The 124,282-nt window shown below is 44.8% G+C and overlaps 2 protein-coding genes across 4 annotated transcripts; both read left to right on the top strand.

Annotated features, from left to right (window-relative positions):
* Positions 1-17,636: 17,636 nt before the first annotated feature.
* On the top strand, positions 17,637-86,517 carry LOC132406551 (long-chain fatty acid transport protein 1-like). 3 transcript variants are annotated; one of them, XM_059992370.1, is made up of 13 exons: positions 17,637-18,168; positions 37,867-38,049; positions 49,482-49,876; positions 52,953-53,114; positions 54,787-54,856; positions 55,610-55,701; positions 59,568-59,677; positions 61,463-61,672; positions 63,276-63,402; positions 75,927-76,064; positions 76,916-77,080; positions 78,672-78,818; positions 85,580-86,517. In XM_059992370.1, exons 2-13 carry the CDS (start codon positions 37,883-37,885, stop codon positions 85,735-85,737), a joined length of 1,941 nt encoding a protein of 646 aa, XP_059848353.1. In that variant the 5' UTR covers positions 17,637-18,168; positions 37,867-37,882; the 3' UTR covers positions 85,738-86,517. The 3 variants fall into 3 exon arrangements, with proteins under 3 accessions (XP_059848353.1, XP_059848352.1, XP_059848354.1); XM_059992369.1 differs by having other exon boundaries at positions 17,638-18,306; XM_059992371.1 differs by lacking the exon at positions 17,637-18,168 and adding an exon at positions 31,820-31,838.
* Positions 86,518-94,715: 8,198 nt separating this feature from the next.
* On the top strand, positions 94,716-115,941 carry LOC132405929 (N-acetylmuramoyl-L-alanine amidase-like). Its single transcript, XM_059990910.1, has 5 exons — positions 94,716-94,791; positions 95,456-96,310; positions 102,613-102,823; positions 111,934-112,228; positions 115,826-115,941. The coding sequence occupies exons 1-5, from the start codon at positions 94,716-94,718 to the stop codon at positions 115,859-115,861; spliced, it is 1,473 nt and encodes a 490-aa protein (XP_059846893.1). The 3' UTR covers positions 115,862-115,941.
* Positions 115,942-124,282: the final 8,341 nt, after the last annotated feature.

The raw sequence follows: 124,282 nt of genomic DNA, 5'->3' as shown, positions 1-124,282 counted from the left end.
AGAAAACCTACAGCACAATACAGGTCCTTCGGCCCACAAGGTTGTGCCAAACATGTCCCGACCCTAGAAATTACTAGGCTTACCTATAGCTCTCCAATTTTCTAAGCTTCATGTACCTATCCAACAGTCTCTTAAAAGACCCTATCGTATCCACCTCCACCACCTTTGCCGGCAGCCCATTCCATGCACTCGCCACTCTGAGTGAAAAACTTACCCCTGACATCTCTTCTGTACCTACCCCCCAGCACCTTAAACCTGTGTCCTCTTGTGGCAACCATTTCAGCCCTGGAAAAAAGCCTCTGACTATCCACACGATCGATGCCTCTCAACATCTTATACACCTCTATCAGGTCACCTCTCATCGTCTGTTGCTGCTATGGTTGATTCCAGTTAATTGGAATATATCAGATTATATCATTTTGGCCCAATTATGCTGCTGCCACAATTTGCCAAAGTTTCATGGAAATAGTTAAAGTATTAAAAAAAGATGAACTATTGTTTAACTGAGTAACAAATTAAGTATTTAAATGAAATATAAAACAAATTAGAACACTAACAATACTACTGCAGTACTATAAAATTTTAATTCCAAATGGATATCGATGGAGGAATTCATTGTGTATGAAGCCATGTTCTTTTGATTGTAAATGAACAAAATCGGTACAGATACCTAGTGCAGGTAATAACTTCATACAATGCTTTCAACTATTGCATCCTCCAAATCTCAAGTTTCATTGTAACATTCAAGATGATTTTCAATACCTTCAAATTCCTTGTAGTTCCTAACTTGTTGAAGTAGTGAAATTGTTTCAGAGCTGAAGGCGCTAATAGGAGGGGGCATAGTTTTAAGGTGCTTGGAAGTAGATGGGGGGGGATGTCAGAGGTAAGTTTCTCAGAGTGGTGGGTGCTTGAAATGCAACACCAGCAATGGTGGTAGAGGCAAGTGCAATAGGTCTTTTAACAGACACTTAAACAGGTACATGGAGCTTAGAAAAATAGAGGGCTATGTGGTAGGGAAATTGTAGGCAGTTTCTAGGATAGCTTACATGGTCAGCACAACATTGTGGGCCAAAGGGCCTGTAAGGTGCTGTAGATTTCTATGTTCTGTGTTTTCACTCCTGGCTGTTTCTGACATCTTCAAGCCTGAATGCTTGAAAATGAAGTGAGCAATATGGTTCCAAATTGTCTTACTGATATTTCTCATTAACTATCAATGCCAAAGATTACGCCTTATCAACACAAACACACAAAGCTGATGCTGTTTAATAAACTGTTCGCTTGTGACTGATGTTAGTTAGAAACTTTGGCAGCAGTCTCCTGTCCCAATTGAGGTGGCATAGTCCCAAATAAAAGGGATCCCGGCTATTTTCTTGTTTAGATTTTCTTCCTTAAGATTTGTCCCAAGTAAGCAGCTGCCTCAGTTAACCCATGGCCCTTTTAACCAGATTCAGTTGGGCAGCCTGCTCTGACATTTCTGCTGTTGGCCCAGCAATGTTCCTGTGAATGGGAGTGGTGAACAGAGAACTCTGCACCTTTGAAAGCTTCTGAGTGAAGCACTTGACAGCACAGTAGCCTAGTCGTTAGTGTAACACTGTCACAGCACCAGCAACCCAAGTTCAATTCTGCTGTTGTCTGTAAGGAGTTTGTCTCCCTGTGACTGTATGGGTTTCTTCCTAGTTTCCTCCCACTTTCTAAAGATGTACTGGGTGTGTAGTTTACTTGCTCACATGGGTGTAATTGGGCAGCACAGACTTGTTGTGCAGGGAGGGACTGTTACTATGCTGTATCCCTAAATAAAATAAAATTTGATTACTAAATAATTTGGCACAACGTTATGGGCCAAAGAGCTTGTTCCTGTGCCGTACTGTTCTGTGTTCTTAAGCCAGATTCCTGATGACTGTGTTAATTCCTGGGATCATAGGGTTTTGCTGTGGGAATTTTTGAATCTGATTTGCACCAAACACGCTCCTGCGTGCAGAAGAATGAGAAGTAGGACACAGGGTTATACTGCTGTTGGAGCAATTGGCAGGGAAGATATTGAGAGGCCACTTACTCAGGCTGGGGAGTCTAGAAACAGGGATACACTGTAAGGTTTCAACTATTTAACCATGAGTCAAGTAACTTCTTTACTCAAGAGATTACACATATTTGAACTTCTCCATCCTCAGGGAGCTGTGTCAGTCAGTGCATTCCACTCTGAGATTGGTAGATTTTTGGATGCAAGGATGTGGGGGTGGATTGGAAAAGTGAACTGGATTGACTGTGATATAATTGAGCCAAGCTTTAAGGGACAACTTCCATTTATGTTAAGAAGATGTTGGATTGCAGCTGGAGCTGTGATTTCCCATCCTCCACCCCTATAGTGAGACAGAAAGCAACCCCGATGTCTGTGAGTCCGAATACAAGTCCACTAGAGATTGAAGAAGGCAGTTTGACTTGGGGTTAGAGGACCATGTTCATGCATGGGTGGAAGGGAGAATGGGGGCTTGTTTGACTGTTGTTATTTTGTTGCTTGTCGGGTTATGTTTTGTGTTCTGCATTGTTCCGTCAAGCATTGTGGGCATGCTACATTGGCATCATAATGTGTGGCAATACTTGCACGCTGTACCTGTCACAAGCTTGGGTGTGCTGGTTGTTAACACAGGTGAGGCATTTCACTGTATATACACTTCGTGGCCACTTCTTTAGATACACCTGCATACCTTCTCATTACGGCAAATATGTAATCAGTAGCAACTCAATTCACAAAAGCATGCAGACAAGAGGTTCAGTTGTTCAGTCCAGACATCAGCATGGGTAAGCCATGTGATCTAAATGATTGTGACTGTGGACTGATTGTTGGTGCCAGACAAGGTGGTCTGAGTATCTCAGAAACTGCAGATCTCCTGGGATTTTCACACACAACAGTTCTAGAGTTTACAGAGAATGGTGCAAAAAAAACCAAAAAAATCCAGTGAGCAGCAGCAGTTTTGTGGGTGAAAATGCCTTGTTAATGAGAGGGGTTAGAGGAGAATGGCCAGACTGATAGAAGTTGACAGGAAGGTGCCAATAACTCAAATAACCACACGTTACAAGAGTGGTGTGTTAGAAGACCATCTCTGAATGCACAACACATTGGATGGACTACAGCAGCAGAAGACCAGGGACATACACTCAGTGGCCACTTTATTTGAGACCTCCTGTACTTAATAAAGTGGCCACTGAATGTACATGTGATAAATAAACTTGAATGTTGAACCTTAGAAAGTTTGAGATTATGCAGCAAAGGGGAATCAGCCCAGATCTCATTGAAGAGCAAAGCATTTTTGAAGGGCTGAATGGCTTCCTTTGTGTTTGCAGAACAATTCACAAGGGTGTTGGTGCTGGTTCTTCTGTCTTGCCTGAGGAAGAGGCCTTTGTGCTTGTTTATCAACATGTAATATGATAGCATTTGTGTCTTCTTATCCAATGGCTTTCAGATCTTCTGATCCAGCATGAATTGCGTTCCCTCTGGTTCCATTGGTTTTGAGGTGCTGTTGTTGCATTCACAGATGAGGCAGGGGGTTGGGAGGTTATACCTAGTGACCAAACATTTTAATTCTGAATCCCATTCCCATTTCGACATGTCGATCCATGGTCTCCTGTTGTGCCAAGATGAGGCCACTCTCAGGGTGGAGGAGCAACACCTTATAATCCATCTGGGTACCTCTTGAATTGATGACATGAATATTGATTTCTTCTTTTGTTGAACAAGTTCCCCCCTCCCACACCCATACCCCATCCCCTTCCTCAATTCCCTACTCTGACCTTTCGGCTTGGTCCCCTCTTCTTTCCTTTTCTACTATTGTCCACTGTCTTTCCCTATTGGATTCTTTCTTCTCCAGCCCTTGACCTTTCCCACCCACCTGGTTTCACCTATCACCTTCCAACTAGTCTCTTCCCCCCCTCCCCCCACCTTTTAATTCTGGCATCTTCCCTCTTCCTTCTCAGTCCTGAAGAAAGGTCTCGGCCAAAATGTTGACTGTTTATTGATTTCCATAGATGGTGCCTGACCTGCTGAGTTTGTCCAGCATTTTGTGAGTGTTACTCTGACTTTCTTGTGAGAGTGAAAAAATTTGGTTTTGCATGTCATATGTACAGATCATTTAATCACATCAGTGTTTTGGGGCAGTACAAAAGACAAGCAAACTTGATTGGGTTTTTTGGTGACGTGACAAGGGTAATTGATGAAGGTAGAGTTGTTGATGTCTGTATGGATTTTAGTAAGGCATTTGACAAGGTCTCTCAGAGTCTCATGCAGAGATTAATAAGCATGGGATCCATGACGAATTGGCTGCTTGCATTTGGACTGTCTTGTCCATAGAAGACAGTGGTGGTCAAAGGGACTTCTTCTAGCTGGAGATCTGTGATTAGTGATATTCCACAGTGATCTGTACTGGGACCTCTGCTCTTTGTTTACATTGCTTATTAAAAAGTATTCACCCTCCCCCCCGCCCTGGAAGTTTTTGTTTTATTGTTTTATATCAGTGAATCACAGTGGATTTACTTTTGCTTTTTTGACACTAATCAACAAAAAATACAGTTTCATGTCAAAGTGAAAACAAATTTCACTCGGGATAGGGTTCCCCTTATCCTTGCCTACCACCCCACCAGCCTCCAGGTCCAACATATAATTCTCCATAACTTCCGCCACCTCCAACAGGATCCCACTACCAAACACATTTTTCCCTCTTCCCCCCCCCCCCCCACCTTCTGCTTTTCGCAGGGATCGCTCCCTACGAGACTCCCTTGTCCACTCGTCGCCCCCATCCTTTCCCACTGATCTCCCTCCTGGCACTTATCCTGGTAAATGGAACAAGTGCTACATCTGCCCTTACACTTCCTCCCTCACCACCATTCAGGGCCCCAGACAGTCCTTCCAGGTGAGGCGACACTTCACCTGTGAGTCGGCTGGTGTGGTATACTGCGTCCGGTGCTCCTGGTGTGGCCTTTTATATATTGGTGAGACCTGACGCAGACTGGGAGACCATTTCGCGGAACACCTATGCTCTGTCCGCCAGAAAAAGCAGGATTTCCCAGTGGCCACACATTTTAATTCCATGTCCCATTCCCATTCTGATATGTCTATCCATGGCCTCCTCTACTGTCAAAATGAATCCAAACTCAGGTTGGAGGAACAACACCTTATGTACCGACTGGGTAACCTCCAACCTGATGGCATGAACATTGACTTCTCTAACTTCCGTTAATGCCCCTCCTCACCCCATCCCTGACATCAGTTGTTTGCCTGTTCTCCATCTCCCTCTGGTGCTCTCCCCCCCCACCACCTTTCTTTCTCCTGAGGCTTCCCGTCCCATGATCCTTTCCCTTCTCCAGCTCTGTATCACTTTCGCCAATCACCTTTCCAGCTCTTAGCTTCATCCCACCCCCTCCAGTCTTCTATCATTTTGCATTTCCCCCTTCCCCCACTACTTTCAAATCACTTACTACCTCACCTTTCGATTAGTCCTGACGAAGGGGCTCGGCCTGAAACGTCGACAGCACTTTTCCCTATAGATGCTGCCTGGCCTGCTGTGTTCCACCAGCATTTTGTGTGGGTTGTTGTTTGAATTTCCAGCATCTGCAGATTTCCTCGTGTTTGTTTTACAAGTTGATCTAGATTTGTTACAGTTATTAAATACAAAATAATCAATTGCGTAATTACTCACCCCCTTCAAGTCAGTATTTAGTAGGTGCACCTTTGGCAGCAATTACATTCTTGAGACTGTGTGGATCGGTCTCTATCAGCTTTGCACATCTGGACACTGCAACTTTTCCCCATTCTTCTTTACAAAAGAGCTCAAGCTCTGTCAGATTGAATGGGGATCATGAGTGAACAGCCCTTTTCAAGTCCAGCCACAAGTTCTCAATTGGATTGAAGTCTTGACTCTGATTTGACCACTCCAGGATATTAATTTTGTTGTTTTTAAGCCATTCCTGTGTAACTTTGGCTCAATGCTTGGGTCATTGTCCTGCTGGAAATGAAAATCTCCCACATCGCAGTTCTCTTGCAGACTGCATCAGGTTTTCCTCCAGGATTTCCCTGTATTTTTCTGCATTCATTGTACCCTCTACCTTCACAAGCCTTCCAGGGCCTGCTGCACTGGAGTGTCCCCACAGCACGATGTAGCCAGCTCCATGCTTCATGGTAGGGATGGTGTGTTTTTGATGATATGCAATGTTTGGCTTGTGCTGAACATAATGTTTAGTCTGATTGGCAAAATGTTCAATTTTGGTTTCATCAGACAATAGAACCTTCGTCCAGCTGACGTCAGTCTTCCACATGCCTTCTGGCAAACTCGAGCCGAGATTTCATGGTAGTTTTTTTTCCAACAGTAGCTTTCTCTTTGCCAGTCTTCCATAAAGCTGCAACTAGTGAAGCGCCCAGTTAATGATTGCAGGCGCAGTCTCTCCCATGTCAGCCACTGAAACTTGTAACTCCTCCAGAGGTGTCATAGGTCTCTTAGTGACCTCCCACACTAATCCCTGTCTTGTATGTTCATTCAGTTTTTGAGGACAGTCTGCTCTTGGCAGATTTACAACAGTGCCTTATTATTTCCATTTCTCAATGATTGACTTTACTCCAAGGGATATTCAATGACTTTGAAACTTTCTTGTATCCAACTCAATACCGTTTTGCAGTTGTTTGGAGTGTTCTTTTGTTTTCATGTTGTAGTTTTTGCCCGGATACTGAATCACCAACAGCTGGACCTTTCGGATACAGGTGTAATTTTACTACAGTCAATTGGAACACTTTGGAGACTTGTGTCCAAAAACAAAAACAGATCTCCATGTAACTAATTATGTGACTTCTAAAACCAATTGGCTGCACCAGTGATGATTTGGTGTGTCATATTAAACAGGGTGAATACTTAAGCAATCAATTATTTTGTGTTTTATATTTGAATTAATTTAGATCACTTTGTAGAGATCTGTTTTCACTTTGATACGAAAGAGTCTTTTTCATGTTGATCAGTGTCAAAAAAAGCCAAATTAAATCCACTGTGATTCAATGTTGTAAAACAATAAAACATGAAAACTTCCAAGGGTGGTGAATACTTATTATAGATACTGTAAAATGACCTGGATGAATATGTAGGTGGGTTGGTTAGTAAGTTTGCGGATGAAGACTAGTGGCATTGTGGATAGCGTAGATGACTGGCAGAGAACAACATGGTTCCCGCTATTAGTCAAGGCATTGAATTGAAAAGTCTGTCAGTTATGTTGCAGCTTTATAAAACTGTATCTAAGCAGCATCTGGAGTATTGCATACATTTCTGGTTGCCCCATTATAGGAAGGATGTTGAGGCTTTAGAAATGGTGCAGAAGAGGTTTACCATGATGCTGTCTGGTTTAGAGTGTATGTGCTATCATGAGAGGCTAGACAAACTTGTGTTGTTACTTCTGGTGTGGCAGAGGCTGAAGGGAGATCTGATAGAGGTTAATAAGGTTATGATGGGGATAGATAGAGTAAGCAGGCCATATCTCATTCCCAGCCTGAAATGTCTAATACCAGAGAATTTAAGGCAGAGATTCCCAACTTTTTTTATGCTATCAAGCAAAGGGTGTGTGGACCCCAGGTTGGGAACCTCTTATTTAAGGTGAGAGGGGGTCATTTTAAAGGTGATATGAGGGGCAAGTTTTTTTCCCCTGGAATACTCTGCTTGGGATGGTGATAGGCAGGTATATTAGGGACTTTTAAGAGATGTTTAGATGGGATCATGAATGTGAGGAAAATGGAGAGATATTGACATTGTTTAGGCAGAAGAGAGCAAAAGAGATTAGTTAGCAATTTGATTACTAGTTTAATTGGTTTGACACAACATAGTGAGCCTTAGGGCAGGTTGCTATTACAAGAAAGTGCAGTGCAGACAGACAATAAACGACAAGGCCGTGAGGAGACAGAAGAGGAGATCTGGAATCCATCTTATCAAGTGGGGTCACAGGTAGATAGGGTCGTAAAGAAAGCTTTTGGCACATTGGCCATAAATCGAAGTATTGAATACAGGAATTAGGATATTATGTTGAAGTTATATACAACATTGGTGAGGTCAGATTTGGAGTATTATGTGTAGTTCTAGTCTCCTACCTACAGGAATGTTATCAGTAAGATTGAAAGAGTACATAGAAAATGTACAAGGATGGTGTCGGGTTTTGAGGACCTGAGTTATAGGGAAATGCTGATTTTTAGGTTTTTACTCCCTGGACTGTCAGAATGAGAGGAGATTTTATAGAGCTATATAAAATTATGGGGGATATAAATAGGGTAAATACGCAAGAGGTCTTTTTATACTGAGGTTGGGTGAGACTAGAACTGGAGATCATGGGTACGGGTGACTGGTGAAATGTGAAAGGAAATATGCGGGGGAATTTCTTAATTCAGATCGTGGTGAAAGGGTGGAACGAGCTGACAGCAGAAGTGTAGGGTGCTGGTTCAGTTTTGACTTTTTGGAGAAGTTTAGGTAAATGCATACATGGGAGGGGTATGGAAGGCTATGGTCCAGGTGCAGGTCAATGGGACTAGACAAAATAATTTCAGCACAGACTAGATGGGCTGAAGGACTTGTTTCTGTCCTGTAGTTTCTATGACTGTATGACTATAAAAGGGTTCTCTTCAGGAGTCTCATATCAGTGGGATGGAAGCTGTCTTTGAAGCCCGATGGTACCATGCTTCCAGGGTTTTTATATCTTCTGCGCCATGGGAGGGAGAAGGCAGAATATCCAGGGTGGGAGAGGTGTTTGATTACGTTAGCGGCTTTTTCAAGGAACGAGGGCATAAAGAGGAGCCCTGTTGCCTCAAGTTGGGTAAATAGGGATCATCCCCATACATTCTGTGACTGCCTGGGTTTCTGCTAGGTGAAGACAGGAGACAGCAGATGCTGGAATGGGGAGAAACTCAGCAGGTTGAGCAGCATCTGTGGTGAGGGAAAAGGAACTGTTGACATTTCAGGTGATGTGTGAAGCATTATGTCAGCCTGAAACATTGACAATGTCTTTGTCTCTCTTGGGTGCTCTGCTTTCTTTCAGCTTCTAAAGCTGTGCTAGTTTGTTGGTTCAAAATTCAAAGCACATTTATTATCGAAGTATGTGTGCTGTATCCAACCCTGAGCTTCGTCTTCCCCACAGACAGCCACAAAACAAAGAAAAAGCTTGGAACCTGTTCACAGAAAACATCAACCCCCTCCCCCCATGAGCAGAATAAAACAAATCACACAAATCGCAACAGGAAAAAACGAGCAAAAACACAGAATATAAAACAAAGTTGAAAGAGTCCAGGCAAATTCAGTTCAGCTCAGTGTTTGTTTTCTGCAGGCCACCCCGATCCAAAATAGTAATGATAAAAAGGAGCACCCAGAAACACAACATAGGGTGAATTAGAGTCCAATCCACAAACCATCTCGATTAATCCATCCTCTGATTAGATGCTTTAAATTACAGCTGGTGTTGGTGAATCAGGAAGGAGTTGATGGGCATGCGTGGTAGAACTTATTGCCACAAATGTGTATGGAGGGCAAGTCATTGCAGTGGAGCCAGGTAGGTTCTTGATTAGTAAAGGCATCAAAAGTTACAGGGAAAAGGAAGAATGGGGTTAAGAGATAATAAATCAGCCATGATTGAATGGTAGAGCAGGCTTGATGGGTCAAGTGGCTAATTCTGCTCCTATGTCTTATGGTTTCAATAAGTCAAGTATGGTTGGAGGTGACATCAGATGCACCTCAACTCTGGCAGAGTTTGCAAGCCATTACTTCCTACAAAGCAAAAGACAGCGATCGCTGCCTCACTACCAGGCGAGCTCAATGCTTTGAAAGGGAGAATAAAACCACAGCTATGAGGATCCCTGCTGCATCTGGTGACCCTGTGATCTCTGTCTCTGAGGCTGCCATCAGTCTTTGAAGAGGGTAAACTCTCACAAGGCAGTAAGGCTCTGAAATCCTGTGCTAATCAACTAGCAGGGGTATTCAAAGACATTTTCAATCTCTCACTGCTACAGTCGGAAGTTCCAATCTGTTGCAAAAGGGCTAAAGTTATGCCAGTGCCCAGGAAGAGCAGCATGAGCTCCTCCAGCAGCACTACATCTACGGTAATGAAACACTTTGAGAGGTTGGTCATGGCTAGAAACGACGACTAGCTCGGGAGAAACCTGGGTCCACTGCAATCTGCCTTCAGCCACAACAGGTCTGCAGCAGACACAATCTCAATGGCTCTCCGTGCAGCCTTGGATCACCTGGACAATGCAAACACCTATATCAGGATGCTGTTTATTGACGATAGTTCAGTGTTTAACACCATCATTCATACTGTCCTGATCAGAAAACTACAGAACCTGGGCCTCTGTACCTCCCTCTGCACCTGGATCCTCAACTTCCTAACCAGAAGACCACAATCTATGTGGACTGGAAATAATATCTCCACCTCACTGACAATCAACACTGGCACATGCCAGGGATGTGTGCTTAGCCCACTGCTTTACTCTCTCTACACCATGACTATGTGGCTAGGCATAGATCAAATGCCACTGTTGGTGGAATTTTGGATGCTGGTGAAGGAGCATACTGGAGCCAGATATACCAGTTATTTGAGTGGTGTTGCAAAAAAACCAGCAAGACCAAAGAGCTGATTGTGGACTTCAGAAAGAGTAAGATGAGGGAACACAAACCAATCCTCAGAGAGATCAGAAGTTGAGAGAGTGAGTAATTTCAAGTTCCTGTGTGTCAATATATCTGGCAACCTAACATGACGCAACATTGATGCAGCCATAAAGAAGGCAAGAGCGGCTATATTTCATTCAGAGTTTGAAGAGATTTAGTTGGTCGACTAAAACACTCAAACTTCTAAAAATGTACTCCAGAGTGCGTCCTGAATGGCTGCATCACCATCTGGTATGCACAAGATCGAAGTAAGTTGCAGGAACTTGTAAAATTAGTCATCTTCATCTTGGGTACTAGCCTCCATAGTATCCAAGACATCTTCAAGGACCAGAACCATAGGAAGTTGGAGTCCATCATTAAAGATTCCCACCGCCCAGGACATGTCCTCTTTGATAGATAGATACTTTATTCATCCCCAATGGGAAATTCAACGTTTTTCCAGTGTCCCATACACTTATTGTAGCAAAACTAATTACATACAGTATTTAACTCAGTATAAATATGATATGCATCTAAAATCACCCTCCCAAAAAGCATTAATAAATAAATAGCTTTTAAAAAGTTCTTAAATAGTTTACATTGAGTAGTAACTTAAGCTCAGTCCTAACCCCGGCACTTTAACATGTCTTGCCCCTGGTGGTTGAATTGTAGAGCCGAATGGCGTTGGGGAGTAATGATCTCTCCATCATGTCTGAGGAGCATTGCATTGACAGCAACCTGCCGCTGAAGCTGCTTCTCCATCTCAGGATGGTGCTGTGCAGAGGATGTTCAGGGTTTTCTATGATTGACCGTAGCCTACTCAGCGCCCTCCGCTCTGCCACTGATGTCATACTGTCCAGTTCTGTGCCCACGACAGAGCCCGCCTTCCTTACCAGCTTATTAAGACATGAGGCGTCCCTCTTCTTAATGCTGCCTCCCCAGCACGCCACCACAAAGAAGAGGGCGCTCTCCACAACTGACCGATAGAACATCTTCAGCATCTCACTACAAACATTGAATGACGCCACCCTTCTGAGGAAATACAGTCGACTCTGTGCTTTCCTGCACAGGGCATGTGTGTTGGCAGTCCAGTCTAGCTTCTCGTCTAACTGCACTCCCAGGTACTTGTAGGTCTTGACCTGCTCCACACATTCTCCATTAACGGTCACTGGCTCCATATGAGGCCTAGGTCTCCTAAAGTCCACATCTCCTTGACCAGCAGCACAAAGACCACCATCTCCTTGGTCTTGGTGATATTGAGATGCAGGTAGTTCGAGTTGCACCATATCACAAAGTCCTGTATCACTTTGCGCTGTTAGCATTGGGAAGGAAGTACAGAAGCCTGAAGGCACACACTCAGTGATTCACGAACAGCTTCTTCCCTCCCCCCATCTGATTCCTAAATGAACATTGAACCCATGAACCCTACTTTTTTATTTCTTTTTTTTTGCACTACTTATTTTCACCTAACTATTTAATGGACAGAAGTGTACTTAATGTAACTCAGATTTTTTTCTCTATATTTATCATGTATTTTATTGTACTACTGCTGCAAATTTAACAATTCTCACAACATTTGCTGGTAGTATTAAATCTGATTCTGGAGTTGCCAGGAAATAGGTTTGGGAAGTGGATCACACAAGATAATGCAGACACAGAAGTCTGGATAAAAAAACAGTAATTGGTAATCAGATTATTGTCGTGTATACCGAGATGGAGAGAAAATGTATGTGCAGTGCAGACAGATCACTTCATGCATGAAGTAGTACAAATAGGGACAAGAAAACAGAAGGCACAATCTGGTGTTATAGTGGCCCAATTCTGCTCATAGTTACAGAGAAAGTGCAGTACAAGTAAATAAGTATAGTGTAAGTACCATGTCACGGCAGCCCAAAGGTTGATCAGAAGTTTGGAAGCCTAATGGATGAAGGCTGAAGATTGGAAGTCTGTACTGAAGTTGGAGGACTGTCGGTGGGTGGGTATGAGGGAGGGAATGGGCTTGTTTCTCCAGAATATCATCAACAGGATCTTACACCTAACTCATCTTTGCTTCTGCCCCACTTTCTCCAGGCATCAGCCCCTCCATGATTTCCTCGTCTATTCATCCCTTTCCACTAATCTCCTTCCTGGCATTTATCCCTGCAAGTGGCAGAAGTGCTACACCTGCTCATTCACCTCCTCCCTCACGTCCATTCAGAGCCCCAAACAGTTCTTCCAGGTGAGGCAACCCTTCACCTGTGAGTCTGTTGGGGTCATCTAACATATCTCAGTGCGTCCCTTCTACATTGGTGAGATCTGACGTAGGTTGGGAGACCAGTTTGTTGAGCACAAAATAGTACAGTTGTACTATTTTGATTTCCCTTGTCAGCCACGGTTGTAATATTTCTTTGTTTTGGAATATACCTATCCTGCATTTCCTCATTTTTGCTAGAAACTCATTGTTGCTCTGCTGACATCCCTGCCAGCAGCTCCTTCCAATTTACTTTGGCCAACTTCTCTCTCATAACACTGTAGTTTTCCTTACTCCACTGAAATACTGCTACGTCAGACTTTACTTTCTCCCTATCAAATTTCAAGGTGAACTCGGTCATATTGTGGTCACTGTCACCTAAGAGTTCTTTTACCTTAAGTTCCCTAATCATCTCTGGTTCATTACATAACATCAAATCCAGTATAGCTGATCCCCTAGTAGGCTCAATGACAAACTGCTCGAAAAAGCCATCTCAAAGGCATTCAACAAACTCATTCTCTTGAGATCCATTACCAACCTGATTTTCCCAATCAACAAATGTTGAAATCTCTCACGACTATCATAACATTTCCCTTTTGACATGCCTTTTCTAGTTCCTGTTGTAATCTGTGGTCCACATCCCAGCTACTGTTGTAAGGCCTGTATATAACTGCCGTCAGGGTCCTTTTGCGCTTTCTTAACTCAACCCACAAGATTTCAACAGCTTCCGATCCTATGTCACATCTTTCTACTGATTTTATGCCATTCTTTATTAGCAGAGCCATGATACCCCCTCTGCCTACCTTCCTATCCCTCCAATACAACATGTAACGCTGGACATTCAGCTCTCAACTACAACCATCCTTTTGCCATGATTCAGAGATGGCCACAACATCATATCCAACAATCTGTAAAACTGTGGCAAGATCATTTGCCTTATTTCTTATACTCCATGCATTGAGATTCAACACTTTGAGTACTGTATTTGCTACTCTTTTTGAATCTGCATCCCTAATGCACTGATACTCACCCTACTGGCTGCAATTATGTCCTATCATCTGCCTGTCCTTTCTGACAGTCTGACTGGATGCTACCTTTGGATTTTTTACCATCCATCTTATACGGAGTCCCTTCACTCCGGTTCCCACTCCCTGAAAAATTACCATAGTTTAAACTCTCCCTAACAAATCTGCCCGCGAGAATATTGGTTCCCATCAGGCTCACTTACAACTGTCACTTTTGAACAGGTCATATCTCCCCAGAAGAGGAGATTCCAATGATCCAAGAATCTGAAGCCCTCTCCCATCGCACCAGCTTCTTAGCCATGTGTTGATTTACCAAGTCATTGTTTCTACCCTCACTGGCACCAGGCACAGGCAATGATCTAGAAATTATTTCCCAGGAGGTCCTGCTTCTCAGCTTTCTGCCTAGCTCTGTAAATTCTCTTTTCAAGACCTCATGCTTTTCCTTACTATGTCATTGGTACCAATATGTACCAAGGTATCTAGCTGCTCTCCCTCCCTCTCCAAAATGTTGTGGACATGATCCGAGACGTCCCTGACCCTAGCACCTGGGAGGCAACATATCATTGGGGTGTCCTGTTTACATCCATGGAATCTCCTGTCTGTTCCCCTGACGACTGAGTCCCCTATCACTACTGCTCTCTCTCTCTTCTGCACCATGAACCTGTGCTCAGTGCCAGTAATCCGGTCTCCTGGAAGGTCACCCCTACAACAGTGTCCTGAATGGGAATGGCCACGGGGGGCGCTGTGCTAACTGCCTATTCACATTTACATTTCTCCTGACAGTCACCCAGCTACTCACCTCTTGCAACTTGGGGGTGACTACTTCCCTGTAACTCTGATCGACTATCTCCTCACTCTCCTGTACAGGCCAAATATCATCCAGTTGCTGCTCCAGATCCCTAACACAGGAGCTACAGCCGGATGCATTTCATGCAGATGTAGTTCCCTGGAAGACTGGGTCTCCCATGACTCCAACATACAGCATGAATAACACACAATGGCTATTTACTGCACATCTTACTTTCTCTACAGTAAAAGAAAACAGAAAAGGGACCCTAACAGAAGCTTACCCAGAGCCAACACCTGTTTCAAGCTGAGGCCTCCTTTGAGCCAAAGCCTGACACTCCTACTGTCATCACTCACCTACTCCCAACAATGGCCTCCCCGCTTGTCCCTACTGTATTTTTTAACGAGCGTCACTGACCTGCAAGTCTCTCCTCTTAAGTTTTGCTGACTTTCAAGAAAACTCGGCACTGTGGCTGCTCCTGCCGCTGCTTGGGCCATCAGAATTTTGGTTGGAACATTTCCCCCTCACCTGGTTTCACTAACTTCACCAACTTTTCATCACTTGCCAGCTTAACTCCTTCCCATCCACCAACCTTATTCTGGTTTCTTTCACCTTCCTTTCCCATCCTGATGAAGGTTCTTGGCCCAAAACATCAACTGTTTGTTTATTTCGATAGATGCTGCCTGATCTGCTGAATTCCTCCAGCATTTTATGAGTCTAACACTCATTTTGCTGTTTTGTGTTACTCTGCTGAACTTGTGGGCATGCTATGTTGGTGCTTGAATATGTAGCAACACTTGTGGGCTACCCCAGCGCATTCTTGCTGTGTTGGTTCTTAAAGAAAGAAGGTGGCAGAGTTTGAATCGAAACATTGGTTATAATCAATACATATACCTTGCTGGAAGCCTGAGAAGAGTTTATTCATCATATTTACCAAGAAGGCATTAGGTCCTTTTTAAAGAATGACACAGTCTGCGCTATACGTTTAACCTAGAACATAGAACAGTACAGTACAGGAAAAGGCCTTTCAGCTCATGATGTCAAGTTAAATTTAATCAATGTGCCTGCACATGATCAATATCTCTCCACTCCCTCAGGTCCAAGAATCTGCTTAAGTATCTCTGAAATGCCACCATTGTTCCAAGCAACTACCACAGTCTGTGTGAGGGAAAGGAAACTTAACTCGCACATCTGCTTTAAAACTTTCCTCCTCGCTGTTAAACCTCTATCCTCTATTCTTTGACATTTTCACCTTGGACAAAAGGACCATAAGATGCAGGAGCAGAATTAGGCCATTTGGCCCATTGAGTTTGCTCCACCATTTCATTATGGCTCATCCATTTCCCTCTTAGCCCCAATCTCCTGCCTTCTCCCTGCATGCTTTCATACCCTGACTAATCAAGAACCTTATTGACCTCTGCCTTAAATACACTCAATGACTCGGCCTCCACAGCTGCCTGTGACAATGAATTCCACAGATTCACCACACTCTGGCTACAGAAATTCCTTCTCATCTCTGTTCTAAGAGAATTCTGAGGCTGTGTCCTCTAGTCTTCCCCACCATAGAAACCATCTCCATACCTGCTTGATCAAGGCCCTTCAACATTCCATAGCTTTCAATGAGATCCCACTCATTCTTCTGAATTTCAGTGAGTAGAGTCCCAAATTTATCAAACACTCCTCTTATGAGCATTTCAATCAACGCACACAAAATGCTGGTGGAAAGCAGCAGGTCAGGCAGTATCTATAGGGAGAAGCACTGTAGACATTTCCGGCCGAGACCCTTCATCAGGACTAACTGAAAGAAAAGATAGTAAGAGATTTGAAAGTGGGAGGGGGAGTGGGAAATCTGAAATGATAGGAGAAGACAAGGGGGGGGATGAAGCTAAGAGCTGAAAAGGTGATTGATAAAAGGGATAGTTGAAAAGAGTTGGAGAAGGGAAAGGATCATGGGACGGGAGGCCTCAGGAGAAAGAAAGGGGGAGGGAAGCACCAGAGGGAGATGGAGAACAGGTAAAGAGTGATGGGCAGAGAGAGAACAAAAAAGGGAGGGGGGAAATAAATAAATCAGAGATGGGGTAAGAAGGGGAGGAGGGGCATTAACAGAAGTTAGAGAAGTCAATGTTCATGCCATCAGGTTGGAGGCTACCCAGCCGGTATATAAGGTGTTGTTCCTCCAACCTGAGCTTGGATTCATTTTGACAGTAGAGGAGGCCATGGATAGACATATCAGAATGGGAATGGGACGTGGAATTAAAATGTGTGGCCACTGGGAGATCCTGCTTTCTCTGGCGGACAGAGCGTAGGTGTTCAGCGAAACGGTCTCCCAGTCTGTGTCGGGTCTCACCAATATATAAAAGGCCACACCGGGAGCACCGGATGCAGTATACCACACCAGCCGACTCACAGGTGAAGTGTCGCCTCACCTGGAAGGGCTGTCTGGGCCCTGAATGGTGGTGAGGGAGGAAGTGTAAGGGCAGGTGTAGCACTTGTTCCGTTTACCAGGATAAGTGCCGGGTGGGAGATCGGTGGGAAGGGATTGGGTGGGGGGGGGGGGGGACGAGTGGACAAGGGAGTCGCGTAGGGAGCGATCCCTGCGGAAAGCAGATGGGGGGGGGGAGGGAAAGTATTTCAATCCCGAAATAATTTTACGAACCTTCTTTCAACCCTCTCCAGTGTCAGCAGCACATCTTATCTTGGGTAAGGGGCCCAGACTGCTCGAAATGTCTCTATCTACACCTCTCTTAGTTTTATAAACTTACTTCAGATCTCCTCTCAACCTCCAACACTCCAGAAAAAAAAACAGCCCAACCTGTCTTGCCCTGGAGGAGGAGACTGATATTGAGCCATTTCAGTGAACTTTGAGGATTTAGCGTCCCTGTAAAGTTGCAGAGACAACCTCTTTTAATTCCTTTACCGATGTGCTTGACATTTACAATCAAGTTCCGGAAACCAAAACAATGATGGTTGTCCCAACATAAGCATTCTTTAACTTCGCTCAACAACAAGTTTAAAAACTTAGCAGAAGTTTCTGTTCACTGTAGCCTCTCCAGTTCAGGTGGTTGTTTCCCTGAGCTTTTAGTTTTTAAACTCTTTTAGTTCCTCTGTCACATCGCCCTTCTGTTTATTATTTATCACACGCATCTCGCGTTATGCCACGGAGAGCAGTTTCACCAGCCCTGAGCAGTGCCGAGGGAGGGAGTGAGACTGCAAGGAGTTCTGCCGGGATAAAAACAGTTTATTCCGAAAGGTGTTCTTTAGGACCCATTGGGGACCTGCTCTGTGTTTTCCTGTGAATGGGAGTGGTAAGCGGAGGGTTCTGAGCTGACAGGCTCGCAGCGACTGAGGTACTCGGTTGAATGTGGAACAGCCCGTCTGCTGGAACGCTGCCTCGATGCTGGGCCTTGGAGCCACAATGAAGTGTCTTTGTGTGAAGTGAAACAGATCACAGCAACGGGATTGTTTGCGTGCAGATGGGAGGTGAGATAATCCTGCACTCAGTCCATACTTTAACCAGCGAGAGCTTGACAACCGGAAAGTTGCTTTCGGAAGGATCGTTTCAGTCTGTGGTTTAGATACCTCTGTGAGGAAGTTTTTCAGCACACGTTACACATTCTGGTGAGTTTCCTTTAAGTGAACAAAGTTTATCATTTGGAAAATTCAAAGCTGTGTGTGAGGTCTGTTTGAATGTTAGCTGTCCATTCCATCATTGGTTTAAACAGACAGGTAGCAACTCCTGATTGAAGTTCAACCACGAACTTCACAAATAGTAGGAGCGTCTCCTCAAGTAGGGAGACTTTTCTTGGTATTTAGGAACAAATGCCTTCCCAGTTTGGTCTTAGTGGCACAGTGTCAAATCGGAGAAGTTTCCTTTGGTTTTCAAGGGGGAACTGCTTTCCTAATTAATTCTGCAGTATGCAAAATCATTCCATTTCAAATGAATTCCCTTCCAAGGCTGGAAACAATGAAGCATTTTATTTCTGAAGTGTTTGATTTCCTGTGAATGGTGTGGCTCACAGGGTCTGCCATTGAGGGTGGCAGGGGGGTGGTGTGCTGGTTGGTTTAGGGCGTGGTTCGATCAGGCGACTTGTGACGAAACATCGGACTGTGAGCGCAAACTGAAGCCTCACAGCCTCGGAGCATGTAATGTAAATGGGAAGTGAATTGTAATGGTCTGGCATAGTCTGAGCAGTCTAGTGGTCATAACTACGTGCAGAGAATTGAGAAACTGGGGCTCTTCACCTCTAAACAGAGGATGAGGAGCAAGGCTGCTCGGTTTGGACTCCAGAACTCAGCGGTCACAGCTGAAGGGTGACACCAGCCTTTCTCTCCCAAGCCCTAAATCACCCTTTCACAACTATCATTCTCAGATTAAACCCTTAATATTACAAATAAAACATCCTTAAATCTGTGAATATTTTAAAAAATAGTAATTAAATTGATATAAATTAACGTGGAAAAAGAGAGTTCAAAGTAAACCTATTATCAAAGAACTTGCATGTCACCATATACAAGCCTGAGATTCATTTTCTTGAGGGCATACTCAGCTAATCAGGAGCAAAACAGTAGAATCAGAATCACTGGCATTTGATGTGAGATTTGTTAGCTCAGGTTAACACAATACATAATTCAATGCAATACATAATCTAGCAGAGAGAAAAACAAATAATAAATAAAATAAAACAATAGACAAGTAAATCAATTATGTATATTGAAAAGATTTTAAAATGTGCAAAAGCAGAAATACTGTATATTGAAAAAAAGTGAGGTAGTGTCCAAGGGTTCAATGTACATTTAGGAATTGGATGGCAGAGGGGAAGAAGCTGTTCCTGAATCGCTGAGTGTGTGCCTTCAGGGTTCAGTACCTCCTACCTGATGGTAACAGTGAGAAATGGGCATGCCCTGGGTGCTGGAAGTTTTTATTAATGGATGCTGCCTTTCTGAGACACCACTCCCTAAAGATGTCCTGGGTACTTTGTAGGCTTCTATCCAGGATAGAGCTGACTAAATTTACAACCTTCTGCAGCTGCTTTCAGTCCTGTGCAGTAGCCCCTCCTTACCAGACAGTGATACAGTCTGTCAGAATGCTCTCCACGGTACAACTATAGAAGTTTTTGAGTGTATTTGTTGATGTGCGAAATCTCTTCAAACTCCTAATAAAATACAGCAGGTGTCTTGCGTTCTTTATGACTACATCAATATGTTGGGACCAGGTTAGATCCTCTGAGATCTTGACACCCAGGAACTGAGGAACTGGACCTTGACACTAGTCAGTGGTGGAGGCAGATACACTAGTGAAATTTAAGACACTACTAGACAGGTATATGGAGGAATTTAAGGTGGGGGGGTATATGGGAGGCAGGGTTTAAGGGTCGGCACAACATTGTGGGCCGAAGGGCTTGTACTGTGCTGTACTATTCTATGTTCTATGTTGAATTTGAAGCTGCTCACTCTCTCCACTTCTGATCTCTCTGAGGATTGGTATGTGTTCCTTCGTCTTACCCTTCCTGAAGTCCAGAATCAGCTCTTTCGTCTTACTGATGTTGAGTGCCAGGTTGTATGCTGTGGCACCATTCCACTAGTTGACATTTCTCACTCTTGTACGCCCTCTTGTCACCACCTGAAATTCTATTAACAATGGTTGAATTGTCAGCAAATTTGTAGATGGTATTTGAGCTATGCCTAGCCACACAGTCATGTGTATACAGAGAGTAGAACATTGGGCTAAGCACACACCCCTGAAGTGCACCAGTGTTGATCGTCAGCAAGGAGGATATGTTATCACCACAGACTGTGGTCTTCCTGTTAGGAAGTTGAGGGTCCAATCGCAGAGGGAGGTACAGAGGACCAGGTTCTGTAACTTCTCAATCAGGATTGTGGGAATGATAGTGTTAAATGCTGAGCTATAGTCGATGAACAGCATCCTGATGTAGGTGTTTGTGTTGTCCAGGTGGTCTAAAGCCATGTGGAGGTCCATTGAGATTGCATCTGCTGTTGACCTATTGTGGCAGTAGGCAAATTGCAATGGGTTCAGGTTCTTGCTGAGGCAGGAGTTCAGTCTAGTCTTAACCAACCTCTCAAAGCATTTTATCACTGTCAATGTGAATGCTACTGGGCAAATGTCATTAAGGCTTCCCACATAATTATTCTTAGGCATTGATATAATTGTTGCCTTTTGAAGCAATTTTCTGCCCGTAGCAGTGAGAGGTTGAAAATTTCCTTGAATACTCCCGCTAGTTGGTTGGCACAGATTTCCAGAGCCTTACCAGCATCACTGAAAGATCAACCAGAGTGCAGAAGACAACAAACTGCAAATGCAAATATAAATAAATAGCAATAATTATTGAGAACATGAGATAACAAGAGAAAAAGTCCTTAAAGTGAGATCATTGGTTGTGGGAATGTTTCAGTGATGGGACAAATGAGTGCAGTTATTCCCTTTTATTCAGGAGCCTGATGGTTGAGGGATAGTAATTGTTCTTAAAGGTGGTGGTGCAAGTCCTGAGGTTCTTGGACCTTCGACTTCATGGCAGCAGCAATTACAGAGAATGATCTGATATCTAGATGTCCAAATGATGTTCCAAATATTTATCATCTTCTTCAAGCTCCTGAACCAGAATGGATAACTTCACTCACGTCATCACTGAATTGATTTCACAACCTATGGAGTTTTGAGGTCTGTACAACTCATATTCTCAGTATTTATCTACTCTTTTTTTTTGTATTTGCACAGTTTCTCTTCTGTTGCAATTTGGTTGCTTGTTTGTCAGTCTTTGTAGTTTTTCATTAATTCCATTGAATTTCCTTGTACCATTGAATTACGTACTTATTGCCCATTTCACCACTGGCGTTTAGAACAGCAATGACGATCCTCCATCTCTGGCAGTGCTCAGAGCTTCCTTCATGTCAGTAGCTTGGTTTTCTCTATCAGTCATGCAACTCCCGGGTGGAGAATCAGGAATACTATTGTACACAGATGTAGAAGGATTCTTCATTGCTGTTTCCATAACACTTTTGTTTTACCAGTCAGGGTTGTTAGCCCTGATCTGAACCCCCGAACCTAGAGGATCAGTGGACCACTCTTAGTCTGGCCTTTACCCTTTGACCTGTTTGGCATGGGTGACCCTACCAGGAGCCAAAGCATAAACCCTTGCCTCCAGCCAACATAGCTCTCTGGGTCATTGAGATGTACAAGCCTCCAAATCCTACGACAAGGTTGTGGTCCTCTTGGAAGTCTTCTATGAATGCCCGCAAAAATGAATCTCAGGGTAGTATATGGTGACATACGTACTTTGATAATAAATTTACTTTGAATTTTGAGCTTTATGAAAGACTGATCCAGACCCGCTGAAGAAATCTGTCTAGTTGTGGATGGAATATTTTAGGGAAGCTGTAAAGACTATTTAGAAGTTGCAGAAGAGATTTACTAGTTGTGATTCCAGGGCTGAGGAAGTTTAGTTATGTGGACGGATTGGAGAACAGAGAAGACTGCAGGATAACTGACTGAGATGTTTAAAATTAGGAAGGGTATAAGTGGTGGGGAGGGGGTGTTAAGGCTCTCCTTCTCTGCTGATGGCTGGGGTCACTCATCTTGTAAAGGCAATGCCCAGAAGAAGATGATGCAAACCAGTTCTGTAGAATTTGCCAAGAATCATCATGTCATGAAACCATGATTGCCTATGTCATATGACATGGCACATGATAATGATAGGCAGAAAGGCTCTTCCAGCTGTCAGAAAGATCATAAGCTTGTGTTGTAGAATGAAACTGATGGCAAAAGAACCAAAGCTGACTTGAGAAGCATTATGACAGGTTGAAATCAGGAAGATAATGTTGGGTAGGAGTAGGGGCAGATTTAATTGTAGAATTAAAAGGAAGATAGTTCAGTATCTGAAAGGCAAGCAATTACAGGACAAGGGGAGAGGTAGGGAAGAAAGTCTAACTGGATATCTCTTATGTAAGAGCTGATACAGACTCAATGGGCTGCTTCTATGCTTTAATCAGAGGGTTACACTTTGGCATGGCTTGAAGCTTTAGCAGACCGTCAAAAATAACATAGAATAGGCATTAACAGGTTTGCTGGCAGAAAGAAGATGTAAAGGATGGTGTGGCACAGGGATCAGTGCTGGGTCTCAGTTTTTTACTGCTTGTACAAATGACTTGGATGAAGCCATTGAAGCCACTGACAGTATGGTTGCAAAAATAACGGGGAAAGTAAGTTGTTAAATTGTCCTTATTTGCATGGTGTATCTGGCCAATGCAGTTAACTCGTGTCACTATTTTAGGCGAATAGCTCCAGAGAAAAATCTGTATCATGGAACAAATTCAAATGCAATATCTAAAGGCATGGAATCAAATTAAGAGCAAGGTTCAGTCAGAAACACTTCCACATACAGAGGCAAACAACAGTTAAAGTTTGTGTCTACAAGTGGTAATTACGTCCAGGTCAATTTGTAATATTAAGTTAGTAATTTTTAATTAACAATTGAATAATGTTATTCAATTATTAACTTTGAAGTAGTCAATCATTGACTTATGTAATGATGTCTTCCTGGTTTCTTGCCACTTCTTTTATTTTGTTGTTGCTATCTTGGACAATTTTGAATCTAGATGGCCTGCAGATAACAAACACTGAACTGAATATGCCTGGACTCTTTCATTTTTGGGTTTTATATTGTGTTTTTTTTGCTCACCTTTTGTTGCCATTTGCCTGATTTGTTTTCTTTTGTGCATGTGGGTGGGGGGGGGGGGGGTTAATATCTTTTTTTGAATGGTTCCATGGTGTTTCTTTGTTTGGGAGCCCTCTGTGAGGAAGACAGGGTGTCAGGGTTGTATACTACATATACTGTGTACTTTGAGAATAAATGTACTTTGACTCTTTGACATATACTGGTTTGGCAAGTTTTGTTTTTATGAATTATGCAACTTCCAACTGGCAACACCTGAAAACAACATCTTGGGCAATCCCATGGGATCAAGGAGAACTTGCTTCCACTCCACCCTTTTCAGTTCTGGTCACCTTATTATAGGAAGGATGTAGAAACTTTCGAGAGGGTGCAGAGGACCCTACCAGGATGCTGCTTAGATTGGAATGTATGTCTTTTTTTTGGATATGTTGAGTGAGCTCGTTCTTTTCCCTTTGTAGGGACGGGGGATGAGGGGTGACTTGATAGAGGTGTAAAAGACGATAAGAGGCATAGATAGATTGGACATCAATGACATTTTTTCCAGGGCAGAAATGTCTAAATCAAGAAGATGTAATTTTAAGGTGATTAGAGGGAAGTATAGGGGAGGACGTCAAAAATATTTTTTTTTAAACAGAAAAGTGTGTGCATGAATCACACTGCCACAGGTGGTGGTAGAGACAGGTATTTTAGGGACATATTTAGGCAACTCTTAGGTACATAGATGAAAAAAATTGAGGGCTAAATGGGAGGGAATTATTAGGATTAATCTAGGAATAACTGTGCATAGTTCCCTGAAAGTGGAGTCTCATGTAGATAGGGTGGTGAAGAGGGCTTTTGGAACACTGGCCTTTATAAATCAAAGCATTGAGTACAGAAGTTGGGATGTTGTACAAGGCATTGGTAAGGCCAAATTTGGAATATTGTGTGCAGTTCTGGTCACTGAATTATAGGAAAGATATCAATAAATTAGAGAGAGTGCAGAGACGATTTACTAGGATGTTACCTGGGTTTCAGCAATTAAGTTACAGAGAAAGGTTGAACAAGTTAGGTCTCTATTCATTGGAGCGTAGAAGGTTGAGGGGGGATTTGATCGAGGTATTTAAAATTTTGAGAGGGATAGATAGAGTTGACGTGAACAGGCTGTTTCCATTGAGAGTAGGGAGATTCAAACTAGAGGACATGATTTGAGAGTTAGGGGGCAGAAGTTTAAGGGAAACACGAGGGGGTATTTCTTTACTCAAAGAGTGATAGCTGTGTGGAATGAGCTTCCTGTAGAAGTAGTAGAGGCCAGTTCAGTTGTGTCATTTAAGGTAAAATTGGATAGGTATATGGACAGGAAAGGAGTGGAGGGTTATGGGCTGAGTGCGGGTAGGTGGGACTAGGTGAGATTAAGGGTTCGGCACGGACTAGGAGGGCCAAGATGGCCTGTTTCCGTGCTGTGATTGTTATACGGTTATATGGAAACATTAGTTTGATCTTGGAATAGGTTAAAAGTCAGCACGATATGGGTCAAAGTGTCTGTACTATTCTATTTCTATGTTCCAGGTTTTAGTGTTTTGAATCAGAATCAGGTTTAATATCACCTGCATAAGCCGTGAAATTTGTTAACTTAGTGGCAGCAGTACATTGCATTACATGATAATACAGAAAATTAAGTAAATTATTTACAGTAAGTATATGTATATTAAATAGTTAAAATAAGAATAGTGCTAAAATAAATAATAAAAAAGTGAGGTAGTGTTCATGGATTCGTTGAAGATGTCATGGATACTATGGAGGCTAGTAACTGTGTTGGAGCTGACTAATTTTACAACCCAAGTAGTTTTTTGAGGCCAATGCAGGAAAAGTAAACTCTTCCCAGATAGGGAAGATTTTGTGAGGAAGTGTGCTGCTTCCACTGCCTATCTGGGACTTCTCTACCCTCCAAATGCACACACTCAGGTTTCTCAATACAAGCTGAATGATCTTTCTCCACTATGAGTGAGTCATGAGCTAAAGATCTCAGAATTAGGATGGGATTACATTTGTTCAAGCATATTTGTTAATCTTTTCTTTTGTCTCCACGGTAATCTCTTCATATAAAAGAGCTTGGAATGGATTATCTGTTTCGGGAGTCTGTTGACATATCTGAGATAGACATGTCTGCACATCGTAGCCAAATGAGAGTAACCAGGGTCTCACCGTTGGGGCCGTTGGCCTAGGAGAGGGGACTGGGTATAGATCACTCGCTCTTTCAGTGAACGTAGACGATGTCACAGAGATGGCTGTGGAATCAGATTCTGATTTATTTATCTAAGTTGAAAGTAAATTTATTACAAAGTACATTAGTTACAGCCCGATATGCCGCTGGTGTTTAGGGCAGCAATGAAGGTCCTCCATTTTTGTCTGTCCTTGGCCATCTTCTCTATTGTGGCCTGGGTGTGTTTCAGGGTCCTCATTGCTGTATCTACAGTTTAGCATCAAGTTGCTTTGGTCTCCTGCATTTCCTTTGTCCTTCAGGCATCCAAATGAATGCTGTCTTGATGATGGAGTTGGCCTCTCTTCTCATCATGTGCCCAATCCATCCCTAACAATTCCTCATGATGATTGTGGCCAGATCTTCTTGATGACACTAAAGGAGTAGGGTGGTGTTGGAGATCTTGCTTGGCCAGAAAATATGAAGGAATTTCCGAAGGCTCATGGTGTGGAATGATGACAGCTTGGCAAGGTTGTTCTCTGTCATGCCCTGGGATTCTGACCCTACAAGAGTATGGACAGAACACAACTCTGGTACAGCTTCACCTTGGTGTGGATGCTGTACTTGGCTGTGATCATCTTCCCTTCCTGAATATAAAACTGTTTCACCAGTTGCTGCCTTTATTCTACTGGACACTGTCCACCTGCTTTCAATGATGCCCAGTATGTGTAGTTGTAATGACGCATTTCAGCAGTTATTTGTGCTAGCTTGCCAGTGTTGTCCATGGTTTGTACATTCCAAAAAACAATTTTGGTCTTAGTCTTGGTGGTGTTCAGGGCTTCCTTCATCATGTCAGGAGCTTCCTCTCGGTTTTCACCACTGTCAGTCATGCAATTCCCGGGTGGAGACTCTGGAATACCGTCTCACACAGATGTAGAAGGATTCTTCATTGTGTTTTCCATAACAATCTTTTTCGTTGACCAGTCAGGGTTGTTAGCCCTGATCTGAACCCCCAACCTGGAGGACTGGTGGACCACTCTTAGTCTAGCTTCTATCCTTTCACCTGTTTGGCTTGGGTGACCCTATCAAGAGCCAAAGCATAAGGCCCCGACTCCAGCCAATATATCTCTCCAGGCCATCAAGGCACACAAGCCTCCAAACATTACAAAAAGATTGTGGTCCTTCTGGAGGACCAAAGTATGTATATGTCACTATATAGTACCCCAAGATTCATTTCCTTGTCACCTATTCATTCACATTTACTCTACATTGAAAGATGCAGTGAAATGCATCATTTGCATTAACAGCCAACACACATAAGGATGTGCTGGGGGCAGCCCACAAGGGTCACCATAGATTCCAATGCCAACATAGTATTCCCACAGTGTTCAACACAACCACAACACAATCAGCAGCAGCAACACCACAGATGAGAACAAGACAACAGCAAAGCAGACTCCTTTACCACACTCCCAGCTACCCAGCGGCTCACACATACACACAGGCAGTCCTCCAACCCCAGGACAGGCCACCTCAGGGCCTTCAGTCCTTGGTCCTGGACTTTCAAATACCTGGCCTCCAATTTCCAGTCTCTGACCCAGGCTCTCAGACTCCACCTTCAGGCTCCTATCTCTGGGCGCGCTGAGCTCTGGACTTCAACTTTCAGTTTTGCGCTCTGGGCTTCATTGGCCTCTAGCATTGACCCAAGGACTGAACAGTCATGGGTTTGACCTTCTCTCCAGTGCTTGAGAAGTCTGCTGTAGGCAGTCCCCATACAACAGGAAGGGCAGGAATGCTGCCCATTGAACTTGTGCCTTGTCTGACGTCTTGATCTTTGTACACCCTCTTCCTCAGTCAGACATGCAAAGATGAAAATGGTGGTGTGTTGGTTCTCATTGGTTGGAAGATTGTATTCAAGAGCTACAAAGTAATGTTACAGTTCTATAAAACCCTGGTTGTGTAGTGTAGGTCTCCGTTAGTCTTGATAGACCATGGATTTACGCCTTGGAAAGTTTCCAGGGCACAAACCTGGGCAAGGTCTTTTTTTAATGGAAGACCAGCAGTTGCCCAAGCTGCAAGTCTCCCCTCTCCACACCACCGATGTTGTCCAAGGGAAGGACATTAGACTACACTTGGAATGTTGTGTTCAGTTCTGGTCTCATTATAGGAAGGATGTGAAAGTTTTCGAGAGAAGGCATAGCAGATTTATCAGGAAGCTGTCTGGTTTAGAAGGCATGTCTCATAAGAATAGGTTGAGTGAACTAGGATTTTCTTTCTTTGGAGCTGAAGAGTTTGAGAGGTGACTTGAAAAAGGTCTGCAAGGTTGATAAGAGACATGGAAAGAGTGGAAAGTCTAAGACTTTTTCCTAGGATGGAAATGGCTAATACAAGATGCCATAATTTTAAAGTATTGGAGAAAAGTATGGGGGGGGTATGTCAGAGGTAAGTTCTTTACATTGAAAGTGGTCGGTGCTTGGAATGCCATACCAAGAGGTAGAGGCAGATGCATTGGGGCAGTTAAGAAACTCTTTGATAGGCACATGGATGATAAAAAAAAAGTGGAGGGTTATGCAGGAGAGAAGGGTTAGCTTGATCTTTTAGTAGGTTAAAAGTTGAGCATAACATCACAGGCCAAAGGGCCTGTACTGTACTGTATTGTTCTATGTTTAACCAAAGGTACTGTTGGTATATTGAAGACCTGAATGAATGATCTCGCAAATGTCTGCCTTTACCCAAAGGAGGATGGCAGATGCAACATGAATGCTGGCCGTTGAGCTATATGTAAGGAGTAGTCCTCGTCCCACCTGTCCCCATGGTACTGTATTCCTTCAGCACCCCACCTAATTCTCTCAAATGTTGATTCAGACTCTGTGTCAGTTTCAAACTTTGATATGCCCTGGAACTGCATGATCCTTGGACTTGGGCCCCGAAAGCTCTGAGTTGGAGCTGACAGTACAACTATTTATTCAGGACTGATATCTTCAAGATAAGGATAGTTATCTGCTAACCCTAGAGGTATCTCACCAAGGCAGTGTTAGCCTGTGCCTGCCTCCCAGCGAGTGGATTACACATTAGTAAAAGGCAATACTTAATAGCTGTCTAGAAAATATCCTTCCTCTGCCAACTCGATTGTTGTGCTTACCTGCATTCTGATGGAGAAGTTATTGTATGCTGTGGTTTTACATTTCAGTCATGCATTCTCCATTGTACCCTAGATGCTGGAACAGTGCCTTAGTGTTCATGGTGATTGTGGGTGCAGAGGGGAGGGAGCTGTGCTTTGAATTAGATTTCTAAACCCTTCCAGAATATCCAGAGATACTCCAGAATGAAATAAAATCACAAAGGGACAACTGGAAGATACGTCTGTTCATTAGATTTCAAAGCAAATTCAAAGTAAAATTATCAAATTATTTACTGTACATGTTGCCAATACCACCCTGAGATTCATTTTCTTGCAAGCATTCATAGTAAAACAAACAAATTTAGTAGAATTGAAGAAAAACAACACTCAGAGACAGACAATAACCAATGTACAAAATACAAAGCAACACGTACAACACGCTGGAGGAACTCAGCAGGTCAGGCAGCATCCATGGAAACGAGCAGTTAACGTTTCGGGCCGAGACCCTTCATCAGGACTGGAGAGGGAGGGGGCAGGGGCCCTATAAAGAAGGTGGGGGGAGGGTGCCCAACCTGCTGAGTTCCTCCAGAGTGTTGTACGTGTTGCTTTGACCCCAGCATCTTTGTGTGTACAAAATACAACCTGTGTAAATACAAAAATAATAAACAAATAAGCAAATTAATTAATACAGATCTTTGAAAGTGAGTCCATAGACTGCGGAAATAGCTCAGTGTTGAGGTGAGTGAAGTTATCTATGCTGATTCAGGAGCCTGATGGTTGAAGGATAATAACTGTGCCTGAACACGAGAAAATCTGCAGATGCTGGAAATTCAAGGCAACACACACACACAATGCTGGAGGAGCTCAGCAGGTCAGACTGCACCTATGGAAATGAATAAATAGGTGATGTTTCGGGCCGAACGAGACCCGTCTTCAGGACTGGAAAGGAAGGGATGAAGTCAGAATAAGAAGGGAGGAAGAATAACTGTTGCTGAACCTGGTGGTATCGGACCCAAGGCCTTTGTACCTTTCTCCTGATGGCAACAGCAAGAAGAGAGCATGGTCTGGATGGTGGAGTCCTTGATGATGGAAGGATTTATCTTTGAAGAGTCTTTTAAGTATATCTAATGATAGTTTAGGAACATTTAAGAGATTCTTAAATACAGTCAGCCCTCCTTAACCACAAGTTCTGCATGCGCAAATTCAACCAACCGCGAACCGAGAAAACCCGGAAATGCTCTTCCAGCACTTGTTGTTCGAGCTTTCACCCCACATCTCGTTCGTTCGCTACTTTGTTCCTGTGAAAAAGTGGCTCCTAAAAAGCAATTAGGTGGTCAAAACAATTCCTCAAAGGCTGAGGGAGTGTAAAGTGCTATCTCTCACTGAGAAAGTAGAAATATTAGAACTTTTGATGGCCAAATTATACATGAAAAAGCTCTTGGTCTCTATGAGCACTGTGACAGGGTTGATGAGAGCGAGAGAAAAGAGTTTAAGGCTAGTAAGGGATGGCTGGCTGGCTGTGTAAAGCGCTACAGCCTCAAGAACATAGAGATCATGGGAGAATCGGCATCGGCTAATGCTGAGGCTGCAGCAGCGCTCCCAGAGGAGCTGCAATTCTGAAGTCTCAAAGTTCAACTCTTGAAGATCCTTAGCCCTCAACCTTCACAGTTCCTGACTTTAGTATTATTGAGCCTCCTCCAAAGCGTCCTTATTCCCTAAGCAAGACAGTGTAGCATCTACTGTACAGGTATTACAAGTTTTACTCGTCATTTGATCATTGTTCACCTCATGTCTCATTCATTCGCTGCTCGTGTTGTGAGCGAGAGGAACATGTAGTTTTTTTTCTTGTCAATATTCCCTAAACAAGACAGTGTAACAACTATTTACATAGCATTTCCATTGTATTAGGTGTTTTAAATTCTGTAATCTAGAGATGATAAAAGTTTTACTCGATGTTTGATGATTGCTTGTCTCGCGTCTCATTCGTTCGCTGCTTGTGTAAACATTACGGTTTAACAACTGTTTACATAGCATCATCTAGAGATGATCTAAAGTATACGGGAGGATGTGCGTAGCTTACTTGCAAATACCATGCCATTTTATAGAAGAGACTTCAGCATCCACATTTATTGGTATCCGCGGGAGGCCCTGGAACCAATCCCTTGCAGATAAGGAGGGCAGACTGTAGGCATATGGATGATAGAGGGTATTGTGGGAGGGAAAGGTCAAATTGATCTTGGAGTAGGTTAAAAGTTTGGCATAACATCGTGTGCAGTAATGTTCTGTGTTCCGTCAGTACGTAATGGAACATCATTGGTCTACTGAGGATATCATAGTCCCTGCATTGCACTCCATCCTGTTCTACTTGAAAAATGGTGCCCTCTACACCAGGATGCTGCTGATTGACATCAGCTCAATGCTTAATAAGATCATCCTTCAGAAGCTAGTGGGCAAATAGTCCTAGTTGGGTCTCAGCACCTCTCTCTAACTGGATCTTGGACTTCTTGACAGAAAAATCACGGTTCGTGTCGGCGGCAGCATCTCTAGTTCCATCATGCTGAGCGCCAGCACTCCCCAGGGCTGTGTGCCTAGCCCACTGCTGATGCACAACTGCACTGCTGGATCCATTTCAAGTTCACCAATGACTCAACAATGATTGGCCTCATCAACAGCAATGACAAGACAGCGCACAGGGTGGAGGTAGAGCGACTGGTAGAATGGAGCGAGCATAACAGCTTGAGCCTCAACATGGATGATAGTAAAGAGATGATTACAGCCCTTAGGAAGGTGCAGGCTAACCCTCTTGCACATAAACAGTTCCTCCACCACATCTTTGATCAATAAAGCACAGCAGTGTCTCCAATTCCTAAAGAGATTGAAATGAGTAAGGCTTCTCCCCACCCCTCCCACCACCATTCTAACTAATGTTTACAGGAGTACAATTGAAAGTGCCCTGACCAGCTATATCCATCTGATATAGGAATTGCAAGGCGACTGACCACAAGATCTTATAAAGAATATTGAGGACTGCCGAGAGGATCATTAATCCGAGATCCATTCATCCGAGAAACTGTGCATGAGCGCTGCTTGTGCAGGGCCTTTACCATTGTCAATGATCTCTCCCATCCATCCAAGATCTCTTTGACCCTCTACCACCAGGCAGCAGGTACTGTAGCATTTGGGAAATAGCTTTCTCCCCAGGCCGTGAGACTACTGAAGTCCCTGCCATCACCTAGGTCTCATCACATATAAAGTGCCAATGGTGTTAAACTGTTTACTTTTTGACTTGTGTCATAATTGCACTATATTATTTGTTGATTAATTGTGGTAATATTACCTTTTGTTCTGTGTGAGGTACACATACTGTGTTGTGTATCTTCAGCTGGAAGAACATTGTTCAAGTTTAATGTTTATTCAACGATGCATGAATATATCCAAATGAAACTGCATTCCTCTGGGAACAAGGTACAAATCACATTACCAACAGCACACAGCACAAATAGCACATATGGTTATGATAGCAGAAAAATAATATGGCCCAACTCTGAGTGACATGACTGCAGATTGATGGTAACTTGTTGTAGTCCAGCTTGTTCTTCCGCTGAGTCAATACTGAAGGGCAGTGCCTATTGGAGGGGCCAATCCCCAATTCACTCACCGAGGTCCCTGCTCTCTTCTACGTTGCCTCTTCTTGGCATCTGCAACAGGTAATCTTGCAGCATGAGGACCTGGTCCTCCTTACAACCGGGTCAACCACTGCTGGTCTTTCCAATGAACTAGTGAACTGGACTTTCAGTATACTACATTGCCGATTTCTAATAGGGTCTTACAATCACAATGCATACACCCAGGATAGTCATGTGCACTGATACATCTAGCGTACTCAAGGAGCCCAGGTGGCAAAATAACAATAGTATTCAATAAGTTCAGATCCATTGCTATCGAGCACCTTGTTGATGGGATAGTCATGCAGTACTTGATGTTCTTAGTATCCAGCAGTATCTTGCTATTGTCGTTGAGGCGCAAAAGACAAACAATCACACCTTTGATTGGACCTGGAGTAGCCGTTGCCAGTAGTCCAGAAAACCTGCAAGTCCAGTGCCATCAAAGTGCCAAGGGTGCCATTTAATGGTTCCATTTAATATCAGAGAATGTATACAGTATACAACCTGAAATCCTTACTCTTCACAGACATCCATGAAACAGAAGAAAACCCCAAAGAATGAATGACAGAAAAACATTAGAACCCCAAAGCTGCTCCACCCCCTCTCCCATGCACAGCCAGCAGCAAAAGCATCAACCCTCCTCCCATTGGAAGCATCACCCCCCTCCCCTCGAACCCTCTGTGAAAGCAAGAGCGAAGTCCCAAAGAGACCATGATCTAGAGTCCATCAAAAACTACAGTCCTTAATCAGTACTTCAACATGCACAGGCTCTGTCCCTCACTTACGAGGGAGAGAGAGGGATCACCCCTTCTATAGCATCGCTTATTCAAGCTCACCCAACTCAAGAACCAGCAGACTCTTCCCAAACCCCACTGTGTGTGAGAGGAATTGAGACCAATTGCCTGAGTGCAGAGGTCTCTGAAAGCTGCACCTGCTGTCTTGATGTTCTGATCTCCTGTGATGCTTCCACATCCCAAAGGTGCACATATTTCAGGCCACGCCTGGAGATACTGAAAATGCAGCCGCTCATCGAGCTTTGAGAGTGAGAATCCACCGCCACGAAGAACTGTAGTTTGAATGCAGCTGTAGCAGAATACCTTGAAAAGCAAAGAAGAAACATTAAAGAGACAAATTTAAGCTGTTTCACAGATGAACTCAAAGAAGTTGCCCTCCGGCACCATCTTAGATCCTCCTTCAGGGAACACGATGGGGAGTAACCGCTCTGTCATCAGTGGGGCCTGATATCGTTGCATGGGGCTGATTCCTAATTATACAGAAAGGTTGTAAAGAAGCTTTAGAGGGGCTGTAGAGGAGATCTACCAGGATGCTGCCTGGATTAGAGAGCTTGTCTTATGAGGGAAGATTGAGCGAGCTAAGGCTTTTTGCTTTGGAATGAAGGAGGTTAGGTGTATAGGATTATGGGATCAAATAAAGTATGTCTGTCTGTCTTTATCCCGGGGTGACAATGGCTAATATCAAAGGACACCCATTTAAGGTGAGTGGAGGAAAGTTTGGGGGAGATGTCAGAGATGGGTTTTTACGCAGAGTGATAGGGGCCTGGCAAGCACTGATGGAGGTGCTGGTAGAGGCTGATATAGTAGGGACATATAAGAAATATGGACAAAGGAGAAATGAAAGATTTTGGGCTTATAGGAGGGAAGTGTTAGATTGATTGTGGGGTAGGTTATAAGGTCAGTAGAATATTGTGGGCCAAAGGGCCTGTACTGTGTTATACTGTTGTATGGTCTAAGTTGAAGACAGGGTAGGAGTTCTTAATTGAGCCTCCTTGGCTTTAGATTGGAATTTAGTATTAATACGGTTTTCTTGCATTATTTATTGTGCAAGATTCTGGTATGTCCTTTGCTATACATTATTCAATGAAATATGATCTCCACTCCCTTCATGCTAATCCCAATCTCACTATCAAACCTGTTAATAAGGGGGGGTGCTGTAGGTTGGTTGGCCTCTACCTTGCTGAGGCCAGGCGGCAACTCTCAGACACCTCCTCTTACCTACCCCTTGAGCAGGACCTCACTAAAGATCATTAGGCCATTGTTTCTTGCACCATCACCAACCTCATCGACTCTAGGGATCTCCCAACCACTGCCACCAACCTCACCCAGCACCTTCCAATTCTACCGCCTACCCAAGATCCACAAACCTGACTGTCCAGGTAGACCCATGGTTTCTGCCTGCTCCTGCCCCACTGTTCTTGTGTCAGCATACCTCAACACTATTTTATCACCCCTGGCTCAGTCTCTTCCTACTTACATCCATAACACTTCACATGCTTTCGATCTCTTCAATGACTTTAAGTTCCCTGGGCACAATTGTCTCATTTTTTCTGTGGATGTCCAGTCCTTATACATTTCATGAGGATCTTAAAGCTGTCTGCTGCTTTCTGGACAACAGACCCAACCAGTTCCCCTCCACCATCTCTCTCCTCCATCTGGTGGAACTGGTCCTCACCCTCAACAATTTTTCCTTTGGCTCCTCGCACTTCTGTCAAACAAAAGGCGTAGCCGTGGGCACTCGAGTGGGTCTCAGCTATGCCTGTCTTTTCGTTGGCTACGTGGAACGGTCCATGCTGCAAGCCTACATCAGCATCGCACCACAACCATTCCTATGCTACATTGACAACTGCATTCTTGCTGCTTCCTGCACCCTTGCCCAGTTTGTTGACTTAATCAACTCAGCCTCCAACTTCCACCCTGCCCAACATTTACTTGGTCCAATTCTGACACCTCTCTCATCCAGTTTTTTGATCTCCCTTCATCTCTGGAGATAGTCGATCTGCTGATATCTTTTACACACTTACTGACTCTCATAGCTATCTGGACTATACCTATTCCCACCCTGTCTCTTGTTAAAATGCCAATCCCTTTTTTCATTTCCTCTGTCTTCGCTGCATTTGTTCTCAGGATGAGGCTTTTCATTCCAGAATAACTGATATGTCCTCCTTCTCAAAGAAAGGGGCTTTCCTTTCTCCACCATCAACGCTGCCCACACCCACCTCTCTTCTGTTTCAGACACCTCTGTCCCCACCCCATCCTCCTGCTACCACACCAGGAATAGCAATCCTTTTTCCTCGCCTATCATCCCAGAAACCTGCCCATCCAGTAACTTCTGCCATCTGCAACGGGATCCTACCGCCAAGTATATCTTTCCCTTCTCCCCCCCCCCCCCACCCCACACTTTCCACTTTCTGAAGGGACTCCCTTGTCCACTCATCCTTCCCCACTGATCTCTCTCATGGCACTTGTCCTTGAAAGCAGAAGAAGAGCCACACCTACCCCTGCACTTTGTCCCACACTAACATTCAGGGTCCTAAGCTGTCTTTCCAGGTGAGGTAACAATTCACCTGTGAGTCTGTTGGGGTTATCTACTGTTTCAGTTCTACATCCCAATCCCATTCTGACATGTAGGTCCATGTGCTTCCATGATGAGGCCTCTCTCAGGTTGGAGGAGCAGTACCCTATATTCCATCTGAGTAGCCTCCAACCTGATGGTATGAACATCGATTTCTCGAACTGCTGTACCTGCCCTCCCTCCTTCACCATTCCCCATCTGTTCCCCTCTCCCACCTTCTCTTCTTAGCTGCCTATCTCCTCCCTGTAGTGCTCTTCCCCCTCCCCTTTCTTCTGCAGTCTTCTGCCTTCTCCTGTCAGATTCCCCCTCCAACTCTTTATCTCTTTCACCAATCAACTTTCCAGCTCTTTACTTCACCCCTGCCCCTGTCCCGGTTTCACCTATCACATGTAATTCTTCCTCCCCTCATCCCACCTTTTCAGTCCTGATGAAGAATCTCAGCCTGAAATATCGACGGTTTATTAAATTCTATAAATGCTGCCTGACCCAAGCTTTTCCGACACATTGTATGCATTGCTCTTGATTTCCAGCATCTGCGGTACCTCTGTAACTATACAGTGTAACCCCTGCCAAGAACTGATCCAGAGTTGGCATCCCAACTTGGAGATACAGATTCATTTACCTATCACATGTACAGTACATCAGAACATACAGGTAAAAGGAGATTTCTCTCACCCCACCCCCCGCCCCACGCTCTTCTATTCCCCACTCTAGCCTTTATCCTCACCTCACCTGCCTATAATTTCCCCCGGATCCGCTCCTCCTTCCCTTTGTCCTATGGCCACTTCTCTCGCCTATCAGATTGCTTCCTCTCCAGCCCTTTACCTTTCCTGCCCCACCTGGCTTCACCTATCACCTCCCAGCTAACCTCCTTCCTCTTCCCCCACCTTTTTATTCTGGCATCTTCTCCCTTCCCTTTCTGTCTTGAAGAAGGGTCTCAGCCCAAGATGTCAGCAGTTGATTCATTTTCATGGAAGCTGGTTGATCTGCTGAGTTCTCCCAGTGTTTTGTGTGTGTTGTTTGGGAAATGAGTTGTTTGTGTTAACAAGCAATGCAACCTAGGAACGTGCAGGGGATGCCACGCACTCTGGTGCCAACAATGTTTGGTAGGACAACACAGAACACAATAAAACAGAAGTTGGTAAGCAATGAAACAATCACAGCAAAACAAGCCCCTTTCCTCACTCTCACCAACACACACAGACAGGCAGTCCTCTAATCCCAGGACTGACCTCCGGTCTCCAGGCTTCCACCATCACGAATTTGGAGATGCATATCACGGTCATAGGCACCAGGCATCAGCTGTAGTTCTAGTTTGTCTATCGTGCAATGACGAGACTCACCCTAGTCATCTGCGATTTGTAGGAACTGAATTACAAGAGTGACTTGTGCAAAGGTTTAGTTTAAAATGGAGGAAGAGTTGTGTTGACCTCACTCACTGATCTGATACCATTGTATCCAGTGGCAAGACAGCTGGAGTTGAGGTCAGTTGCAATGGATTTCCATGACGTTCCTGGTGCCTCTTCACACTCCTGTTCCACAGTGCCTTGCTGGGTCTGCCCTTCTGCCGTTGAACCAAACTAATGGCTAATTCTGCCCAGTCTTCTGCTTGGATAGGCAAGCTATAAGTAATGCTTAAAACAACTTAAAAATTATATAAATGATGTAGAGCTGATTCAGAGCCAGGCAAGCAGAAGTTTGAAGGAATAATGTGCAGTTTAAACAGCCCATGCCTCCCCGCCCCACCCCACCCTAACACTGGTTGAGGCACTTGCCAAACTGTTGAACTGTCTGGTCTGACGTCAGACCAGCCCGTACCCAATAAAACAATACCATGATACTGCAGAGTTGAGATGGCATAAAAGGTTAGAGGACCCAGTCCACTGAGTGTACATGGCCCATTATTGAAACTGTTTAGCAAGTGGTGAAAGTCCTAGCCCAGGTATGGTCCCAGGCATGCCGTCCACCATTTCTAACAGCATTAGTTGCAAGTGTGATAAACATGATGACTGCCCCTTGCAATTGGCCACTTTTCAAATAAGGTGGCTTTCAATTATTTCTGTTCTCTTCCTCATGTTTAACCTGCTTAGCTCGTAACTGTTCTGACAATAAAGCCACATATTACTGTTGTTAATTTCAGCATTGTTTCTTTTCAAATAGGCACCCTGTTTTCAAGATGCACAACGTGGTGAGTTGTACTGTATCCCTGGGATCGCTGGGATTGATGCAGCTCCTGGGAATCTCCTGGACTTGGAGCATTGCTGCCAGTTTGGGCATTTATCTCGGAACTGGAGGATGGAGGTTTTTCCGAATTGTGGTGAAAACTGCCCCTAGAGATATCTTGTAAGTTTCACTGCAAGACTGACTTCATTGCGGGGTGTCTGTGCCTCAGTATGAGAGGAAGCAAGTCTTGCACTTGGTGCAGCACTGAAGCTAGACATTGTTTCTTTGGAGGGATCTTTTAAATTTTAAAACTTCTCACATTTATAGCATATTTACCTCATTCCTTAGTTCTTCTGTGACTCTAAGCAGATCAGTTAGTGTTGTTACAATGCCAACGACCCCAGTTCTATTCCTGTGTGAGTACGTGGATTTCCTCCAGGTACAGGTTAGGAGGTTGATTGTCCACATGTGTGTCATTGGGTGGTGCAGGCTCATTGGGCTGAGGGGCCTGTTAACTGGACTGTTCTCTAAATAAATAACAGATGTTAGAAACACTCATTAGGTTAGGAAGCATCAGTGGAGATAAAAAGTTTCATGTCAAAGATTTCTACAAACAAGCTGGAAATGTAAGGAAGTGGGCTAAGGATGTGTCAAAGGACTAAAAGAAAGGGTCTTAAATGATGAAAGAGATGATTGAAGACCCAAGGAGAGGGGCATATGAAGAAACAAAAATAGTTGTTAAAACAGAAGTGCTTATATATTTAAAAACAAGGTCTAAAATTGGTATGTAGCACCAAGGCAGAAAACTACAGTGATTTGTCCAACAGTCGTGTTGTCCGCGAATTTGTGACAAAGATAGCTGGAGGTCTAGGTAGTACTGAGGAAGCAATGTGATTGCAGCAGGACTTGGACAAATTGGAAAAATGGGCAATAAAGTGGCAGGTGGAATACAGTGTAGGGAAATATATGATTATGCATTTTACTGAAAGGAACAATAGTGCGGATATTATCTAAATGGGGAGAAGGCTCAAAATCAGAGGTGCAGAGGGACTTGGGAGTCCTCATGCAAGACTCGCAGAAGGTTAATTTACGTGTTGAGTCTGTGGTAAAGAAAGCAAATGCAATGTTGGCACTTATTTCAAGGAGAATAGAATATAAAAGCAAGGAGCATTTATAAGACATTAGTCAGATCGCACGGAGTATTACCAATGGTTTTGGGCCCCATATTTCAGAAAGGGTGTGCTGTCATTGGAGAGAGTCCAGAGGAGGTTCACGAGGATGTTTCCAGGAGTGAAGGGGTTAACATATGAGGAGCATTTCGCAGCTTTGACCTGTACTCACTGGAATTTAGAAGAATGCGGGGGAATCTCATTGAAAGAAATGTTAAAACCCTCCTGATGAAGGGTTTCGGCCTGGAAAGTTGTCACTACCTCCTCTCTTAGATGCTGTCTGGCCTGCTGAGTTCTGCCAGCATTTTGTGTTTTTATTTATTTCCAGCATCTGCAGATTCACAAATCTGCAGGACCAGATAAGGTGGATGTTGAGAGGATGTTTCCTCTGGTGAGGGTATCTAAAACTAGAGGAAACAGCCTCAAAATTGAGGGGCAACCTTTTAGAACAGAGGAGGAATTGTTTTAGCCAGAGAGTAGTGAATCTGTGGAATACTCTGCCACAGACTGCAGTGGAGGCCAAGTTCATGGGTAAAGCAGAAGTTGATAGTTTCCTGATCGGTCAGGGCATCAAAGGATATGGGGTTGAGTGGATCAGCCATGATGGAATGGCAGAGCAAACTCGATGGGCTGAATGGCCTAATTCTGCTCCTATGTCTTATGGAATTTGAAGATTAAGTTCCATCTGCCGTTTCTCCACCCTTACCTGTAACTGTTCTATACCCTGCTGTACCCTTTGATAACCCTTATCAATCTCCACCAGTTTTTGCCAGCTGTAAACATACTAACTAAACCATCTGCATTTTCATCCAAGACATTATACATACACTGTATATAGTTACAGATATGAGGTCCCTGAACTAATCTCTGCAGAACACTGCTGTCCACAGACCTCCAGCCAGAATCAGACCCATCGACCACTGCCACCTGTCCTCGGTGAACAAGTGAATTCTGAATCCAAACTGACAGACATTTTAATCTTCTGGATCAGCCCACCGTAAAGGACCTTGTCAAATACCTTATTAACGCCCACACTGACACCATTTACTGCTTCACCTTCATCAATTAACTTTATCACCTCCTCTTAATCGATTAAGATTGTAGATGTGACCTGCCCCACGCAAATCTAGGCTGCCTGTTCCTAATTAGCTTATGCTTTTCCAAACACTAGTAAATCTATCCCTAACAATCTTCTCAAGCTTCCCTACTTTTGATGTGGTAGTTCCCTGGATTATCCACATTTTCCCCCTTAAACAAACAAATAACGTTAATTGTTTTCTAATTCTTCTGGAATTTACCTGTGGCTAGAGAGAATTCAAAGATCTTCTTCCAGGCACTAGCGATCTCCTTTTTTTTCTCTCTCAATAACCTGGGATAGATCCCATCTGGTCCTATGGACATTGAGCATAATGTTTGTCAAACATCATCTCCTTCTCAATCTCAGAATTTAGATTAGTGTACCCCACCAATCTCACTATCCTCCATGACCTTCTCCTCGATGTATGCTGATGTTAACACTCATTTACTACCTCATCTTCTGATTCTAAGCATGAATTCCCTTTGGCCTCTTTTCCTTTACTCTTACTCCTTCCCCTATTGTCCTTTTGGTTTTTAACATATATGAAATGCCTTGAGATCCTAGTGGTTAGCACAACAGTTGACAGTACGGGTGACCCAGCTTCAATTCCCGTCACTGCCTGTACATTCTCCCCGTGACTGTGTGATTTCTTCCAGGTGCTCTAGTTTCCCCCCACAGTCTAAAGACATACCAGTTGGTAGGTTAATTGGTCATTGTAAATTGTCCCAGGATTAGGCTAGGATGAAATCGGAGGATTGCTGAGTGGTAAGGCTCAAAGGACCTACTCCACTCTGTATCTCAATGAAAAATAATTTTTAAAAAATTTAAATTTATGTCCATTTTGGATTTTTAAAAAAGTTACGATTCTAATTTAGTTTTATCTGTTACATGTACATTAAAGCATACAGTGAAATGTGTCATTTGTGTCAAATCAAGTAGGCAAGGATTCTGCAAGGGAAAGCCCACAAATGTTGCCATGCCTCTGGTGTCAACAAAGCATGTTCCACAAACATACTAACCCTAACCCTGATCTTATATCTCTGCAATGTGTGGAGGAAACTGGACCACTTGGAGGAAATCCACACAGTCACAAGAAAAATGCTCCTTACAGACAGCCACAGAAATTCAATTCATTTCGTTTAATTGTCATTCAACCATACATGAATTCTCATGAGTACCACCAAACGAGACAGTGTTATTCCGGAATCAAGGTGCTAAAACACAGCACCACCAGTCACAAAGAAGAATACATTCATAGAATAAAAGAGTCCCGACCACCACCCCCCATCGCAGATGCTGCTTGATGCTGAGTACGTCAACAAACCCCAATAGAATATCAGTAAAATACAATGACGCAGTATGTAGTCCAGACCTCCCAACCCACCGATATATGTCAACCAATTGGTGATTGCTGGCATTGTAAAGTGACTGTGCTAACCACTACATTAACAGGCCACCCTCCTAATTCACTACCGTGGTCCTTTTAATTCCCTGTTTGAGTTCTTTTCTGCTCTCAAATTTCTCAAAGGCGCTATCTGATTGACGACCTTATCCAAAGTTCCCTTACCTTGATCAGCAGGTTTTTAAGCAACCCCCCATGTTATCAGATATAGACTTGCGTAGTAACAGCAATTCCCAGTTTATTCTCCAAGACCCTGCCTAATAAATTGGTAATCTGTCTTCCCTTAGATAATTTGCCACTGAGATGCCAGTCACCTGGCCAGGCTCGTCTTCCAATACAAAGCTCAGTTGGACTATCTACAACCAGTTTTTAGAAAAAAATCTTGGATTCATCTAATAATTTCTGCCCCTTCTAAACGCCTTGCACTGAAGAAGTCTCCATTAGTATTGGAAAGTTAAAGTTATCCACTAGAATATGTATTTACTTATTTCCATAATCTGTATGCGTATCTGCTCCTTAACCTCTTATAGTATAATAGTTCTATAGAGAGGACTATAGTATACTCACATGCAATTGCACTACCTTATTTTGAACTTCAGCCCTCCTGTATGTCCACTGAAGGCAGCTGTGATATTTTCCCTGAGTAATAATGCCTCTTTTACCAATCAGGGTGGGGTTATTGTGTTGTTGGAGAAAAGATAGCTGATGGATTTAAAGCATTTGTGTCATTGTTTGACTGTCTGTCTCTTTGTACCTGAACCTATCCTGCAATTCACTGTGACTTTTGACAGGCACTCCACTAAAGTACAGAGGGTGCATTTTAAACAGAGCCCTGATATTGTACAGGTTGTTCCCTTGTAATAAATTAATTCCACCTTTCTGAACATCTATGTCAGTTTCATCCGTGAGTAGGAAATATGTAAAAGTGTTTTTATGGTAATCATATATCTATGGTACTGTAATGAAATGGCATTAGAAGTACATAAGGCAGATAAGGAAATTAAGTATTTACTGAAAGTGAAGAGAAGAGGAGAGTTCTGGTATTTATAGCACGTGAGTGTGTGTGTGTGTTCGACTTTGAATTTAGATAAGATCATAAGGCATTGAAACAGAAAAAACAAAGTACACTGCAGATGCTGTGGTCAAATCAACACGTACAAACAAGCTGGATGAACTCAGCAGGTCGGGCAGCATCCGTTGAAATAAGCAGTCAATGTTTCAGGCCAAGACCCTTCATCAGGACTGAAGAAGGAGGGAGCAGGGGCCCTATAAAGAAGGTGAGGGGGAGGGTAGAAGGTGCCAGGTGAGAAACCAATCAAAGGAAAGATCGAGGGGTGGGGGAGAGGAAGCAGGGAGGGGATAGGCAGGAGAGGTGAAGGAGGAATGTAAGGGGAAAGCACTATGGGTAGTAGAAGAAGTCAGAATCATGAAAGAGGTGATAGGCAGCTAGAAGAGGAGGTAGAGTGAAAGTGGGAAGGGAGAGGGAGGGAAGTACCAGAAGTTGGAGAATTCGATGTTCATACCAAGAGGCTGGAGACTACCCAGATGGCATATGAGGTGTTGCTCCTCCAACCTGAGTTTGGCCTCATCATGGCAGTAGAGGAGGCCATGTATGGACATATCCAAATGGGAATGTGAAGTAGAGTTGAAGTGGGTGGCAACCGGGAGATCCTGTCTGTTGTGGCAGATGGCGCAGAGGTGCTCGACAAAGCGGTCCCCCAATCTGTGTCGGGTCTAACTGATGTAGAGGAGGCCGCACCGGATGCAATAGATGACCCCAACAGACTCACAAGTGAAGTGTTGCCTCACCTGGAAGGACTGTTTGGGGCCCTGTAGGGACAGGTGTAACACTTACGCTTGCAGGGATAAGTACCAGGTGGGAGATCTGTGGAGAGGGACATGTGGACCAAACTTTGTATGCTTCTTCTGTCTGCAGAAAATAATTGCAACCTTTGCGTCAAGTTTGAAATAGAGAGGCATCATAAACACTATGCTGATAGAATATGACAGCTGGCTTTAATATTGTAAATATAGAACCTCTGCATAGATTAAAGTCCAAACTATTGTTACACAGGATATAATATACCTCGGGGTCCCATCACCAATCAGCATTCTATCATCTTTTAGGAAGTACCCTCCCTCCCAGTACAGTTAATGCTCATTTGCACAGTTCCCTCATTCACCCTAAATCGCTCAGGTGAACCTCGTCTTTGTCCTGAATGTTCAGATCCGTTCCTGGCTGCACTCCTCCAGTTTTGTATCTTTCAGACATTCTACAACCTGTCAGCACTTTGACTGTCAGACAACTTGCGTAGAGATGGATTAATAATTCACAGGCCTGGATGAGTTACGAATCCATCTTGGCTATTGGATCACTTACGTATAATTAATTGAGTAGATGCTAATTAATAATGCAATCCTTTCCAGCAAAGACCAGATAAGGAAAATACCTAAACTCACTTTCATGTTTTTATTTTGTATTTCTTCATGATAAAAACGGAGTCCATTCAGCCCACTGAGCATGTGCAGACTTTCAAAGTGATCCCATCGATCCAATACCCCTCAGTTATTTCCTTATAACTTTTTCTTTTCTCCATCACATTCCCAACCTCTTGCCCACATTCAGTCCTGGTTCTCCTGCTACCCACCAACACTTGAGAAACGCTGCAGTGGCCAATTAGTCTACACACCCGCACATTTTTAGTGCCTAGACCAGGGGTCGGCAACGTTTACCACTGAAAGAGCCAATATGGACCCATTTCCCACAGAAAAGAAAACACTGGGAGCCACAAAACCCGTCCGACATTTAAAATGAAATAACACTGCATACAACGGTTTTTTTTGCCTTTATGCTATGTATAAACAAACTATAATGTGTTGCATTTATGAAATTGATGAACTCCTGCAGAGAAAACGAAATTACATTTCTGCATGCAACAAAAACATTTTGAACTCCAAAAAAAAGACGTTGGGTTGAAGGTTACTCCATAGGTAGCCTACCTTGGATCGAAGAATTAAAAGAAAGCGCGCACTGGCGGGTGTCAGGCATTGGCAGTGGTGATGTATATTAATAGCGATAAAAAACAAGTTGTAGCGGTGTAGCGCTACACACAGCGCTAACATAAAGACACTGCAGTCAAAGGTAACTTTATTCGAACTAAACAGCCTTGCTTTAAAGCCTCCCTCAACCCGTCCCCGTGGACGCGGATGCTCCAAAAGACACGTACTCACAAACCCCCGTAGGCTATCTCCCTTAGCCGGAACGGTGGCTAATTGTGAGCTGGTTCAGATGTGCCAGGAAATGGGGTCTCCACAACGTTTTTAGATTGTACAAGATCACCATAATCTTCAAATTTCGAATTACATTTCAAAAACTAACAAACTACGGGGAGCCGCAGCACAGAGATCAAAGAGCCGCGGGTTGCCGACCCTTGGCCTAGACGAAGCCCTGTTGGTCACAGGGAAAATTTGCAAAATCCAAACAGGCAGCACTGTGGTCAGGAGAGCTGCACTACCTGCTACACGACTGTGTCACTTAGTGGCTGTAGCCAAGTCTCTGAAATTCTTTCCACATTATAAGAGCAGAATTAAGCCAGTGGGCCCATCGAATATGCTCCGCCTTTAGATTATGTCTGATATACATCCCCATTCTCCTGCCTTCTCCAGGTTACCTTTGACACCCTTACTAATCAAGAACCTATTGCCTCCACTTTAAATGCACTCAATGACTTGGCCTCCATAGCTGTCTGTGGCAATGAATTCCACAGATTCACCATGCTATGGTTAAATAAATTCCTGCTCATTTCTGTTCTATAGGGACAGCCCTCTAAACCAAGGCTGTGCCCTCTGGACTTAGACTTCCCGACTATGGGAAACATCCTTCCCATGTCCACTCTCTCTAGGCCTATTATGTGTTCCTCTTCAAGCCATAAAGTATATTGCCTGACCCTGCTTTTGGTCACTCCTAGTAACCCTTTCTTTTGAAGGTCAGGTTCAGCTTTTAACTATCCTGTGAAGCCTCCTCAGGTGTTTCCTTGGACATAGGCGCAGCCTGTACTTGCCAAAGTCCGTCTTCTGACTGGAATCCCCAGTGACTTAGACATACTGTAGACTATGGGACAAGTTCAGACTTTGATACAGTTAGTCCACACTAGGATCAGCAGTCAAGTGTCAGAAAGATCTTTCAGAACAATTGTAACTGTGAGTCTAATACGGGAAATGGAAATTTGCCAAATTGAAGCTTGTGTGCAGGAGAACATTTCTTTAAGAGTCCATTCCTAAACAGATACAGGCTCCAGCTGAGGGTCTGTGTGGGTTGGAGCCAGCTGGAATCTTCTCAGCCAAGCTTCCCCTCTCAAAGCCTTGTGAAATGAAAGCAGTCCGAGGGAGGGAGGCATGCAGTAGATTTAAATACACTGCTCTGCTAAAGTTCCTGGCCCTTGCCAGCAGGCATACTACTGATTTGTAAATGAAACCACATTACTCAACTTTGTGCAGAAACTAGAGGCTGCAGATTCTGGGATTGGGAGCAACAATCTGCTGGAGGAACTCACAGGGCTGGACAGCATCAGTGAGGAGGAAAGGAATAGTCAGTGTTTCAGGTTTCTCAAATGTCAACAATTCCTTTTCTCCAACAGATGCTGAGTTCCTCCGGCAGATTGTTTATCACTATGTGTCTGGATTAGGGAATGTTCCAAGCTCAGTATTGACCGGATACCACACAGCACAGTGTCACTGCTTGTGTTGCTGCCATCCCACAGCTACAGTAACCAGAATTCAATCCTGACCTCCAGTGCCATCTCAATGCATCTTGCCTGCGCTTCCTGTAACTGAGTGGATTTTCCCTGTATGCTCCAGCTCTCTCCCACGTCCCACAATTGCCAGCGCAAGTATAAGAGAAGTTAGTATAGGTACATGGATGGTAGGGGTATGGTCCCAGTACAGGTCAATGGGAGTAGGCAGTTTAAGTGGCTTGGTGTGGACTGGATGGGCCAAAGGGCCTGTTTCTGTGCTGTACTTTTCTATGGCTCTAGCACAGGTTCCTAGCATTCCTGTCAGCCCCATTCCCTCCCCATAATTCTCTAGAATCAGTTCTCGCTCATGTCCATTAACTGCCCCACACCCTGATTCAGGAATAGCCTTAACAAGCCAAATGCCTTCCTTTGTCAGATTAAAGCAATTTGATTTGCCAAAACTATTTCTCCTTTAGAAAGAATCTAGGAAAAGAAACCCTGATATAAAAATTCAAGCTAGCTCCTTTCCTCCATTCTCTGTACGTTCAGTGGTCACTTTATTAGAAAATCTGCTGCTGCTGTTGACCATCCACTTCAAAGTTCAATATATTGTGCGTTCAGAGATGTTCTTCTGCACACCACTGTTGTAACGTGTGGTTATTTGGGTTACTGTTGCCTTCCTGTCAGCTTGAGTGGTCTAGTGCCAGTTCACATAGAAGTGAAATCAGGAAACTATTAAATCAATAGACAGAAAAGGAGCCCTTCCTCCCCCCTCCATCTCCCCCCCCATCTCCCCCATTCCCCCCCCCCCAAGGTGACCTTGTTTGTGAAGATTTGTGGAACCTTTTTGTCTCAGACCTCCATGGGGAAGTGAGAATGAGAATTTCAAGTTTGGTTTGTTGCTTGTCAAGAGGCCACTGTTGGGTTAGTGTGAGCTAGGCTCACGTCCAACTCTACTCGCTTCTGTTGAATGATGAGAGGGAGGGAACTGAATCTAGGGGTGCTCCTGATTTCCGTAACTTCGCACTGGAATCAGCATTGCCGGGATGCAGGGAAAGTGAGATAGTGGCAAAGTTATTAATTCCTGCTATGACCCATAAAAACGCAACAGGGAATCCTCAGCACTGTAGCATCTCCATGTCCCCCTCCCCCAGTGATTTTATAGAATTTATGAACAGGCCCTTCATCCCACAACATTGTGCCAAACAAATTAAGCTGATGGTGCCTAATTAAACTAATCACTCCTGAGTGAACGTAGTCTATACTCCTCCACACTCAGTGGCCATTTCACTCAATACCTCCTGTACCTAATGAAGTAGCCATTGAATATGTTCGCAGTCTTCTGCTGCTGTAGCCCCTCCACTTCAAGCTTCGATGTGCTGTGTGTTCAGAGATGCTCTTCTGCACACCACTGTCGTAACCTGTGGGTATTTGAGTTACTGTCGCCTTCCTGTCAGTTTGAACCAATCTGGCCATTCTCCTCTGACCTCTCTCATTAACAATGCCATAGACTGCTGCTCACTGGATATTTTTTTGTTTGTTTTCCCACACCATTCCCTGTAAACTTCACAGGATTTTGTGTGAAAATCCAAGGAGATCAGCAGTTCCTTGGATACTCGAAGTACCCCATCTGGCATCAATAATCATTCCACAGTTAAAGTTACTTAGATCATATTTCTTCCCCATTCTGAAATTTGGTCTGATCAGCAACTGAACCTGTTGACCATGTCTGCATGCTTTTACACATGGAGTTACTGCCACCTGATTGGCTGATTAGTTGTTTGCATTAACGAGCAGGTGTACCAGATAAAGTGGTTACTGAGTGTATATCAGAGACTGCTTCTCCAAGTACCTTACACGCCATCCATCACAAAAATCGGAATCTCCCAGTGGTCACCCATTTTAATTCTACTTCCTATTCCCATTCTGACGGGTCAGTCCATGTACTGCCGCGGTGAGGCCGCACTCAGGTTGGAGGAACAGCACCCTATATTCCGTCTGTGTAGCCTCCAAACTTGATGGCATGAACGTCGATTTCTCGACTTTCCAGTAATTACCCCCCTCCCCCTTCTCCTTCACCAATCCCCACTCCCATTTTCCTCTCTCAACTTATCTACTTACCTGCCCATCTCCTCCCTCTTCCCTTTCTTCCATGGCCTTTTGTCCTCTCTTATCAGATTTCCCCTTTATCCTGTTCACCAATCGACTTCCCAGCTCTTTGCTTCACCCCTTCCCCCGTCCCAGTTTCACCAATCACCTGCTACCTTGTTCTTCTTCCTCTCCCCCTACCTTCGTACTCCTGACTTCTCATCTCTCTTCTCCATTCTTGATGAAGGGTCTTGGATCAAAACATCAACCTGCTGAGTTCCTCCAGTATTTTGTGTTTATTACTTTGATTTCCAGCATCTGCAAATTTTCTCTTGCTACTGAGTGTTCATCCATGTGCTTCTCCTCTTAAACTTCTGTAGCATATATGCTTCCACTACCACCTCAGCAGCATGTTGCATGCACCTATCACTCTCTGTGTTTGAAAGAAAAGCCTGTACCACCCATCTTCTTCGAACTCTCCCCCTCTCACTTGAAATGCGTGCACTTAAGACGTTTGATCTGGGAAAAAGATACTGTCTCTTTAGTCTATTAGACCCTTTCATCATCTTATATACTTCTATCAGGTCTCAGCTTGCACCACTCCAAAGAAAACAACCCTAGTTTGTCCAACCTCGCCTTAATCCAGGCAGCATCTCCAGGCAGATCTGTCCTCTAATCCAGGCAGCACCTCTTCTGCCACCGACACAAAATGCTGGAGGAACTTAGCAAGTCAGGCAACTTTTATACAAGGGAATAAATAGTTAGACCCTTCATCAGGACTGTTTATTCCCTTCCATAGGTGATACCTAACTTGCTGAGTTCTTCCAGCATTTTATCAAAGTCTAAAGTTACTCTCAAAGTATCTATTGTGTGTGCTGCTTAAGCTTTCCAACATCTGCAAAATCTCTTCTCTTCTGCACTTTCTCCAAAATATCCACATTCCGTCCTACAATGGGGAGTCCAGAATTGAATGCAGTACTCCAGGTGGGAGCTAACAAGAGTTTTATAAACTTGCTGACTTTTGACCTCAGTGTCTCAACTAAAAAAGCAAGCATGCTATATAACTTTACCACCCTGGCAACCTGTGCCGTTACATATTGATGTGCTAACTAATTACATGTGATTATTTCTCTCCTGGACAGTGGGCTGTTCCTGCTGATGCGTGTTAAGATAGCGGTGAAAAAACACCAGAGGGAAGACAGCACCATCCCAAAGATCTTCCGGGAAACAGTGAGGAAACACTTGGACAAAGTGGCCCTCATTTATGAAGGAACGGATGAAAGCTGGACCTTCAGGGAACTCGACGAGTATTCAAATGCAGTGGGAAACTTCCTACTGGAGCAGGGCTACCAGCCAGGCGACGTCATTGCCCTGTTCATGGAGAGTCGGCCTGAGTTTGTTGGCCTGTGGCTTGGCATGGCCAAGATCGGGGTGGAGGCTGCCCTGCTCAACTTCAATCTCCGTCTGGACCCTCTCACTCACTGTCTGTCTGTGTCAGGGGCCAAAGCCATAATCTTTGGAGCAGAGATGAGTGATGGTGAGTCAAATATTTATTGAGCCTTTCATGCTCTCAACCCTAAATTCTTCTGCAATAATTTTTTTTTACTATTTTCATGGTGCGCTTGTTACATCTAGGTTCTCATTATTAGAAGCAGGTTTATTATCACTGACATGTGAAATCCCTTGTTTTTTGGGAAAAATACGGTGCAAGACATAAAAAATTAATATAAGTTACAGTTAAAAAGATTAGGTTTATCTGTCATATGTACATTGAAACATATAGTGAAATGCACCGATTGTGTTTAAGCAGATCAGTGAGGATTGTGCTGGGCAGCCCAAAACTGTTACCATTCTTCTGGTACCAACATAAGCTGCCCACAACTCACTCTCCCTAACCACATGTGGGAGGAAATCAGAGCACAAAGAGGAAGCTCATGGGAAGAACTTACAAATTACTTACAGGCAGTAGTAGGAACTGAATCCCGATCGGTGATCCCAGTGCACTAACAGCTATGCTACCATGCCACCCTAAAATAAAAAGTAGTGAAAAAAATGAATAATGAAGTAGTGTTCATGGCTTTAAGTACCAAAGCAGTCCCTGAAATGGTGGGTGTGGGTCTTCAGCATTTTGTACCCTCCTCCTTGATGGCCGTAATGAAGTGGTCATGTCCAAAATTGCCATTCAACGTAACTAGCAAGGCAGGTATTTATTGCCCACTGCTTGCTTTAAGGAGATGAAGATGATCCGGTGGTGTCACCTGTTTGTAGATTTCGCGCACTGTCATCTTCACAATCCCAAAGTCTTGAGTGCCGGATAAGATGCAAGGTTCTGATCTATCGCTTTCTGAGATGGCATGAAGAAAGTTGTTTTGTGGTAGCAGTAAGATATACAAATTATTATAAATTTTGGAAGCTAATAGTGCAAAAAAAAAAGAAATGGACCACTCATAAAGCTGTTCTTGAGGTGTTGAGTGTGGTTCTTCAGGCTTTTGTACCTCCTCCCTGATGTTAGTAACAAGAAGAGGGCATGAGGTTCCTTAATGATGAATGCGACCTTCTTGGGACACTGAATCTTGAAGATGCCCGTAATGGTGAGGAAGCTTGTGCCTGTGATGGAGTTAGCTGAGACTACAACCCTCTGCAGCCTCTTGCAATCTTGTACATTGGAGCCTCTAAACCTGGCTGTGATCCCACCAGGCGGAATGTGCTCCACCTTGCAATCTATAGCCATCTGTAAGAGTCTTTGGTGACATACCAAATCACTTAATAACTGGTGTGCCTTTTTCATGACTGTATCAATGTGTTGGAATCAGGATAGTAATTTGAGATGTTGACAACTTGAGGTTGCTCACCCTTTCCACCACCGATCCCTCAATAAGGACTGATATGTGTTCTTCTGATATTCCCCTTTATGAGTCCACAGTCATGCTGAAGTTGAGTGAGAGGAATTTGTTGCAATACTACGCCTCTTCATCGCCATCTGAGGTTCTGCTGACAACACTGATATACTTCAAGGTAGAGATTATAAGCCATTCATCACAGGGGTATCAATAATGCAACAGTGTGGATGCCAACTGCCATAAAAACTCAAGGAAGAAGAAGAAGAACAGGGGTATCACGTGCCCATACCCTTCCATTCATAGCACCTACCAGAATTAACCACACTACCTAGTCTGTAGACAGCAGTCAGTAACAAGGTAGGCAGCCAGTTAATTTGATTGTCTTCAGTTAATCAAAAATGGACAGTTAAGTATTCCCTGCCTTTCTTGCACTTATTTTGGGATCTTTAATATTCACTTGACAAATGCCAGGTAGTTTAGTCACTGTGACAGGTGGCCCTTTTTGTACACAGAGGGTAGAGGTCTATGGGACGATCTGTCAGAGGAAGCTGTAGAAGTGAGTTCAACGTCTATAAGACATTTGGAAATGTAGGCGTAGTAGCAGTAGTACGATCACCCTGTTTGAGTTTAGGGTTGTCTATCGAGTGGCTGCAGAGTCCGATCCAGGATCCAGGTATTCCGGTGCAGTGTGGGCGAGAGTAAGTGCTGGTTACTGGCTACTCAGTCTCTCCCTTTGCAGCTGCCGCTTGTTCTCTGTGGCACAGCAGAGGTCGTTTCATGTAGCGCAGCTCCCTCTTGAACAGATTTCCTGCAGGCTTATCTATTGAGTGCAATGTCTTCTCAGTGTTTAGATGAAATGTTGAATTTCTTCAGGCTGATTTTGAAGTTCAAACTACATTTATTATCAAAATATGTATACATTACACAACCCTGAGATTCGTCTCCTTATTGGCAGCCACAAAACAAAGAAACCCAAAAGAACCCATTAAAAAATAGTTCAACACCCAATGTGCAGAGAGAGGGAAAAAACAAATTGTGCCAGCAGAGAACGCAAATCGCACTTAGGATGAGAGTGAGTCCACAGATGTGATGCCGAGAGCAGCTGGACCAGGTCACAGCCTCAGTTTAGCGCAGAGCCAAGTAAATGTCGTGGAGCAGAACTGGCCCAACCCTTGCCTCCGGTGCCAACACCCTACCTTTTCGATCTGGCCCAGCATTTAAATGATCTGAACATTGGGTCATTCCTCATTCTAGGACCCGGGCCCTGTCGCTTCGATACGCTCTGGGCCCAGACCCTGCCGCCACATTTCAGCAGCAACCTGACCCTTCCAAATCAGCCTGTCTTTGATGTTATGTTTGCCCACCAGGGGCCTTCTGGCCGGCCTTCCTTCAACTGAGAGCAAAGGAGCTGTTTGGGGTGACATGGGTTAGGCAGCCAGAGTACAGTTAGAGTTGGTATGCTTTCTCAGTCCAGTCCAGCTTTCACTTTTTTTCGTAAACTCACGTTTATTTAATTAAGGTGGATTTAAATTTCTCATCTGGTACAGTGGGCATTGTACTTACTGGACTTGCTTCCGGGGACCACTGGTTACCAGTCCAGGAACAATTACTACACTTGCATCCCAAGTTTGTACATTTTCTCAACTCTGTTCTGTCATTTAGCGCCTGTTTAAAGTTTATTCTTTGAACGACGGTGGATAAACTTTAAACACAGTAGAAAAGATAACTGATAGATCTTTGCCTGATTGTCATCTGTCCCTGCTTTTGTTCCAGCTCTGTTGGAAGTGAATGGAATCTTGGGAAAAACCGTTCGGAAGTTCTGCAGTGGGAACTGGGACCCCAGTAAAGTTGCCGCTGGGACTGAACATCTGGACCCGCAGCTCAATGCAGCATCAAAGTTCGCCCCCTCTCCCCCTCCTTCAGTAGGATTCATGGGTGAGGATCATTTCACTGCAGCACTTTTCCAGTCTGTTCATCCATGTAATTCAAAGGAGAATTCAGAAACCTCAATGTAACCACTACTTTTGAGAATCACGTCACATTGCTATGTCCCAGGGTGATGCACAAACAAACTCAAACTGTCTGGCAGTCACCATTTATGTAGAAGCTTTAGCAATCTATCATTCATATTATGTGGAGTATACTATCCCATTATTATTCTTTAATATTTGTACCCTGTGGAGTGTCAGCATACACTTTACTCAAACAGGAGTACTTATTGTTAAGGGGGTACTGCCACAGGGGTACTCTCTAGTATCTGACCCTTCCCTTCCCTATCCTGACTGTTACCCACTTATCTGTCTCCCCAGGCCCCGGTGTGGCTATTTGCCTATAGCTCCACTCTATCACCTCCTCACTTTTCCTGACCAGATGAAGGTCATCGAGCTTCATTTCCAGTTCCCTAACCTGGTCACTAAGGAGCTACAGCTCGATGCATCTGGTGCAGATGTGGCCATCCGGGAGGCTGGGAGTCTTCCGAACATTCCACATCTAACAACTGGTATAGAACATCGGCCTCACAGATTACCTATTCCTCGCAGGTAACTTACCTCGCCTCGATCCATTATTGCCAAAGTCCTACCACTCTGCCTCAAATCACTAGGTTGATGACCTCTCCGCTGGGCAGTGTCTCCCTTTTATGCCTCAACCTTCCCTGCTATCCAACTCACAAATGGTGCTCCCATTATAGCCGCTGATAGGCCACGTACAATGGACAAATGCACTCGAAACTCCCTTTATAAATAACTGCCATCGACCTGCGAGAAATCCTTCTTGGTAAAACTCTTTTGACGCTGCTGATAGGCCACATACAATGCTGTCAGGCAAGAACTTGGAAGTCTGACACAATCAGAAAGCTATCAGGCAGGAACTTTGAAGCATAACTTGGAAACAGATGTTCTCAGGGAGATGTACGGCAGAAATGTAGCAAATGTTCAGGGGATATTTGTGTGGAGTTCTGCATAGGTACTTTCGAATGAGACAGGGAAAGGATGGTAGGGTACAGGAACCATGATGTACAAAGGCTGTTGTAAATCTGGTCAAGAAGAAAAGAAAAGCTTACAAAAAGTTCAAAAAACTAGGTAATGATAGAGATCTAGAAGATTATAAGGCTAGCAGGAAGGAGCTAAAGAAAGAAATCAGGAGAGCTAGAAGAGGCCATGAGAAGGCCTTGGCAAGCAGGATTAAAGAAAACAGGAGTTATACCTGCAGGGGAATGCCCCTAGGAAGAGGGAACGGGAGGGATAGGTAGGGAGGAATAAGTGAACCAGGGAGCTTCCTGTTCCATTCACTCTCTTCCCCCTACCTTAAACCTACTTGTTCTCTCTTTTTCACAGTTCAGCTGAAGGGTTCTGAACTTGAAATGTTAACAGCTTCTCATTCCTTGGATGCTGTTTGACCTGCTGAACATTTGTACTATTCTTAATTTGTATTTCAGAACTCCAGCTTCTGCAATAGTTATTTTTGGGGGAAAGGAGCAGGGACTTCTCGATTGTCGGCCTGATTTTAGACAATGTGATGCCGGAGTAGGGGGGAGGTGAGGAGGAGCGGGGAGAAGCTTAGAACTTCTTCAACAAAAAGCAGCAACTGTACATGCTCTCTGTTGCAGATCGCCTGTTTTATATCTACACATCTGGCACCACTGGAATGCCCAAAGCTGCCATCGTCGTGCACAGCAGGTACAGACCAAGATGGGCATGGCCCAAGGCAGAGGTAACATTGGTAACAATACTGAAGAAACAGAATGGTGATGGCAGCTTCTAAGGAGAGGAATTATTTTGTGTGCTGCCTTAACGCACAGATGTAGCATGTTTAATTGGAATTTTCAGCGGGAGTTGGAAATATTTGGGTTGTATTATTGAACCAATCTACCCAAGAATATTTCTGGCCTCTTTCCCCACCTGCCCAGGAGGGCCGATCTGCCTTAATGTTAGGCAGCTGTCTCCTTAGTATTTCAGTCACCTGATTATACCTTGTCGTCCCTTACAGGAATATTTGATGAGTCCCTTCGGAGCTCACGTATATAGAGTAACCAGTTTCCAACGCCGTCTTAGATTCATGATCTTAGATCCATACTTTGTGAGGTGGTGGGTGGGGAGGTTAGAGTGCATGTTTGTTACTGGCTCTCTGAATAGTGACAGGCTCGATACCACGGCGTCTGTCTTCTCCGTCACTGTTCATATCGAGTAGGAGATGGGTCTAGACATTGCCCGGGTGGAAGACATCTATAGTTCGTTAACTCATAGCAAGAGCTGAGTGCAATATTAACCCTTCCCCCAACTGATCTAGTAAGGACCAAGGTCTCCTGGGTCAGGACGCCGCACAGAGTTTGCACCATCTTATTGTCCAATCTTGTCCACTTGTGGAAATGAAATGCTTTTAGTGAGTTTTCCACTGTGTCGATCCCTCTTGTCTCATTTCCTTGGTTACAGGTATTATCGGATGGCTGCATTTGCATATTACGGATTCCAGATGAGGGTTGATGATGTCATTTATGACTGCTTGCCATTGTATCACTCAGCAGGTAACAAGTGGGCTCCTTAATCCATATTCCCAATGAACACTACCCTGCTAGTCAGCTATTAAACCTCTCTGGGGTATAGGAGGAAATCCACACCGTCAGAGAATGGACAAGCAGACACCACACTGACTGCATTTGAGGTTATGATTAAACCTGCCCTCCTGCTACCTGTCCTCAGTTCAATGTCACATACAGCACCTCCAACAGTCCCTCAGCATGACCTTGAACCCACAGCCATTTCACCCTGAGAACAGCAAACTGCACACGGATTCGTCACTGACCACTGGAACTACTAACATCTACTAGAGATCGAGCTCCAAAATCTCCTGAATTGAATAGGACTGGTTTGAAAACTATATCCGTTTGTCTGTGTTTTAGAGACAAGCCAAGACGAGGGGAGAGCAAGGGGTTAATGGTGGCTGACACCTGCTGTACCCTTTGTGTATCCACAAGATGGATTTCCAACATCAACTCCCAAGTTGTGGTGGGGAGAAATAATTAATAAAGGGATCGGTGCTGAGGCTCGAGATGGAAACAGGAAAGCTCCCACCACTGTCAGTCGATGACTCCCACCTACTGATGACCTACTTGTATCAAAAACAAGATACTAGAAGCACTCAGTAGGTCAACTAGCAGGCATGAGGAGTGAAACAGAAGATGTGAGGTAGAACATCTGCCTTGGGTTTCATCTGACTAGATAGCACATGTGACTCTGAGGCACTCCCTTGGCTCAGCCACTTGAGTTTGAGGGCAGAGAGTAATATGACGAAGTCCCTGGCAGGATTTACGAAGCATCACAAATCAAGTTTATTATCACTGACACGTATCTTGAAATTTGTTGGTAGCAGTACAACACAAATTGTGACAATGTTCTTTCCCTTCTCCAGCTCTGTATCACTTTCGCCAAACACCTTTCCAGCTCTTAGCTTCATCCCACTCCCTCTGGTCTTCTCCTATCATTTCACATTTCCCCCTCCCCCCACTACTTTCAAATCTCTTACTACCTTTCCTTTTGGTTAGTCCTGACGAAGGGTCTCGGCCCGAAATGTCGACAGCGCTTCTCCCTATAGATGCTGCCTGGCCTGCTCTGTTCCACCAGCATTTTGTGTGTTGTTGTGACAATGTTTCTGGTCAAGATGGCGCCTGTGTACAATGCTCCCACGATCGACGTCTTCTGGAACAAGTTTAAGGCAAAGACTGATTACCAGTAGCACATAAATTCAGTGTTGGGAATGATGGCGAGGCCAGACAGCCACGGACTGTCCATCTGGGCGGCCGAGGAAGCACTGGCTTACCTTCCTGATGGATCAGTGTGCAAATGATGTTTCGTGCACAAAATTATTAAAAATACTATATAAAGCTACCTTCAGGGTATATGTGTAAGCTGCATATGTAATGTTTAGACTTGTGGCCCCATCCCCAAGTTACCTCATTGTATAGATGCAAATATTCCAAAATAAATTCGAAATCTGAAACACTTCTGGCCCCAAGCATTTCAGATGAGAAGTGCTCAACCTGTATTAAAAATTTAAAAAGTAGTGCAAATAGAGAGCAAGAATAGTGATGGATTTCAATGTCCATTCAGAAATCTGATGGCGGGGGAGAAGAAGCTGCTCCTAAAATGTTGAGTTTGGGTCTTCAGGCTCCTGTACCTCCTCCCCGATAGTAATAATGAGAAGAGGGCATGCCCTGGGGTGGGGGAGGGGGATGAGGGTCCTCCATGATAGATGCCACCTTCTAGAGGCACCGCCCTTTGAAGATGGTGGGGAGGGCTGTGCCCACTATGGACCTGGCTGAGTCTACAGACTTTTGCAGTTTCTTTTGATCCTGCGCCTTGGAACCTCCACGTGAATGGTGACCTTCCTTCAACTGAGGTATGCGTGTAGAAACTTGCTGCCGTCTTAGGGGATGTACCAAATCTCAACAAACTTCTAACGGAATACAATATAGCCTCTGGTGTACCTTCTTCGTAACTGCATCGATACATTCGGCCCAGATTAGATCTTCAGAGAGATTGACACCCAGGAACTTGAAACTGCTCACCCTGTCCACCGCTGAGAGCCAGTGGTAGTGGGGGGCAAGTACAGTGGAAGTGTTTAAGAGGCTCTTGGATAGGAACACAGCGAATGGAGGGACATGGACTTTGTGTAGACAGATGTGTAACTTCTAGTTTAATTCATTTAGGACAATATTGTGGGCCAAAGGGCCGGTTCCTATGCTGTACAGTTCTCTGTCCTGTGATAGGAATGGGTCCCAGAGATTGGTACCGGGGTCATTCTGGACATCGGGATTCCTGGGAGTTTCAGGCTCACAACTTGATCTCTAACTTCTCCTTCCACCTCGACCAGCCTGGGAGAAATGTGACCCCCGGGAGTGGCAGGGAGAAATGATTAATAAAGGCTTGGTGTTGAGGCTCGAGAAGAAGTGAAGAACCTCAGCCTCTGTCCATCGATCACTCCCACCTACCCAGGTCCAGCTCAGGTCAAAAACCAAGGCACTCAGTAGGTCAAGCTGCATCTATGAGAAGAAACACAGCAGCTGCAGATGGAGTAATGACAAGAGGGTGGAGGAAGTCAGCAAGTCAATGAGTTGTAGAACAGTGCAACACAAGAACAGGCTCTTTGGCCCGTCAAATCCATGCCAAGTTGTTATTCTGCTTTGCCCTCCGTACCCCTCCTATCTACGTACTTACCCAAACTTCTCTTAAATGTTGCAAACAAACTTGCATCTGCCACTCGTTCCACACTTGGCACAACTCTCTGAGTGAAGACCTTCTCCCTTAAATATTTCACCTTTCACCCGTAACCTGCAGCACCTGTGGAGGGACTGGACCCAGATGAATAGTTTTGACCAAAAACATCTAGTGTCCATCTCCCTTCACAGACGCTGCCGGGCCTAACAAGTTCTGTCAGCCTCCTGTTTGTTATTCCTTGAGGAGAGAAACTGAGGACATTTAAAACACTTTGCTCAGTTCCTCCTCCAGACATCAGGCAGCTGAGCCCAAGGTCAGCTGGAAATCACTCTATCATTTAGTGTAGGAATGGCACTACATTCATTCAATGAAATAAAACAGGTCAAAGAGCAGTGAGATTCGACCTCCTTCCCATCTGCGAGTTCCCTGTTTACTTTTCTGCAACCACTCATACTGGATCCTAACGCACACTCAGCCCCACTTATTCACCAGCTCTGGCTCAATGACCTTTACTGCCATCCAGTTAATCAAAGGCTTAGTGTTTAGATACTCCTCCTTGCATTCCAGATGTTCTCCTGACCCTCCCTGAAATCTGCAGCAGTACATCCTCCCATGATCTCAAGCCTCCTCCAGCTCTGGCTATTTGTGCAACTCTCCACCCTTGCAGGGAATGCTCAGGCTGCCAAACCTCTGGAATTTCCCTCCCCAAACCTCCCTGTTTCACTCCTCATTAAAACCCACCAGCTAGAATGAGCTCTTAGTCACACACTAGAACAAATCCTCCTAACCCCTGTGGCACGGGAGCGTAGTAATTAACACATTGGTTCACAGTGCCTGCAATAGGCATTCAATTCCTGCTGCTGTCTGTAAGGAGTTTGTACATTCTGCCCGTGACCACATGGGTTTCCTCTCTCATTTCTAAGGCATATGAGTTAGGGTTAGTAAGTTGTGAGCAGGCTATGAAGTATAGCAACACTTGTAGACTGCCCCCGCATATCCACAGACTATGTTGGGTGTTGACGCTGTTCACTTAATGTTTCAATGTAGATCTGACAAATAATCTTTATCTTTAACTGTACTTAGTCCTCATGTTGACGTTCACGTTCTGCACGTGTTTTTGCCTGTGTTTGTGGCAGGACCTGGTCTCTAACCTTGCCTCTGTCTGTTCTCCTGCCAGGTAATATCGTCGGTGTGGGGCAGTGTCTGCTGCATGGCCTGACCGTGGTGATCAGGAAGAAGTTCTCAGCCTCCCGTTTCTGGGATGACTGCGTGAAGTACAACTGCACTGTGAGTTCTAGCTGAGCCCTTTGGACTCTAGATGCTGAGCCCTCTCAATCCAAGGACTCCCTCGTCCCTGGCTGTGCATCAGCTGCAACCTTAGAAACTTCTTACCCACTGACTACAGGTGACAACAGGAGGGTCGACTTAGACCCGAGGATGGGAGCAGGACTGACCACTGACCATCTTTGACTGTACTGAACACAGCAGCTCACTTAATAAGCTCCCTGTCCACAGTCACATCACTACCCACACACAGTATCAGCTTTTGTTCCATCTATTAGAAACTTGCCAAAATTCTTCAGATAGCACTTCCATTTGCAACGCCTCTACCAGCAAGAGAGACAAAGACAGGAAAAGCACGGGGAACCCCACCACCTCCAGGCCTCACACACCCTGACTTGGAAATATATCACTATTTCTTCAGTGTCACCTGGTCAGAATCCCAAATACTATTGTCGGTAAACTCACACCTCAAGGGGTGCAGCAGTTCAAGGCACGGCTCTCCACCACCGTCGTTAGGGCAATTTGTGCAATTAAGTGCTGGCTCAATCACACATCTTTTGAATAAGTGAAAAATGTAATGGCTGATGTAATTGTATACTCGCCACAACATTCCTGCTTACCCTCCTACAGGCTGTAATCTATCACCAGTTTGTTTCCCAAGAATTTTTCAAACTCTACCTTAAAAAAAAATCAGTATCTGTGCTTCTACTTGCCTTTGAGTGTCAGAAACTTGGGTCCCTCAGAGAAGAAAGTCAACCTTATCTCTATCCTCTGCTTTCTGAGGAGACTGAGGTCCTATGGAATATACAGACCTCCCCTTCACATATTCTACCAGTTCTGTTATCGCCAGTACAATCTTCAATGTGGTGGTGTGCTAGGGCAATGACATCAACATGGGTGAATCCAACAGGTTCAATAAACCCATTGGAAAGGCTGGCTCTATTACGGGAGTCAAACTGGACAAACTGGAGGCTGTGGTAGAACAAAAGACCCTACAGAAATTTCCTGCCATTTCTGGACAATGTTTCTTACCTCTGTAGTCCACCTTGGCTGAACAGAGGAGCACTTTCAGTAATAGACTAAGAGAACTGCGCTACTCCAAAGAGTGCTAATGAGGTCATTCTTACCCTCGGCCATTAGGCTCCATAATGATTCAACCTATAGCTGAGGAAATGATTACAATTTCCTTTGGAATCAATAAATTATCTATCTATCTATCTGTCCATCTATCCCATATTTTTTAAACCGTGACCCTCAATTTTAGAATATTCCACAAGAGGAAACATCCTCTTCCCTTCCACCCCATTTGGAAACTTCAGTATCTTTATGCCATAATCCTCTTCTCTTCTCCTCAGCCAACAAATGTCTTGTCAGATATAGTTTGACAAGTTCCATTTAATTTGCCTCTCTGATGGTTTTGGGGAGGAGTTCCTTGGTTCCACTCTCCACTATGTGAGTTCCCACGTCACTCCAAAGCACAGCTTGGTTCCAGCTGTAATCTCCTGCCCACCATTCTGGAATCCTCCCAACAGGGAAAAAGCTTGTATATTTTTTTATATCTCCCATTGTGTGGGGCTGGAGAATGAGTTGTTTGGGTTCTGCAGGATTCTCTTCCTCTCCCTCAGCCTCTTTCATTCGTCCTGTGATGAGGGATTAATTGACCAGCAGTCACAGAGGTACAGGGTGAAAACAGTCTTTTCAGTGGCGGGTGGTTGGAGGTTGACGTTTCTCCGCTGTGATTCCTAGGAGCCCTGTGTGCCTGTGTAACGTGTAACCGTGTTTCCTCAGATTGTTCAGTACATCGGTGAGATCTGCCGTTACCTCCTGAACCAGCCGACGCGACGTGCCGAATCCCAGCACCGCGTCCGCATGGCGATCGGCAACGGGCTGAAGCCCTCAGTCTGGGAGTCCTTCGCCAGCCGCTTCCGCATCGAGCGGGTGGCTGAGTTCTACGGAGCCACCGAGTGCAACTGTTCCATCGCAAACCTGGACGGCAAGGTGAGTGCCTGCAGCTCTCAGCCAATCAGAATGGGCACAAACCACCTGGGCCTTCTCAACGGTGACCCATTCTCATAGAGTTACACAACATGGAAGACAGGCTCTCCAAAATCAGACCATCCACGACGACCACTGCGCCTACCAAGGCTATAGAGGAGATATGAGACTGCAGGTGTTGGACTCTGGACCATTGTACAAAGTTCTGGAGGAACTCAGAGAGTCAGGTAGCATCTGTGGAGAGAAATGGACAGTGGCTTTCAGGTTAAGACCCTTCATCTAGTCCAGCTAAAGAGCCCTGACCTGAAATGTTGACTGTCCCTGTCACCCCATCGATGCCACTTGATCCTTCGAGTTCCTCCAGCACTTTGTATTTTGCTCTAGTCCCAACTGAGCTCATCCCATTGTCCTTGTTTGGCTCACATCCTTCCTAACCTTTCCTATTTATGTACCTGTCCAAATGTCTTTTAAACGTTCTGATTGTATCAACCTTTACCACTTCAACTGCTAGCTTGTTCTGTACACCCACCACCCTTTGAAACTTACCCCAGAGATCTCCTTTAAAGATCTGCCCCCAATGCTGGAAAAAAAGACAGAGACCACCCACATTATCTACACTCCTCACAATATTATATACCTTTTATAAGGTCACCCCTTAGACTCCAAGGCAAACAATCCTGACTCCCATTATGGTCCGTGCCAAACTATTGTTGTTCCTGGTTCCATTGAGCTGCACCTGGCCATTGCTCTCCATACCCCTCCCATCCAAATGTTGAACTCAATTCCGCATCCACCACTTCCACTGGCAACACTTCCACACTCTCATGACCCTCTGAAATGTTTCCCTCAAACATTTCACCTTTCACCCTTAACCCATAACCCCCAGTTCTAGTCTCATCCAACCTCAATGGAAAGACCCTGCTTACAGTTACCCTATTTCTACCCCTCATAGTTTTAATAAATCTGTAACTCAGGTCATCAAGTCCCAGCAAGATCTTTGTAAATTTTTGCTATACACTTTCAGTCTTATTGATCTGTTTGAAAAAGATGAAGGAGGGGGGTTGAGGTTATGGCTATTGGGAGAAAATGGTTGAAGCCTGAGGTAGAGCCTCATGTCGATGTTGTTGAGTCCTGATGGACCAGGTTCCTCTGCAGACTCCTGTGTACCTGTTCATTAGAATTGCAGTACCAAACTGCAACCATTCAGGGTACTTTCTGCAGTGCCTGTGTAAAAGTTTCAAATCTGTGCATGTGCCTCATGGGAGAGAGACAGATAATGCTATGGATTCTCATCCACTGCACTTGAATGTACAACCATGTTCTGTCCTGGATGAGAGAAACAGGCCCTGGGGCTTCCACAGGATTGCAAACTCCCTTAGAAGCTCTGTGTGTACGGAGATGAACCCCTCCAGGCCCCCAGCACCCACTCCACCATTCCAGCATTCCAAACGGTGTCTGGTACCTGAGGGCGATTTGGAACGTCGCCAGGTCTGACTCTACACTGGCTCTGAGGAGGGCCTGGTGCGGCTGCAGGACTTCGCATCGTTGCTGGCTTTAGAGTCTGCTCAACATTGACGCCAGGCTCTCCCCTCCTCTCTCTCCACAGGTGGGGGCCTGTGGCTTTAACAGCCGGATCCTACCCCATGTCTACCCCATCCACCTGGTGAAGGTGAACGAGGACACGCTGGAGCTGATCCGCAGTCCAGAGGGGCTGTGTGTGCCCTGCAAACCAGGTAAGGGCAGCGTCAGAGGGGTGATTCAAGTGAACTGGGGGCAGGGGTGAGTGCTTAGATAGGTGTTGTCTCTCCCTGACGTACTGGTGCCATGCTAACTTCCCGTAATTCTCCTGTGACATCGGCCATTCAGCCCATCAGTTCCAAACTGACCATCAGGGCAATCCCACGAGACTCATTCCCTCACTTATTTCCCACATACTTTATAACCCCCCCCCCCCCACTACCTGGTCCTTCCCTACCCCTGTCCTGATAACACCTCCATCACTACCCTTGTCCTAATAACACCCCCTCCCTTCATTACCTCTGTCCTAATAACACCTCCCTTCTGTACTCCTGCCACCGGCCCATGATGAGGATAATTTACATCTGCCAATTAACCTGCCAACCAGCAGGTCTTTGTTGGAGGAAACTGGAGCAGTTGTGGGGAGGTAACGTCCAGTTTGTTGACATGCACTCTAGTATACGTATGCACAAGTGCAGTGAAAGATTGCAGCAGCACCAGGGCTTGCAGCTTATTGCCAGGCTGGACTGCAATTTGTTCTCCACTCTGTTATTGTTTTACCTTGTTCTACCTCCATATGCTGTTGTGATGAACTGATCTGTGTGAGTAGTATGTAAAACAAGCTTTTCACTGTTTCTCAGTTCATGTGACAATAATAACCCAATTCAAACCCCACATAGCATCAGATAAGGAACCTTGTGAAGTCACGGAGAACATGCAAACTCCACACACAGACTTCCTAATTCTGGCTTCTTCCCCCTGCTTTTCCAGTCCGGATGAAAAGTCAAAAACATCAGCTCGTTATTCCCCTCCACAGATACTGTCTGAGTTGCTGAGTTGCTCCAGCATTTTGTGTGTGTTAGTCCACACGCAGACAACTACCAAAGTCAGGATCAAACCCAGTAGGATTAACCACAGCCCCTCCACCCACAATCCACCCAGTCATGGTCAGCAGGTCACGGTTTGGCAGAAGGATGTGCATTTTAGCCCCCATGTCCACTGCAGAACCAATGGAGTGCCACGCTGACAGAGGTACTGTCTACACAGTCTGAGGCTGAGGCTCCACATGCACTTCCAGGTGGTTGTCAGTGATCCCACGGCACTGTTTCAGCAAGTATCTACCTATCCCCCAGATTAGCTTTATTTGGCACGTGTACATCTAAACATACAGCAAAATGCATCGTTTGCATCAAATTAACGAGGATTGTGCTGGGGTCAATTCACAAGTGTCGCCATGCTCCCAGTGTCTGCCTACACCTCACTAATTCTAACTGTACTTATTTGTACAGTGGGAGGAAATCCATGCGGGGTCAGGGAGAATGTACAAGCTCTTTACAGACAATGTGAGAGTTGAACCCAATCCTACAATAATCGTGCTGTACTAACTGCCCAGTTACAGCGGCCGGCCTCCGGACACGTGATCCAGTTACTGAGAGGTAATGAAATAGCATGGATAAGTGGCGACTCTGATGGGAATCTTCGAATATTCCTGTTTAGGACTTGTACAGCTGAAATCCACAGTCACAGCCATGGGTACTTCATTAAGCAGCATCTTTTTAAGAAGTTTAAAAAATCCATTGATCCTCAAAATTGGCAGCCCACTGCCAGCAGTCTCAGGTCACAAGTGCAGTTCCCTTTTACAGAAAAGGAAGCGCAGAAAGCTTGCTGGGCTGCAGATACAGTTGAAACGCAGAGGCCTTAGACCTGCACTCCCATCTATTGGGCTGAAATACGTACAGTCTCTGCAAAATAAAACTGAAGGCCTCAGAGTACCAGAGACATCAGCGACTGCCATGTACTTCGCAAAAACATGGCTCAACCCCATCATTTTGAATGGAATGCTGCAGCTCGAGTGCTTCACCATCCACCGCAAAGATAGGACAGTTAAGCCATTTAAAGGTAGAGGAGGGACGAATGCTTCAGGATTAACTCACCATGGATCACAGACCTGATGGTTCAGTCTCAGTCTTGCTCACCTGACCTAGAACATCAAGCAGTCAAGTGTTAATCCATTTTATCTGCAGAGGAAATTTTCTGCCATCAACCTGGTATATTTCCACCTCTGGCCAAGTGTCAGGCAGGCACTGAAGGAGTTGAGCACCACGATCAGCAGTCATGGAACAGCCTTCCCTATCATTGCGGCGGATTTCAACCAGACCAACGTGAAGAAGTCTCTGAACAGCTACACTTGTTCGGTATAACAGAGGATCCAACATAACTGACCTCTGTTATAACACCACCAAGAACGCTTACCGTGCCATTCTGTGCCCACACTTTGTGAAGTCCTTTCACCTACTCCCGACTACAGGCAGAGATTAAAGACCACCGTACTTGTGGTGAGGACCAAGAAGGTATATAACCATATAACAATCACAGCACGGAAACAGGCCATCTTGGCCCTCCTAGTCCGTGCCGAACCCTTAATCTCACCTAGTCCCACCTACCCGCACTCAGCCCATAACCCTCCACTCCTTTCCTGTCCATATACCTATCCAATTTTACCTTAAATGACACAACTGAACTGGCCTCTACTACTTCTGCAGGAAGCTCATTCCACACAGCTATCACTCTTTGAGTAAAGAAATACCCCCTCGTGTTTCCCTTAAACTTCTGCCCCCTAACTCTCAAATCATGTCCTCTAGTTTGAATCTCCCCTACTCTCAATGGAAACAGCCTGTTCACGTCAACTCTATCTATCCCTCTCAAAATTTTAAATACCTCGATCAAATCCCCCCTCAACCTTCTACGCTCCAATGAATAGAGACCTAACTTGTTCAACCTTTCTCTGTAACTTAATTGCTGAAACCCAGGTAACATCCTAGTAAATCGTCTCTGCACTCTCTCTAATTTGTTGATATCTTTCCTATAATTCGGTGACCAGAACTGCACACAATATTCCAAATTTGGCCTTACCAATGCCTTGTACAACTTTAGCATTACATCCCAACTTCTGTACTCAATGCTTTAATTTATAAAGGCCAGCGTTCCAAAAGCCCTCTTCACCACCCTATCTACATGAGACTCCACCTTCAGGGAACTATGCACAGTTATTCCTAGATCTCTCTGTTCCTCTGCATTCCTCAATGCCCTACCATTTACTCTGTATGTTCTATTTGGATTATTCCTGCCAAAATGTAGAACCTCACACTTCTCAGCATTAAACTCCATCTGCCAACGTTCAGCCCATTCTTCTAACCGGCATAAATCTCCCTGCAAGCTTTGAAAATCCACCTCATTATCCACAACACCTCCTACCTTAGTATCATCGGCATACTTACTAATCCAATTTACCACCCCATCATCCAGATCATTTATGTATATTACAAACAACATTGGGCCCAAAACAGATCCCTGAGGCACCCCGCTAGTCACCGGCCTCCATCCCAATAAACAATTATCCACCACTACTCTCTGGCATCTCCCATCTAGCCACTGTTGAATCCATTTTATTACTCCAGCATTAATACCTAACGACTGAACCTTCTTAACTAACCTTCCATGTGGAACTTTGTCAAAGGCTTTGCTGAAGTCCATATAGACTACATCCACTGCCTTACCCTCGTCAACATTCCTCGTAACTTCTTCAAAGAATTCAATAAGGTTTGTCAAACATGACCTTCCACGCACAAATCCATGCTGGCTCCTTCTAATCAGATCCTGTCTATCCAGATAATTATAAATACTATCTCTAAGAATACTTTCCATTAATTTACCCACCACTGATGCCAAACTGATAGGTCTATAATTGCTAGGCTTCCTTCTAGAACCCTTTTTAAACAATGGAACCACATGAGCAATACGCCAATCCTGCGGCACAATCCCCATTTCTAATGACATATTAAAGATCTCCGTCAGAGCTCCTGCTATTTCTACACAAACTTCCCTCAAGGTCCTGGGGAATATCCTGTCAGGACCCAGAGATTTATCCACTTTTAAATTTCTTAAAAGCGCCAGTACCTCCACCTCTTTAATTGTCGTAGGTTCCATAACTTCCTTACTTGTTTCCCACACCTTAGACAATTCAATATCCTTCTCCTTAGTGAATACCGAAGAGAAGAAATCATTCAAAATCTCTCCCAGCTCCTTCAGTTCCACACATAGCTGACCACTCTGATTCTCTAAGGGGCCAATTTTATCCCTCACTATCCTCTTGCTTTTAATATAACTGTAGAAACCTTTCGGATTTACTTTCACCTTATTTGCCAAACCAACCTCGTATCTTCTTTTAGCTTTTCTAATCTCTTTCTTAAGATTCCTTTTACATTCTTTATATTCCTCGAGCAATTCCTTTACTCCATGCTGCCTATTTCTATTGTAGACATCCCTCTTTTTCTGAACCAAATTTCTAATATCCCTTGAAAACCATGGTGCTCTCAAACCCTTAACCTTTCCTTTCACCCTAACAGGAACATAAAGATTCTGTACCCTCATAATTTCACCCTTAAATGACCTCCATTTCTCTATTACATCCTTCCCATAAAACAACTTGACCCAATCCACTCTCTCTAAATCCCTTCGCATCCCCTCAAAGTTAGCCTTTCTCCAATCAAAAATCTCAACTCTAGGTCCAGTCCTGTCCTTTTCCATAATTATATTGAAGGTAATGCTATTGTGATCACTGGACCCGAAGTGCTCCCCAACACATACATCTGTCAGCTGACCTATCGCATTCCCTAACAGGAGATTCAACACTGCCCCATCTCTGGTCGGTACTTCTATGTATTGTTGCAAAAAACTATCCTGCACACATTACACAAACTCTAAACCATCCAGCCCTTTTACAGAATGAGCTTCCCAGTCTAAGTGTGGAAAATTAAAATCTCCCACAATCACCACCTTGTGTTTACTACAAATATCTGCTATCTCCTTACACATTTATTCTTCCAACTCACGCGCCCCATTAGGTGGCCTATAATACACTCCTATCAGTGTTACTGCACCTTTCCCGTTCTTCAATTCCACCCAAATGGCCTTTCTAGAGGAGCTCTCTAATCTATCCTTCCAAAGCACCGCCATAAGATTTTCTCGGACAAGCAATGCAACACCTCCTCCTCTGGCCCCTCCTACTCCATCACACCTGAAGCAACTAAATCCAGGAATATTTAGTTGCCAAACACACCCTTCCTGCAACCATGTTTCACTAATAGCTACAGCATCATAATTCCAGGTACCAATCCACGCTTTAAGCTCATCCACCTATCAATCCACGCTTGATACCTTTGTACCTTTGTACAGAAATCTCTACAATGCAGCCTTCCCAACCATTAAGCACTCTTTATCTTGTTAAACACTATCGTAGGAAAGCAGCATCCATCGTCAGAAGTCCTTACCAGCTTGATGGTCAACAGAGACCAACTGCTTTGAGTCAGTGGACTAGATAATATTCTGGGATTCATCTTTGAATTCAAATGAATATGCCACAGTTGTTACTGACATCATTGAGACCCGTGTGGATTTCAACATGTAAATGCAATTGCGAAGAAAGTATGGTAGCGCCTCTACTTCCTTAGGAGTCTGCGCAGATTTGGCATAACATCAAAAACTACGACAAACTCCAAAAGATGTGCAGCGGAGAGTGTATTGACTGGCTGCATCGTGGCCTGGTAAGGAAAGACCAGTACCTTTGTACAGAAATCTCTACAAAAGTTAATGCAGCCTTCCCAACCATTAAGCACTCTTTATCTTGTTAAACACTATCGTAGGAAAGCAGCATCCATCGTCAGAAGTCCTTACCAGCCAGGTCATGCTCCTTTCTCACTGCTGCCATCCGCTAAAAGATACAAGAGCCTCAGGACTCACACCAGCAGGTTCAAGAAGAGTTACTACCCCTCAACCATCAGACTCCTGAACAGAAGTGGATAACTACACTTACACCCATCCACTGGGATGTTCCTGCAACCAGTGATCTCATTTTAAGGACCTGGACCCACTGCAATAGGTCTATAGCAGAAGGTTCTTCACTCAGCCTTGGATCACCTGGACAATAGTAATACATACAACAGCTCAGCGTTAAACACAATGGTACCCTCAGTACAAGTTCCAGAATTGGGGCCTCTGTATCTCTTTCTGCAACTGGATACCAACCTCCTCATCGGGAGACCACAGTCAGTGCAGATCGGAAATAATGTTGCCTCCTCGCTTACAATCAACACTAGCACATTTCAGGGATGCATGCTTGCCCACAATTCTACTCTCTCTACCCCCACAACTGTGTGGCTAGGCATAGCTCAAATGCCATCTATAAATTAGCTGATGACAACTATTGTTGTCAGAATTTCAGATGTCAAAGAGTGAGGCAAGTCACCTGGTAGAGTGGTGTTGCAGCAATAACCTTGCACTCAGCAATCAGTAAGACCCGGGAATTGTTTGTGGACTTCAGGAAGGGGAAGTCAAGGGAACGCGCCAGTTCTCATTGAGGGATCAGCAGTGGAAATTCCTGGGTATCAATGTCTCTGAAGTTCTTTCCTGGGCCAAACATATTGATGCAATCACAAAGAAGGCACAACAGTGACTTTATTTCATTAGGAGCTTTAGGAGGCTTGGTTTATCACCAAAGACTCTCGCAGGTTCTGCAAATGTTCCACGGAAAGATTCTAACTGGTATGGAGGGGTCATGGCGAAAGATCAGAAAAAACTGCAGGAAGTTGCAAACCCAGCCAGCTCCGTCATGGGTGCTAACCCCCGTCCCCCCAGTATCAAAGACATTCCTTCTCATTCTACCATCGGGGAGAGGTACAGGAGCCTGAAGACACACACTCAATGTTTCAGGAACAGTTTCTTCCCCTCTGTCATCAGATTTCTGAATGCACAATGAACCCATGTACACTACCACAATAATTTTTGCTCTCTTTTTGCACAGCTTACTTAATTTATATATTTTTTCAATGTTATTTCTTGTTTTGCTACTATTATTATGTACTGAGATGCACTGCTGCCACAAAACAACAAATTTCGTCAAGTATACCGGTGATATTGAACCTGATTCCGATCCTGCTGCACACACTTCGAGCTGTCACGTTTCCTTTAATACAACATCCACTATATTACAAATTTCATCGACTGCGAATTGCGTTTGATATCCTGAAAGGAATATGAGGATTTATTTCCACTCCCACAGCCTTTCAGGAACAATCCAGTCATAGACCTGTTATGACTGAATCTGTTCAGCCCATCTTCTCTGTGCTATTCAGAACAGAACCCTTTATCCTGGTCTCAGCTTCCAGCACTGGTCTACAGAGCCATCTCACAGCTTGTCTAGTGCATATCCTGTACTGCTTACGAAGAAGGATTGAGTAACATGGGAGAAAGTTGGAACAGGGGACTGTTCTTGGATAATCAGCCGTAATCATATTGAATGGTAGCACAGGCTTAAGGGGCTGAATGGTCTCTTGTCCTTTTTTAATATAAAAATGATGAGAGTTTTTGCCTCAATTGGTAATGCTGGTTTCTGCCCTTTGTATGAAAATAATGTATGCCCATCTCCTCTCCTGTCTGCCTATACTTTAACCCCGATGTGTATTTGTTTTTCACCCTTCTACTATCAACTTCAAAGATTCAAGGTTATCATCATACAGTGTACGACCCTGAAGTATGTCTTCCCGCAGACAAAGAAAGCCATGGAAGCTGTTCAAAGAAAAACATCAAACCCCCAAAGTGCAAAAAAACAGAACAAATCACACGAACGGCACAAATAAAGAGTGAAAAACACTGAATATAAAACACCAAACCAGAAAACATTGAACCAGACCAGGCATTTTCAGTTTCACCAGAGTCACATCGTTCATTAACTTCAGGCCGCAGTACTTGTCCACCCCGATGAAAATTGCACAGAAAGGGGCAACCTGAAACACATCATAACAGAGTCCAGTCCACAAACCACTTTGGCTAAACCTTGCCCAAAACCCAGGACTCCCAACAGCATCGAGGGGGAGAGAGAGACCATTTGACACCAGAATCTTCCTCCAGCAACAGTGGACAAGAAGGAGAGAAAGACCGTCGCACACAGACACCTTCCTCCGGGCAGCCACGAGCGAGAGGCTGATAGATGGCACAGAACACTTGCTTGCTTTCTGCTCAATAAGTTCAAGTTTATTGTTATGGCATACATTCTTGGGGTAAGAATGCCATGAAAATTAGCTTTTTACATCACAGTACATTACAAACATGACTAACATAAATTAGCAATAATTTATACATAATTTGTGCAATAAAATAAAAAAATATCATAATGACATTACTCCGAGTGAGAGAGTAAAAAGAAATAGTGTCACATAGTGTTGGGCTTTTTCACATCAGGTCATGGCCCTGATGGCAGTGGGAAGAAGCTGTTGTTGAGCTCTGAGGTGTGGGTCATTGGGGTCCTGTACCTCCTGCTTGATGGCAGCATTGAGACGATTGATGGTGGGTTCCTTAATGATGTTGTCTTCTTGAGATATCGCCTCTTGTACATGTTCTTGATGGTAAGAAGAGCTGTATCTGTGATGAAGTCCACCACTCTCTGTAGCCTCTTCTGTTCCTGTGCATTGGAGTTTCCCATACCAGGCCGTGATGATCCAGTCCGAAGAAATGTGTGTCCTTCCAATTCAACTGAAGTCTTCACGATTTTATACGCTCAATCAAGTCTCTGCTTATACTTTTCTGCTCCAAAGAAGCAATCCTTGGGTTATCCAATCCTTCCACATAGCTGCAGTTTTCCAGTCTTTACCAAAATTCTAGTAAATCTCTTCTGTCTTTTCTGTAAGGGGATGACAAGAGCTGTTCGTGGTACTCCATCTGCAGTCTAGCTGATGTTGAATACAGTTCCAGTTCCTGTTTCTTATTTGTTGTGGCTCAGCTAACAAAGAAAAGCATTATTATTAAGCTCATCTACCTTTGAGAACCATTGTGTTTATACCCTAAGGTCTCTGTTCTTCCACAACTATGAGAATGCTAATTTCCTTGCAGTTTTGCAATTTCTAAATGAATTATATCACACTTCAGTGAACTTAATCCATTTCCTCATTGATATTATTTGCCAATTTCTTTATCATGCTCTCTTCATTATTAAGAAAAATGACAAAAACAAATCTGTATGTGTGCTGCACATTGCACCTGGCTCACATTAGATCTGCTCAAATTTGCTTGAACAATTTGAGGCTTCAGTGCTATCTGCCACATGTGAGTTTGTCACCATCTGCTGGCGCCATGAGGAACTGCATCTCTGACTTCCTTCTTGTTGAGGTCAGAGTGAGAGAGAACAGCCTCCTCACGGATCTGTTGTGAACTTCATCCTGCACAAATATTTCCTCCACTGTGCCAGTTACCACTTTTTTAATGCATCGCAGACAGCATAGACATGATGAGATGAACACAGTTCTTGTGTTAGAGTCAAAGAGCCTACAGCACAGAAACAGGCCCTTCCGCCTATCTAGTCTGCCTCATCCCATCAACCTACACTCCATACCCCTCCCATCCATGTACTGATCCAAATTTCTCTTCAATGTTGAAATCAAACCCACATCCACCACTTCCTGCTGGCAGATCTTTTCACACTCTCACCATCTGAGTGAAGTTCCCTCTTGTTCCCATTTCATCCTTAACCCATGACTTCTGTTTGTCGTCCCACCCAACTTCAGTGGAAAAAGCCTGCTTGCATTTGCCCTATCTATACCCCTTATAATTTTGTATACTTGTATCGAATCTCCCCTCAGTCTTCTACAGGGAATAAAGTCCTAACCTATTCAACCTTTCCCTATAACACAGGTTCTCAACTCCTGGAAAAATCCTTGTAAACTTCCTCTGTACGCTTTCAATCTTATTGACATCTTTCTTGTGGATAGGTGACCAGAATTGTACACAATACTCCAAATTAGGGCTCAACAATGTCTTGTACAACTTCAACATAAAATCTCAACTGCTGTACTCAGTACTTTGATTTATGAAGGCCAGTGTGCCAAAAGCTTTCTTTATGACACTATCTACCTGCAATATCACTTTCAGAATCAAAATCAGGGTTATTATCAGTGGCATACTGTATGTCATGAAATTTGCAGTATTTTGCAATGCATGATTTAAAAACTATAAATTGCAATAAGAAATCAATGTTATAACCATATAAACCATACAACAATTACAGCACGGAAACAGGGCATCTTGGCCTTTCTAGCCGGGCTGAACACTTACTCTCACTTAGTCCCACCGACCTGCACTCAGCCCATAACCTTCCATTTCTTTCCTGTCCATATACCTATACAATTTTATTTTAAATGACAATACCAAATCTGCCTCTACCACTTCTACTGGAAGCTCGTTCCACACAGCTACCACTCTCTGAGTAAAGAAATTCCCCCTCGTGTTACCCCTAAACTTTTGCCCCCTTTCGCCCCTTTCCTGTCCATATTCCTGTCCAATTTTTTTAATTACAAAATATATAAATGTCATATTTCAATGTCAAAATATGTTAAAATATATAAATTAAGTAATAGTGCAAAAAGAGAGAAAAAATGGTGAGGTATGTCCTGTCGATGAATCTGTTAACCTCCTGAATGATCTGTAGTTCAACCCATTCCAACTCCAGGTCCTTAACATGGTCTGAAAAAAGCTGCAGCTGGATGCACTTCTTACAGGTATAGCCATCAGGACACTGCAGGTCTTCCTGCCTTCCCACATCCTGCATTCCCACAATATTCCACTATCCCATCTGGCATTCTCCCTGCTATAACTCTGCCATAAAAAAAGAAGAAAAATGAAATAAATCTACCTGCAGCCTTTGACCCTTCTCGCTGAACCCTCATTGAGCTAAAGCATCAAATCCCCACTCTAACTCTGGCCCACTACCGCAATGGCCACTCTGGTTAATCTGAAATCCTTTATATTGGCCCTTGCCAAGAACCTGATTATACACAGTCCAACATCTCCACAAGATCTGTAATGTGCAGAATATCCCAACTGCCCTCACTCGCTTCCTTTGAACTCTATCTCCCTCTACACAATCCAGGGTCTTCTCGGGAACTGTGGCACACTGTATTCTTTGGTTAAGTCAAGTCAAATCAGCTTTCTTTTCAGATTCAGATTTATTTATCACATGTACATGAAAACATACCAGTGCTAAATTTGCATTAACAACTAACACAACCGAGGATGTGCTGGGGGAAGGCCATAAAGTGATGCCACACATTTCAGCAACAGCAAAGCATGTCCACAATGCCTGGCAGAACAACACAGAATACAGCAAAAGAGAAGACAAGCAACAAAAAAGCAAGTCCCAACTCCAGGACAGGCCTCTAGGCCTCCAGTCTCAGGCTTCAAATTCTGGACTTCCAATTAACCTTCAGACTTTGATTTCGATATCATCCCCTCGACTAGCTGATGACAAGACCCCAACTGACCGGCCCTCTTACTTCCTTGTGCTTGCTGTTTACATAGATGTCCGATCCCAAGACCCACCGACCTGGGACAGCCCGACATCCATGTATGTTCTTTGTCACCCAACCACGTCACTGGACTTTGAGTGCAGAATGGAGGGGCCTGACTTTTAACTCCTCCACATTCCTACCCCTGAATCCTAATCTGATCCCTAACTACTCACATCCCTGTCCCTAATCCCTGTTGTGTACCTTTTGTTATAACACATTTTAGGTCTTGTAACAAAGAATCAAAGAAAAGCAGAGTGGATCTGTTCAACAGCATGTTTATTGCTTGCAAGGAAAAGCACCTCTACTCCTCGTGATGGCAGACAGCTTCTGATTTACAGCTTTCAAAGTTTGTTTTTATTATGCAAGTTTTCAGGCTGTTCTTTGGCTGTTATCTGTTCTGGGAGTCAGCTCCTGCGTTACAGCCACAGTACTCAAGGCCACACAGTATATCAACATCCACTTAGTTACACAATATATAATGATCAGGGCATTACTTGCCTCCCATCACGTAAAAAACTTAGCTTATAGCAAAGCACTCTGGAATTATACAGGTTCCATTTTGTCACTTTACAAGATAAATACATAAAAGATCCTAAAGTTTTGAATAAATTTTCACACCCCTAACTTCCTTCTCTGTCGTAAGTGCAAACTTGACCACTAACACCCCCTTCTGTACCATACCTATGAATTTAATAAAAACAACTAATTCTGAGCTAAGGTCTTGATGAAGTCTGCAGCTTAGCACCATCTTGAAGACATGTCAAGATGGTATGGAGCCAATTGGAAATGTGCCGTGCCCACAAGTACTGTGAGGTGCAGATACAGTGATAAACATGCTTGCAGCAGGTACCGACAACCCACAGAACATAAATTGTACATGATAGTGAAAAGAGAGAGAGAGAAAAGGATCTTAGTACAAAGTTGGTGATGTGGGACTTCAGGCTTCTGAAATGGTATGTCTATCATTGGTTGCATGGTGCATGCAGCATGCTGTTAGAATGAGAGTCTGCTGAGATGGAAGGATCTCTGTGTTTACAGTGGCTGACTGTCTCTCTGTCTTGGGGCTAGGGAGGGAGGTCTGGACCCTCTGCTGTGGGGCTCACTGACACCCACCCTTTGTGCCATAGGGGAGCCAGGTCAGCTGGTGGGTCGCATAAACCAACAGGACCCGCTCCGCCGCTTTGATGGATATGCCAGCAAGTCTGCCACAAATGAGAAGATTGCCTACAACGTGTTTAAGAAAGGAGACTGCGCCTACCTGTCAGGTAGGGACCCTGGGGTGCTGCAGACTGGGTAACTGAGGGGGTAACAAGTATTTGTTGTAATGTTCCCCCCCAACCCGTCCCCCTGCACAGCCCTGGACCCCATCTCCCTGCTCCGTCCAACCAAGTCTCATAGAGCATTTCTAACATCTCTGTATTTCTAAATGCTGAAATGCTCTGCAAATCAGGCAGCCTCCATGGATAGAGGAATGGCGTTAATGTGGAGACACCAGAGACTGCAGATGCTGAAATGTGGAGCAAAAAGCAAACTACTGGAGGAACTCAGGAGATTGAATAGCACATTGCAGAGGAATTAACTTCGCTCTCCATTCTCAGATCTGATACAGTGTTCCAACCTCACGCTTCAACAATACCCTTCTTCCCATGGATGCTGCTTGTCCTACTGAGTTCCTCCAGCAGAATGTTTCTTGCACCAGGAATAATGATTGTGGGATCCTGTTCTGCATTTGTTCCCTGGCTGGTTTGTGTCTCTGTCCTCCAGGAGCTTGGGTGATTCTTGATCTACATTCCCTGTGGTCTGTGTTGGGAGGCTCTGAACTTATATCGTTTGGGGATGGGTGTTTCGAGATTCTACAGTCCTCCTGGTGAAACAGGTCCAACTGCCTCTCCGGTGATGGAGGTTGGGGACTGGGTGGTTATACTGCCTCTCCGGTGATGGAGGTTGGGGACTGGGGGGTTACACTGCCTCTCCGGTGATGGAGATTGGGGACTGGGGGGTTATACTGCCTCTCCGGTAATGGAGATTGGGGACTGGGTGGTTATACTGCCCCTCCAGTAATGGAGGTTGGGGAATGGACAATCGTGACGTGCGGTTGAATTCTGTCGCCCCGCAGGTGACGTTCTGGTAATGGATGACCTGGGCTACATGTACTTCAAAGACCGAAGTGGGGACACCTTCCGGTGGCGAGGGGAGAATGTCTCAACCACGGAGGTGGAGGGCACCCTGAGCCAGCTGTTGAACCTGACCGACGTGGCGGTGTACGGAGTGCCCGTGCCAGGTAGGCAGAGATCGGAGCTACAGCCCCAAGCTACTGCCCTTGACTGATGAGCAGGGGCACCCAGCATAGAACCGAGGCTCTCTTTCCCTGCTGTGGCCGCTGCTGATTTGTGGGCCTGTGTTCTCTTCCCTTGAGCTCGTGACATTCCGCCTGGTTGACGTACCTCCAGGGTGCTGTTGGATTGCCTGTCCTGGGTGTTGGTGCTTGAGGAATTGTGGGAAGGATAGCCATGCAACTATTGCCCCTCCAGTGATGGAAGTCGGAGACTGGGAGATCCTATTGCCCCTCCAATGATTATCAGGGACTGGGAGGTTCTACTACCCCTCCAATGATAGAGATCAGAGACTTGCAGGTCCTATTGCCCCTTCAGTGATGGTGATCATAGACTCGTGGGTCCTATTGCCCCGGCAGTGATGGAACTCAGAGTTGGGAGATCTTACTGACCCTCCTGTAATAGAGATCGGAGACTGGGAAGTTCCACTGCCCCAGCAGTGATGGAGGTCAGGGTTGGGAGATCCTATTGACCCTCCTGTAATAGAGATCGGAGACTGGGAAGTTCCACTGCCCCAGCAGTGATGGAGGTCAGGGTTGGGAGATCTTACTGACCCTCCTGTAATAGAGATTGGAGACTGGGAAGTTCCACTGCCCCAGCAGTGATGGAGGTCAGGGTTGGATCCTATTGACCTTCCTGTAATAGAGATCAGAGACTGGGAAGTTCCACTGCCCCAGCAGTGATGGAGGTCAGGGTTGGATCCTATTGACCTTCCTGTAATAGAGATCGGAGACTGGGAAGTTCCACTGCCCCAGCAGTGATGGAGGTCAGGGTTGGATCCTATTGACCCTCCTGTAATAGAGATCAGAGACTGGGAAGTTCCACTGCCCCAGCAGTGATGGAGGTCAGGGTTGGGAGATCTTACTGACCCTCCTGTAATAGAGATTGGAGACTGGGAAGTTCCACTGCCCCAGCAGTGATGGAGGTCAGGGTTGGATCCTATTGACCCTCCTGGAATAGAGATCGGAGACTGGGAAGTTCCACTGCCCCAGCAGTGATGGGGGTCAAGGATGGGAGTTCTTAGTTTCCTTCCACTCATGGGCAGTGAGAACGGGAGGTCCCTTCTGAGGAATGCGGGAGGAGAGTACTTCTGTCACTGGGTGGAATGCTAGTACCGTGGGTTACTCTATTCCCAGTGGGGTTGAGCCTTGACGGCCACAGATGGGCTGTAGTGGAGGAGGGGGAAACAAGCACACCTTTACGTGGGGTAGAACACCATACCAGCCAGCACCTCCATCGGGTTTGGAGGATCCCAACAGCTCCAAATGCACAGCCGTATTGTTTTCCCCTCTACCACCTTTTCCCCAAGGGAATGGGAGGCTATAGCCCACAGTGAGGTCGGGGTGAAATCCCAGCTAATTGGGGAGAAGCAGGACTTGCACCTGGTGGGTCAGAGGTGCCAACACCCTTCATCCCTCCAGCCTGTCCAGGCTGCAAACTGTACGCATTGGGTTGCGGAGTGTTCGTCATTGCCTTTTCAGGTCTCCAGTGGCCACAATATTAATTTTGTTTCTGTGTGCTCTTCTGTTCTCCTACCAGGCGTGGAAGGGAAGGCTGGAATGGCAGCAATTGCAGATCCTGATAACAAGGTTAATCCTGAGCACCTGTACCAGGAGCTGATGGCGGTGCTTCCTCCTTACGCCAGGCCTGTGTTCCTCCGCATCCTCCCCGCTGTTGACACCACAAGTACGTACCTCAGGGCCTGTCTTGTGCAGCCTCTTGTGTGATTGAAAGAGAAGTTTCCATTCCCCCTCCCTTCTCCATGCACGATGCAGCACGTCACCCCAGCAGAAGGAGACCCAATCTCTGGATTATTTTAGAATAACATAGATACAGCAGAGTGCAGTGAAATTTGGGACACGGGACTGCAGATACTGGAAATCTGGAAAGACCCACAAAAACACTGGAAGAACTCAGTGGGTCAGGCAGCATCTAAGGAGAATAAATGGGCAGTCATCATTTGGACTTTCCAGACCAGATGAAGGGTTCTCGGCCTGAAACACTGACTGCCCATCTACATGGATGCTGCCTGACACATTAAGGTCCTCCAGCTCTTTTTGCATTGAAATTTGTTGCTCATGTGATGAATAAACTGTATACTTAGCAACAGCAAGTACAACATTTAAAATGCACGATGAGCAGTAGCAGCAGAGTAGTTAAAGACTGCAATCTGAAGTAGTGTAAAGGAAATGCTATGGTGACAATAACAGAATGAGCAAGAAAGGTAGAGCTAACAGAGTTCTTCCTACAAAGTAAAGCCTAACATCATGAATGATTATGATGTTGCACTCCAAGATGAGCTCAACATGTTTTATGCTCGCTTTGAAAAGAAGAAGAAACTACAAATATGCGAATCCCAGCAACATTTGCAAACTCTATGATCTCTGTCTCAGGCCGATGTCAAAACATCTTTCAAGAGGGTGAACCCTCACAAGGCATCCGGCCCTGATGGTGTACCTGGTGAGGCTCTGAAAACCCATGCCAGCAGACTGGCAGGAGTGTTCAAGGACATCTTCAACCTCTCTCTGCAGCAGTCAGAGGCTCCCACTTATTTCAAAAGGATGATCATCGTACTAGTGTCTAAGAAGAGCATGGTGAGTTGCCACAATAACAGTCACCCAGTGACACTCATATTGACTGTCATGAAGTGCTTTGGTAAGTTGGTCATGGCTAGAATCAAGTCTTGCCTAAGCAGGAACTTATCCCGGATGCACTGCAATTTGTCTTTTGTCACCATAGATCTACAGTGGATGCAATCTCTCTAGCTCTCCACTTTACATTCAGTCACCTGGACAATAACAATACCAACAACAGGCTGCTGTTTAGTGACTACAGCTCTGTGTTCAACACAATCACACCCTCAGTTCTGATCAACAACCTCCAAAACCTGGGCCTCTGTACCTCCATCTTCAGCTGGATCCTTGCCTATCTCATCGGGAGAGCACTTTCTGTGCGGATCTCCATCTCACTGACAGTCAATGCTGGCGCACCGCAAGGATGCATGATTAGCCCATTGCTCAACTCTCTCTGCACCCCTGATCATATGGCTCAAACATCATCTATAAATGTACTGACAACACAACTATTGTTGACAGAAATTCAGATGGTAACAAGGGACATACAGGAGTGAGGTAGATCAACTGCTATGAATCCTCATTGAGGGATCTGAAGTGGTAAGGTTCTTGGGTGTCAACGTCTCAGGGGATCTGTCCTGGGCTAACGTATGGATGCAATTATGAAGAAAGCATACCAGTGGCTATATTCCATTAGGAGTTTAAGGAGAATTGGTACGTCAGCAAATACACTTGCTTATCTTTGGAGATGTACCATGGAAAGCATTCTAACTGGTTGCATCCCCATCTAGTATGGAGAGGCCTCTGCACAGGATCAGCAAAAAGCTCTAAACTCAGCTAGTTCCGTCATGGGCACTAGCTTCCCCAACATCCAGGACACCATCAAACAGCGATGCCTCAAAAAATCCTTAACAACCCCCATCACCCAGGACATGCTACCATCAAGGGGTGAATAAAGGAGAATGGAAGATACACACTCAATGTTTCGGGAACATCTTGGTCTTCTGGGAGATCAGAATGGTTATCTATGTGTGGAACCAAAAGAGATGGCGATATCTTAAATGCAATGTTTGCATTCATATTTACTCAGGAGATGGACACAGAGTCTATAGAAGTGAGGCAAAATGGCATCAAAATTCAAAGACTTTATACATGCTACAGAGGAGAAGGTATGTGCTTTCCTGAGGCAACTTAGGGTGGATAAACATACCATTGAAGGAACACATACCAATCCTCGTAGAAGGATCAGAAGCGGAGAGGATCAGCAGTTTCAGGTTCCTGAGTGTAAAGATCTCTGAGGATCCAACCTGGTCCCAACATATCAATGCAGTTATAAAGAAGGCAAGACAGCAGCTATACTTCATTAGGAGTTTGAAGAGATTTAGTATGTCAACAAATACACTCAAAAACTTCTATAGTTGTACTGTTGAGAGTGCTCAGACAGGTTGCATCACTGTCTGGTACGGGGCGGGGGGAGGGGGGGAGGGCTACTGCACAGGACCAAAAGAAGCTGCAGAGGGTTGTAAATCTAGTCGGCTCCATCGTGGGTACCAGCCTACAAAGTACCCAGGACATCTTCAAGGAGCGGTGTCTCAGAAAGGTAACATCCATTATTAAGGACCTCCAGCGCCCAGAGCATGCCCTTTTCTTACTGTTACCATTAGGTAGGAGGTACAGAAGCCTGAAGGCACACACTCAGCGATTCAGGAACAGCTTCTTCCCCACTGCCATCTGATTCCTAAATGGACATTGAACCCTTGGATACTCCCTCACATTTTTTTACTATATGGTATTTCTTTTTTTGTATGATTTTTAATCTATTCAATACACATATACTGATTTATTTATTATTATTTTGTTTTGTGGTTTTTTTTATCTTCTATATTATGTATTGCATTGACCTGCTGCTGCTAAGTTAACAAATTTCACATCACATGCCGGTGATAATAAACCTGATTCTGATTCTAAATCTCCACAGCCTGACATGTTGTTCCCTTGGATCCAGCAGGAGGGAAGTGATAAAATGGTGGCTCCAGCAGAGATATTTAAATCATCTTTAGTGACAGGTGACGTGCCAGAGGATTGAAGGATAGCCAATGTTGTTCCACCGTTTAAGAAAAGCTCTAAAAATAAACCAAGAGATTACAGGCCCGTGAGTCTGATAGGAGTTATGGGAAGGTAATCTAACCGAGGATGACTATCATGGGGTGTAGCAGGATCTGGACCAGCTGGAAAAATGGGCAGAAAGATGGCAGATGGAACTTAATGTAGATAGGTATGAGGTGTTGTTTTTTGGCAGGATCAACCAGGGTAGTCTTACACAGTGAACGGTACAGCACGGAAGAGTGTGATAGAACAAAGGAATCTATGAATACGGGGCCATTATTCATTGAAAGTAGTGCCACAGGTAGGGTCGTAAAAACTTTTGGTACATTGGCCTCCATAAACCAAAGTATTGAATACGGGAGATGGGATGTATGCTGAAGTTGTATCAGATATTGGTGAAGCCCAATTTGCAGTATTGTGTACAGTTTTGGTTGCCTACCTACAGGAAAGATGTAAACAAGATTGAAAGGATGCAGAGAAAATTTGCAAGGAAGTTGCTGGATCCTAAGTTATATGGAAAGATTGAATATTCCTGAGGATGTAGAAAATTGAGAGGAGATTTGATAGAGGTATACAAAATTATGAGGGGGATAGATAGGGTAAATGCAAGCAGGCTTTTTCCACTGAGGTTGGGTGGTATTACAACCAGAAATCATGGGTTAAGGGTGAAAGGTGAAAAGTTTAACGGAACATAAGGGGAAACTTCTTCACTCAGAGGGTGGTGAGCGTGTGTATCAAGCTTCCAGTGCAATTGGTGCTTGGGAGCTCAATTTCAACATTTGAGACAGGTTTGGATGGGTACATGGATAGTAGGGATATAGAAGGCTATGGCTAGGATAAAGGTCGATGGGAGTAGGCAGTTTAAATGGTTTCAGCATGGACTGGATGGACCCAAGGGCCTATTTCTGTACTTCTCTATGACGCTATCTTCCTCCCTTCGTCCACCAGATTTCTGAATGGGCACTGTACCAATGAACATTTCCTTGGTATTTATTCCTCTTTTTGCACTGCTTAATTAATTTTCTTAAATATTTATTGTAATTTATAATTTTTATCATTAAGTGTTGTACTGTAGTGCTGCCACAAAGCAACAAATTTCACGAGTCGCAGTATGCCAGTGATATTAAACCTAATCTGGTTCTGATTCTGATGCTGAGTGAATACTGGAGCCCTGAGGGTGGATCTGAGCTCTCCACACCAGACAGCAACGAGACGCAGGTGTGACATTTCTACCCCAGGAAGTAGGGAAAAGCAGGCATTCCTCTGATGTTGCAAGGTCTTTGTCTGGGATCTGGCTTCAGTTTCCTCTGGTCAGTCATCTCTGGAAGAACCAGGAGGAGGTGGGATGCGCCAACCTTTGTGTCCTTAAACAGAACCACTCAGCAGTATCTGTGGAGAGAGAAGCAAGGTTAATGTTTCAGTTGAACAAGGCTCTCAGACTTGGCACATTAACTGCATTTCACAGAATGTAGAACAGTACAACACAGGAACAGGCCATTTGACCCACAACGTTGTGTCAAACCAGCTAAAAAACAAATCAAAACACCCAAACACTAGTCCCTCTATCCTACACAATGTCCAGACCCCTCCATCTCTTTAAAAGCCTCTAATGTATTTCCCTCTACCACTATACCAGGCAGCGCATCCCAGGCATCCACCATTCTGAGTAATCTGAGATGCTGCCTGACCATTTTCTGTTTTATTTCAGTCTCCTAACATTTGCAGTGTTCCTTTATTTTAATTGATCTTCACAATCTGCTTCGATCATGGCTGATCTAAATTTTAACCCCACTCCTAACTTGTTGTCTAAATAGTCTACTGTGAGCTTTGGTTATGTTTTGAAGGGGAAAGTTTCGGATTTACACTCTAATAATATGTGAGAAGAACAGGAGTCTAGCTCTAATTTAAAGACTATTATCCCCCTACAACCATTACGTTCTTGAACTAACAACTCAACGTTGGAACACCTTGGACATTCTCGCACGACTATGGCTTAGTCTCCAGCTGTGTTTAGTTGTACTATGTTTATTTGTACTAATACCTTGCTTTGCTCAGTTAACCTGCAGGTTGAGTCAGAGTTAAGGAAGGTAAATGAAACATTAGCATTCATTTCAAGAGGACTAGAATACAAAAGCAAGGATGTAATGCTGAGGCTTTACAATGCATTTGTACTTGGAGTATTGTGAGCAATTCTGTACCCCTTAGCTAAGAAAATGTGCTGGCATTGGAGAGTGTCCAGAAGAGGTTCACAATGATCCTGGGATGAAAGGGTTAATGTATGTGGAGCATCTGATGGGTCTGGGCCTGCACTCACTGGAGTTTTCAAGAATGAGGGAGGATTTCTTTGAAACATATTAAAGGCCCGGATGGAGTGGCTATGAAGAGGAAATTTCCTATATTCGGGAGTCTAGGGCCAGAGCATGCAGCCTCAGAATAGAGATTTATTTCATTTTTCAATCTTTTTATTGATTTTCAAATAAAGAATATACAGATCGGAAGAGGAGTTTAACAAGTAGATAATATAAAAGACATATAAACAGCAATAGTAAAAAACAGCAAGTATATAATGTCAAAATCAAATAGGTAAAATATTATGCTGTTATATATACAATGGTCAAAAAAACTACAACTCCTCATAGCAATCATTAAAAAAAAGATTGGAAATTTTATTGATAAAGAAAAAAAGAAACCCACTAACTAAACTGAAACAAAAAAAAGAGAAAGAAAAAAAAGGAAGGAAAAAGAAAGATTGGGCAGTCCAATTGAGGATAAAATTAGGAAAAAAAAAGAGAGGAAAAAAAACACATCCTTCCAGTCATCTCCGAACTTCATGGATAAGGATTTTCCCCAAAGAGGATAAAGAAAAATAAATTAAATCATGTGAAAATATTGAATAAAGGGTTGCCAGACTTGTTCAAAATTAAAGGATGTATCAAATGTCCGGCTTAGACATGACATGATGGAGGAGAGCCAATAGAAAACAGAAGGCGGGTTAGATTCTTTCCAGTGTAGCAAAATAGCTCTCCTAGCCAGTAAACTTGAAAAAGCTATCACATGTTGGGCGGAAGCAGACGCTTTGCTTACTTCCTCTGGAATAATCCCAAAAATTGCTGTAAGTGGATTAGGTTGAACATCCATATCTATAACTTTAGATAATTTTCCAAACACATCCCTCCAAAAATTATTTAAACTTACACATGACCAAAACATATGAGTTAGAGTAGCCACTTCTGCATTACATCTGTCACAAATAGGGCTTATATTAGGAAAAATATGAGCCAATTTATCTTTGGACATATGGGCCCTATGTACTATCTTAAACTGAATTAAGATATGGCGTGTGCAGATAGATGAATTATTGACTAAATAATAAATTTTACTCCATTGATTATCTGAGAGTGAATGTTGAAGTTCTACTTCCCAGGTGCGTTGAACCCTATCATTAAGCGACATACGAACATTCATTAACTGTTTATAAATGATAGCTATTAATCGTTTTTGAAAAGGTTTAAACTGAAAGATAACATAAGCCAAATTTAAAGAGCAGGCCAAGGGGTAATTTGGTAAAAAAAATCATGTAAAAAATTCCTAACCTGTAAGTACCTGAAAAAATGTGTATTATTATTGAAATGTTTTCTTCGTTAGAGATTTAGAACAGAGTTGAGAAACTAGAGGATGGTGAGTGCTTCCAGCAGGATGGGAATTTTGAATGTGTATTTAGTGACCGAAGGTGACCCCATATGAACTGGAATCTCTTTATTGTTTTAGGTACATTCAAGATCCAAAAAACCAGGTTACGCAAACAAGGTTTCGAACCGCATCAAGTGCAAGACAAGCTTTTCTTCCTTGACTCAAAACTGTCCAAGTATATCCCTTTAGACGGGAAAGTGTATGAGATGATCCTGGCCGGGAATTATCATCTTTAGATTAGGAAGCCAATCCTGGCATGTTAACAAAATTAAACACAAATTTACGGTTAAGGTGGGGGAAGAGCTGAGATACGAACTGTGCGCCAAGCAGGGAAAGGACCTCCTGTGGAATGAAACATTATTTGGTCACTGATGTTGAATTCCAGGTCACCTGAGTCACTTTGGAATTATTCATAACCCGGGCTCCGGTCTGCAGTCAGGACCAGTGCTCCAGGAACCCGATCTAAAATCAGGAATTCAGAACATGCAACTGCCTACTGATGCCCATGGACTGGGAATCCAGGGGTCAGATTCAAACATAGGAACTCTGCAAATAAGGAATGTTGGGCTTCCCTCTCTGCTCTGGGGCAGTGTCCGATCAACGTGCCAGCTGCTGGAAGGGGAGATAGGCACGAAAGGCAGCTTCAGTCACACCAGCTTCAAACCATCTCCCACTCTTTGACACCAGCCTTCTTGGTTCACTCTCCCCTCTTCTTTCCACTTTTAGTCTAAACTATTGGTGTACAGTAGTGTTGCAGCCTGTTCCTGCTTCTCCACATGGTACTTGTTTGGGTATTTTACTGTGTATCAGTATGGTTGGGGATTCTGCATCCATGTGCTTTGTGCCAATGTACTTCTTCATATGTGTGTCTATGCTTGAGGATATCTGTGTGTGTGTGTGTGTGTGTGTGTGTATATGGCTCTGTCAATGGAGTGTCTGTATGGAGGGGGGCTAATCTCTCTCACTCTCCTCCCCCTCTCTCTCCCCCTCTCTCTCCCCCTCTCTCTCCCCCCTCTCTCTCCCCCCTCTCTCTCCCCCCTCTCTCTCCCCCCTCTCTCTCCCCCCTCTCTCTCCCCCCTCTCTCTCCCCCCCCTCTCCCCCCCCTCTCCCCCCCCCTCTCCCCCCCTCTCCCCCCCTCTCCCCCCCCTCTCCCCCCCTCTCCCCCCCTCTCCCCCCCTCTCCCCCCCTCTCCCCCCCTCTCCCCCCCTCTCCCCCCCCTCTCCCCCCTCTCCCCCCCTCTCCCCCCCTCCCCCCCTCTCCCCCCCTCTCCCCCCCTCTCCCCCCCTCTCCCCCCTCTCCCCCCCTCTCCCCCCCTCTCCCCCCCTCTCCCCCCCCTCTCCCCCCCCTCTCCCCCCCCTCTCCCCCCCCTCTCCCCCCCTCTCCCCCCTCTCCCCCCCTCTCCCCCCCTCTCCCCCCCTCTCCCCCCCCTCTCCCCCCCCTCTCCCCCCCTCTCCCCCCCCTCTCCCCCCCTCTCTCCCCCCCCTCTCCCCCCCTCTCTCCCCCCCCTCTCCCCCCCCCTCTCTCCCCCCCCCTCTCTCCCCCCCCTCTCTCCCCTCCCCCTCTCTCTCTCCCCATCTGTCATTCTTTCTCTCTGAGCTTGTGTGAGTGAGTGAGAGACCCTAGATATCGCTTGGTGTCCGGCAGTTTCTTTGCGTGTGTGTGTGTGTTTATGTGAATGTGCACCCTCTCTGCTGTTTTGGGATCTTGCTGTGCCCGCTCTCTGGATCACTGGGATTCAGCTCAGCATTCAGGTGAATGCAGCAGAAAGGGGTTAATTTACTTGAACTCGGTCCATTTCATGCACTTGCCCCGGTGTAAGGAACAGAGGTACTGCTGGGAAATAAGTTATTGACGTATAAGCAGTTTGTCCAGGATCCTCACCGGTTTGACCCCTGTATCAATATGTCTATATTGAGGGCTGTTCTGTAATGTGGAGCTCTGGGGCATTCTTTCTGCCCTCTGCCCCATCCCCCAACCCTGGCATTTTCTCTCAAACCAGAGACTCGTCCAACACAAAGCAAAGGGCTGACTTGGTGATTGAATAATAGCGTTGAGGCATAATACAGGGAGCTCAGGCACCTCTGAAACACTGACCATCCTACTCTGTGCTGACAGTCGTGTTTCTGCTCAGGCACAATCTCAAGTTTGCTCCAGTGCAGCCTATCACTCAGACGAGCTCCCGGTCTCCCTCTGGCCCCAGGACAGCCGATCTCCCATTGAGACTACCACCATTCAGGGTGCCGAGTTGGCAAAACGGGAACCCCTGTCTGATTTTTCTCCACACCTTCCTCCATTCTCGACTCACAAGGATATAAGGAAGAGCCCTCATTTCGAGTGACTAGTTAGACACCCCTCACCTGCATCGAGATGGAATTCATTCAGTGGAGTTGAAAGGTGATAGAAAGATCATTCTTAGGAAAAACTGCCACCAGGAACTGGTAAGTTTATTCCTAATGCTTCCTGCAGCCCAACTCCATAGGAAAAAGGGAGATTTCTCCACATACAGAATGTGTTCTCTACTTCAAGGAATATTTAAAAACTATAGGAATTGTTCATGTTATGTTTGAATCTATTCACTATTGGAAATTGATTAAAAAGAGTCTTGACAACTTGGCCTGGAGCTAGCCTCAACAAAAACACACTCCTCTTCGGACATCATTGTCAGAAGCACAAGTTTAATGTTTAGCTGGAAGAATGTCTCCAAGGCACTCTATTGCCGAACAAGAATGGATATTCTGACCAAGCATGGGTATACGTTGGGAAGCTCTAATCTTCATTGAAACTGACATAAGTGAAGGTTAATAGAATATGATTGATTTCACTAGCTTGTAACAATTTACCTCTTTTTCATTGAAGGACTGATATGCCTTGAGAATCAGTTTTCTTCAGTGGATTTAACCAGCCCAGCCACTCACTGCGGTCTACTTATCAATCAGTAGTACAGTAGTGCGTATTGTATCTTTGTTGAAGTATGATTAAACATTGTGTGCCTTAAATGCTGCCTGCGTGTATGTGTGTGAGAGAGAGGGAGGGAGAGAGGAGTAGTACAAACGTTACTGAAATCTGGTACAGAAACTCATACTTGACTGCTGTGATGTTGATATATGCATATAGATTAACACAGACAAACACTGCTTGCTTTTCGAAAAGATTACTTAACATATTAATTACATGTTTTTATATTTTTAATTTAGAGATTCAGCACAGTAATGGGTCCATACCATCCGATTACATCCATGTGACCAATTAACCTACATACAGATCCCTATGTCTTTGGAATGTGCAAGGAAACTGGAGCATCTGGAGCAAAGCAATGCAGTCCCATGCAAGCTCCTTACAGAAAGCAGCGATAATTGAACCCGTGTCACTCGCACTGATATTCAACTGTGCCACCACATGAGAGTTTGATGAGTTGATTGAGAGGTGACCTGATAGAGATCCATAAGATCACGAGGGGCATAGACAGGGTGAAAGCTCCGATGGGGAGAGCTTCTAAAAACAAGAAGAAATAGGTTCATGATCAGAGGCGAGAGATTTGAAAGGGACATCGGGGCACGTTTTTCACAGAATGTTTGAAACAAGCTGCTAGAAATAGCTTGAGGTGGGCACATTAGCAACGTTGAAAAGCTAGCAGGATAAGTGTGGGGACAGGAGAGGTTTAGAGGACAATGATCAAAACGAGGTAAATAGGGCGAGCAGCGTAGCTGGCACGGACAAGTTATGCTGTAACATACTATGGCTCGAGCCGGTACTTCATACAGTTAGGTAGGATGAGGACTCTTATTGAAACCGAGCAGACATTGAAAAGGCTGGATATGTGGACGTGGAGAGGATGTTTCTATAAGGAGGAGAGTTTAGGATCTGAGAGCATAGCCTCAGAATAAAGGGAAGTCCCTTTGAAATGAAGAATTTCTTAAGGCAGGTGGTGAAGCTGAGGATTTTGTTGCTGCAGAGAGCAATGGAGCCAAGTCATTGGTTGTATTTAAGGCAGAGAATAGGTTCTTGATTGGTAAGGGGTTAAAGGTCATAAGGAGAATAAAGGGATTCCGCTTTTTAAAAAACAGCTATGATTGAATGGCAGAACAGACCCAGTAGACTGATTTTGCTCCATAAGTGCAGGAGATATTTTATGGTCACATGAAACTGTTGTGTGGGATCTTGGTGTCCTTACAGAGCTTTGGTTAAATTCCTGATGTGGAATGGCATTAAAGAGGCCCTTTAAGATCTTGTCAGTAACACATCAGTCAAGCCAAAGAGAATCAAAATTTGGTTTATTATCTCTGTCCTGTTGACCTTCATAAATCAGGGCATTGAGAGCAGTTGAAATGTTATGCTGAAGATGTGTAAGATGTTGGTGAAGCCAAATGTAGAGTACTTAGAACAACAGTATTGTGTGCAGTACCTAAGAGAAGATACCAATAAGCTTGAAAGAGTGCAGAGAAAATTTTCAAGGATGCTGCTGGGTCTGGAGGACCTGAGTTATATGGAAAGATTGAACAAAGAAGGACTATTCTTTGGAACATAGAAGATTGAGGGAAGATTTGTTAGAAGTATACAAAATAATGAAGGATATAGATAGGGTAAATACATGCAGACTTTTTCCATTGATGTTAGGTGGGATTACAACTAAAGGTCATGGGTTAAGGGTGAAGGATGAAAGGTTTAAAAGGTACATGAGGAAACTTCACTCAGAGGGTCAGGAGAGTGTGGAACGAGCTGTTAGTGCAACTGGACCATGCAGGCTCAATTTTAATATTTGAGAAGTTTGGATAGGTACATGGATAGTAGGGGAATGGGGCGCTATGGTCCCGGTGCAGGTCAATGGAATAGCAGTTTAAATCATTCAGTATGGTCAAAGGGCTTGTTTCTGTCCTGTACTTTTCATAATTCTATGACTAGGGTTTGCCTTTATCCTAAGAGCACAGGAGAATGGGGTAATCTTACAGAAAATAGACAAAATTTTAAGAAATATAGATAGGATAAAAGCATGCAGGCTTTCACTGAGATTCAGTGAGACAACAGTTAGAGGTCTTGGGGTTAGAGAGAAAAGTGAAGTGTTTATGTAGGGTCTCAGGGGAAACCAGTTAGAGGGTACTGTGAATGTCAGCAGAAGTGGTAAAGGCGGGTTTAATTGTAACATGGAAGAGAAGTTCAGGGACGTGAAAGGTATGGAGTGCTGTGGTCGAGGTTCAGGTAGATGGAAATGGGCAGAAAGCCAGGCCAGTGTGGACTAGAAGGGCCAAAGGGCCCTGTACTGTACTGTAGTGTTCTATGGCATGAGATCTGTTTTTGTGGCAGCAGTACAGTGCAAAGGTATAAATTCCAAAATAAACTAATGCTAATTAAAAGGAATAATGAATTAATGTTCATGGGTTCATGGACTGTTCAGAAAGAAAACTGGTTTACTTAACAACCTTTGGCAAAGAATCTCAGTACGCTCCCTCTCTATATCTGTCTCATTGCCAAGCGCTGTCAGAGTCTGGGGTGAGCCCATTCATGTGGAAGTTTCATAACTGAAATAAAACCTTATTGTAGTGCAATCGAGACACCTTGAAATAAATGAGCTTCAGTTCTCAGCAAATTGCAAACTCTGTCCGTGGCTGAAAAGCTCTGGAAAACTCTTGTGGAGTTTGGGGAAGCCGGAATTGTACTTCAGAGTCACCCTGAGGGATTTCAGCCCGTCTTCACCAATTCAGCAGATAGGTAAGATCCGGTTGAATTCCCGCTGCTGTCAGGAAGGAGTTTGAACATTCTCCCTGTGACCATGTGGGTTTCATATGTGTGTTCCGGTTTCTTCACACATTCCAAGGACATACAGTTAGGCTTAGGAAGTTAAGGACATGCTACGTTGGTGACACTTGTGGGCTGCCGAGCAGAATGCTCAATGATTTAATTTGACACAAAGAGTTGAATTTCACTGTGTGTTTAGATGTACATGTGACAAATAAAGCTAATCTTCAAAAAGACTCTTACTGTAATTTCATTCTCAAAGCACCTACAATTTGGCAAAACACTGGAAGCAGCGATTTCAAAAATCATTTGACAGCAGGTCACAAATAGGTATTAGAAAAGGGTGTCAATAGTGTGACTGAAGAGAGAAAGAGATAGGAGATTGAGGTGAGAAATCCAGAGCTTGGGGTCTTGGTATTTGAAGGCACATCCATTATTAATGGTTCAGTGGTTCCGTTTGATATCGGAGAATGCATACAAGTATACAACCTGAAGGCTCATGTCTTCCAGGCCATTCTTGGAGATAGCAAAGCGCCTGTCTGAAAACCCACCGCTTGCAAAGAGCCATAGGTTGAATTGTAGACCACACACTCCGACAGAACCCCAACCACCTTGTAAAGAAAAGAGACATAAGAGAAGAAGAAGAAGAAGAAGAAACTACTTCGCGGACAAACTGCAAGAAGTCTCCTGGGTCTGCAAGAATGTCTGGTGCCATCTCTCCTCACTTTCCCCTTCGTGCAGGTATATTCAAGCAACTGGAAAGATGCAGATATCTCAGAGTATATTAAGCAATACAGCATTGATACGGGCTCTTTGGTCCAATGAATCCATGCCAACCATGGTGTCCTCCCAACTGGACCAATTTTTTTTTTAAATCTTTCCCCCTCACCCTAAATCTTTGCCCATAGTTTTGATCTGCTGTACAAAGACTGACAAACAGCTAATGTGCAAAAAATGACAAAACAAAACGAACAATAATAGAGAGAAAACACTAAAAAGTGTGCAGGTACTGGAAATCCAAAACAACAAACAGATGCTGGAGGAACTCAACTCAGCAGGTCAGGCAGCATCAATGGAAAAGAGCAAACAGTCACCATCTCAGGCTGAGACTCTTCTCCAGGACTGGAAAGGAAGGGGGAAGACACCAAAGTAAAAAGGTGGAAGGATGGGAAAGAGGGATAGAAGGTGATAGGTGAAGCCAAGTGGATGGTAAAGGTAAATGGCTGGAGAAGAAGGGATCTGATAGGAGAGGAGAGCTAAACTTAGGAGAAAGGGAAGAAGGAGGGACCCTGGGGGAAATGATAGTCAGGTGAGAAAGATGTTAATTAAATTAAGAACATGAGTTGTAGAGTCCTTCAAAGTGAAACTTGAAGTTGGGCGGTTGTGGAATTAGTACAGTGTCAAGGTGAGTGAAGTTATCTGTGTTGGTTTAGGAGTCAATGAGAACGTGGAGAGAATAGCTTGCAGGAACAGATAGTGGGGGAGAATGATTGCACTGTGAGCCAGCAGACACAAAGAGCCGATGGCCTCCTTTTGTGTTATGTGGAAAACGTGAAATAATTGAATTCAAGGCCCAAAATTTCAGGCATCCTTTACCCACTCCATTTGGTCATTGCCCACACATTCCTCCCTCTGATGCCCTCTCCCTACTATTACCATCTGCCCTTTGTATCTCTCCTACATTTGATTCCAGCCCTTTGCCACCTCCACCTATCACAACCAAGCCTCTGTCGCCATTTCCACCCCCCTCCCTCATCTGCCTATCACTCATCAAGACCTGGATCCATCCAATACTTGCCAGCTCTTGCTTCATCCATTCCCCTCACCTTTTTATACTGGCTACCTCCATTCTGTCTTTAAATCCATGTGAAGGGTCTTAAGCCAAAATGTTGCCTGTCTATTTCCCTGTGTCAGTGCTGCCTGAGCTCAGTTTTTGCTTTGTATCAGTCCACTGGGAAGCAGAAGTAGGAGAATCAAAGAACTGCAGCTCTTCCATTGTTATTGGTGATCTCTGAGGTTGTACAAGAGCGGACCCAGGGGAGCCAATGAATTCTGTCTCTGCTGAATGGGTGCAGTCTGGGTCTAAGCAACCTCTGCCTAGTAGATAAAGACTGTAGGTGCCATCGCATGCAACCCTCCAAAACTCTGAAAGTCACAAGGGGCTGCTGATGCTGGTGTTTGCAACAACAAACAATCTGCTGAAGAGCTCAGGGGGTCAAGCAACTCCTGTAGGGTGGATGGGGGAGGGAGAGAAGGAACTGGTGACATTTTGGGTTGAAACGCTGCAACAGCACTTAGTGGGGAGTGATGTCACCTCGGGCTCCTGCCTCACCACAGTAGGTGTTTCCAACAGGAGCAGAGTCTCTGATCCAAAGGCACAGCCAACAAATAGAGGAAAGTTCCATTTGAACTGAGATGAGGAGGAATTTCCCAGCCAGAGGGTGGCGAATCTGTGAAATTCATTGCCACAAGAGAACTATGAAGACCAAGTCTTTGACTCTACTTAAGACTAAGATCGATAGGCACTTGATTGGTATGGGAGTTAAAGGTTATGGCGAGAAGACAGGAGAATGGAGTTAAAAATAATCAGCGTGGAGCAAACTCGATGGATTTGATCTTTAATTTTGCACCTGTACCTTATGGTCACTCTTCATCTTCTCTTTATAATTCCTCAGTATTACTATTTCAGAGGACCTGTCCTTGGGTCCAGCAGGCAGGCACAATTATAAAGAAAGTACAGCAGTGCTTCCTAGGAGTTTAGAAAGATTCAGCATAACATCTGAATTTTTAATGAACTTCTATAGATGTGTAGTGGAGAGTATATTGACAGGCTGCATCACATCCCGGGATGGAAACACCAAAACCCTTGAATGGAAAATGCTACAAAAAGCAATGGAAACAGCCCAGTCCATCATGGGTTCAAGCACATCTATGCAGAGCACTGGTGCAGAAAAGCAGCATTCATCATAAGAGACCCCACTACCCCATTCATGCTCTCTTCTCACTGCTGCTGTCAGGGAGAAGGTACAGGAGCCACAGGACGCACTCCACCATGCTCTGGAACAGTTGATATCTCCCGACCGTCAGGCTCTTGAACCAAAGGGGATAACTTCACTCAAATTCACTTGCTCTATCTCTGAAATGTTCCCACAGCCTATGGACTCACTTATAAGGACTCTTCATCTTATATTCTAGATATGTATTGTTTATTTATTTATGTATTGTTATTATTAATATCTTTATTTGTGCAGTTTGTTGTCTTTTTACACTTTTCACAGACGCTGCTCAACCTGCTAAGGTTTGTCTAGCAGTTGCTGCTATTAGAGTCATGGATTTCCCTTAAATCTCCCACCAGTGGATGTAACATTGAAAGCTAATAAAGTAATAACTTGTTTACAATAGAAAGTAAAGTTCAAGCCAACTTTACACAAACTCTCGAATGGAATGATAAAGGGGGCAAAGGTTTCACTTGTTAACTCCGAGGATGGCGGACAGCGTTAGAATTCTATGGAGCTTACTCCTCCTCTGGGTTCTGTACCTACAGCCCCTGCCCTGCTATGGTGAGTTCTCTGCCCTTGAATGGCAGCTTATTTTCTTAAGCCAAGGTTTAATAAGACACAGCTGTATTCTGTCTGGGTAGCCTCCAACTTGATGGCAGAAACATCAATTTCTTGAACTTCTGGTAATTGCCTGCCCCCCTGTACCATTCCCCATTCCTGGTTTCCTCTCTCACTTTATTTCCTTACCTGACCATTACCTCTCTCTGAATTGGAGGACTTTGGCTATTGGCAGAAGTCCGACACACTTGAGTTATTTCTCTGGAATGGCAAAGGCTGATGAAGGACCTGATAATCTTATAAATGTCCACATGAATCCCATCTACCTGAAAGTGATCCCCATTACCAGAAGGGCCCTTGTGTAATTGGTCATGCATATCTTGTATTGTGCCTTCCTCCAATTGATCTAGCACATCATTGTTAGGGGTCTTCGTGTGGTTAGCCATCCACGTCCCCCAGCAGGGTCTTCCTGTGATTGGTTCTGCACATCACTGTGTGGCGCCTTTCAAAGTTCAAAGTAAATTTATTATCAACGTATGTATATGTCACCATATACTACCTGAGGTTCCTGCATGCATTCCTCAGACAACTTTCCAAATAGTGCATGATAACATTTCTGGGCTTTGGGTGTCTCACCCCCTACTGAAAATCTTTGTTCTCTTCCCAGCGACACCAGCCTCCCACCTAAATAATGTTTTAAACATCATTGAGGAGCTGGAAGGGCAGGACCCCACAATGAACATTCTCAAAGTTACAGAATTTCTACGTGACCTTCAAACATCTGACCAGGATTTCCGACACTTTCTCCTTGGGGGGACCTCAGACGCCGTGGTCTTGCCACAGCCCTTGAATCACACCAGCCTCTCCTTCCTCAAGGAGGTGCTCAATCACGGTGCTGGCCCTCTGAATGAGACGGGGGTGGTCCTCACTCCAGATGGGACGACGGTCGCTGTGGGGAATCTTGTTGCTGGAATTGAAGCCGGACTGAAGAGAGGGGCGAACCAGTCATGGTCAGGTGTGGCTGGGCCTTTCTCTGCTCCGGTCGACAGCCTTTGTGCCTTGACACTGGCCAAGGACCTGGGACTGGCATTCTTATTCCACCATACGAACCAGAACAAAGAGCAACTTGGACCAGATGGATGTTGGGATGACGTGGATTCTCCTCGGGTTTTCACCGGGTCTGGCCCCTGGACCCCTGCTACCAATGCTCTGATCAACGGTGGCATGGATGGCTTCATCCTGGGAAAGGTGCTCACCGAGCTGCAGACCCCACTGCCTAAGCTCAGCGCCTTGCTGAGGGATTACTACAGCCAAGTTCCCAGCCTCCTGCGCCAAAAGGCAAGTAAACGGCGGAAAAATTTTGAGGCCACCTTTGACCTTGGTAATTTCACCAGTCAAGTCTTAAGTGCAGTCTCCATCTTGGACCACATACGGAACAATTCAGTCCTCCAGCACCTCGACCTCAACACCTTCAGAGAGAGATCTGAGCAAGGACTGCAGCAGTTTTATCACAGCTATCTCGGTAAGGGATTGATGGCTATGACCGTCATTGAGCAGACTGAGCTGATACACGGTAATATGATAGCTGAACACACATTTTTTATTCAGCCTGGGTAGTCTACAAACCAACAGCATGAACATTCAACTGCTCAGTTTCAGGTAACCTGCTCCCCTCTGTCTCTTTCCTCTCTCCTCCTGATCCACCCAGACCTTTCTACACCCATCCCACTCCCCATATCACCCTGTTTCTTTCCCCTCCTCCACTCACTCCAACTGCCCATCGCTCACATACTTCACCCACTCACGCCCCTTGTTCCACTATTCCCATCTTCCCTCCCCACCTCCCTTATTTTATAGACAATAGGCGCAGAAGTAGACCATTCGGCCCTTTGAGCTTGCACCGCCATTTTGAGATAATGGCTGATCATCTACTATCAATACCCAGTTCCTGCCTTGTCCCTATATCCCTTGATTCCCCGATCCATAAGATACCTATCTAGCTCCTTCTTGAAAGCATCCAGAGAATTGGCCTCAACTGCCTTCCGAGGCAGTGCATTCCAGAACCCCACAACTCTCTGGGAGAAGACGTTTTTCCTTAACTCTGTCCTAAATGACCTACCCCTTATTCTCAAACCATGCCTTCTGGTACTGGACTCCCCCAGCATCTGGAACATATTTCCTGCCTCTATCTTGTCCAATCCCTTAATAATCTTATATGTTTCAATCAGATCTCCTCTCAATCTCCTTAATTCCAGTGTGTACAAGCCCAGTCTCTCTAACCTCTCTGTGTAAGACAGACATCCCAGGAATTAACCTCGTGAATCTACGCTGCACTTCCTCTACAGCCAGGATGTCCTTCCTTAACCCTGGAGACCAAAACTGTACACAATACTCCAGGTGTGGTCTCACCAGGGCTCTGTACAAATGCAAGAGGATTTCCTTGCTCTTGTACTCAATTCCCTTTGTAATAAAGGCCAACATTCCATTAGCCTTCACTGCCTGCTGCACTTGCTCATTCACCTTCAGTGACTGATGAACAAGGACTCCTAGATCTCTTTGTATTTCTCCCTTACCTAGCTCTACACCATTCAGTTAATAGTCTGCCTTCCCGTTCTTACTCCCAAAGTGGATAACCTCACACTTATTCACATTAAACGTCATCTGCCAAGTATCTGCCCACTCACCCAGCCTATCCAAGTCACCCTGAATTCTCCTAACATCCTCATCACATGTCACACTGCCACCCAGCTTAGTATCATCAGCAAATTTCCTGCTGTTATTCTCAATGCCTTCATCTAAATCATTGACGTAAATTGTAAACAGCTGTGGTCCCAATACCGAGCCCTGTGGCACCCCACTAGTCACCACCTGCCATTCTGAGAAACACTCATTCACCGCTACCCTTTGCTTTCTATCTGCCAACCAGTTTTCTATCCATGTCAATGTCTTCCCCCCGATGCCCTGAGTTTTGATTTTACCCACCAATCTCTTATGTGGGACCTTATCAAATGCCTGCTGAAAATCAAGGTACATTACATCCACTAGATCTCCCCCGTCTAACTTCCTGGTTACATCCTCGAAAAACTCCGACAGATTAGTCAAGCATGAATTACCCTTGGTAAATCCATGCTGGCTTGGCCCAATCCTATCACTGCTATCTAGATATGCCACTATTTCATCCTTAATAATGGACTCTAGCGTCTTCCCCACCACCGATGTCAGGCTGACAGGTCGATAGTTCTCTGTTTTCTCCCTCCCTCCTTTCTTAAAAAGTGGGATAACATTAGCCATTCTCCAACCCTCAGGAACTGATCCTGAATCTAAGGAACATTGGAAAATGATTACCAATGCATCCGCAATTTCCAGGGCCACCTCCTTTAGTACCCTAGGATGCAGACCATCTGGACCTAGGGATTTGTCAACATTCAGTCCCATTAGTCTTCTCATCACCGTTTCCTTCTTAATGTCAATCTGTTTCATTTCCTCTGTTACCCTATGTCCTTGGCCCATCCATACATCTGGGAGATTGTTTGTGTCTTCCTTAGTGAAAACAGATCTAAAGTACTCATTAAATTCTTCTGCCATTTCTCTGTTTCCCATAACAATTTCACCTAATTCATTCCTCAAGGGCCCAACATTGTTCTTAACTATCTTCTTTCTCTTCACATACCTAAAAAAGCTTTTGCTATCTTCCTTTATACTCCTGGCTAGCTTGTGTTTGTACCTCATTTTTTTTCCCTGTATTGCCTTCTTAGTTAAGTTCTGTTGTTCCTTAAAAATTTCCCAATCATCTGTCCTCCCACTCACCTTAGCTCTGTCATACTTCCTTTTTTTTAATGCTATGCAATCTCTGACTTCCTTTGTCAACCACTGTGGCCCCTTTCCCCCCTTTGAATCCTTCCTTCTCTGGGGGGATGAACTGATTTTGCACCTTGTGCATTATTCCCAAGAATACCTGCCACTGTCTTTTCTGCTAGGATATCCGTCCAGTCAACTTTGGCCAGCTCCTCCCTCATGACTCCATATTTTCCCCTGTTCAGCTGCAACACTGACACCTCCGATCTGCCCTTATCCTTCTCAAATTTCAGATAAAAACTTATCATATTGTGATCACTACCTCCTAATGGCTCCTTTACTGTGAGATCACTTATCAAATCCTGTTCATTACATAACACTAAATCCAGAATAGTCTTGTCCCTGGTCGGCTCTCGTACAAGCTGTTCCAAGAATGCATCCCGAAGGCACTCTACAAACTCCCTAACCTGGGGTCCAGCACCAACCTGATTCTCCCAGTTCACCTGCATGTTGAAATCCCCCATAACTACTGCGACATTACCTTTGCCACATGCCAATGTTAACTCCCTATTCAACTTGCACCCAATATCCATGCTACTGTTTGGTGGCCTGTAGGCAACACCCATTTGTGTCCTTTTGCCCTTACTGTTCCTCAGTTCTATCCACACAGACTCCACTTCTCCTGATCCTATGTCCCCCCTTGCACTCATTCCTCACCAACAGGGCCACCCCACCCCCTCTGCCCACATTTCTGTCCCTACAATAGCACGTATACCCTTGTACATTCATTTCCCAGGTCTGATCTCCCTGCAGCCATGTCTCCGTTATCCCAACAACATCATAGTTATCCATTTGCACCTGGGCTTCAAACTCATCCACCTTATTTCTGACACCGTGCATTCAGATATAGAATTTTTAGCCCATTTCTCCTCTCTCTGTTTGAATCGCTGCCTATTGTGCTTAACCCAGCTCCTCAAACTCCCATCGGGCTATATGCCCCTAGAATTTTGTTGTCCTTCCTAAATTTACTTATTCTTTCAACACATTTAACTCCATGTTCCATCAGACCATCCCTCTGTACATGTGTCCTCCTAACACTTGTTCCGCCTCACCTTTCCCTACTACACAGTTAATATTCCGGAACCGTGTAGTCCCCACCTGTCCTTTATTCTTCCTCTCGCTATCCTCTCTCTCATTCTGGATCCCTGCCCCCTGCAAATTCAGTTTAAACCCCCCCCCCCCCAAGAAGCACAAGCAAATTTCCCTGCAAGAATGTTAGCACCACTCCAGTTCAGGTGTAAACCGTCCCTTCGGACAGATCCCACTTTCCCTGGAACAAAGCCCAATTATCTACACGTTCCATGCTCCACCATCTTCTCCTATCTGGTTCCATTATCTGCAACCCTTTTAACTCCAGCTACCACCTTCTAAGCTCTGTCACTACGGTGGTACTAGAAAGTTTGTGAATCCTATAAATATTCTCTATTTCTGCATAAGTATGATCGAAAATGTGATCAGATCTTCACCTAAGTCCTAAAACTAGATAAAGAGAACCCAATTAAATAAATAACACAAAAATTATACTAGTTCATTTACTTGTTAAGAAAAACAATCCAATATTACATGTATTTCTTGGAAAAAGTATGTGAATCTCTGTGGTAAAACCTTCTACAAAAGCTATTTGGAATCAGGTGTTCCAATCAATGAGATGAGATTGGAGGTGTGGGTTGTAGAGGTGCCCTGCCCTATAAAAAAGACACACAAAGTCATGTTACTGACAGAGCCTGCTCTTCTCAAGAAAGATCTGTTTATGTGCACCATGTCTCAATCAAAACAAATTTCAGAGGACCTTAGAAGATGGACTGAAGACCTCAGTATTCATCAGTCCACAGTAAGAGAAATTGTCCACAGATGGAGGAAACTCAGTAGTGGGCAGCCTGCAAAGATCACTCCAAGAGCACAACGTGGAATGCTGAAGGAGGTGAAAAAGAACCCAAGGATAACAACAAAGGACCTGGAGAAATCTTCTAGAACTTGCTGAAGTCTCTGTTCACGAGTCCCCTGTAAGAAAAACTCTGAACAAAAATGGTGTTCATGGAAGGACACCACGATGGAAACCACTGTTCTCCAAAAAAAACATTGCTGCACGTCTCAAGTTTGCAAAAGACCAGAATCAGAATCAGGTTTATTATCACCGGCACGTGTCATGAAATTTGTTAACTTAGCAGCAGCAGTTCAATGCAATCACCTGGGTGTTCTGCAGTGCTTCTGGGACAATGTTCTGTGGACAGATGAGACAAAAGTTGAACTTTATGGCAGAAATGTGCATTGCTATGTTTGGAGGAAAAGGGCAGTGCTCACCAACACCAAAACTCATCCCAACTGTGAAGCATGGTGGAAGGAGCATCATGGTTTGGGGCTACTTTCCTGCCTCAGGGCCTGGACAGCTTGCAATCACTGAGAAAACAATGAATTCAAAATTGTTTCAAGACATTTTACAGGAGAATGTCAGGGTAGCAGTCTGTCACCTGTAGCTTAATAGAATTTGGATAATGCAACAAGACAATGATCTGAAACACAAGAGTAAATCAACAACAGGTTGGTTTAAAAAGAAGGAAATTTGTGTTTTTAAAGTCCTGACCTGATTCTTACAGAAATGTTGTGGAAGAACCTGAAGCAGGCAGCTCATTCAAGGAAGCCCACAAGCATCACAAAGTTGAAGCAGTTTTGTAAGGAGGAATGGCCTAAAATTCTTCCAGGCCAATGTGCAGGGCTGAATACGTTTGGTTGAAGTTATTGTTGTACAAGGGGGTCACACCAGTTACTGAAAGCAAAGGTTCACATACTTTTTCCAAAAAAATACATGTAATATTGGATCATTCTTCTATTTATTTAATTGAGTTTCCTTTATCTAGTTTCATGACTTAGTTGAAGATTTGATCACATTTTAGGTCATATTTACAAACGTTTGTATTTAGAAATAGAGAAAATTGTACAAGGTTCACAAACTTTCTAGCACCACTGTATTTTCATTCTCCGTCCGTCTACCTGTCACTCCTCCTCACCCGAATCCACTGTCACCTCCTAGACCATGTCATTATTTCTACTCTCCTTCCATCTGCCTATCACCCCCCAGCCTCTGTCACTATTTCCATTCTTCCTCCATCTGTATATCACTCCTCCTCACCTGGATCCACCTATCACCTGCTAGCTCTTGCCTCACCACTTCCCCTCACCTCCTTCTACCGATTTTCTCCCCTGTCTTTCAGTTCAAGTGGAGGGTGTCAATCCCAAACATTAAATGTCCATTTCCCTCCACGGAATGCAATCTTAAAGAGACGTACATTCGATGGATGCTTTTGCTCCCAGAGTTGGGGAGACTAAAACCAGGGGCCATAGATTCGGGTGATAGGGGAACATTTTCAAGCGGACCTAAGGGCAACATTTTCACGCAGAGGGTGGTGGATCGAGCTGCCAGAGGAAGTGTTTGAGGCAGGTGCACTTAAGGAGTGCTTAGATCGCATGGAGGGCTGGAGCTTGGAGGGAAATGGGCTGAACACAGGATACCATGTTCAACAGGGACTTACTGGGCCACAGGGCCTGTATCAATGTTCTGGTGTTCTCAGGCTCCGTGCTGCCTGATGCAATGTTTTCCTCTCACTGGCTGTTTTTTTTTCATTCCAGACTCCAGCATATATGACTGAATTTTTTTTAACTTTTATTTCTTTAAGTTATGTGAGCTTTGCAGGCTAATCCAACATTCAATTGTCTATCTCTAAAGAACAGGGGAAGTCTAGAGGAGTACGGGCCAAATAGGGGAAATGGTACGAGCTAGTGAGTACCTGGAATTTGCTGCCAGAGGAAGTGGTTGAGGTGGGTTCATGGAACGTTTAAGGGGCATTTGGATAGGTACATGGAAGGGTTATGGGAATCTGAGCTACGTAGGGATGTGCACCTGATGGGCTGAAGGACTTGTTTCCGTGCTGCATGACTCTCTATGCAGCTTCCGTGTGAATTTGTTTCTTCCAGAATGCCCAGCCATTATACCCCGATGTATGTGGGCTGCCAAGCCCTACAGGGGCGAGCCCGAGGAGCTGGAGCTGCCGTTGCGCTTTGTCTTCATTCACCACACCTTCGGGCCCAGCCAGCCTTGCACGACCTTCCGGGAGTGTGCGGCGGACATGAGGAGTATGCAGCGTTTCCACCAGGATGATCGGCAGTGGAACGACATTGGGTACAGGTAAAGAGACACACTGTGCCACCCCCCCCCCCCCACTGCTTGTGTCTGGGGTGGGGAAATGAAGAAAAATGTACACATTTGACCCATTGCATTTGTGCCTTTTGAGAATAATAGCCAGAACAGGGATAGAAAATACGGGAGGGATTCAGCTAGTCAAGTATCTTCTGTGGAGAAAGAAACCAGTCAGGTTCAAGCAGGTTTACCTAAAAAAATGATCAGTAAGTGTAGTCATGGGAAACAATGAGAGAACTGTTTAGCTGAAGTTGGAGAATTCAGTGTTCATTCCAGAAAGCTGTAAAGTACGAAGGCAGCAGATAAGAAGCTGTACTTTAGACTGAAGGGACTGCGGACAGACAGGTCTGAATGAAAGCGGGATTGAGAATCAAAGTGCCAGAAGTAGGAAGCTTAGGACCACTCTGTAGGCCGAGGGCAGGTGAGTTATTTAATTAATTTATTTATTTGGGATACAGCAATACTACATGCCATGAGACCATAAGATATAGGAGCAGAAGCAGGCCATTTAGCCCATCGAGTCTGCTCCACCGTACAATCACAGGCTGATCCAATTCTTACAGTCATCCCCACTCCCCTGCTTTCACCCCAAACCCTTTGTTGCCTTGGCTAATCAACAACCTATCTTCCTCTGCCTTAAATGCACCCAGTGACTTGGCCTCCACAGCCACTCGTGGCAACAAATTCCACAGGTTTACCACCCTCTGACTAAAGTAATTTCTCCGCATCTCTGTTCCAAATGGGCGTTCTTCAATCCTGAAGTCATGCCCTCTTGTCTTAGACTCCCTTAGCATGGGAAATAACTTTGCCATATCTAATCTGTTCAGACCTTTTAACATTTGGAATATTTCTATGAGATCCCCTCTCATTCTCCTGAACTTCAGGGAATACAGCCCAAGAGCTGCCAAACATTTCTCATATGGTAACCCTTTCATTCCTGGAATCATTCTCGTGAATCTTCTCTGAACCCTCTCCAATGTCAGTTCATCCTTTCTAAAATAAGGAGCCCAAAACTGCACACAATACTCCAAGAGTGGTCTCACGAGTGCCTTATAGAGACTGAACATCACATCCCCACTCTTATATTCTATACCTCTAGAAATGAATGAGAACATTGCATTCACCTTCTTCACCACTGACTCAATCTGAAGGTAAACCTTTAGGGTATTGTGCACAAGGACTCCCAAGTCCCTTTGCATTTCTGTATTTTGAATTCTCTCCCCATCTAAATAATAGTCTACCTTTTTATTTCTTCCACCAAAGTGCATGACCGTACACTTTCCAACATTGTATTTCATTTGCCACTTCTTTGCCTATTCCCCTAAACAATCTAAGTCTCCCTGCAGGCTCTCTGTTTACTCAACACTACCTGCTCCTCCACCTATCTTTGTATCATCGGCAAATTTCACAACAAATCCATTAATCCCATTGTCCAAATCATTGACATAGATTGTAAAAAGCAGCGATCCCAACACCAACCCCTGTAGAACTCCACTGGTAACCAGCCAGAAAAGGATCCTTTTATTCCCACAACAACACACACAAAATGCTGGTGGAACACAGCAGGCCAGGCAGCATCTATAGTGAGAAGCACTGTCGACGTTTCGGGCCGAGACCCTTCGTCAGGATTAACTGAAGAGACGTACTAAGAGATTTGAAAGTAGTGGGGGGAGGGGGAAATGCGACATGATAGGAGAAGACCAGAGGGGGTGGGATGAAGCTAAGAGCTGGAAAGGTGATTGGCGAAAGTGACACGGAGCTGGAGAAGGGAAAGGATCATGGGACGGGAGGCCCCGGGAGAAAGAAAAGGTGGGGGGGGAGCACCAGAGGGAGATGGAGAACAGGCAAACAACTAAATATTTCAGGGATGGGGTAAGAAGGGGAGGAGGAGCATTAACAGAAGTTAGAGAAGTCAATGTTCATGCCATCAGGTTGGAGGCTACCCAGCCAGTATATAAGATGTTGTTCCTCCAACCTGAGTTTGGATTCATTTTGACAGTAGAGGAGGCCATGGATAGACATATCAGAATGGAAATTACCCAGACCCTTTATTCCCACCCTCTGTTTTCTGTCGATCAGCCAGTGCTCCACTGATGCTAGTAACTTCCTTGTAATTCCATGGGCTCTTATCTTGCTGAGTAGCCTCTGCGACACCTTGTCATAGGCCTTCTGGAACTCCAAGTACACTACATCTCCTTTGTTTCCCCTGTTTTTCAAATCCTCAAAAAAACTGCAGTAGGTTAGTCAGGCAGGACCTTCCTTTCAGGAAACCATGCTGGCTTTGGCCTATCTTGTCATGTGCCTCCAGGTATTCTGTGACCTCATCCCTAATAATCGATTCCAGCAACTTCCCAACCGCTGCTGTCAGGCTAACAGGTCTATAGTTTCCTTTTTCCTGCCTCCCACCCTTCTTAAATAGTGGAGTAACATTTGTAATTTTCCAGTCCTCCGGTACAATGCCAGGATATATCGATTCTTGAAAGATCACTGTTAATGCCTCCACAATCTCTCCAGCTATTTCCTTCAGAACCCGAGGGTGCATTTCATCAGGTCCAGGAGATTTATCCACCCTCAGACCATTAAGCTTCCTGAGCACCTTCTCAGTCGTATTTTTAACTGAAAATTTCCTCACTTCCCTGACACTCTTCAATGTCCGGTATACTGCAAATATCTTCCACTGTGAAGACTGATGAAAAATACGCATTCAGTTCCTCTGCCATCTCTGCGTCTCTCATTAAAATATCTCCTGTGTCATTTTCTATTGGTCTTACATCTACCCACAACTCTCTTTTATCTTTTATATACCAAAAAAAGCCTTTAGTATCTTCTTTGATATTAATTGTCAGCTTCGTTTCATCATTCATCTTTTCCTTCCTAATGATCTTCTTAGTTTCCTTCTGCAAGATTTTAAAAGCCACCCAATCCTCTATCTTCCCACTAGCTTTGGCTTCCTTGTATGCCCTCTCTTTTGCTTTTACTTTGGCTTTGATTTCACCTGTCAGCCATGGTAGTGTCCTTCGTCCATTTGAAAATTTCTTCTTAGTTGGAATATATCTGTTTTGCACTTCCCTCATTTTTCACAGAAGCTCCAGCCATTGCTGTTCTGCTGTCTTTCCTGCTAGTGACCCTTTCCAGTCAATCTTGGTGAGTTCCCCTCTCATGTCATTGTAATTTCCTTTATTCCACTGAAATATTGATACATTGGAATTTAGTTTCTCATTCTCAAATTTCAAAGTGAACTCGATCATATTATGATCACTGTTCCCTCAGGGTTCCTTAATCTTAAACTCTCTTATCACCTCCGGATCATTCCACAACACTCAATCCAGCACAGCTGATCCCTGGTGGGCTCAACAACAAGCTGTTCTGAAAAGCCATCCCTTCGACATTCTACAAATTCTCTCTTGAGGTCCAGTACAGGCCTGGTTTACCCAATCCACTCGCTTGTTAAAATCCTCAACGATTATCATGACATTGCCCTTCTGACACACCTTTCCTGTCTCCTGCTGTAATTTGTAATCCACATTCCGGCTGCTGTTTGGAGGCCTGTATACAACTGCCATTAGTGTCCTTACCCTTGCCATTTCTTAACTCAACGTATAGAGACTCTACACCTTCCGATCCTAGGTCATCCCTTTCCAATGATTTAATATTATTTCTCATACACAGGGCCACACCATCCCCTCTGCCTACTTAACCTATCTTTCTGATACACAGTGTATTCCACTCCCAAAGACAGCCATCCTTTAGCCAAGTTTCAGAGATGGCCACAACATCATACTTGCCAATCTATAGCTGAATTTCAAGATTGTCATTTTATTTCTTATAGTACATGCATTCAAATACAACACTTTCAGTCCAGTATTTGGTGCTTTCTGTTTAAACTGCACCACGCCTCTATTTCCCCATAACTCATCCCTCTGGCTGTCATTATGCCTCATCTCCTGCCTGTCCTTTCTATCATCTCTGTTGCACGCTGTCTTCTGAGGGATGATGAGCTAAAGTCAATAAACAGCATCCTGGCAAATGGGACACCATTTTCCAGGTGGGACCGGACTGAGTGGAGTCCAGAAGCTATAGCATCATCAGAGTCTGGTTTGAGCAATAAGTGAATTGGAAATGATCCAATGTGGTGGGAAGGTGCAACGTTATAAAGCACTTCATTATAGTTGAGGTCAGTGCCACTGGACAGTAGTGACGGAGAAAGGTTCTGTTGTTCTCATGGGCACTGGGATAATGGTGGCTTCCTTGAAGCCTGAGGGGGCAGTGGACTGTGTCAGAGAGACGTTGAAGATGTCTGTTGGAACTTCTGTTAACTGGGCTGCATGGTCACTCGACTCCCAAGCAGGTGTGCCATCAGGCCCTGCATCTTCAATGGATTGACCCATCTTGGGTCTTCCTCACACCAGCTGCAACCAGACTGACTGCCTTCTCCTCAGGGGCTCTTCCTTGTCTGCACGTCACTCCATGCTTCAAACTAACTGTAAAAGACATTCAGTGTATTGAGGAGAGGTGGCATTATCATTGATGCACAGGGTGGACTTGTAGTCCTTCTAGGTCTGAATGCCCTGCCACCTGTGCTTCATATCTCTGATGTCAGAGAAATGGCTGTATATAATCCCATTTTGCCTTCCTGATGGTGCAGGAAAGCATAGTTCTTGCTGAACTGTCTTATCCCCCAATTTGAAAGCAGCACTCCAACTTCTCTGTCATGTCCAGACCTCTGCTGCCAGCCACGTCCTCACATAGGTGTGTTTAGTAATGGTGATGTCCTCAGTGCAGCTCCTTATAGCCAATCACAGATCTCGTATATTCATCGACGTTAATGTGTCGGTCACAGGTAGCTACCTCCCTGAACATGAACCAGTCCGTGTTTTCAAAACCTGTAAAGGTGTTGGGGTGTGTGATTTGGAGGTCACTGATGGCTCTGTAGAGCTCACGCAGTGCTTCCCCAGCATTAGTACGGGGGGCGGGAGTGGTACGTACACTGGCACATCGCAATGGCACTCAACCCCCTTGGAAACTGAAGAGCCCACATTTCACTGTTAACAACACTGCCAGGGTTGTCACTATGAAGCATTCACACACCAGTTTTGATTAACGCAGTTACACACACCTCCAGCTCAGAGATTGCAGGGATTCTATCGGCTCAAGAAGAGAAGAAACCCTGGAGGCGATGGCTGCTTCAGGGATGATATCCTGAAGCCATTTTCCGTTGGGATGAGCAAGCAGCTGTGCTTCATCTCACACTGATTCCGTCTCAGACACAGGTAATCTAGTTTATTCGCTAGTGATCAAATGTTTGAAAGCGGAATCAACAGGAGAGCTGGATGCAGGGTTTTGCCTTTAGATTTGCATGGTTACCAGCACATTTTCCTCACCTCTGTTTCCTTGTGCAGTGTGTTTGGGCAGCTGCCGTAAACGACAGCGCAGCCTGATCTGGAGCTCATCTGCTATCCAACGAGTCACTGGCAAAGGAGACTTACAGTACCTGGTGTTCTTAGTATCCAGCAGTGTCTTGTGATCATAAGAAAGATGTTAAGGATGAATAATTGACACCATTAGTTGGAGCTGCTGCCACTGGATGCACCAGCATCTTGTCTTCTGTCCACAGTGTGAATACCCAGTCTGCATTAGGACACTCTGTAGAGGCCTTGGGGTGGACCAACAAGGGAGTCCACAGTGTGAATACCCAGTCTGCATTAGGACACTCTGTAGAGGAGGCTTTGGGTTGGACCAACAAGGGAGTCCACAGTGTGAATACCCAGTCTGCATTAGGAAGCTCTGTAGAGGCCTTGGGGTGGACCAGCAAGGGAATCCACAGTGTGAATACCCAGTCTGCATTAGGACACACTGTAGAGGCCTAGGGGTGGACCAACAAGGGAGTCCACAGTGAATACCCAGTCTGCATTAGGACACTCTGTAGAGGCCTTGGGGTGGACCAACAAGGGAGTCCACAGTGTGAATACCCAGTCTGCATTAGGACACTCTGTAGAGGCCTTGGGGTGGACCAACAAGGGAGTCCACAGTGTGAATACCCAGTCTGCATTAGGACACTCTGTAGAGGCCTTGGGGTGGACCAACAAGGGAGTCCACAGTGTGAATACCCAGTCTGCATTAGGAAGCTCTGTAGAGGCCTTGGGGTGGACCAACAAGGGAGTCCACAGTGTGAATACCCAGTCTGCATTAGGAAGCTCTGTAGAGGCCTTGGGGTGGACCAACAAGGGAGTCCACAGTGTGAATACCCAGTCTGCATTAGGACACACTGTAGAGGCCTAGGGGTGGACCAACAAGGGAGTCCACAGTGAATACCCAGTCTGCATTAGGACACTCTGTAGAGGCCTTGGGGTGGACCAACAAGGGAGTCCACAGTGTGAATACCCAGTCTGCATTAGGACACTCTGTAGAGGCCTTGGGGTGGACCAACAAGGGAGTCCACAGTGTGAATACCCAGTCTGCATTAGGAAGCTCTGTAGAGGCCTTGGGGTGGACCAACAAGGGAGTCCACAGTGTGAATACCCAGTCTGCATTAGGAAGCTCTGTAGAGGCCTTGGGGTGGACCAACAAGGGAGTCCACAGTGTGAATACCCAGTCTGCATTAGGACACTCTGTAGAGGCCTTGGGGTGGACCAACAAGGGAGTCCACAGTGTGAATACCCAGTCTGCATTAGGACACTCTGTAGAGGCTATGGGGTGGACCAACAAGGGAGTCCACAGTGTGAATACCCAGTCTGCATTAGGAAGCTCTGTAGAGGCCTTGGGGTGGACCAACAAGGGAATCCACAGTGTGAATACCCAGTCTGCATTAGGACACTCTGTAGAGGCCTTGGGGTGGACCAACAAGGGAGTCCACAGTGTGAATACCCAGTCTGCATTAGGACACTCTGTAGAGGCCTTGGGGTGAACCAACAAGGGAGTCCACAGTGTGAATACCCAGTCTGCATTAGGAAGCTCTGTAGAGGCCTTGGGGTGGACCAACAAGGGAATCCACAGTGTGAATACCCAGTCTGCATTAGGACACTCTGTAGAGGCCTTGGGGTGGACAAACAAGGGAGTCCACAGTGTGAATACCAAGTCTGCATTAGGACACTCTGTAGAGGCCTTGGGGTGGACCAACAAGGGAGTCCACAGTGTGAATACCCAGTCTGCATTAGGAAGCTCTGTAGAGGCCTTGGGGTGGACCAACAAGGGAATCCACAGTGTGAATACCCAGTCTGCATTAGGACACTCTGTAGAGGCCTTGGGGTGGACAAACAAGGGAGTCCACAGTGTGAATACCCAGTCTGCATTAGGATGCTCTGTAGAGGCCTTGGGGTGGACCAACAAGGGAATCCACAGTGTGAATACCCAGTCTGCATTAGGACACTCTGTAGAGGCCTTGGGGTGGACCAACAAGGGAGTCCACAGTGTGAATACCCGGTCTGCATTAGGACTCTAGTAGAGGAGGCCTTGGGGTGGACAGGGGTGCAAAAGACTAGAAACAAAGTAGAGCGAATGAACTGATGCTTCATCTAGAAGTATTGGTTGGGAAATACAGTAGCTCCATGGTCTAGTCACAAAAACCTGCAACCATGGGTGTTCAATTTTTGTCTATTTTTAAAGAGTGTTTCGAATACATTGAACATTTGGCTTTCTAATCCTTTGGCCAATTCCTTTATACAGCCTGGATACTGACTTCTTGGCTAAGAGAATCTGTTCTTTCCTGTTTATACTATCTCGGGCTATTGGATATGGTAGTGTGGCATCGTTAGTAGAGCCTGTGTCTTGTATTGCCAGAGGTCTAGGTTCAGTCTTGACTTCCAGTACCATCTCTGTGGAGTTTCCAAGTTCTTCCTATGACCATGTGGATCTCCAATTTCCTTCCATATCCCAAATATGTGCAGGTTGAAAGGTTAATTGACCACCTTAAATAGCCCCTAGTACAGATTAATGGGAAAACAATATGTGTGAGGATATAGGGAAGGAAATAGAGGAATAAGGCTTCATGTGTGAATCTGCAGATGCTGGAAATAAATAAAAAACACAAAATGCAAAATGCTGGCAGAACTCAGCCGGCCAGACAGCATCTATGGGAGGAGGTAATAACGACGTTTCGGCCAAAACATCATAATTGCCTCCTCCCATAGATGCTGTCTGGCCTGCTGAGTTCTGCCAGCATTTTGCATTTCGTGTTTTTGAGGAATAAGGCTTAATACTTTGTCTAGAATGGACTCAATGGGCTGAATGGCCTCCTTCCGTGTGAATATATGAATAAGATGGTGTTTTTGACAACAAAACATTCCGAAACACTTCCCAGGAATATAATCAAAGTCTAAGACAGAGATATTGGAGTTGGTAACTGACACAGATAGAGGTTTTCTGAAATGTACAATGAACAGAGAATTTTAGGAGGAAGTTCCAGAGTTTTCGGACGTGGAGACTTGGTCTTTGCTGGTGGAGCAATTAAATCCAGAGATGAGCAAGGGACAAAGTTAGAGAAATGTGGAACTTTCGATTATGGGGCTCGAGGCTCCTGCTTGGCAACTACCACAGTTTATGTAAAAAAATGTTGCCTTACATATCTCTTGTAAATGTTCCCCCTCTCACTGTGACCTCTAGTGCTCAACATTTCCCCCAGTAAACAGACGCTATCCACCCTCTCTATATCACTATGCTCTCAGTCAATATCGTCCCTCTCTGTCGCTATCTGCCCTCTCAATGTCACTATCTACCCTCTCAATGTTACTATCTACCCTGCCACTATCTACTTGTTACTACTCTTTCTATGACACTACCTACTCAAAGTATGAGGAATTAGGAGTGAGACTGGGGAAGGTTGAAACGTGTTGGAGGAGTTGAGACTTGGGTGGAGAAGAGACTGGGGAAGGCAGAAAGGAGAGAGAAGAGAAGAATAGATGCAGGGGTTGATGTGAAGTGACCATAGAGAGATTTTAAGGTAAGGACTGGATAATTATAGCTAAGCTATTGTGTTATGAGGAGATGATGTGAGCACAGGGCTGGTGGGACATGGTGCAGATCAGGGCAAACCTGTTAGGTTTACAGACTGTAGTTACCACAGTGTGAGAGCCCTGTGCTAATTCCTGCCGTGTCCTGTACAGCTTTGTGGCAGGCTCTGATGGATACCTGTACGAAGGCCGGGGCTGGCACTGGGTAGGAGCCCACACCAAAGGCCAGAACTCTAAGGGTTATGGGGTGAGCTTCATTGGTAATTACACCTCTACACTCCCGGACCAAGACTCGTTGCAGCTGGTGAAAGAAAGTTTCATGAAGTGTGCTGTTGCAGGCAAGAAGTTAGTGGGTGATTACGTCATCCAGGGACACCGACAATACAGAGAGACCACCTGTCCTGGGGAGGCTCTCTACAATGAAATCAGGAGCTGGGAAGCCTTTCAGGTAAGAGTGTTTCCATGAGACCTTTCATTGTTACTGGATGGACGATGACTGTGATACTGAGTACCCATCTGGACCATTTTATTTGTGTGTTGGTTTAACATTTGGATTTATGTCACTGACCCATTTACAGGTTCTCTCTTGTAACGCCTTTTTTCAATGATTTTAAGTTCCCTGCCCCCTACCGCCTTATTTTCACCATGGATATCCAGTCCCTATATACCTCCATCCCCCACCAGGAAGGTCTCAAAGCTCTCCACTTCTTTTTGGATTCCAGACCTAACCAATTCCCCTCTACCACCACTCTCCTCCATCTAGCAGAATTAGTCCTTACTCTTAATAATTTCTCCTTTAGCTCCTCCTACTTCCTCCAAACCAAAGGTGTAGCCATGGGCACCCGTATGGGTCTCAGTTATGCCTGCCTTTTTGTTGGCTTTGTGGAACAATCCATGTTTCAAGCCTATACGGGTATCTGTCCCTCTCTTTTCCTTTGCTACAGCAATGACTGCATTGGTGCTGCCTCCTGCACGCCTGCTGAGCTCATTGACTTTATTAACTTTGCCTCCAACTTTCATCCTGCCCTCAAATTTACCTGGTCCATTTTTGACACCTCCCTCCCCTTTCTTGATCTTTCTGTCTCTGTCTCTGTCTTTGGAGACAGCTTATCTACTGATATCTACTATAAACCTATGGTCTCTCACATCTACCTGGACTATTCCTCTTCCCACCCTGTCTCTTGCAAAAATGCCATCCCTTTCTCGAAATTCCTCCATCCGCCGCATCTGTTCTCAGGATGGGGCTTTTCATTCCAGGACGAAGGAGATGTCTTCCTCTTTTAAAGAGAGGGGCTTCCCTTCTTCCACCGTCAACTCTGCTCTCAAATGCATCTCTCCCATTTCACGCACATCTGCTCTCAAACCATCCTCCCACCACCCCACTCGGGATAGGGTTCCCCTTGTCCTCACCTACCACCCCACCAGCCTCCATGTCCAACATATAATTCTCCGTAACTTCCGCCACCTCCAACAGGATCCCACCACCAAGCACATGTTTCCCTCCCCTCCTTTTCTGCTTTCCATAGGGATTGCTCCCTACGCGACTCCCTTGTCCATTCGTCCCCCCCCCCATCCCTTCTCACTGATCTCCCTCCTGGCACTTATCCTTGTAAGCGGAACAAGTGCTACATCTGCCCTTACACTTCCTCCCTCACCACCATTCAGGGCCTCAGTTTATCCTTCTCCACTTTCCCATTAACTTCCCCAGGTCGTCTACAGGCTAGAGGAAATTTATAGTGGTTAATTAACCTACCAACTTGCACAATTTTGGTGTCAGTCTGCCTCACCGCTGCCCCAGTTTCTGTTCTTGTACCACAGTGAGTCAGGCTGCTAATGGTGTGGTTTTGCAGTGTAGTAATACCTGCTGAGCTGCTTTCATGGTGATCTCTACAACTTTGTAGAACGTACATCTACGAAGGAGCAGGAGCAAGTGTGAACAATACAGCTCCTTCCAGCATGCTCCACCATTCACATTGGATCTGATCTTGGCCCCAGCACTCAGCTGCACGCTGCCCATGCCCTTTCCTTGCCCGTAGCCCAAAACTGCATCTCACGATAGTATTATCTAATGAAGGTGAACGAGACTGTAGGTCATAAACACGAGAGATTCTGCAGATGCTGGAAATCCAGAGCAATGCACACAAAGTGCTGGAGAAACGCAGCAGGTCAGGCAGCCTCTATGGAGAGATTTAAAGAGCCAATGTTTCAGGCTTCAAACCTTCGTCTGGACTGGAGAGGAAAGGAGAAGATGGCAGAATAAGAATGTGAGGGAGGGGAAGGAGTACAAGGTAGGAAAGAGGAATACCAGGTGCTTTTTAAGGTACAGATAAATACATTTTTGAAAGATCAGGAAAATGAGGGTGTTGAGGAACAACATAGATCCCATGATCATATGGAATGGTGGGGTAGGTGTAAGGGGCTGAATGGCCTACTCATGTTCCTGTTTCCTTGTGCTCTTCTATAGGACTAGATTCCTCCTTGCAGGAGAAACATCATCTCAGTGCCCACTCTGGTAACCATCTTGTGTTTCAGTCAGGCCTTCTCTGAATGTTTTGAATCCTATTAGTATAGGCCCAGCCTGCACACTCCTTCCTTAGTAAAAAGATACTTTATCCCAGCAATCATCTTTGCTGCACTACCTCCAAGCCAAGTATACTCCTTCTTAAAGAAAGACATTAGCTGGGCACAGTAAAGACACAAGAGAGTCTGTAGATGCTCGAAATCTTAAGCAACACACAAACGAACTACTGGAGGTCAGGCAACAGCTACCTGAGCCTTCATCAGGACTGCAAAGGCAGAATAAGGTGGAAGGGAAGGGGAGGAGTACAAATTGGCAGGCGACCAGGTGAGGGGAAGATGATTGTGTGGGGGAGGAGGGAATATGTGAGAACATGGATTGTGATGGTGTATGAGGTAAAGGACTGAAGAAGAAGGAATCTAATAGGAGAGGACAGTGAACCACAGAATAAAGGGAAGGAGGTGTGAAACCAGAGGGAAATAAAGGGCACTTCCTGAGGGTGGAGAAGAGAAAGGGTAAGAGCCAGAATGGAGAATGGAAAGGGGGGGGGGGAACAAAGATGAATGATTACCTTAAGTTAGAAAATTCGATGTTCATGCAATCTTCCAGGTTTTGGACAATCTTACCACAGTTTTGGACATTTGAAACAAGCCGTCACACTTTCCATACTCTATCCTCTTTCGAAGCCAGCATCCCATTTGTTTTCCCAATGACACTGTATGTGCATGCTCACCCTGTGTCAGGCTGTGATTGATGCTGGTGATCAAGCCTATTCCAGCCTGGACCCCTGACTCTGGCTTCAGACTGTTCGCAAGGGCCTCATGGAATTTGTGCAAGGTGGTGTCAATTTGGCTGCCTTACATATTTTCCTCACTTATTCTATTTTATTTTCTTACGATGCAGAATGATTTCTGAAAATGGCTATTTGATGGTCTTGATCCAGAATATCAACTCTTTATCCCTCTCCATAGACGCTGCCTGACCTGTTAAGTACCTCCAGCATTTTGTGTGTGTTACTCTCTGGATTTCCATCATCTGCAGAATCTCTTGTGTTTGATTATCAGTGTGGACTCAGCTGAAGAACCTGTTTAAGAGAACTTTTAAGATCATTTAACCCATCAGTCCTATGATAGATCCTACATCTCTCTTAGTACCCCACTTATTTACCAGTAACTCACCCATCACCTCCAGTCCGATTCTTCCACTACCCATCTACACCAGGGCCAATGAATCACTCTAATGTCTGAGACATGGGAGGAAACCAGAGCAATTGGACGAAATCCACACTGTCACAGGGAGAACATGCAAACTCCACACCCATAGCACCAGAGGTGAGGCACCCTGAGTCATGGCTCTACCAGCTGTGCCGCATTATTAACCAGGAGGAAACCCAGTGCGTTGCTGGTAGAAATGCTAGCAGGCTGGCACACAGAATGCGGGGGTGGGAGACAGGGGAAGGCAGGGGCTGGGTGGTGGAGGTATATATAGCTTTAATTCTGACCCTCTTATCTCCATGTTCCACATTAGGAGGTTGGAGCCACCGAACCCACTGACAAGATGTAACCATTGAAATCTAATGCATTGAGTGAAGATCGCAGATGGAGACCATGGGCTCCACATCCATCAATAAACATCCTCAATTCTCCACTATGACTTGGCTCAGTGATTTCTTTGGGGCCTATTTGCCACATTGAAGCCTCAGACTCGCTTGCTTACTGCTTTCACTGAGGTTCAGGTGGGCTTTGAACCTCTGGCAGTCTTCTGACTGTTCTTTATTGTCACCAAATAATTGATACTAAAGCGTACATTCATCACAGTGATATTTGATTCTGCGCTTCGCGCTCCCTGAAGTGCAAATGGAAGTAAATATAATAAAAATTTAAATTATAAATCATAATTAGAAAATAGAAAAGGGAAAGTAAGGTAGTGCAAGTCAGGTCCGGATATTTGGAAGGTACGGCCCAGATCCGGGTCAGGATCTGTTCAGCAGTCTTATCACAGTTGGAAAGAAGCTGTTCCCAAATCTGGCCGTACGAATCTTCATGCTCCTGAACCTTCTCGCGGAGGGAAGAGGGACAAAAAGTGTGTTGGCTGGGTGGGTCGTGTCCTTGATTATCCTGGCAGCACTGCAAAGTGTAAAGTGAGTCCAAGGATGGAAGATTGGTTTGTGTGATGTGCTGGGCTGTGTTCACGATCTTCTGCAGCTTTTTCCAGTCTTGGACAGGACAACTTCCATACCAGGTTGTGATGCACCCTAGAAGAATGCTTTCTATGGTGCATCTGTAAACATTAGTGAGGGTTTTAGGGGACAGGCCAAATTTCTTCAGCTTTCTCAGGAAGTAAAGGTGCTGGTGGGCCTTCTTGGCAGTGGGCTCTGCTTGGTTAGACCAAGTCAGGTCATTTGTGATATTCACCCCAAGGAACTTAAAGGTTTCAACCTGTTCCACCTGCGCACCACCGATGTAGATGGGATCGTGTGGTCCACTACTCCTTCTGAAGTCAACAACCAATTCCTTCATCTTGCTGACGTTGAGGGATATGTTATTGTCTTCATACCATGCCACCAGGTTCTTTCTCTGTACTCAGACTCATCATTACCCAAGATACAGCCTACAATTGTGGTGTCATCAGCAAACTTATATATTGAGTTCGATGGAAACTTGGCTACACAATCATGGGTGTACGATGAGTACAGCAGGGGGCTGAGTACACAGCCTTGTGGGGCACCGGTGCTCAGAGTGATTGTAGAGGAGAGCTTGTCCCCTATTTTTACAGCCTGGGTCCTGTCTGTGAGGAAGTTGAAGATCCAGCTGCAGATCTGAGTGCTAAGACCCAGGTTCCGGAGCTTAGGAATCAGTTTATTTGGAATGATGGTATTAAAGGCAGAGCTGTAGTCAATGAAAAGGAGCCTTACATATGCATCTTTATTCTCCAGGTGTTCTAAGGAGGAATGTAGTGCCAGAGAGATGGCATCTGCCGTTGACCTGTTGCTCCGGTAGGCGAATTGCAAAGCGTCGAGGTTGACCGGTAGGTTATGGTTGATGTGTGCCATAACCAATCGCTCGAAGCACTTCATAGCAATTGATGTCAGAGCCACAGGTCGATAGTCATTCAGACATGCCACCTTGCTTTTCTTTGGCACCGGGATTATCGTTGCCTTCTTAAAACACTGGGGGATCTTAGTCTGCAGCAGGGAGCAGTTGAAGATGTCAGCAAACACTCCAGCTAGCTCGCTTGCACAGGCCAGGAGAACCTGTCCCGGGATGCCTTCTGGGCCCGTCGCCTTCCTTGGATTTATCTTCAGGAAGGCTCTTTTATCATCTTCCTCGGTGATGATGAATCTCGATGCCACCAGGTCCGGTACAGGGAGAGAATGACACCAAGGCTGACACAGATAGTTCTCCTGGTCTCCACTCACACCCAAACTTTAGGCCTTCCTGTGGTCAAAAGCTAACCCCAGTGATCCCTGAAGATTACGTTGGCAGAAGTGGGTGGAAGGATTTTAATGACTGTCCCCAGCTGCTGCTTCCCCGAGAGAAAGACAAACATAGTTCAGATTTGACAATCAAAACAAGTTTTATTTCTGAACACCAATAGGGGTCATGGGTCACTGGGCCTAGCATATTGAAGTAAGCCTGATGCAAAGTTACAGTTTTGGAGATGGGACATTCAGTGCATTCATTTTAATCTGCAGCATATAAAATGTTGGCACAGGAGGTCTTCAGGTGTGCATCCTGTTTGAAATACTACTCAGCTTGGAATGTTCCTCTCTTCCCTGAATTAACAAATCAAGAGTCCATGGATCTGGAGATCTGTGTGGTTAAAGGAAATTTCCAGCCCCAGTGTGTTGGGGATCACAAACAGGAAAGGGGAAGGTGGTAGGAAGGAACAGCACAAAATGGCTTGTAAATTACAACCCAGAATCAGGCCATTCAAACCAACTAGAGTTTCGGCTCTGCATAAATCTACTCCCACCCTTTCTCCTTTCTCCCCCAGGTGTAGATCCAACTTCTCCATTGTATGCATTCCATTTGTCTCAAATGCTCCTCATGGGAATGAGTTACCCATTCCCACCTCTCAGAGGGTGAAGAAATTTAGCCCAGAAATTGCATCCATTTTATGGCCATTTCAGTGCATTAAGTGTCCAGGAAAATCATTTTCCTCCCCAGTAAAAGTTGCCCAGGAGAGAATTGGCCCAGGAACTTCTGGATATGATTCATCTTAAATCAAACACTATTTTCTTAGTTTCACACAGTCCCACTGATCACAGAAAGCCAACAATTCCACCATACTCCATACTAGCACACTTTGCCTATGCCCCACAATCTTCAGACCACTTCGTGCCTTCCTAATATGGAATTTCCATTGATATTCACAAGGGATGACAGGAATTTTTCAAGAGATGAAAGCAACCCGGAAAATTGTGTTTCACTCTGGGGAAAAGGGATCAAAGTTCAAATTGTAACAAAGCATGGAAAGAAACTCAAGATGCAATTGAGTTTCTGGACAAGGAAGATCTTAATTTACTTTCTACAACAAAGGTCCATACCTTTTCCTAGCAGTTCCATTCCCCATCTTGTTTCCCTTCACTCATTTACAGAATCTCATAAACCCCTTTTAATCTTTTGTCATTTTCCTCCACTGGGACATTTTGTAGAAGACAACTAAACCATCAGCATGTGTTTGAGATGTGGGAGGAAGCTCGAGCGCCTAACAGAAACCCACACAGTCACAGGGAGAAGTGGGCAAACTCCGCACAGACTGCACCAGTTATCAGCGTTGAGCCCCGGGTCACTGGAGCTGTGAGGGAACAGTTCTACTGGCAGCACAAGCACAGTACTCTAGTGAGGCATCTCCAGCAATTCGGGTTCAGTTCTGATATCTGCTGCTGTCTGGCATGCTTTCCCTGTGACTGCGTACCAAAGATGTGTTGGTTAGCTAATTGGCTAACTACACTAATTTATTCCTGGTGTAGGAGAGTGAATAAAATTGGATCTGCTGAAGGAACTCAATGGGTCAGATGGCGCCTTTGACAGGAAATGGACAGTCAATATCTTGAGTCAAAAGCCTTCATTTAGACTGAAAGAGGGGAGATAGCATGAATAGAAAACGGTGGGGAAAGGAACGGGGCAAGAGCTGGCAGGTGATGGGTGGATCATGTGAGAGGAATGGTAGGCAATAGAGGATGGAAGAGTGGAAATAGTGACGGGGATGGAGGCAATAGAGGACTGAAGATGATAAGATCTGACAGGAGAAGAAGACAAGATATGAAATGAAATAAGGGCAGTGTGGTAGGCTGATGGAAACAGTGGAGAGAGGGGTCTGAGCAGGAAGAGTGTGTTTGTGTTGGGCAGATGGGAACAGTGGAGAGAGGGAACACAGTGGGAGTGATGTGTGGATGATGGGCAGATGGGAACAGCGGAGAGAGGGAACCCAGTGGGAGTGATGTGTTTGTGTTGGGCAGATGGGAACAGTGGAGAGAGGGAACACAGTGGAAGTGATGTGTGGATGATGGGCAGATGGGAACAGTGGAGAGAGGGAACACAGTGGGAGTGATGTGTGGATGATGGGCAGATGGGAACAGTGGAGAGAGGGAACACAGTGGGAGTGATGTGTGGATGATGGGCAGATGGGAACAGTGGAGAGAGGGAACACAGTGGGAGTGATGTGTGGATGATGGGCAGATGGGAACAGTGGAGAGAGGGAACACAGTGGGAGTGATGTGTGGATGATGGGCAGATGGGAACAGTGGAGAGAGGGAACACAGTGGGAGTGATGTGTGGATGATGGGCAGATGGGAACAGTGGAGAGAGGGAACACAGTGGGAGGGGATGTGTGAATGATGGGCAGATGGGAACAGTGGAGAGAGGGAACACAGTGGAAGTGATGTGTGGATGATGGGCAGATGGGAACAGTGGAGAGAGGGAACACAGTGGGAGTGATGTGTGGATGATGGGCAGATGGGAACAGTGGAGAGAGGGAACACAGTGGGAGTGATGTGTGGATGATGGGCAGATGGGAACAGTGGAGAGAGGGAACACAGTGGGAGTGATGTGTGGATGATGGGCAGATGGGAACAGTGGAGAGAGGGAACACAGTGGGAGTGATGTGTGGATGATGGGCAGATGGGAACAGTGGAGAGAGGGAACACAGTGGGAGGGGATGTGTGAATGATGGGCAGATGGGAACAGTGGGGGAAGGGTGTTAATGGTTGTGTGCGATAATTGACTACAAGAGAGAGGGTGGGATTGAAAGGATTATCTTGGCTGGGAAGCGGTGTGGATCTAGTGATGTGAATGGCCTCTTTCTGTGTCATGTTCAGTAAAAATATGTATCCACTTCTTTGATTGATAAAAGGTTTAAGGGGCTTTAGGAAAAGAAATCAGACATAATTGAATGGTGGAGCTGAATAGATGGACTGAATGCCTACTCTTTCTGTGATTTCTGTTGTGTGGCATGGTTCCCTTCCAGAACTGATCAAAGACCCACCTTCTTAATGTTGGGTTTGCTAATGAAATGTTTCTAGGTGAGAGGACAATGAATGAATCATGAGGCATTGGAGCAGAATAAGGCCATTTGGCCCATTGAGTCTGCTCTGCCATTCAATCTTAACTGATCCTTTTTTCCTCTCCTCAGCCCCATTCCCCAGTCTTCTCCCCATTGATGTCGTCCAATCAAGAACCAATCTAACTCTACCTTAAATACACCCAACGACCTGGCCTCTACAGATGCCTTTGGTAATAAATTCCACAAATTCACCACCTTCTGGCTAAAGAAATTTCTCTGCATCTGTTTTAAATAGGTGGCCCTCTATCCTGAGACTATGCCCTCTTGTCCCAGACTTCCCCACCATGGGAAAGGTCCTTTCCATATCTACTCTGTCTAGATCTTTCAACATTCAAAAGGTTTCAATGAGATCCTTCCTCATCCTTCTAAGTTCCAGCATGTACAGGTCCAAAGCCATCAAACATTCCTCGTAAGATAACCCTTTCATTCCCAGAGTCATCCTTCTGAACCTCCTCTGGACCTTCTCCAATGCCAGCACATCTTTTCTTAGATGAACGGCCCAAAATTGTGCACAATACTCAGGTTGAGGCCTTACCAGTGCCTTATAAAGCCTCAACATCGCATCCTTGCTCTTGTATTCTAGACCTCTTGAAATGAATGCTAACATTGCATTTGTCTTCCTCATCACCGACTTTGCCTGCAAGTTAACCTTTAGGGTGTATGCACAAGGACTCTCAAACCCCTTTGCATCTCAAATTTTTGGATTTTCTCCCCATTTAGAAAATAGTCTGCACATTTATTTCTTCTAGCGAAGTGCATGACCATGCATTTTCCCACAATGCATTTCATTTGTTGTTCTCTTACCCATTCTCCTAATCTGTCTAAGTCCTTCTGCATCTTACCTGTTTTCTCAACACTATCTGCCCCCATCAATCTTTGTATCATCTGCAAACTTGGCAATAAAGCCATCTATTCCATCATCTAAATAATTGATATACAGTATAAAAAGAAGCACCCCAACCCCGACACCTGCAGCCAACTAGGAAAGGATCCTTTTATTACCGCTCACCGCCTCCTACCAATCAGCCAATGCCCCAACCATGCCAGCAACTTTCCTGTAATGCCATTGACTCTTAACTTGGTAAGCAGCCTCATGTGTGACACCTTGTCAAGCACCTTTTGAAAGTCCAAATATGCAACATCCTCTGCATCCCCTTTATCTATCCTACTTGTAATCTCCTCAAAGAATTCAAACAGAAATTCAGGAAAGATTTTCCCTTAAAGAAAGCATGCTGACTTTGTCCTATCTTGTCCTGTGTCATCAAATACTCCATCACCTCATCCTTAACTCTAATATCTTCCCAACCACTGTGGTCAGGCTAACTGGTCTATAATTTCCTTTCTGCTGCCTTCCTCCTTTCTTAAAGAGTGGAGTGAATCTGCAATTTTCCAGTCCTTTGGCACCATGCCATAATCCAATGATTTTTGAAAGATCATTACTAATGCTTCTACAATCTCTACCACTACCTCTTTCAGAACCCAATTGTGCAGCTCATCTGGTGCAGGTGACTTATCTACCCTTAGGTCTTTCAACTTTTTGAGCACCTTCTCTCTTGTAATAGTAACTGCACTCACTTCTCTTCCCTCACATCCTTCAAAATCTGTCATACTGCTAGCGTCTTCCACAAAGAAGACTGATTAAAAATACTAATTTAGATCATCTGCCATCTCCTTGGCCCCCATTATTATTTCTCTGGCCTCATGTTCTGACGGTCGTATATCCATTCTCACCTCTCTTTTATTTTTTACATTCTTGAGGAAGGTTGTATTGTCCACTTTGATATTGTTTACTAGCTTGCTTTCATATTTCATCTTTTCCCACCTAATGATTCTTTCAGTTGCTTTTTGTAGGGTTTTAAAAGCTTTCCAATCCTCTGTTTTCCTACTAATTTTTACTTTTACATTAGCTTTGATTTCTCTTGTCAGCCATGGTTGTACTATTTTGCCATTTGAGTATTTCTTTATTTTTGGAATACATCTATCCTACACCTTCCTGCTTTTCCCTAGAATCTCATGCATTGCTGCTCTGCTGTCATCCCTGCCAGCATCTCCTTCCAATTTACTTTGGCCAACTCCTCTCTAATTTCCTTTACTCCACTGAAATACTACTACATCGGTCTTCTCTTTCTCCCTATCAGTTTCCAAGTTGAACTCAATCATATCACCTAAGGATTATTTTACCTTAAGCTCCCTAATTACCTCTGCTTCATGACATAACACCCAATCCAGTACAGTTGATCCCCTAGTAGGCTCAACAACAAACTGCTCTAAAAAGCCATCTCATTGGCATTCAACAAACTCACTCTCTGGAGATCCATTTCCAACATAATTTTCCCAATCAACCTGCATGGTGCAATCTCCCATGACTCCCAATCCATTGACATGATATGAATTTACAGTTGTTGTTTCAGGTTTTATGAGTGAACAGGGGAGAGCCACTCAAACAGGAGTAATGAAACTGTGGGAGATCCAGCTGAGGCCCGAATGAAGCCACTTATGATTCAGACTCCTTCCCAGGTCCTGTGATCATTGATCCTCAAAATTCTACTCTGAAAATATGGCATCTAAGTGTATGGAAAGCCCACATCTGGCTCACTCAGTACCTGGAATTTGATCTGGGGTTTGGCAGGAGCCATGGAGAAGATCCAGGACACCGGGGATCAGAAACTACATGGATTTGCAGCAAGAACCAGTTCCCAGAGTGCTGGTACACTTCTCATTCTCATTAAACATATAAACAGCATAAAATACTGGAAGTTACAATATAAATAAATAATTACAGTGAAGAGGTTATAGTGAGGTAGTGATTGTGGGTTCACAGACCATTTAGAAATCTGATGGTAGGGAGGAAGACACTGTTTCTGAATCATTGAGTGTGTGTTGTCAGGCTCCTGTAATTTCTCCCTGATGGTAGCAATGAGAAGAGAGCATGTCCAGATGGTGAACATATCCTTGATGGTGAGCATGGTGGGGTAGAAATACATCTCTACCACAGGAGGTGTAAGGCGCTCCTTCCATCTGCTGGCCTGCAGGTCGCCCTTGGACAAGGCGAGGCACCTGATTAACCCCTGCAATCAGGGTCTCATGAAACCATGGGAGCAGATGGTGGATGGTCGTATAAGCAGCTGGTGCACAATACAAGTCCTGGTTATGCGAGCATTGACACCAGGCAGACAATCTCTGAAGAGTATTGATGATGACTGGGGTCACATATCTTGTAAAGGCACTGCCCAGAAGAAGGCAATTAGGTCACCCCCCACCCCCACCCCCATTCATCTGAATTCTAGTGAATACAGGCCCAGAGCCATTAAATGTTCTTCATATGACAAGCAATTCAATCCTGGAATTCTTTTTGTGAATCTCCTTTGAATGCTCTCCAGCTTCGGCACAACCTTTCTAAGAGAAAGGGTCCAAACT

Source organism: Hypanus sabinus, chromosome 16 (genome assembly GCF_030144855.1).
Source record: "Hypanus sabinus isolate sHypSab1 chromosome 16, sHypSab1.hap1, whole genome shotgun sequence".
NCBI classification, from domain to species: domain Eukaryota; kingdom Metazoa; phylum Chordata; class Chondrichthyes; order Myliobatiformes; family Dasyatidae; genus Hypanus; species Hypanus sabinus.
Note: the sequence above shows the minus strand (reverse complement) of the source record. Positions and strands in the feature narration are given on the sequence as shown.

What these genes read in the sequence shown, in the direction of transcription:
- LOC132406551 (XM_059992370.1), top strand. Translation starts at nt 37,883, where the DNA reads ATGCACAACGTGGTGAGTTGTACTGTATCCCTGGGATCGCTGGGATTG. An exon ending in GTGTGTGCCCTGCAAACCAG is followed by an intron (nt 63,403 to 75,926) that starts GTAAGGGCAGCG and finishes TTTGTGCCATAG; the next exon opens with GGGAGCCAGGTCAGCTGGTG. An exon ending in AGACTGCGCCTACCTGTCAG is followed by an intron (nt 76,065 to 76,915) that starts GTAGGGACCCTG and finishes GTCGCCCCGCAG; the next exon opens with GTGACGTTCTGGTAATGGAT.
- LOC132405929 (XM_059990910.1), top strand. Translation starts at nt 94,716, where the DNA reads ATGGCGGACAGCGTTAGAATTCTATGGAGCTTACTCCTCCTCTGGGTT. An exon ending in ACAGCCCCTGCCCTGCTATG is followed by an intron (nt 94,792 to 95,455) that starts GTGAGTTCTCTG and finishes TTCTCTTCCCAG; the next exon opens with CGACACCAGCCTCCCACCTA. An exon ending in GTTTTATCACAGCTATCTCG is followed by an intron (nt 96,311 to 102,612) that starts GTAAGGGATTGA and finishes TGTTTCTTCCAG; the next exon opens with AATGCCCAGCCATTATACCC.